Source organism: Triticum aestivum, chromosome 7A, assembly GCF_018294505.1.
Source record: "Triticum aestivum cultivar Chinese Spring chromosome 7A, IWGSC CS RefSeq v2.1, whole genome shotgun sequence".
In the NCBI taxonomy this organism is placed as follows: Eukaryota; Viridiplantae; Streptophyta; class Magnoliopsida; order Poales; family Poaceae; genus Triticum; species Triticum aestivum.
In genome coordinates, this window is record NC_057812.1 from 532,170,475 (window position 1) to 532,314,653 (window position 144,179).

Here is a 144,179-nt window from a genome sequence, read left to right on the forward strand (position 1 = left end):
AGGGAAGGCGTGGCTATAGTGCCGCAGTCTGGCGGGCGTTCACTGTAGCCATTCCCCATCTCCTCGGGTTAATGGTGCACAAACTCTGAGGTAGGGGGAGGGCCGCCTGTTGGGAGTCGGCCTCCCCTCCCGCCGGCTGGTCGAAGCCTTGCCGCCTTTCGTCTTCTTGCGGACAGGTAGGGCCCGCTGCCAGCAGGCCATACCGACAGCCCGTAGTAGGGGCATGGCCTTCTCTGCCATGAGTGATGTCACAGGCCGCGTGGCAATAGTGCAGCGCCGGACGGGGATGTTCGTCTGGTACGCTGCCCTATGGCCATGCTCCGCCCAGGATTCGGGGGTGGCAGATGGTACTGTAGCCACACCCGTCTCGTCGCCTTAATGTGGTGCAAACTTTGAGGGCATGAGGGGCCGCCTGCTAGGAATGGGCCTTTCTGGAGGCCGGCTACTAGGAGTCGGCCCATCTCATGGCTTTCTTCTGAAGAGCGCCGCCCTCCGGCAGCCGACCGATGCTACCAGCCGACCCCGAGAAGGCGGTACTTCGTCCTTGAGGTTTGAGGGACGCAGCCGGCCCCGATGTCTTGAATCGTCATGGGGAGCAGATGAGGCTACCAATGGTCGTTTACTCCGACAGTCGGTCCGGGCCGCTTCATCCAAACAATACCACCGAATCAAAGTAAGACGTTGGTGGTAAGCAGTATGACTATTGTCGCACACAACTCTTTGTGTTCTACTCGTGCATATAACGTCTACGCATAGACCTGGCTCGAGTGCCACTATTGGGGAACACAGTATTTCAAAAAAATTCCTACAATCACGCAAGATCTATCTAGGAGATGCATAGCAACGAGAGGGGGAAAGTGTGTCCACGTACCCTCGTAGACCGAAAGTGGAAGCGTTTAGTAATACGGTTGATTTAGTCAAGCGTCTTCACGATCCTACTGATCCAAGTACCGAACGTACGGCACCTCCACGTTCAGCACAATGACGTCCCTCGAGCTCTTGATCCAATTGAGGATGATGGTGATTTCTATCAGCATGACGCGGTGGCGATAGTGATGATGAAGTTACCGGTGCAGGGCTTCGCCTAAGCACTACGACGATATGACCGAGGTGTTAAACTGTGGAGGGGGGCACCGCACACGGCTAAGAGATTGTCTGTTGTCCTTTGGGATGCCCCCTGCCCACGTATATAAACGAGGGGGGAGTATGAGGCTGGCCAAGGGGGGCGCATTCCATAGGGGAGTCCAACTAGGATTCCCAATCCTAGTTGGAGTCCCCTTCCTTTTCCAAGAGGGGGAGAGAGGGAAGGAGGAACAGAGGGAGAATGAAAGAGGGGGGACTTGCCCCCTCCCTAGTCCAATTCAGACTTGCCATGGGGGGGTACGGCCACCCCTTGTGGCCCTTCTCTCCTTTCCACTAAAGCCCATTAAGGCCCAATACTTCCCCGGGGGTTCCGGTAACCTCCCGGTACTCCAAAAAAAATACCCAAATCACTTTGGAACTATTCCGGTGTCCGAATATAGCCTTCCAATATATCGATCTTTACCTCTTGACCATTTCGAGACTCCTCGTCATGTCCATGATCTCATCCAGGACTCCAAAAAAACTTCGGTCATCAAATCACATAACTCATAATACAAATCGTCATTGAACGTTAAGCGTGCGGACCCTACGGGTTCAAGAACTATGTGGACATGACCGAGACACATCTCCGGCCAATAACCAATAGCAGAACCTGGATGCTCATATTGGGTCCTACATATTCTACGAAGATCTTTATTGGTCAACCGCGTAACAACATACGACATTCCCTTTGTCATCCGTATGTTACTTGCCCGAGATTCGATCATCGGTATCATCATACCTAGTTCAATCTCGTTACTGACAAGTCTCTTTACTCATTTAATAATGCATCATCCTGTAACTAACTCATTAGTCACATTGCTTGCAAGGCTCATAGTGATGTGCATTACCGAGAGGGCCCAGAGATACCTCTCCGATACACGGAGTGACAAATCCTAATCTCGATCTATGCCAACTCAATAAACACCATCGGAGACACCTGTAGAGCATATTTATAATAACCCAGTTACGTTGTAATGTTTCATAGCACACAAGGTGTTCCTCCGGTATTCGGGAGTTGCATAATATCATAGTCAGAGGAAAATGTATAAGTCATGAAGAAAGCAATAGCAATAAAACTAAACAATCATTATGCTAAGCTAATGGATGGGTCTTGTCCATCACATCATTCTCTAATGATGTGATCCCGTTCATCAAATGACAACACATGTCCATGGTCAGGAAACTTAACCATCTTTGATTAACGAGCTAGTCAAGTAGAGGCATACTAGGGACACTCTGTTTGTCTATGTATTCACACTTGTACTAAGTTTCCGGTTAATACAATTCTAGCATGAATAATTAAAATTTGTCATGATATAAGGAAATATAAATAACAACTTTATTATTGCCTCTAGGGCATATTTCCTTCAAAGACGCTCCCCAAAAACCTTATTGTCATTCTCTCGGCCAGGATCTCGAACAACAGGGTTCTGGAGGCACCTGCTCTCCCGACCAACCGTGCATGCGGTCGTCGGGATGGGATCGCCCGAAGCAGCACACTAAGAGGAGCACGCGTGGACAACTCCTCTTCCCAAGCTCCCAATGGCATGTGGTAGAGTAGCCCTTATAAAATGGTCTTACTCTTCTTACTATAATAGTATGGTACTAAACTTCTCACCACTTTCCATGCACCTAAATGGGCCTTAGAGATTAACCAGGGGTTATTGTCTTATATGGGCCAAAGCCCATCCATAATCCAACAATCCCCCACCAGATCTCGAGGCACATAAGTTTGTCAATTGTTCCAAACATGTTTGATATATCAGAATTTTCAGTGGAGACTGTTAATTTGAATTTCCACCTAGAGAAACAGGATTAGACTTCTTCACAACTAAACAATGGACTATGCCTTGAATTGCCAGTTTAGCGTGTAGAAGTTTCTCCTATCACTGCAAAATTTCGTCTATTCAGTGACAAAAACCCTAGCGAGAAAACATGAAACGTCGTCTAAAATCATTTTCTGTGACGTCTCATCATTACAAGGTGTTTTCCTCGCGGGGCAGCACCCTAGCCGACTTCAGCGACGTTCTGGCCTACAAGTTTGCGATGCTTTTGGGCGTCCATAGGCATGTCCATTTTCCTGGATGATTTGTAGCATCACACAAAATGTTTCGTGTCACAAACAATGTTAGGCGGGTTTAGAAAAATGTATAACAAAATGGCTTGTTGGTGTTCTGATCGGAGTACCTTATAAATTCTACCATGGCAAAGTTTATAACATATTACAATCAAATTTTTAGTGTTTAGGGTTGAGATGCTCGCATCAAAATCCATTGTGTATTTCTTCATAGAACATACATGTTCATCATCATCACATCAGTACCAACAGTAGCATAAAACATGACATACAGAGATGGACGATCACTGAGGCAACATGACAGAGAGTCAGAACTATTCCTCGTCTGGTTCAGCAACAATGAAGCCAATGAAGAGAAAGGCCCCTGCACGTCCATGATATAGCATGAAGACTTTCATGTCTCCAATATCCATGTCGTACATGGCGACTACTTTGCTCCACCTATTAAGGATGATGCTTCCATCTCCTTGTCCTGAAGCAGTGTATGAAGTGGAACTGATGTTCACTCTAAGATGGAGAGCAATGGTCAGCTCTCCATTTGCACCCATCTCCTTAGGCACAACATGTTGCGAAAGTATTTTGTGGCAAAATACAATTTTAACACTTTAAGCAATCTGCATAAGTACCTGGACTATCTGAAGATAATGAGTGTAGATACAATTCTAATCATGATTTTGTCGTCAATGTTGGTCTTGTTCAAAGTGCACAGCAGGGGAACGTATGAATGATCTCTTGGTACAACATTGTAACCATCCACGAACATCTAAATTTGATCAACAAAGCCGACTACAAACCACATCTCTTCCCAGGTTACTCTGCTCCCTTCAATAAATACCATTTATGAGTGGTAAATACCATTTCGGACAGGGCTTATTATAATTTAGGAACATTGGATATGACGAAAAAAGGGTTTCCCCTAGCTTTATATTATAAGGCACCCACTGAATCACAAGTTCAACGATACAAAAGAAAGGAAGAAACAACCATAAACGACAAAGATACAAGATACCAAAGGAGCCACTAACAAGACTCGAATGTACCAAAAACAAGCTTGAACATCGAAGCCCTCAGCGAAGAAGAGCCAACACACGCCACGACTAAACCGACTTACCTTCATTTGGTCTGATTGAACCCGACGTCTTAGGTTTTTTTGGTACAGGAAGTCCTGAACTACGACGAGCATCGACGATGGGTGGCTACCCTAGTCGGCGTGTTATTTCTGGTATCTGCGTTGGTAATTCCCCGAAGAGGAGAGGATGATGCAGCACAACAACGGTAAGTATTTCCCTCGATTATGAAACCAAGGTTATCAATCCAGTAGGAGAACCAAGTCATACGTCCATTTTGCATCATGTTTACCTACTGTTATTTATAATGTTTTTATGGATAATAATGCTTTTGGAGTAATTCTAATGCCTTTTCTCTCCTATTATGCAAGGTTTAAACAAAGAGGGAGAATACCGGTAGCTGGAATTCTGGACCTGAAAAAGCTACGCCAGGCCACCTATTCTGCGCAACTCCAAATGAGCTGAAACTTCACGGGGATTTTTTATAGAATATATAAGAATTATTGGAGCAAATAACTACCAGCAGGGGCCCAGCAGGTGAGCACAACCCACCTGGCCGCGCCAAGGAGCCCAAGCGCGCTCTGGGGGTTGTGCCCTCCTCGGCCCACCTCCGGTGCCCCTCTTCTGGTATGTAAGTCATTTTGACCTAGAAAATAAATAAGGAGATGACTTTCAGAATGAAATGTTGCCGTCTCGAGGTGAAACTTGGACAGGAGCACTTTTGCCCTCCGGCGGAGCGATTCCGCCGGGGGAACTACCCTCCCGGAGGGGGAAATCATCGTCATCATCATCACCAACAACTCTCCCATCTTGGGGATGGCAATATCCATCAACATCTTCAACAGCGCCATCTCCTCTCAAACCCTAGTTCATCTCTTGTGTTCAATATTTGTACCAGAACCTTAGAATGGTGCTAGTGGGTGACTAGTAGTGTTGATTACATCTTGTAGTTGATTACTATATGGTTTATTTGGTGGAAGATTATATGTTCGGATCCATTACGCGATTTAATACCCCTCTAATGGTGAGCATGATTATCATTTGTGAGTAGTTACTTTTGTTCTAGAGGTCACGGGAGAAATCTTGTTGCAAGTAATCATGTGAACTTGATATGTGTTCGATATTTTGATGGTATGTATGTTGTGATTCCCTTCGTGGTGTCATCTGAACGTCGACTACATGGCACTACACCATATTTGGGCCTATGGGATTGCATTGTGGAGTAGTTATTAGATGATGGGTTGCGAGTGTGACATAAGTTTAAACCCTAGTTTATGTGCTACTTCGTAAGGGACTGATTTGGATCCAAAAGTTTATTGCTATGGTTAAATTTTATCTTAATACTTTTCTCGTAGTTGCGGATGCTTGCGAGGGGGTTAATCATAAGTAGGAGGTCTGTTCAAGTAAGAACAACACCTAAGCACTGGTCCACCCACATATCAAATTATCAAAGTAGCGAACACAAATCAAACCAACATGATGAAAGTGACTAGATGAAATTCCCGTGTACCCTCAAGAACACTATGCTTATCATAAGAGACCATTTTGGCATGTCCTTTGCCTCAAAAGGATTGGGCTACCTTGCTGCACTTTTCTTACCATTACCGCTACTTGCTTGTTACAAATTATCTTGCTATCAAACTACTCGCTACTTATAATTTCAGTGCTTGCACCGAGCAACACTACGTAAACAACACATGCACACAAACCACAAAAACATGCAACCCAACGTGTAAGCGGGAGGTTGTCAATCCCTCCTCGGTATTGAGATGGATTAAATTGTACGAGATTGGGTAAACATATCTAGCAAAAACACAAAATAAAATAAATAAAGAAAAAGTGCAGCAAGGTATTTTTGGATTTTTGGATTAATAGATCTCAAAATAATATGATAAGAAATAGACCCGGGGCGTAGATTTCACCAGAGGCTTCTCTCAAGAAAATAGCATACAGTGGGTAAACAAATAACTATTGGGCAATTGATAGAAGAGAAAATAATTATGATGATATTCAAGGAAATGATCATGTATGTAGGCATCACATCCAAGATTAGTAGGTCGACTCCTGCCTGCGTCTACTACTATTACTCCACACATCAACCGTTATCCAGCATGCATCTAGTGTATTAAGCTCATGGAGAAATGGAGTAATGCCATAAGAATGATGACATGATGTAGACAAGATCTATTCATGTAGGAATAGACCCCATCTTTTTATCCTTAATGGCAACGATACATGTCTGTCATGTCTCCTTCTATCACTGAGATTGAGCACCGCAAGATCGAACCCATCACAAAGCACATCTTCCCATGGCAAGAAAAATCAATCTAGTTGGCCAAACCAAACCAAAGTTTCGAACAAGAAATACGAGCCTATAACAATCATGCATAAGAGGGTTCAACCAAGACTCAAATAATATTCATAGATAGATCTGGTCATAAACTCGCAATTCATCGGATCCCAACAAACACACCGCAAAAATTCATTACATCAAATAGATCCCCAAGAACATCGAGGAGAACATTGTATTGAAGACCAGAAAGAGAGAAGAAGCCATCTTGCTATTGCCTGCGGACCCGTAGGTCTATGGTGAACTACTCATGCATCACCGGAGGGGCAAGGTTAATGATGAAGAACCCCTCTGGCTGAGTGCCAGAGAAGGCCTCTAGATTGGATCTCATGGTTCTACAACTTGCGGTGGCTGGAATTCTGTTTCGACGACTCCCCTAGAGTTTCTAGAATATTAGAGTATTTATAGAGCTAAGGGGCAGTGGAGGGGGTGCTTGTGGGCCCCACTACCCACCAGGGCATGCCCTGGTGCCTAGTGGGCCCCATAGGGCCCCTCTAGTCCACATCTTGAGCTTCCTGGGTGTCTTCTACATAGAAAAATATCTCCAAAAACTTTTGCTGCATTTGGACTCCGTTTGATATGGATATTCTATGTCGATAAAGTAAAAAAACAAGCAAAAAACTAGAACTGGCACCGGGCACTATGTCGATAGGTTAGTCACAAAAATGATATAAAGTTGCTAGTAAATGAATATAAAAACATCCAAGAATGATACTTTAATAGCATGGAAAATCAAAAATTATAGATACGTTGGAGACGTATCAGCATCCTCAAGCTTAATTCCTTCTCGTCTTTGATACGTCCATTTTGCATCATGCTTTTATATCGATATTTATTGTATTATGGGCTGTTATTTCACTTTATGTCACAATATTTATGTCTATTCTCTCTTATTTTACAAGGTTTACATAAGGAGGGAGAATGCCGGCAGCTGGAATTCTGGGCAGGAAAAGGAGCAAATATTAGAGACCTATTCTGCGCAACTCCAAAAGTCCCGAAACTCCACAGAACGTCTTAAAATAAATAAAGAAAAATCCTTGCCAAAGATGAAGGCCAGGGGGGGCACACCCTGCTCACGAGGGTGGGGGCGCCCCCCTAGGACGCGCCCCCTACCTCGTGGGCCCCCTGGTGGCTCTCCAATGTCCATCTTCTCCTATATGAGGTCTTTCGATGAGAAAAAAATAAAAAGGAACTTTTCGGGACGAGACTCCGCCGCCACAAGGTGGAACCTTGGCGGATTCAATCCAGAGCTCCGACAGAGCTGTTTTGCCGGGGAAACTTCCCTACTGGAGGGCGAAATCATCACCATCGTCATCACCAACGCTCCTCTCATAGGGAGAGGGCAATCTCCATCAACATCTTCATCAACACCATCTCATCTCAAAACCCTAGTTCATCTCTTGTATCCAATTCTTGTCTCCAAGTCCGGGATTGGTGCTAGTAGGTTGCTAGTAGTGTTAATTACTCCTTGTACTTGATGCTAGTTGGTTTAATTGGTGGAAGATTATATGTTCAGATCCTATATGCATATTATTAACCCTCTGGTTATGAACATGAATATGCTTTATGAGTAATTACGTTCGTTCCTGAGGACAAGGGAGAAGTCTTGCTATTAGTAGTCATGAGAATTTGGTATTTATTTGATATTTTGATAAGATGTATGTTGTCTAGCCTCTAGTGGTGTTATGTGAACGTCAACTATATAACACTTCACCATTATTTGGGCCTAGAGGAAGGCATTGGGAAGTAATAACTAGATGATGGGTTGCTAGAGTGACAGAAGCTTAAACCCTAGTTTATGCGTTGCTTCGTAAGGGGCTGATTTGGATCCATATGTTTCATGCTATGGTTAGGTTTACCTTATTACTTTTGTTGTAGTTGCGAATACTTGCAATAGAGGTTAATCATAAGTGGGATGCTTGTTCAAGTAAGAACAGCACCCAAGTGCCGGTCCACCCACATATCAAATTATCAAAGTATCGAACGCGAATCATATGAACGTGATGAAAAATAGCTTGACGATATTCCCAGGTGTCCTCGGGAGCGCTTTTCCTATTATAAGAGTTTGTTCCGGCTTGTCCTTTGCTACAAAAGGATTGGGCCATCTTGCTGCACTTTATTTACTTTCGTTACTTGTTGCTCGTTACAATTTATCCTATCACAAAACTATATGTTACCACTTATTTCAATACTTGCAGAGAATACCTTGCTGAAAACCGCTTCTCATTTCCTTCTGCTCCTCGTTGGGTTCGACACTCTTACTTATCGAAAGGACTACGATAGATCGCCTATACTTGTGGGTCATCAAGACTCTTTTCTGGCGCCGTTTCTGGGGAGTGTAGCGCCTTTGGTAGGTGGAATTTGGTAAGGAAAAATTTATATAGTGTGCTGAAATTTACAGTCACTTGTTACTATGGAAAGTAATTCTCTGAGGGGCTTGTTCGGGGTATCTTCACCCCGTCCAGTAGAGCAAAGAGTTGCTCCTCAACCTACTGAACCTATTGAAAATGAAACTCCTTTTGAATTTCCTTCGGGTATGATGGAAAAACTGCTAGCTAACCCTTTTACAGGAGATGGAACAAAGCATCCTGATGAGCACTTAATATATGTGGATGAAGTTTGTGGATTATTTAAGCTTGCAGGTATACCCGATGATGTTGCTAAGAAGAAGGTCTTCCCTTTATCTTTGAAGGGAGACGCATTGATATGGTATTGGCTATGTGATGATATGGGATCATGGGACTATAAAAGATTGAAGTTGGAATTTCATCAAAAGTATTACCCTATGCATCTTGTTCATCGTGATCGCAATTATATATATAATTTATGGTCTCGCGAAGGAGAAAGCATCGCTCAAGCTTAGGGAGGCTTAAACCAATGTTATATTCATGCCCCAATCATGAGCTCTCAAGAGAAATGATTATTCAAAATTTATATGCTCGGCTTTCTGATAACAATCGCACCATGCTCGATACTTCTTGTGTTGGCTCTTTTATGATGAAAACTATTGAATTCAGATGGAATTTATTGGATAGAATTAAACAAAACTCTGAAGATTGGGACCTCGATGAAGGTAAGGAGTCAGGTATGACACCTAAGTTTGATTGTGTTAAATCTTTTATGGATACCGATATTTTTCGTAAGTTTAGCACTAAATATGGACTTGACTCTGAGATAGTAGCTTCTTTCTGTAAATATTTTGCTACTTATGTTGATCTCCCTAAGGAGAAGTGGTTTAAATATCATCCTCCCATAGAAGTAAAAGTAGTTGCACCTATTAAAGTTGAAGAGAAGACTGTCACTTATAATGATCCTATTGTTCCTACTTCTTATGTTGAGAAACCACCTTTCCCTGTTAGAATAAAGGATCATGCTAAAGCTTCAACTGTTGTTCGTAAAAGCAATAGTAGAAATTATACACCTCCTGAGCAAGTTAAAGTAGAACCTAATATTGCTATTGTTAAAGATCTCTTGTCTGACAATATTGATGGGCATGTTATTCAGTTCGAAGGTGAAACTGCTAGAATTGCTAAACCTTGTGATAAAGATAAACATAGACCTGTGGTAGGCGTGCCTGTTATTTCTGTTAAAATAGGAGATCGTTGTTATCATGGCTTATGTGATATGGGTGCTAGTGCTAGTGTAATACCTATTGACTTATACGAAGAAATTAAGAATGAAATTGCACCTACTGAGTTAGAAGATATTGATGTCACAATTAAACTTGCCAATAGAGATACTATTTCACCAATTGGAATTGTTAGAGATGTTGAAGTGTTGTGTGGGAAAACTAAATATCCTGCTGATTTTCTTGTTCTTGGTTCCCCACAAGATAGCTTTTGTCCCACTATATTTGGTAGACCCTTCTTAAATACTATCATTGCTACCATAGATTGCACAAAGAATGTTGTTACTGTTGGCTTGGATGATATGGTTCATGAGTTTAATTTCTCTAAATTTAGTAAACAACATCGTGAGGAAGAATTACCTAGTAAGAATGAAATTATTGGTCTTGCTTCTATTGCCGTACCTCCTAGTGATCCTTTAGAACAGTATTTGCTAGACCATGAAAATGATATGTTCATGGATGAAATAAGGGAAATAGATGAAGTATTCTTTAAACAGGAACCTATTATGCAACACAATTTGCCTGTTGAAATTTTAGGGGATCCTCCTCCACCCAAGGGTGATCCCGTGTTTGAACTTAAACCGTTGCCTGATAATCTTAAATATGCTTATCTTGATGAAAAGAAGATATATCCTGTTATTATTAGTGCTAACCTTTCAGAGTATGAAGAAGAAAGATTATTGAAAACTCTAAAGAAGCATCGTGCTTCTATTGGATATACTCTTGATGATCTTAAGGGCATCAATCCCACTCTATGTCAACATAAAATAAATTTGGAAGCAGATGCCAAACCATTTCGTGATCCTCAATGACGTCTGAATCCTAAAATGAAAGAAGTGGTAAGAAAATAAATACTAAAGCTTCTGGAGGCAGGTATAATCTATCCTGTTGCTAATAGTGAGTGAATAAGTCATGTCCATTGTGTCCCTAAGAAGGGAGGTATTGCTGTTGTTCCTAATGATAAAGATGAATTGATTCCACAAAGAATTATCACAGGTTTTAGGATGGTAATTGATTTCCGTAAATTAAATAAAGCTACTAAGAAAGATCATTACCCCTTACCTTTTATTGATCAAATGCTAGAAAGATTATGCAAACATACACACTATTGCTTTCTAGATGGTTATTCTGGATTCTCTCAAATACCTGTGTCGGCTAGAGATCAATCAAAGACTACTTTTACATGCCCTTTTGGTACTTTTGCTTATAGACGTATGCCTTTTGGTATATGTAATGCACCTGCTACCTTTCAAAGATGCATGATGGCTATATTCTCTGACTTTTGTGAAAAGATTTGTGAGGTTTTCATGGACGATTTTTCTGTCTATGGTTCCTCTTTTGATGATTGCTTGAGCAATCTTGATCGTGTTTTGCAGAGATGTGAAGAAACTAATCTTGTCTTGAATTGGGAAAAGTGTCACTTTATGGTTAATGAAGGTATTGTCTTGGGGCACAAAGTCTCCAAAAGAGGTATTGAAGTCGATAAAGCCAAGGTTGATGCTATTGAAAATATGCCATGTCCCAAGGACATCAAAGGTATAATAAGTTTCCTTGGTAACACCAGATTTTACAGGAGGTTCACTAAGGACTTCTCAAAAATTTCTCGGCCTCTAACTAATTTATTACAAAAAGATATACCATTTGTCTTTGATGATGATTGTGTAGAAGCATTTGAAATACTTAAGAAAGCATTAGTCTCTGCACCTGTTGTTCAGCCACCTGATTGGAATTTACCCTTTGAAATTATGTGTGATGCTAGTGATTATGTTGTAGGTGCTGTTCTAGGGCAAAGAGTTGATAAGAAATTAAATGTTATTCATTATGCTAGTAAGACTCTAGACAATGCTCAAAGAAATTATGCTACTACTGAAAAAGAGCTTTTAGCCGTTGTATTTGCTTGTGATAAGTTGAGATCTTATATTGTTGATTCTAAAGTAACTATTCACACTGATCATGCTGCTATTAAATACCTTATGGAAAAGAAAGATGCTAAACCTCGACTTATTAGATTGGTTCTCCTGCTACAAGAATTTGATTTGAATATTGTTGATAGAAAGGGAGCAGAGAACCCCGTTGCAGACAACTTGTCTAGGTTAGAGAATATTCTTGATGACCCACTACCTATTAATGATAGCTTTCCTGATGAACAATTAAATGTTATAAGTACTTCTCATAGTACTCCTTGGTATGCTGATTATGCTAATTATATTTTTGCTAAATTTATACCACCTAGCTTCACATACCAGCAAAAGAAAAAGTTTTCTATGATTTAAGACATTACTTTTGGGATGACCCACATCTTTATAAACAAGGAGTAGATGGTGTTATTAGACGTTGTGTACCTGAGCATGAACAGGAACAGATCCTACGCAAGTGTCACTCCGAGTCTTATGGAGGACATCACGCTGGAGACAGAACTGCACATAAGGTATTGCAATCTGGTTTGTATTGGCCTACTCTCTTCAAGGATGCCCGTAAGTTTGTCTTGTCTTGTGATCAATGTCAAAGAATTGGTAACATTAGTAGACGTCAAGAAATGCCTATGAATTATTCTCTTGTTACTGAACCGTTTGATGTTTGGGGCTTTGATTATATGGGACCTTTTCCTGCCTCTAATGGATACACACATATTCTAGTTGCTGTTGATTATGTTACTAAGTGGGTAGAAGCTATTCCAACTAGTAGTGCTGATCATAACACTTCTATTAAAATGCTTAAGGAAGTTATTTTCCCGAGGTTTGGAGTCCCTAGATATCATAACACCAGCCAACTTACTTATGAATTTTCAAATTGCTAGTATCTGTCATTCTTAATCATAACTGTATAACCCGTCGGCAACTTGTCAGCTTAATCAAAAATTGTTTCTCTGTTTCTTCTATTGCAACCCATTCTTTTATGCATGACAAGCTTTCTCGCCAATGTTTCACTATCAGGCCTTTCAATAAGAAAAAATGACTAAGACCATCACCTCATGTGACTGGGTTGCTTCCACTGTTACACAGCAAACTCTCACTAAATATGTTCAAGTGGGAATCTTGTCAACCAAGGATGTTATCCACTGGCGGGTCCCAAGAACAGAAGTCAGATCTCAGCCAAAGGAAGGCGAAGTCGTAGTTTTTGCTGATTATATGATCCATGGTTTCTCACCACTCGGCTCAAAATTCTTCCATGATGTAATGCACTTTTTTCAACTTCACCCCCAAGACATCGGACCAAACTCCATTTCCAACATCTGCCATTTTCAAGTTTCCTGTGAAGTGTACCTTCAAGAAGAGCCCAGCATCCACCTTTTCAGAGAGTACTACTATTTGAACCGCCAAACCGAGTTCACAGACGGGCCCAGCCTAGAACTTGGTGGAATTTCAATTCAAAAGCGAAGAGACGCTTGATACGTCTCCAACGTATCTACTTTTCCGAACACGTTTGCCCTTGTTTTGGACTCTAACTTGCATGGTTTGAATGGAACTAACCCGGACTGATGTTGTTTTTAGTAGAATTTCCATGGTGTTATTTGTGTGCAGAAATAAAAGTTCTTGGAATGACCTGAAAATCAACGGAGAATATTTTTGGAATGTATAAAAAATACTGGCGAAAGAATCAAGGACAGCGGGCCCACACCATGTCCATGAGGCTGGGGGCGCGCCTACCCTCCTAGGCTCGCCCCTGCCTCGTGGGCCCCCTGGTGCTCCACCGACCTCAACTCCAACTCCATATATTCATGTTCGGGGAGGAAAAACAATTAGAGAGAAGGATTCATCGCATTTTACGATACGAAGCCACCGCCAAGCCCTAATCTCTCTCGGGAGGGCTGATCTAGAGTCCGCTTGGGGCTCTAGAGAGGGGAATCTGTCGACATCATCATCATCAACCTTCCACCATCACCAATTTCATGATGCTCACCGCCGTGCGTGAGTAATTCCATCGTAGGCTTGCTGGACGGTGATGGGTTGGATGAGATTTATCATGTAGTCGAGTTAATTTTGTTAGGATTTGATCCCTAGTATCCACTATGTTCTGAGATTGATGTTGCTATGACTTTGCTATGCTTAATGCTTGTCACTAGGGCCCGAGTGCCATGATTTCAGATCTGAACCTATTATGTTTTCATGAATATATGTGATTTCTTGATCCTATCTTGCAAGTGTATAGTCACCTATTATGTGTTATGATTCGTTAACCCCGAAGTGACAATAATCGGGATACTTACCGGTGATGACCATAGTTTGAGGAGCTAATGTATCCACTAAGTGTTAATGCTTTGGTCTGGTACTCTATTAAAAGGAGGCATTAATATCCCTTAGCCAATAGGGCCCTGCTGCCATGGGAGGGTAGGACAAAAGATGTCATGCAAGTCCTTTTCCATAAGCATGTATGACTATATTCGGAATACATGCCTACATTACATTGATGAACTGCAGCTAGTTCTGTGTCACCCTATATTATAATTGTTGCATGAGGAATCGCATCCGATATAATTATCCATCATTGATCCAATGCCTACGAGCTTTTCACATATTGATCTTCGCTTATTTACTTTTCCGTTGCTACTGTTACAATCACTATAAAACCAAAACAACCACCGTTGCCACCACTATCATATTACTTTGCTACTAAATACTTTGCTGCAGATATTAAGTTTCCAGGTGTGGTTGAATTGACAACTCGGCTGCTAATACTTGAGAATATTCTTTGGCTCCCCTTGTGTCAAATCAATAAATTTGGGTTGAATACTCTGCCCTCGAAAACTGTTGCGATCCCCTATACTTGTGGGTTATCAAGACTATTCTCTGGTGCCGTTGCCGAGGAGCATACCTCTATTCTTTGAGTCACTTGGGATTTATATCTGCTGATCACTATGAAGAACTTGAAAGATAAAAGAACCAAGATTTTCCCTCAACTACGAGGGGAGGTAAGGAACTGCCATCTAGCTCTGCACTTGATTCACCTTCTGTTTTGAGTAAACTTGCGGCACCTACTCCTGTTATTCATTCTGATATGTCGCATGTTATTGATGATGCCACTTCTGCTTTGCATGATACTTATGATGAAACTACTTCTATGCTTGGTAATACTGTGCCACTAGGTGAATTTCTTGATGGACAACTTGCTAGGGTTAGAGCGAATGAAATTATTGAAACTGGTAATATTGATGAAAGTGATGATGAAGATTCTCCCCCTAGATATGAATTGTCTATTGTGCCTGAGGGTTATGTCATTGATGAAGAAACTTCTAGAGACTTCTTAGCTTGCAATGATAGATCTGATCTTAAGAAATTATTAGCTAAGATTAAATAAAAGTCTTTGAATGCTAGAATGAAATAAGACCCTGCTTTTTCTACTTCACCTATCTTTTATTACTGATAAGGATTATGATATCTCTGTCGATCCAGAGTTAATTACTTTGGTTGAATCTGATCCATTTTATGGCTATGAATCTGAAACTATTGTGGCACATCTTACTAAATTAAATGATATAGCCACCTTGTTTACTCATGATGAGAAAACTCGCTATTACTTTATCCTTAAGTTGTTTCCGTTCTCATTAAAGGGTGGTGCTAAAAATGGTTTAATTCTCTTGATCCTGGTTGTGTGCGTTGTCCCCAGGATATGATTTATTACTTCTCTGCTAAATATTTCTCCGCTCATAAGAAACAAGCTGCTTTAAGGGAAATATATAATTTTATGTAAATTGAAGAAGAGAGTCTCCCACAAGCTTGGGGGAGGCTTCTCCGATTACTTAATGCTTTGCCTAATCATCCTCTCAAGAAAAATGAAATACTTGATATCTTTTATGATGGACTAACCGATCCTTCCAGAGACCACCTAGATAGTTGTGTTGGTTGTGTTTTCAGGGAAAGAACTGTTGATCAAGCTGAACTGGTATTGAATAATATGTTGAGTAATGAAAATGATTGGACACTTCCTGAACCAACTCCTAAGCCAACTCCAAAGAAAAGAGGTATTCTATTTCTTAGTCCTGAAGATATGCAAGAGCCATAGAAATCTATGAAAGAAAAAGGTATTGAAGCTGAAGATGTTAAGAATTTACCACCTATTGAAGAAATACATGGTCTTGATAACCCTACACAGGTAGTGAAGGTAAATTCCCTATATAGGTTTGATGAAGGTGATATTCCTCGTTATAAGTCTGCTAGCCAATGCTTAGATGAGTTTGATAATTTTATTATTAAACAAGAAAACTTCAATGCTTATGTTGGTAGATAATTGAAATGCAATGTTGATATACTTGAACACTTGACTGATTATATGTCTAGAGTTAAAGGTGAACTTAAACTTATTAGTAAACATGCTTCTATGGTTACCACTCAAGTAGAACAAGTACTTAAGGCTCAGAATGATTTGCTCAATGAATTAAATAATAAGAAAAATGATAATTCTGTTAGAGTTATGACTAGAGGGGGTAAAATGACTCAGGAACCTTTGTATCCTGAGGGCCATCCTAAGAGAATTGAGCAAGATTCTCAGAGAACTAATGTCGATGCATCTAGTTCTTCTAAGAAGAAGAAGAAGAAGAAAAATGGTAGGACTTTGCATGCTTCTAGTGAACCTGTTGTTGACACACCTGAGAATCCCAATGATATTTCTATTTCTGATGCCGAAAGACAATCTGGTAATGAACTTGAACCTAGTGTTAATGATGATGTTCATGTTGATGCTCAACCTAGCAATGATAATGATGTAGAGATTGAACCTGTTGTTGATCTTGATAACCCACAACCAAAGAATCAACGTTATGATAAGAGAGACTTTGTTGCTAGGAAGCACGGTAAGGAAAGAGAACCATGGGTTCAGAAACCCATGCCTTTTCCTCCTAAACCATCCAAGAAAAAGGATGATGAGGATTTTGAGCGCTTTGCTGAAATGATTAGACCTATCTTTTTGCGTATGCGTTTGACTGATATGCTTAAAATGAATCCTTATGCTAAGTACATGAAGGATATTGTTACTAATAAAAGAAAGATACATGAAGCTGAAATTTCCACCATGCTTGCTAATTACACTTTTAAGGGTGGATTACCAAAGAAATTTGGAGATCCAGGTGTACCAACTATACCATGCTCCATTAAAGGAACTATGTTAAAACTTCTTTATGTGATCTTGGAGCCGGTGTTAGTGTTATGCATCTCTCTTTATATCGTAGACTTGATTTGAATAAGTTGACACCTACTGAAATATCTTTGCAAATGGCTGATAAATCAACTACTATACCTGTCGGTATTTGTGAGGATGTGCCTGTTGTGGTTGCGAACGTTACTATTCTAACGGACTTTGTTATTCTTGATATTCTCGAGGACGATAGTATGTCGATTATCCTTGGTAGACCCTTTTTGAATACTGCAGGGGCTGTTATTGATTGCAAGAAAGGCAATTGCACTTTACATGTTAATGGTAATGAGCATACGATACACTTTCCGAGGAAACAACCTCAAGTCCACAATATCAATTCTATTGGAAAAATTCCAACAACTACTATTGGAGGTTTTGAATTTCCTATTCCTACTGCCAAGAAGAAATATGATATTCTTATTATTGGGGATGTGCATATCCTAGTTGAGGTAACCTAGTGTTATTCGAAATTTTTCCGGTTTCATGAAATTATGAATGAGTTTGTTAACAAGACTTGATCAACCTTGTTAATGGATTCCTTTTGATGAGCATGATATGGATGAACTTAGAAAGCACAACTTTCTGTACCCTCTTTTTGGTTTATGTTATTTAGTTTAAGTAAAGGAAAAATTGTATTTTCTGTCTGTTTTCTGAATTATCCTTGCAACAAAAAAATACCCCAAAAATAAAAGTTCTCCAAATGTACCAAAATGAAATATGCTTTTTTCTAGAATATTTAAGAATTATTGGCACTAAGAACACACCAGGGGGACCCACCATGTGCCCACAAGGGTGGAGGGCGCGCCCTACCCCCCTGGGCACGCCCCCTGCCTCGTGGACCCCATGTGGGTCCCCTCCACTTATTCTTGCACCCACACACTTCGTCTTCCTCTAGAAAAAATCATCCACCAGCTCAAACCCGTGTTCTAGCTCATTTTGCTGCCATTTTCGATCTCCTTGCTCAAAGCTCCATTCACAAAACTACTTCGAGGGATTGTTCGTCGGTATGTGACTCCTCCAATGGTCCAATTAGTTTTTGTTCTAGTGCTTTGTTTATTGCAAATTTTTACTGCTTAGGTGACCCTGTTGTTGAGCTTGCATGTCAAATATATGTGGTAAAAAGTAGTTTTAATGCATGATATGGCATCTAGGCACTTGTAGGAGTAGTTGCTATCAATCTTGTTGAGTTTGGTTCACTTTTATTTTAAGTTACTAAAAATTTCAGAAATTTTCAGAAAAAGATGAAGATAATTTTGAGGGGCTCATCGAGCCGAAGCTCGAAGGATAAGCAAAGTGAAGAGAATAAGAAGCCCAAGTATAATCTCCCTCGTACTGTGGAGGTTCGGCCGTGTGAATGGCCTTGTGATGACTTCTTGAGAGAAGCCGAGATTTATGAAGATTTTTATTATTTGGCTGAGAATGCAGGCCTCACCGACTTCCTCCACGACCAGCGTGAACAGTATCTCCTACTCACCATTTTTTTTGTGCAAAATTTTCATTCGAAGCTAGGAGATCGCCACCTTCGGTGGAATTTTATTTATATGATGAGCATAAGGATATGTCACTTTATGGTTTTTGCCGGGTTTGTAGGATACCTTTTGAGGGCAGCATAGAGGAACCACATCGTAATGATGTGGAAGGATTCATTGATATGATTGTTGTAGGGGAAACGAGGAAGGTTTCTGATGGAAGAATTACTAGCATACATTTTCCTGTTCTACGTTACTTCGCAATATTTGCTAGTAGATGCTTAATTGGTCGCGGGAACTGTGGAAATCTTAGTGCCCCGGATATTGTTATTTTGCGCCATGCTTTGTATCGTCATACTACTTTTAGTTTAGGCGCTATTGTTGCTAAACGGTTAAATCTGAACCGTACAAAGGGTCCTATCTTGGGAGGCATCTTCTCCTCGTGCCTTGCTGCACACTTTAACATACCTATTAGGCATTATGAGAAAGAGGAAAGGTTGCTGCCTCCTATTTTTCTAGATTATAAGAGTATGGTAGCACATGATTTTATTATTAATGATAAGAAGAAGATGCTTAAGTATAAAGTGATATTTGATAAAAACTAATGTGAGATTATTACCTTGCCTGTGCCCTCTTTCTTTAACATATTTTCAGGCACGTACCTCATTTTGCCGGAGGCCGTTTATGCATACTGGAGCCTGACACCAGCTCCGGAGCCTGAGCCGGAGCCACCACTTGATCCTTATCATCAGTCTGTTTATCAGTGGGATCTGGAGGAGATCGCTAACCAGTGGCACCCTGAGGATCCTCCTCAGTACACCAGAGAGGGAAGCTTTGATCCATCGCCATAGACCAACTTAGGCCAAAACCCTAAGCTTGGGGGAGTACGTATTTCTCACCGACATTACATTCATGTTCACACACTCGTGCCCATACTTTTTCATTGTATCATCCATGCTAGTTTATTTTCTTTTTAAGCTTTCTTCTTGTGTGTTTGAAAAACTTTAAGAAAAACCAAAAAAATTAGTTTTAGCTTTTAGATAGTTTACTTTCCATGCTTGTAGGAGTAGTGATTAAAAAGAAAACCCAAAATGATTTCTCGTTCTTCTTTTGCTTATTGGGAGCTTTCTCGTGTAAATAGTTTTGTTTCTTTTCTTTTTGTTTGGGGATCGAGAGGAGAAGACCATGATGAAAATGTTGAAGTGGCTCTCATATGCATTATTGTTGATCTAACAAAGAGCCCATATTATCTTGTCTTCTCCCTTGAATTGAATGCTTGCAGATTCTAGCTTAGTCCAATGCACGTGCACTGTTATTACTATCCACACTGTTCGGTCATGCAAGTGAAAGGCAATAATGATGATATATGATGAACTGGCTGAGATGAGAAAAGCCGGTATGAACTTGACCTCTCTTGTTTTTGTAAATATAATTAGTTCATCATTCCCGATTCAGCCTATTATGAATGAAACATGTTTGCAATGATAATTAGAGATTATAGTTGCTCATGCCATGCTTAATTTGCTAGGAGTTTATAATGGTTTACCTTGCGTGCCAACATGCTATTAAAATGGTTGTGATGTGGTATGATTGGGTGGTATCCTCCATTGAACGATTCAAGTGGCTTGACTTGGCACATGTTCACGCATGTAGTTCAAACAAAATCAACATAGCCTCCATGATATTTATGTTCATGGTGATTTATATCCTACTCATGCTTGCATTCAGTGTTGATTAATTTTAATGCATGTTCATGACTGTTGTCGCTCTCTAGTTGGTTGCTTCCCAGTCTCTTTCTAGCAATCACTTGTACTAAGCGGGAATGTTGCTTGTGCATCCACTCCCATAAACCCCAAAAGTTGTTCCATATGAGTCCACTATACCTTCCTATATCCGGTATCTACCTGCCATTCCAAGTAAATTTGTATGTGCCAAACTCTAAACCTTCAAATAAAATTCTGTTCTGTATGCTCGAATAGCTCATGTATCAACTAGGGATGTATGTATCTTCCATGCTAGGCGGGTTATTCTCAAGAGAAGTATACTCCGCTCCTCACTCACGAGAAAATGGCTAGTCACCGGGACGCCCAGTCACATGCTCAAATCAAATCAAAATAATTGCAAACAAAACTCCCCCAAGATTGTTGTTAGTTGGAGGCACCCGTTGTTTCGGGCAAGCCATGGATTGATGCTTGTTGGTGGTGGGGGAGTATAAACTTTACCATTCTTCTTGGGAACTACCTATAATATGTGTAGCATGGAAGATATCGAGATCTCTCGGTTGTTATGTTGACAATGAAATTATACCGCTCAAAATATTATTCATCTCTATTTCAAAACCAAGCTCTGGCACCTCTACAAATCTCTGCTTCCCTCTGTGAAGGGCTTATCTATTTACTTTTATGTTGAGTCATCATCCTCTTATTAAAAAGCACCATTTGGAGAGCACCGCTGTCATTTGCATGTATTATTATTAGTTTACATTGAGTATGACTTGACTGGATCTCTTTTACCATGAATTACAATTTCCAGTCAGCCCTTGATCTTCAGGGGTGCTCTGCATTTATGTTTTGCGGTCTCATAAAGCGCTAGCGAGATACCATCTTGTTATATCATATTATGATTGTTTTGAGAAAGTGTTGTCATCCGCGATTTATTATTATTGCTCGCTATTTGATTATGCCATTGATATGAGTAAACATAAGACCTAAATGTTATTCTGAATATGGTTAGTTCATAATGTTTACTGAAAACTTGAATGTTGGCTTTACATATTTACAACAACAAGAGCAAACAAAGTTTGTAAAAGTTTTTCTTTATCACTTTCGGTTTGTCAACTGAATTGCTTGAGGACAAGCAAAGGTTTAAGCTTGGGGGAGTTGATACGTATCCAACGTATCTACTTTTCCAAACACTTTTGCCCTTGTTTTGGACTCTAACTTGCATGGTTTGAATGGAACTAACCCGGACTGACGTTGTTTTCAGCAGAATTTCCATGGTGTTATTTTTTTGCAGAAATAAAAGTTCTTGGAATGACTTGAAAATCAACGGAGAATATTTTTGGAATATATAAAAAATACTGGTGAAAGAATCAAGGCCAGGGGGGCCACAACCTGTCCACAAGTGTGGGGGTCACGCCTACCCCCTTGGGCGCGCGCCCGGCCTCATGGGCCCCTTGGTGCTCCACCGGCCTTAACTCCAACTCCATATATTCACGTTTGGGGAGAAAAAATTGGAGAGAAGGATTCATCACGTTTTACGATACGGAGCCGGCGCGAAGCCCTAATCTCTCTCGGGAGGGCTGATCCGGAGTCCGTTAGGGGCTCCGGAGAGAGGAATCTGCCGCCATCGTCATCATCAACCTTCCTCCATCACCAATTTCATGATGCTCACCGTCCTGCGTGAGTAATTCCATCGTAGGCTTGCTGGACGGTGATGGGTTGGATGAGATTTATCATGCAATCGAGTTAGTTTTGTTAGGATTTGATCCCTAGTATCCACTATGTTCTGAGATTGATGTTGCCATGATTTTGCTATGCTTAATGCTTGTCATTCGAGCCCGAGTGCCATGGTTTCAGATCTAAACCTATTATGTTTTCACGAATATATGTGAGTTCTTGATCCTATCTTGTAAGTCTATAGTCACCTATTATGTGTTATGATCCGTTAACCCCGAAGTGACAATAATCAGGATACTCATTGTTGAGGAAATCGTTAACTGGTAGCTACTCGGTGGGTTGGTGAGTAGGGAATTAATAGGCTAGTCGGCAAGTTAATTTAATCAATTAATCGGACGATTTATCGGGTTATCAGCTACTCGGGGACCCTATGAGTAGGGATTAATCGGCAAGTTAACTTGTTAATCGGATGAATTCGTGAATAGGGAGGATACTTACCAGTGATGACTGTAGTTTGAGGAGTTCATGTATTCACTAAGTGTTAATGCTTTGGTCCGGTACTCTATTAAAAGGATGCCTTAATATCCCTTATTTTCCAATAGGACCCCACTACCACAGGAGGGTAGGACAAAAGATGTCATGCAAGTTCTTTTCCATAAGCACGTATGACTATATTCGGAATACATGCCTACATTACATTGATGAACTGGAGCTAGTTGTGTGTCACCCTATGTTATAACTGTTGCATGAGGAATTGCATCCGACATAATTATCCATCACTGATCCAGTGCCTACGAGCTTTTCATATATTGATCTTCACTTATTTACTTTTCCGTTGCTATTATTACAATCACTATAAAACGAAAATAACCAGCATTACCACTACTATCATATTACCTTGCTAGTAAATACTCTGCTACATATATTAAGTTTCCAGGTGTGGTTGACTTGACAACTCAGCTGCTAATACTTGAGAATATTCTTTGGCTCCCCTTGTGTCGAATCAATAAATTTGGTTTGAATACTCTACCCTCGAAAACTGTTGCGATCCTCTATACTTGTGGGTTATCAATGCTATCTTCCCCGCAGCCGCACTTCCCATTCACCCCAAAGACTGGAACCAGACCTGGTTTTATTGCTGAGACACATCTCCATCTGGCGAAAATCCTCTATCGGGTTTTCATGACTGCTGACTCGGCCCAAAACATCCACTTCTAGACCAGATCAGTACTGCTGAACGGGCTAAGTATATGCCTACATCCACTTCAAAGGTGAGAGCCTTGCTGGCAAACAGATTAACTGGAGTTGATTTGGTCTGATGCTGGGTCACCTGGAGGATCATAGCTTTGAGCCGCCGACCCGGCTTATGTGCGAACATACTGGTGATGTCAAAGATCCACAACGTCATTGTCAAATGCGTCTAGAAGACAAGGATATTAACAAGATAACCAACACACTGCTCGGGGAAAGCTTGGAAAACTACAGTAAGACAAGGTTGAATCCCTTTTGTACCCTTAACCCGGCACCATCTGTAAGCATTTGAAGCTATATTTACTTTATTCATTATTCTAATACATTGCATTCTCCTTATCATCACTTGCTTTCTGCATACTGACTCTCCTTTCTAGAACAACAAACTCCAGGATAAACCAGCCAAAAAGGCTAGGGCAAAAACCAAAGCGTCAAAGAAAACCAAGAAGAAAACAAACGTAACCGAGCTAGTTGGCCTGGATGATGAGTCGGAAGTAGAACTCGATTCCCTTGGCTCCTTTTTTATGCATCTTATTAATGTCGATTCCTCTCAGGATGACGTGGAGACCAGCCATGCAGACGTTGAAGAGGTAACTATCATTTCCTCCAACTCAGAGCTCTTGCCACGACAGAAAGTTTGGCAAATGACCCAGAAAGTAAGGTTTTCCCACCCTTTAGCTTACTTGGATCCCAACTTTATTTTGAAGAAGCAACATCACGAAGCCCGATGCACAACCGGAAGAATGGAGGTGGGGAACTTTCTGCCGAATTACCTAACACGCCAATACCTCGTAAATGCCGAAAAGAGGCGCCTCAGAATTCAATCCTCTCCTTTCCAAAGGCGGGTCTTATCCATCAACCACTTAATCCTGTCGACTCAAATTATCAGGGAACTCCTCGTTCATCCTCTGGCGACTCTACTGGGACTCAGATGCCTGCGTTCAAGATTTCCCCTAGGTAAGAACTTTTGGCTTCTTTATTTTAGCATTTTGACACTGATATATTCAAATCCTTATAAGTCTTATTTTAAGTGGTATAGTGATAACCCACAAATATAGGGGATCACAATGGTTTTTGAGGGTAGAGTATTCAACCCAAATTTATAGAGTCAACACAAGGGGAGCCAAAGAATATTTGAAGGTATTAGCAGCTGAGTTGTCAATTGAACCACACCTGGAGATTAATTATCTGCAGCAAAGTGATCAATAGCAAAGTAGTTTGATAGTTTTGATAGTAGTGACAGCAGCAATAGTAACAGTAACAGTGATAGCAATAATTTTGTAGCAAGTGTAACAGTGATGATAGAGTAGTAACTTAGCAGAAACAATATGGAAAAGTTCGTAGGCGTTGGATCGGTGACTTGTTGGATGATATTCATCATGAGACAGTTATAACCTAGGGCGATACGACATTAGCTCCAGTTCATCGATATAATGTAGGCATGTATTCCGTAAATAGTCATATGTGCTTTATTAAAAGAACTTGCATGGCATCTGTTGTCCTACCCTCCCGTGGCAGCATCGTCCATATTGGAAACTAAGGGATATTAAGGCCTCCTTTTAATAAAGAACTGGAACAAAACATTAACACATAGTGAATACTTGAACTCCTCAAACTACGGTCATCACCGAGAGTGGGCCCGGTTGTTGTCACTCCAGGGTTGTCGGATCATAACCGTAGTAGGTGACTATAACTTGCAAGATCAGCTCTAGAACATGGATTTAATGATGAATTCATAAATAGTTCAGATCTGAAATCATGGCACCAGGACCCAAAGTGACAAGCATTAAGCATGGAAAAGTCATAGCAACATCAACCTAAGAACATAGTGGATAATAGGGATCAGGCCCTAAAAAAACTAACTCGATTACATGATGAATCTCATCCAGCTCCTCACCGACCAGCGAGCCTACAAAGGAATTACTCACTCCCGGTGTTAGCATCATGGAATTGGTGATGGAGAAGGGTTGATGCTGACAAAGAACAAAGATCCCCCTCTCTAGAGCCCCAAACGGACTCCAGATCTGCCCTCCCGAGGAAGAACAGGGCTTGGCGGTGGTTCCATCTTGTGGATCGCGATAATTCTTTCTCCCTAATTTTTTTGGGAATAATGTGATTTTATACTATCAGGGGGTCATCAGTGGGGCCACCAGGTGGGTACAACCCACCTGGGTGCACCAGGAGAGGAGGGCACCCTGGTGGGTTGTGCCCACCCAAGGGCCCCTCTCTGGTGGGTCTTGGTTCCAGAAATTCTTATCATTGATATAAAAAATCCTCGCAAAGTTTCGTTCCATTCCGAGAACTTTTATTTCTGCACAAAAACAACACCATGGTAGTTCTGCTGAAAACAGCGTCCGTCCAGGGTTAGTTTCATTCAAATCATGCAAATTAGAGTCCAAAATAAGAGGAAAAGCGTGAGAAAAAGTAGATACGTTGGAGATGTATCAACTCCCCAAGCTTAAACCTTTGCTTGTCCTCAAGCAGTTCAATTGATAAACTGAAAATCAGAAAGAAAAACTTTTACGAACTCTTTTGCTCTTGTTTGCATAAATAAGCTTAAATAGCACCCAGGTTTTCAGCCAACATTATAACTAACCATGTCGACAATAACTCTTAAAGATTATAATGATTCATATCAATGACATAGTCAGCTAGCGAGCAATAATAAGATATCTCAAACAGCAACACATTGTCAAAACAACCATGATATAATATGACAATAATGGTATCTCACTAGCCCTTTCTGAGGCCGCAAAACATAAATATAGAGCACCTCCGGAGTTTCAGCAGCGACTAAACATTGCAATTCATGGTAGAAAAGATCCAGTCATGATGCACCCAACATTAGCTATACACAATGCATAAATCATGATCGTTATGCACTACTCAATTTCTGGCGCTTGTTTATAGAAGGTGATGACACAACATTAACGTAAATAGATAGTCCCTTCGCAGAGGGAAGCAGTGATTTGCATTGGTGCCAGAGATCAATTTTTAAAACAGATATAGATGATATTTTGAGACATGTGCCCTTCTTATTCACTTCACGACCATCAGTTATCAACATCTTCTATGCTAAGCACGCTAGTGGCGGTTCCCAAGCGATAAAAGTAAAGGTTTTGACTCCATTGGGAGTTTTTGTTTGATTATTCAAGAGATTAGCTCTTTTTATGTTTGCGGTTTGGGACTGGGCATCCCTATTACTGCGCATTTCCTCGTGCGATGGCGAGTGAATAAACATTCGACCTGAGGATTACATGCTTAGCACGGAAGATATCGGCCACCTCATGTCGTTCCATGAACGATCCAAGAACACAAAAAGGATAATTTTTAGAAGTTTTTAGAGGTGGCACATGAAAATTTACTTAGGACAGCAGGGTAATATTGTATATAGGTAGGTATGGTGGACTCATGTGGAATAACTTTGGGTTCACGGTTTTTCATGTACAAGCAAAATTGCCACTTAGTATAGGTGAAGGCTAGCAATTTAAGATTGGGAAGCGGCCAGCTAGAGAGCAACAATGATCATAACCAGGCATTATGCATAAGTAACATTGGACACTAGCATGAGTAGGATATGAACACCATGAACATAAATATTATAGAGGCTATGTTGGTTTTGATTCAACTACATGCATGAACATGTACCAAGTCAAGCCACTCGAACTTCGAGAGGAGGATACCATATCATCATACTACATCACAATCATTTTAACACTATGTTGATATCCAAGATAAATCATTATCCACTCCCAGCTACATATGCATGGCATGAGAAACTATAATTTCTAATGGTCATTGCAAACATGTTTAATCAAAATGGACTAAAGCCTGGATACTAGGTTAAACATATTTACACAGACAGAACAAGTCGAGTTCAAACCAGTTTCTCCTTGCCACGGCCAGCTCATCGAATATCGTCATTATTGCCTTTCACTTGCACAACCGAATGATATGAAAATAATAATAGTGCAAGAATGCCATGGAGTAAGCTGGAATCTACAAAACATTTTATTCAACGGGAGAAGACAAGGTGAAATAGGCTCTTATTAGTTCAACAGTTATTCATATGAGAGCCACTAAACATTTTCATTGTGGTCTTCTCCTCGGTACAACTTGAATAAAAAGAAAAGAAATTCAGAGAAACACACTAAAATATTTTTGGAGTTTTTGGTTTTCTTCAACAAGCAAATAAAAAGCAAAAACGAGAAAAACTATTTACATGGGAAAGCTCCCAACAAGCAAAAGAAGAACAAGGAAATCTTTTTGGATTTTCTTTTAGTACTACTACTAAGCATGCATAGAAAGTAAATTACTACAACTAATTCTTTTGGTTTTTCTAAAGTTTTTCAAACACACAAGAAGAAAGCAAGAAAAATAAATCTAAGCATGGATAATACAATGAAAAAGTGTGAACACCGACAGATAGAATGATATGTGAGCATGAATATAATGTCGGTGAGAAACACGTACTCCCCCAAGCTTAGGCTTTTGCCCTAAGTTGGTAATCGATCAGTAGCCTGCAGGGTAGTAGTCGGCGTGGTAGCTCACGGAGGCTCTCGATGCGGAGGCCTCAACACGTCGTGCCGCCAACATTGCTGCGTTGTGAGCTCGGGCCTCGCTCTCAAGAACAAAATATATTTCCTTGTTGTGATAATCAAAGAGAGCAGGCACAGGCAAATATGTGTCCACAACATGTGGTTGGTTAAACAACAAATTATAAGTGAAGTTATTAGCCCTTCCCGAGAGAATACTATACTCTTTTAAAGCATCAAAATCTAAATACCCAGTGGGAAGGATAGGATCAAAAGGCAAAGGTGAAACACTTAGCCCTCATGCTAAACGCATGCCATATATTCCAGCATAGAACCAGCCACTTTTGGCGTTATGCTGAAGTCTACGTGCAACAATCGCTCCAAGGTTATAATCCCTTTCACCAGTGAGAGCGGTGTGAATGAGGCTCAAGCCTGGAGCATAAAGTATGCTACAGTCTTGCTTGCCTACTATGCATTTCCCGTTAAATAATGCAAGGTACTGAATTGCGGGAAAGCAGATGCTCTTTATTCTTCCTTGTCTCACTCCCCTATTTTCACCATAACAAAGGCTAGTCAAGAAAGACTCATACTCAGACTTTACTAGCTCATCAAGCGAACCCCAAAATGGAAGTTTGCAATGGTAGGCAAAGTTCTCTAGTGAAATAGTATATGGGTTATCGTAAAGCATAAACGACACCATAGACTCACGTGGAAAATATTTAAATTCTTTGACAAATGATTTAGTGAGAAGATGGCGCTGTCCACACTTATCTGAGAGGTAGGGACCGATACCGGCATTGTGAACATATTGCTCAAATTCCTATTCGATGCCCACCTGCATCATATACTCATCGCAAGGCCATAAGCAAGTTTTGGTGGCAGCATCTCGCGTGGAACTTTCACTTGGTTCAACGTAAGACTGGCGAGCAGGGCTGTCACTAGAGGATGCCCCCGAGGATCGTCTCCTCGAGGAACTCCTTCCAAACAGGTTCATCATGTCTGCGTACAATTTTTCCTATGAAAAAAATCTGAATTTTTAGTTCGCAAATTTTTTCCAACAAAACTTCACAAAATTGATAGCAACTACTCATAGGGATACATAGAGGCCATAGAAAGCATTCAAACTACTTAGAACACTAAGAATTGAACATGCAAGCACATCTACAACAGCACCAAGAGTAACTATTTATTCAAAGTATAAACCACTAAAACAAAAACTAATTGGACAAATGGTGAAGTCATCTACCAAGCAACAATCCCCCGAAACAGTTTCGGAAAGGGAGCTTCGAGCAAAGAGATCGAAATCTGTGGGTTTGAGCTCAAGAACACGGGAGAGAGAGCAAGAGTGATTTTTTCTAGAGGTAGGTGACAATGTAGGCTAAAGATATAAGTGAGGGGGCCCACGTGGGGACCACAACTCCCCAGGGCGCGCCAGGGGGTGCTGGCGCACCCAGGTGGGTTGTGCCCACCTGGTGCACCCCTCTTTGGTTATTTTTGCACCAAAAATTCTTAAATATTCAGGAAAAAATCATATAAAATTTTCAGGGCATTCTGAGAACTTTTTTTGGTCATTTTTTATTGCACGGGAAATTTAGAAAACGGACAAAACATGGCATTTATTTTATTTAACTAATTAAAACTGAGAATAAAAAGAAGGGACAGAAAGTAGTGCTTACTAAATTCATCAACTTCATACCGCTCAAAAATGATTCATTAATAAGGTTGATTAAGTCTTATTAACAACCACTTTCGATTAGTATGAAACCGAAGAACTTTCGTAAATCACTAAGTTACCTCAATGGGGATATGCATTTCCCCAACAATAAGCATTTCATATTTCTTTTTGATAGTAGGTAGAGGTATTTGAAAACTTCAAATAGTGATTGTCGGAGGTTTTTCAATAACATTAATACCATTCACTTAGAATTATTTCTTCGTAAAGTGCACCGTATGCTCATTACCATTAATATGAAAAGTGATCTTGCTTTTATTGCAATCAATAATAGCTCCTGCGGTGTTCAAGAAGAGTCTACCAAGGATAATCGACATGTTGTCGTCCTCGGGCATCTCAAGTTTAACAAAGTCAGTCAAAATAGTAACATTAGCAACAACAACGGGCACATCCTCACAGATACCGATAAGTATGGCAGTTGATTTATCAGCCATTTGCAAAGATATTTTAGTAGGTGTAGGTTTATTCAAGTGAAGTCTTTTATATAAAGAGAAAGGCATAACACTAACACCAGCTCCTAAATCACACAAAGCAGTTTTCACATAATTCTCTTTGATGGAGCAAGGTATAGTTGGTATTCCCGGATCTCCAAGTTTTTAGGTACTCCATCTTTAAAAGTATAATTAGCCAGCATAGTGGAGATTTCAGCTTCTGGTATTTTTCTCTTATTTGTGATGATGTCCTTCATATACTTTGCATAAGGAGGCATTTTCAAGATATCAGTCAAGCGAGTACGCAAAAAGACTGGCCTCAGTGTTTCAGCAAAGAGTTCAAATTCTTCATCATCATTCTTTTTAGTTGACTTGGGTGGAAAAGGCATAGGTTTTGAACCCACGGTTCTCTTTCTTTACCGTGTTTTCTAGTAATGAAGTCTCTTTTGTCAAATCTTTTATTTTTAGGTTGTGGGTTATTGATATGTCTCCGTCGTATCTACTTTTCCAAACACTTTTGCCCTTGTTTTGGACTCTAACTTTCATGATTTGAATGGAACTAACCCGCACTGACGCTGTTTCAGCAGAATTGCCATGGTGTTATTTTTGTGCAGAAATAAAAGTTCTCGGAATAACCTGAAAATCAACGGAGAATTATTTTGGAATATATAAAAAATACTGGAAGAAGAATCCACGTCAGGGGGCCTCCACCTGTCCATGAGGGTGGGGACGTGCCTGCCCCCCTGCCTCGTGGGCCCCCTGACGCTCCACCAACCTCAACCTTGACTCCATATATTCACTTTCAAGAGAGAAAAAAATCAGAGAGAAGGATTCATCGCGTTTTACGATGCGGAGCCGCTGCCAACCCCTAAACTCTCTCGGGAGGGCTGATCTGGAGTCCGTCCGAGGCTCCAGAGAGGGGAATCCATCGCCATCGTCATCATCAACCTTCCTCCATCACCAATTTCATGATGCTCACCACCGTGCGTGAGTAATTCCATCATAGGCTTGTTGGACGGTGATGGGTTGGATGAGATTTATCATGCAATCGAGTTAGTTTTGTTAGGGTTTGATCCCTAGTATCCACTATGTTCTGAGATTGATGTTGCTATGACTTTGCTATGCTTAATGCTTGTCACTAGGACCCGAGTGCCATGATTTCAGGTCTGAACCAATTATGTTTTCATCAATATATGATAGTTCTTGATCCTATCTTGCAAGTCTATAGTCACCTACTATGTGTTATGATCCGGCAACCCCGAAGTGACAATAGTCAGGACCACTCCTGGTGATGACCGTAGTTTGAGGAGTTCATGTATTCACTATGTGTTAATGCTTTGGTCCAGTACTCTATTAAAAGGAGGCCTTAATATCCCTTAGTTTCCAATCGGACCCCGCTGCCACAGGAGGGTAGAACAAAAGATGACATGCAAGTTATTTTCCATAATCACGTACGACTATATTTGGAATACATGCCGACATTACATTGATGAACTGGAGCTAGTTCTGTATCACCCTAGGTTATGACTGTTGCATGATCGGTCGCATCTGGCATAATTCTCTATCACCGATCCATTGCCTACGAGCTTTCCATATATTGTTCTTCGCTTTTTTACTTTTCCGTTGCTATTGTTATCATCACTATAAAACACCAAAAAAATTACTTTTGCTACCATTACCTTTTACCCCCGTTACCACTACTATCATATTATTTTGCTACTAAATACTTTGCTGAAGATATTAAGTTATCCAGGTGTGGTTGAATTTACAACTCAACTGCTAATACTTGAGAATATTCTTTGGTTCCCCTTGTGTCGAATCAATAAATTTGGGTTGAATACTCTACCCTCGAAAATTGTTGCGATCCCCTATACTTGTGGGTTATGAAGACTATTTTCTGGCGCCGTTGCCGAGGAGTATATCTCTATTCTCTGAGTCACTTGGGATTTATATCTGCTTATTATTATGAAGTACTTGAAAGATCCAAGAACCAAGATTTATCCCTCAACTACTAGGGGAGGTAAGGAATTGCCATCTAGCTCTGCACTTGATTCACCTTCTGTTTTGAGTAAGCTTGCGACACCTAGACCTGCTTCTGCTATTAATTCTGATATGTCGCATGTTATTGATGATGCCACTTCTGCTATGCATGATACTTCTGATGAAACTACTTCTATGCTTGATACTACTGTGCCACTTGGTGAATTTTTTGATGAACAACTTGCTAGGGCTAGAGAGAATGAAATTATTGAAATTGATAATATTGATGAAAGTGATGATGAGGATTCTCCCCCTAGATATGAATTGCCTATTGTTCCTCAGGGACATGTTATGGATGAAGAAATTGGTAGAGACTTTCTTGCCTGCAATGATAGAAGAGATCTTAAGAAACTAGTAGGTAAGCTTAAATAAAAATCTCTGAATGCTAGAATGAAATATGATCCTACTTATGCTACTTCACCTATCTTTGTTACTGATAAGGATTATGATTTCTCTGTTGATCCTGGGTTAATTACTTTGGTTGAATCTGATCCTTTTTATGGCTATGAATCTGAAACTGTTGTGGCACATCTTACTAAATTAAATGATATAGCCACCCTCTTTACTCATGATGAGAAAACTCGCTATTATTATATGCTTAAATTATTTCCGTTCTCATTAAAGGGTGATGCTAAGATATGGTTTAATTCTCTTGATCCTGGTTGTGTGCGTAGTACCCAGGATATGATTTATTACATCTCTGCTAAATATTTCCCCGCTCATAAGAAACAAGCTGCTTTAAGGGAAATATATAATTTTGTGCAAATTGAAGAAGAGAGTCTCCCACAAGCTTGGGGGAGGCTTCTCCAATTACTTAATGCTTTGCCTGATCATCCTCTCAGGAAAAATGTGATACTTGATATCTTTTATAATGGAGTAACCGATGCTTCCAGAGACCACCTGGATAGTTGTGTTGGTTGTGTTTTCAGGGAAAGAACTGTTGATGAAGCTGAAATTCTATTGAATAATATGTTGAATAATGAAAATAATTGGACACTTCCGGATCCTATCCCTGATCCAATTCCTGAACCAACTCCTGATCCAACTCCGAAGAAAAGGGGTATTCTATTTCTCAGTCCTGAAGATATGCAAGAGGCAAAGAAATCTATGAAAGAAAAAGGTATTAAAGCTGGAGATGTTAAGAATTTACCTCCTATTGAAGAAATACATGGTCTTAATTTACCGCCTGTTGAAGAAATACATGGTCTTGATAACCCGACACAGGTAGTAAAGGTAAATTCTCTCTATAGATATGATAAGCTAAAATCCCTCCTACTAAGTTTGCTAGCCAATGCTTAGATTAGTTTGATAACTTTGTGGTTAAGAAGGAAGATTTTAATGCTTATGTTGGTAGACAATTGAAACATAATGCTTATATGGTTGAACGCTTGAGTGATTATATGGCTAATGTTAAAGGTGAACTTAAACTTATTAGTAAACATGCTTCTATGGTTTGCACTCAAGTAGAACAAGTACTTAAGGCTGAGAATGATTTGCTCAATGAATTAAATAATAAGAAAAATGATAGTGTTGTTAGAGTTATGACTAGAGGTGGTAAAATGACTCAGGAACCTTTGTATCCTAAGGGCCATCCTAAGGGAATTGAGCAAGATTCTCAGAGAAATAATATTGATGCACCTAGTTCTTCTAAGAGGAAGAAAAAAAAATGATAGGACTTTGCATGCTTCTAGTGAACCTGTTGATGACACACGTGAGAATCCCAATGATATTTCTATTTCTGATGCTGAAACACAATCTAGTAATGAGCATGAACCTAGTGATAATGTTAATAATGATGGTCATGTTGATGCTCAACCTAGCAATGACAATGGTGTAGAGATTGAACCTAATGTTGATCTTGATAACCCACAATCAAAGAATCAACGTTATGATAAGAGAGACTTTGTTGCTAGGAAGCACGGTAAAGAAAGAGAACCATGGGTTCAGAAACCCATGCCCTTTCCTCCTAAACCATCCAAGAAAAAGGATGATGAGGATTTTGAGCGCTTTGCTCAAATGATTAGACCTATCTTTTTGCGTATGCGTTTGACTGATATGCTTAAAATGAATCCTTATGCTAAGTATATGAAGGATATTGTTACTAACAAAAGAAAGATACCGAAAGCTAAAATTTCCATCATGCTTGCTAATTATACTTTTAAAGGTGGAATACCTAAGAAACTAGGAGATCCCGGAGTCCCAACTATACCATGCTCCATTAAAAGAAACTATGTTAAAACTGCTTTATGTGATCTTCGAGCCGGTGTTAGTGTTATGCCTCTCTCTTTATATCATAGACTTGATTTGAATAAGTTGACACCTACTGAAATATCTTTGCAAATGGCTGATAAATTAACTGTTATACTTGTCGGTATTTGTGAGGATGTGCCTTTTGTGGTTGCAAACGTTACTATTTTAACGGACTTTGTTATTCTTGATATTCCTGAGGACGATAGTATGTCTATTATTCTTGGAAGACCCTTTTTGAATACTGCAGGGGCTGTTATTGATTCCACCAAAGGCAATGTCACTTTTCATGTTAATGGTAATGAGCATACGGTACACTTACCGAGGAAACAACCTCAAGTCCACAGTATCAATTCTATTGGAAAATTTTCAACTATTACTATTGGAGGTTTTGAATTTCCTCTTCCTACTGTCAAGAAGAAATATGATATTATTATTTATGGGGACGTGCATATCCCCGTTGAGGTAACCTAGTGTTATTCAAAAATTCTCCGGTTCCATGTTATTCGGAATGAGTTTGTTAACAAGACCTGATCAACCTTGTTAGTGGATTCCTTTTGATGAGCATGAGATGGATGAATTTAGAAAACAAAACTCTCTGTACCCTCTTTTTAATTACTGTTATTTATATTAAATAAAGCAAAATAGTATTTTCTGTCTATTTTCTGAATTATCTGTGCAATAAAAATACCCCGTAAATAAAAGTTCTCCAAATGCCATGAAATTTAAATATGATATTTTTCTGGAATATTTGAGAATATCTGGCACTCAAAACACGGCAGGGGGAGCAAGAACCTGGCCACGAGGGTCCAGGGTGCGCCCCCCTGCCTCATGCGCCCACGGTGGCTCCCCTCCACTTATTCCAGCTACCACACACTCCTTCCTCCCACAAACATCACTAGGCAGCTCAAACCCGAGTCCAAGCTCATCTTACTGCCATTTTCAATCTCCTTGCTCGAAGCTCCATTCACAAAACTACTTTTGGGGATTGTTCTTTGGTATGTGACTCCTCCAATGGTCCAATTAGTTTTTGTTCTAGTGCTTTATTCATAGCAAATTTTTGCTGCTTAGGTGACCCTGTTCTTGAGCTTGCATGTCAAATTTATATGGTAAAAGGTAGTTTTAATGCATGATATATCCTCTAGGCACTTGTGGGAGTAGTTTCTATCAATTTTGTTGAGTTTGGTTCACTTTTATTTTGAAGTTACTAAAAATTCAGATATTTTCAGGAAAAGATGAAGAGATTTTTTAGGGGCTCATCGAGCCGAAGCTCGAAGGATAAACAAAGTGAGGAGGATAAGAGGCCCAAATATAATCTCCCTCGCACCGCGGAAGTTCGGCCGTGTGAATGGCCTTGTGATAATTTCTTGAGAGCAGCCGGGATTTATGATGATTTATATGAATTGGCTGAGAATGCAAGCCTCACCACCTTCCTCCATGACCAACGCGGACAGTATCTCTTACTCACCAATATCTTTGTGCAAAACATTCATTTCCATGCTAGGATCTCACCACCTACGGTGGAATTTTATTTATATGATGAGCATAAGGAGATGTCACTTTATGATTTTTGTCAAGTTTGTTTGATCCCTTTTGAGGGCAGTGTAGAGGAACCGCATCGTGACGATGTGGAAGGGTTTATTGATACAATTGTTGTAGGGGAAACGAGGAAATTTCTGATGCAAGAATCACTAACATACATTTTCCTATTTTACGTTACTTCGCAATATTTGCTAGCGGATGCTTAATTGGTCACGAAAACTATGGCAACCTTAGTGCCCCTGATATTGTTATTTTGTGCCATGCCTTGTTCCGTGATGACACATTTAGTATGGGCACTATTGTTGCAAAGCGGTTAAATCTTAACCGTACTAAGGGCCCCATCTTGGGAGGTATATTTGCCTCGCGCTTAGCTGCACATTTTAACATGCCTATTAGGCATTATGAGAAGGAAGAGAAGTTGATGCCTCCTGTTTTTCTAGACTATAAGAGTATGGTAGCACATGATTTTATCATTAAGAATAAGGAAAAGATGCTTAAGTACAAGCTGATATTTGATAAAAATCACCTTGAGACTATTACTTTGCCCGCTCCTTCCTTGTTTGACTTATCTGCAGGCAAGTACCTTGTTCCGCCGGAGGCCATTTACGCCTACCGAAACCCCACATCAGCTACAGAGCCAGAGCCGGAACCACAATTTGATCCTCACCGGCAGTCTGTTTATCAGTGGAATCCGGAGGAAATTGACAACCAGTGGCACCAGGGGGATCCTTCTCAGTACGACCCCAACTACAACTATGGATATCCGCTAGGCCAGCCGCGGCCATAGAGAAACTTAGGCCAAAAGCCTATGCTTGGGGGAGTACGTATTTCTCACCGACATTACATTTATGTTCACACACTCATGCTAGTTGTCGGTGCTCATACTTTTTCATTGTATTATCCATGCTAGTTTATTTCCCTTCTTATGCTTTCTTCTTGTCTATTTGCTAAACCTTAAGAAAACCAAAAAAAGTAGTTGTAGCTTTTAGTTAGTTTACTTTTCATGTTGTAGTAGTAGTAATTAAAAAGAAAACCCCAAAAGATTGCACATTCTTCTTTTGCTTGTTGGGAGCTTTCCCGTGTAAATAGTTTTATTTCTTTTCTTGTTCTTTGGGGTCGAGAGGAGAAGACCATAATGAAAATGTTCAGTGGCTCTTATATGCATTATTGTTGATCTAACAAAGAGCCCATATTACCTTGTCTTCTCTCTTGAATTGAATGCTTGCAGATTCCAGTTTAGTCCAATGCACGTGCACTATTATTATTATCCACACTATTCGGTCGTGCAAGTGAAAGGCAATAATGACGATGTATGATTAACTTATTGAGATGAGAAAAGCTGGTATGAACTTGACCTCTCTTGTTTTTGTAAATATGATTAGTTCATCGTTCCTAATTCAGCCTATTATGAATAAACATGTTTGCAATGACAATTAGAGATTATAGTTGCTTATGCCATGCTTAATTAGCTAGGAGCTTATAATGGTTTACCTTGCGTGGCAACATGCTATTAAAATGGTTGTGATGTGGTATGATAGGGTGGTATCCTCTTTTGAACGATTCGAGTGGCTTGACTTGGCACATGTTCACGCATGTAGTTGAAACAAAATCAACATAGCCTCTACGATATTTATGTTCATGGTGCATTATATCCTACTCATGCTTGCATTCGGTGTTGATTAATTTTAATGCATGTTCATGACTGTTATCGCTCTCTAGCTTGTCGCTTCCTAGTCTTTTTCTAGCCTTCACTTGTACTAAGCGGGAATATTGCTTGTGCATCCAATTCCATAAACCCCAAAGTTGTTCCATATGAGTCCACCATACCTACCTATATACAGTATCTACCTGACGTTCCGAGTAAATTTGTATGTGCCAAACTCTAAACCTTCAAATAAACATTCTGTTTTCTATGCTCGAATAGCTCATGTATCAACCAGGGCTGTCTGTATCTTCCATGCTAGGCGGGTTATTCTCAAGAGGAGTGGACTCCGCTCCTCACTCACGAGAAAAGGGATGGTCACCGGGATGCCCAGTCCCATGCTTTATGCAAATCAAATCAAAATAACTGCAAATCAGAAATCCCTTGGGACTCTTGTTAGTTGGAGGCACTCGTTGTTTCGAGCAAGCCATGGATTGATGCTTGTTGGTGGAGGGGGAGTATATACTTTACCATTCTGTTTGGGAACCGCCTATAATGTGTGTAGCATGGAAGATATTGAGATCTCTCGGTTGTTATGTTGACAATGAAAGTATACCGCTCAAAATATTATTCATGTCTATTTCAAAACCGAGCTCTAGCACCTCTACAAATCCCTGCTTCCCTCTGCGAAGGGCCTATCCATTTACTTTTGTGTTGAGTCATCATCCTCTTATTAAAAAGCACCAGTTGGAGAGCATCGCTGTCATTTGCATCCATTACTGTTAGTCTACATTGAGTATGACTTGACTGAATCTCTTTTACCATGAATTACAATGTCTAGTCAGTCCTTGATCTTTAAAGGTGCTTTGCATTTATGTTTTGCGGTCTCAGAAAGGACTAGCGAGATACCATCTTGTTATATCATATCATGATTGTTTTGAGAAAGTGTTGTCATCCGAGATTTATTATTATTGCTCGCTAGTTGATTATGCCATTGATATGAGTAAACATGAGACCTAAATGTTATTGTGAATATAGTTAGTTCATAATCTTTGCTGAAAACTTGAATGCTGGCTTTACATATTTACAACAACAAGAGCAAACAGGGTTTGTAAAAGTGTTTCTTTATCACTTTTAGTTTATCAATTGAATTGCTTGAGGACAAGTAAAGGTTTAAGCTTGTTGAAGTTGATACGTCTCCGTCGTATCTACTTTTCCAAACACCTTTGCCCTTGTTTTGGACTCTAACTTGCATGATTTGAATGGAACTAACCCGGACTGACGCTGTTTTCAGCAGAATTGCCATGGTGTTATTTTTTTGCAGAAATAAAAGTTCTCGGAATGACCTGAATATCAACGGAGAATTATTTTGGAATATATAAAAAATACTGGAAGAGGCCTCCACCTGTCCACGAGGGTGGGGGCGAGCCCCCTGCCTCGTGGGCCCCCTAACGCTCCATCGACCTCAACCTTGACTCCATATATTCACTTTTGGGGAGAAAAAAATCAGAGAGAAGGATTCATCGCGTTTTACGATACTGAGCCGCCTCCAAGTCCTAAACTCTCTCGGGAGGGCTGATCTAGAGTCCATTAGAGGCTCTGGAAAAGGGGAATACGTCGCCATCGTCATCATCAACCTTCCTCCATCACCAATTTCATGATGCTCACCACCGTGCATGAGTAATTCCATCGTAGGCTTGCTGGACGGTGATGGGTTGGATGAGATTTATCATGTAGTCGAGTTAGCTTTGTTAGGGTTTGATCCCTAGTATCCACTATGTTCTGAGATTGATGTTGCTATGACTTTGCTATGCTTAATGCTTGTCACTAGGGCCCGAGTGCCATGATTTCAGATCTGAATCTATTATGTTTTCATCTATATATGAGAGTTCTTGATCCTATCTTGCAAGTCTATAGTCACCTACTATGTGTTATCATCCGGCAACCCTGAAGTGACAATAGTCGGGACCACTCCCGGTGATGACCGTAGTTTGAGGAGTTCATGTATTCACTATGTGTTAATTCGTTGGTCCGGTACTCTATTAAAAGGAGGCCTTAATATCCCTTAGTTTACAATAGGACCCCACTGCCACGGGAGGGTAGGACAAAAGATGTCATGCAAGTTCTTTTCCATAAGCATGTATGACTATATTCGGAATACATGCCTACATTACATTGATGAACTTCAGCTAGTTCTGTGTCACCCTAGGTTATGACTGTTACATGATCGATCGCATCCGACATAATTCTCTATCACCGATCCATTGCCTACGAGCTTTCCATATATTGTTCTTCGCTTATTTACTTTTCCGTTGCTATTGTTATCATCACTATAAAACACCAAAAATATTACTTTTGCTACCGTTACCTTTTACCACCATTTCCACTACTATCATATTATTTTGCTACTAAATACTTTGCTGCAGATATTAAGTTATCTAGGTGTGGTTGAATTGAAAACTCAACAGCTAATACTTGAGAGTATTCTTTGGCTCCCCTTGTGTCGAATCAATAAATTTGGGTTGAATACTCTACCCTCGAAAACTGTTGCGATCCTCTATACTTGTGGGTTATCAGTTATCAAGATCAACAGGCGGTTCTATCTCAACAACATTATCTGGATCTTTTTCATTGTTTGGTTGAGAGTCTTCATGAACCTCATCATTATATTTTTCATTATCACTAGGTGAGTGTCATTACCAGATTGAGTTTCAGCATCAGAGATAGAAGTTTCATTTTCATTATTAGGAGGTTTCTCTATTTCAGGTTCATTAGAAGTGTGCAAAGTCCTATCATTTTTCTTTTTCCTTTTCTTTCTAGAAGGACTAGGTGCACTAGTGTTGTTTCTTTGTGAATCTTGTTCTATTTGTTTTGGGTGTCCCTCAGGATAAAGTGGTTCCTGAGTCATTTTACCTCCTCTAGTTGCAACTCTAACAGCAAAGTCATGCCTATTATGATTCATTTCATCAGGTAATTCTCTTTGTGATTTAGCAACTTATTCTAACTGAGTTTGAACCATAGAAGCATGTTTTCCAACACCTCTAACATCATTTGATATTCTAAATAACAAGTCACTCAAGCGAGCAATCATATCAGAATTGTATTACAGTTGTTTCATAACATTTTCATTGAAGTGATAGTGTTTTCTAGTGTAGTTTTGAAACTCATAAAGGCATTGACTAGGATGCATATTGTGAGGATTGTCATTATCATTAAACTTCATAAGAGAATTTACCTCTACCACCTTAGGCATTGGTGGTGTATTAAGCCCATGTATTTCTTCAATAGGAGGTAAATTTTTAACATCCTCATCTTTAATACCTTTTTCCTTCATAGACTTCTTTGCCTCTTGCATATCTTTGGGACTGGGATATAATATACCCCTCTTCTTCGGAGTGGGTTCAGACAATGGTTCAGGAATAGTCCAATCATCATAATTTTTCAATATGTTATTCAGTAATTCTTCATCTTGAGCAATAGTTCGTTCCCTGGAAACAAAACTAGCACAACTATCTAGGAAGTCCCTAGAAGCATCGGTTAGTCCATTATAGAAGATATCAAGTATTTCATTTTTCTTAAGAGGATAATCAGGCAAAGCATTAAGTAACTGGCAAAGACTCCCCCAAGCTTGTGGGAGACTCTCTTCTTTAGTTTGCACAAAGTTAAATATTTCCTGTAAGGCAGCTTGTTTCTTATGAGCAGGAAAATGTTTTTCAGAGAAGTAATAAATCATATCCTGGGGACTATGCACACAACCAGGAGTAAGAGTATTGTACCATGCTTTAGCATCACCCTTTAATGAGAAAGTAAATAATTTGAGAATAAAGTAATAACAAGTTTTCTCATCATGAGTAAAAAGGGTGGCTATATCACCTCAACTTAGTAAGATGTGCCACAACAGTTTCAGTTTCATATCCATGGAAAGGATCAGATTCAACCAAAGTAATTAACTTTGTGTCGACAGAGAATTCATAATCCTTATCATCAATACATATAGGTGAAGTAGCAAACTTAGGATCACATTTCATTCTAGCATTCAGAGATTTTTCTTTATACTTGCATAGTAATTTCTCTAGATCATCTCTGTCATTACAAACAAGAATATCTCTAGTTGCTTCTTCACTCATAACATAACCTTCCGGTACCTTAGGCAATTCATATCTAGCAAGGCTAGTTCTAGCGGGTGTTTCAGGAATTTCAGTTTCAAGCTCATCATCAGATTCAACAACATCATGTTGTATAACTCTAGCAATTTGTTCATCAAGAAAATCACCAAGTGGCACATCATCATTATCAAGCAAGGTTCTAGCATCATCATAAGCATCATTCATAGTAGAAGTAGCATCATGACTAACTTGCGACATATTAGAATTGATAGCATGTGGTGGTGTTGCAAGCTTACTCATAACAGAAGGTGAATCTAAAGAAGAACTGGATAGCAGTTCCTTACCTCCCCTCGTCTTAGAGGGATAAATCTTAGTCTTTGGATCCTTCAGATTCTTCATAGTGATAATATGATAATAATCCCAAGTGACTCAACAAATATAGCTATGCTCCCCGGCAACGGCTCCAGAAAAAGGTCTTGATAACCCACAAGTATAGGGGATCGCAACAGTTTTCGAGGGTAGAGTATTCAACCCAAATTTGTAGATTCGACACAAGGGGAGCCAAAGAATATTTGAAGGTATTTGCAGCCGAGTTGTCAATTCAACCACACCTGGCAATTAATTATCTGTAGCAAAGTGATCAGTAGCAAAGTAGTTTGATAGTTTTGATAGTAGTGACAGCAGCAATAGTAACAGTAACAGTGATAGCAGTAATTTTGTAGCAAGTGTAACAGTGATGATAGCAGTAGTAACTTAGCAGAAACGATATGGAAAAGTTCGTAGGCATTGGATCGGTGACTTGTTGGATGATATTCAACATGAGACAGTTATAACCTAGGGCGATACGGCACTAGCTCCATTTCATCAATATAATGTAGGCATGTATTCCATAGATAGTCATACGTGCTTTATTAAAAGAACTTGCATGACATCTTTTGTCCTACCCTCCCGTGGCAGCAGGGTCCATATTGGAAACTAAGGGATATTAAGGCCTCCTTTTAATAGAGAACCGGAACAAAGCATTAACACATAGTGAATACATGAACTCCTCAAACTACGGTCATCATCGAGAGTGGGCCCTGTTGTTGTCACTCTGGGGTTATCGGATCATAACTGTAGTAGGTGACTATAACTTGCAAGATCGGATTAATGATGAATTCATAAACGGTTCAGATCTGAAATCATGCACCCGGGCCCAATGTGACAAGCATTAAGCATGGCAAGGTCATAGCAACATCAATCTAAGAACATAGTGGATACTAGGGATCATGCCCTAACAAAACTAACTCGATTACATGATGAATCTCATCCAACTCCTCACCGACCAGCGAGCCTACGAAGGAATTACTCACTCCCGGTGGGGATCATCATGGAATTGGCGATGGAGAAGGGTTGATGATGATGAAGAACGAAGATCCCCCTCTCCAGAGCCCTAAACGGACTCCAGATCTTCCATCCCGAGGAAGAACAGGGCTTGGCAGCGGCTCCGTCTCATGGATCACGATAATTCTTTCTCCCTAATTTTTTTCAGGAATAATGTGATTTTATAGTATCAGGGGGGTCATCAGCGGGGCCACCAGGTGGGTACAAACCACCCAGGGGCCCCTCTCTGGTGGGTCTTGGCTCCAGAAATTCTTATTATTTATATAAAAATCCTCGCAAAGTATCGTTCCATTCCGAGAACTTTTATTTCTGCACAAAAACAACACCATGGTAGTTCTGCTGAAAACAACGTTAGTCCGGGGTTAGTTTCATTCAAATAATGCAAATTAGAGTCCAAAACAAGAAAAAAAGCGTGAGAAAAAGTAGATGCGTTGGAGACGTATCATATAGCCAAACCAAGCAAGAAACTGAAGTTAGGCAAGCCAGCCGAGGATCCCAAGGTCAATGAACCGGAGAAACAGACACCAGCATCGGAGGCTTCACATCAGAACCCCGAAGACACTGCCAGTGACCCGCCACCAGAAATCCATCACACCCTCGTGGGTCCAATGGGTGATGACCCAGAAAGCTCTAAGCTGCCAATCCCCACCAAGCCTGCTGAAGAAGATGCTGAGGATGTCTTGGTCACTGGGGCTGGTTATGTAGAACCAGGAAACCGCACCGTTCTGGCCAAGCATCCTACCAAGGAGGAGCTAATTGAGAAGGGCAAAGCCAAATTTGACATTGCAAACTATTCACATTTGGATCTCAATGAAATATACTCTGGTTATCTGAGCCATCTGCATACTGGTCGTGATCTGGAAGTGGACATAGTTAAAAGAATGCAACAGAAATATGAGGTATGAACATCTGCTTCCCTTGTATATATGGTCATCCAGCCCCCAAGTCTTATCTGTAGGAAAGGATGTTGAGTATGATTAAGAATTTATCAGTTTGCTATTGCAAATTTCTAGTCATAGTCCTCATGGGCCGGCTTATCTTGAGAAAGATGAGCCCAGTCATCTTTGGAAAGGTAGCTTCAACTCCTAGCCCTCTAGGGCCGGCTTATCTGAGAAAGATGAGCCGGGTCTTCAACAATATAATTTGAAAAAGAGCTTCCTCGTACATTAGCCCCCAAGTGCCAAGCGTATTGCTTGCAATATGCTTGGGACTTGTATGAAAATCATGCCTTGACTGACATACTTATATTCTTTGATTCATTTTGCAGGATGTCTTAAGCCAGAATGAGTCCCAATTGGTGGAATTAAAGAACATGCTTGAACATCAAGAGGATGAAGCATGCAAACCTAACTCCAAATTGAAGCTTAGCTTGGATGATAATGAGAAGCTCAAAGCCGGATTTACCACCGAGAGAGCCGCCTGGGAGAAGGAGAAAGCCGTCTTGCTACAAAAGGCAGAATCTGCTGAAGCTTGCTTGAAGGAGACCACTGCAGAGCTGACCGGCTTAAAACGCCATATTTCACAAATGACATCTGCTATCTTTGGTAAGTAATTCCTAATGTTTTAACCCTTCTCAATCTTTTGAATTTTAACTCGCCCGGCGACTCATCTGAATGTCTACTCAATAGGCCCCAGGAGCTCCAATCTTGGCCAAGACATGTTGCTGAAGCTCAAGGCGGTTTATACTTTGGTAGAACAGTTGTACACCGGCACACAAAGGACTCTAGTGGCTATCTCCAATGGCAAAAGGCCGCCTACCCTCCTTAGGGAGGTGCTAGATAAGCTGTCTGTGATGTCAAAAAAATTGGAAGAGATAAAGCGGTCAGCCGCCCGTGCTAGCGCTATTACAGCTCTGACCCAGGCCAAAGCGTGGCAAGTAGAATTAGACCCGGCAGAGATGGCCACCGGATGTCAGAGCATCAAAGAAGATGGATCTCCGTTTGATAAAACAGACTTTGCCAATTGCATGAAAGAGATGCACTCCTTAGGATGCAAACTGGCTGAAGAGACGGATTTATCCAAGTACCAAGCAGCGTACACCATGGACAATGCAAAAGTTAAGGCGCCGGCTTACGAAGTCATGGATCTCATCCCTCCAACGTGTAAGCATACTTTTGCTCCTGATGTTGATCCGTCCCCACTGATCGATGATGAAGTTGTATTCAAGGCCTTGATTGGCATCGACTGGACGTCACCTGACCTGCAGATGGGCGAAGAGGAAGAACCGGAGCAGGATGACCCGGAGCCATCGACCTGCCACGACGAAGGCAATTGATTCCAGACGACTATCCATCCTGGGTATAAATATCTTGTGTTGAAAAACACTTTGCTCCAATTATTCAGGTCCATGATGGCCTTGTAATAGGCTAGATTTGAAGACAATGATCTTTCACGCCATTGTGCATGTTTATCTTTTGAATGCTTAAAGCGTTGATCTGATGTTTATGATCCGCCGATGTGCTTATAATATTATCAATCATGTGGGTCAGAGTGAATATTGTCATACTCCCTGCACACAAGCAAATAGCATGTGCCCTGGAGATTGATATCATGTTGATGTCATGATAATTATAATCCAGAATGGGTATTGACCCATAGGCATGAAATCTCATGACTTTGATTGCTTAAGGTGAATTATCCCGGTGACTTAAAGTCTGCTATCATGGCAGGTTATAAAACCCAAACATGCTCAAATAGGAGACATAATCACGGCTACCTGGCCCAAATTTGTCAAAACCATATGGTAAAAGAATATTTTTAAACCCAAAATATTCAGAAAAAACAGAAATCCAAAAAACGAGGCTTTCATGGGCGGTCAAGCCCAGATCTCAAATTTAAGTCTTACATCAATGAAACTAGCATGATAGCCACTGGTTTATCCTCGCTTTCCGTAAGCCGGCTCTCACATGACCCAATCGATGTTTTAACCTGGATAAATTCAGGATCTTGTTTAAAAGATTGACTTATTGAGAGTACACGGGGTTCGGAGTAGCATCTTGCAAACAGGAAGGTTTAACCAAGTTTCAAGGAAGGTGGCTTAACAGCCTTGGTTTATCCTCGCTATCTGTAAGCCGGCCCTCACATGACAAACCGTCGTTTTAACCTTAACAATTTAGGGTCTTATTTAAAAGATTAACTGTTAAGAGTACGGCGGGTCATTCAGGATTACCTAGTGGAGAAGCAGCTTGCATACACATAGGATAACCCGGATTTCGGCATTTTATGCCTGGACAAGAGGGTGTTAAAGCTAAACCTATTGGGTTGGAAGCCCCCACGTGACCTTACAAACAATTAACTAAGACTCAGATGCTTTTGAAATGAAATGAGAGAGGCCCTGAATTATCAGGGTATGCCGGCTGATGATGACATGTACCTAGGGTAGGGTCTTGGGCATGAACTAAACACCCTACCCAAGGACACTACCTTAGAGTTCAAGGCCTACGATGTTCAACGGAAGATACCGACTGAAATCACCCTGATGTGCAATCCACTCGACGGAAGATTCCACTCGGATATCCCAATTCCACTCGACCGTGATAACTTCACTTGACCATACACAAGACCCATTCGGAGTACAGAAGGCCTAAAATCAGCCCAGGATGGCAACAGTCAGGCATTCACTCCGTTGCCATAAAGATCATTAATAGCAGGCGTTACCAGTAACGTTCTAGTCATAACTCACATTGAACCTTGTGTAACCGAGGGTTGCGAGGGTCCTGGCGCACTCTATATAAGTCACCCCCTCCTCTGGCACAAGGGTTCACACCCCCTGTAATTTCACACATATCGAGTCGATAAGCCTCTGCGGCACCAAGACGTAGGGCTATTACCTCCTCCGAGAGGGGCCTGAACACGTAAATCTGTGCGCACAAGCTCGCCGTAACTAGGACACTGCCTCCTCCTACATACCCCAACTCTTACTGTCAGACTCATTCCCACGACAGTTGGCACCCCCCATGGGGCAGGTGTCTGAGCAACTTCCGGTGAGGTTGCGAATTTCGTTCTCCGTGAACATGGTTTTCGGTAGTGGTTTGGCTTTGGGCCGCGAGATCCGTCTCTGTGCGCTCGCCTTCATCGCCAACGACTCCGCCTGGCTCCAAGAAGCCCCCCTCTACGTCGAGGCCCTCCCAATCCGCGAGGTGGCACACTTCCATGCGAGTGCCTACGGCGTCCTTGTGCGGCAGCCATCGAAAAAGTATCGGTCGGTTCTCATGGTGTATTCGCTCCCCGCCGTCCGCCATCGCAAGCGATCTGGTCATTCGCGGTTCCAGCGGTGGGTAAAGCACGCGGTAGCTCGCCAGTCGACCACCCCTCAAGTCGCGGCAATCGAGCCCGATGAATCCCTATACGGATTGTTCGATCTGTCGGCTGGTCACTCGGATACACTTTTCGAGTGCGAGAGCAACGATCCTGCGGCAGAAGTCCTCATGGTCAACTCCCAGCGCAGTTCGCCTGGATTCCGTCATGGCGGCGGCGGCGGTGGCGGCGACCCGTCGCATGATCATGATGAATACTATACCCAAGCCCTAACTACGGAGCAGAGGGAAGAGCTGCATTGCCGCAACGTCCAGGCGCTCCAGACCCCCATCATTGGGGAGACCTCTGAGGCTCGGGCTTTGGAGGTTTGGGGCTTGGCCACCTTGGCTGAGCGTACACATCTGGAAAATCTTCAACAAGCACTTGACGAGCGTGCTCACCAACAGATTCCAGGTTCCAGTCGACTGCCACGAAAACTGTTTTCGACTGAGCCTCGAGAAGAATGTCAGGTATACCGAACTCCGATCCAAAATGTTGCAGCAGTTGCATGCATAGCAGATTCAATTCAGCCATCCCGTTCAGAAGCTGGTAGAGGTTTGCAGAAGATCCAGGCATTGCTCCGGGCGGCAGGAGAATAGAATTCAGCCATTTCTCAGTCGCACAACAAAATTCATAGCAGATCTGTGGTTGCAGACATGGTTCAGTCGGCACAAAACCCGAGATCGCCTCTACAGCGTGAAGATTGTGGTTACCGCCAAGACCAATTCCTTGGTCGAGGCCACAGACAGTTTGATCCTCGATATCCCCGTGAAGACCGCCGTTGAGTGCCTACACCCCCTCTGAGGGGAGGTTCGTACGCGCCCCAGCGGTATGATGATAGGCGCCTGTTCGGTGACGAGCGGAGGGCTCCAATCGACCCGAGAGAGCCTGGGTTCGATGTGAGGTCACTCCTCGTACAAGGTTTGGTTGACAGAGGCAGCGCCAACAGAGAGGGACTAGACAAAGATCGTCCGACTGGAAGCAGGGAGTTCATTTCTGGTCCCGAGTGTTTTAGCAAAGCAATCTGAGCCGCTGAGATCCCGCCCAACTTCAGATTAGCTGCTGGTGTGAGCAAGTTCACCGATGAGTCGAAGCCGTACACTTGGTTAGAAGATTACCGAGTGGCAGTGCAGATTGGTGGAGGTAGTGATGATGTAGACATGAAGCATCTCCCCTTGATGCTTGAAGGCTCAGCCAGAGCTTGGCTGAACCAGTTGGCTCCTGGAAGCATTTTCTTTTGGGAGGATTTAGCCCAAGTGTTCATCAAGACATTCAAAGGCACCTTCAAGCGACCCGTTGGGCTGACTGAATTGCAACATTGCGTCCAGAAGCCGGATGAAACTTTGAGAGATTTCATCCAGAGATGGACCACACTTCGCCATGTAGTGGAGAACGTGTCAGAGCATCAACCAGTTTGCGCCTTCAAGGAGGGCATTAGATATAGAGAGCTTATCCTAAAGTTTGGTCGTTCTGGAGACATGTCTCTGAGCAGAATGATGGAAATAGCCACTCGGTATGCAAATGGCGAAGAGGAAGACTGACTCCGCAATGGTAAGGGAAAATCAGTCGACCAAGGCACTGTTGGTGGAAACCCCAGTCGGAAGCAGAAATGTAAAGCTGATCCTGCAGGGCCAGCTGAAGCCACAGTTCTTAATGCGCAAGGAAAATTTAAAGGAAAACCTAAGGGGCCGTGGATGCCCAAAGAGGTGAAAGATCAATCAGGCTATGACATCCTCGATTTGTTGTGTCACATACACACGAAGAAGGATGAAGAGGGTAACTTGATTCTACCCAAGCATACCACTCGATAGTGCAGACTCCTGATTCAGAAGTTCCGAGAGGGCCAGCCCAGTGAAAAGGACTCTGATAAGGAAGAAGAGAAAGAAGAAGATGATGGTTACCCTAAGGTCAATGCTACCTTGATGATTTTTGCTGATGTTGAGAGCAAAAGTCGACTGGAAGTCATTCACAGAGAAGTGAACATGGTTGCTTCGACAACTACGACGTACTTGAAGTGGTCGAAAACACCCATTACATTCGACCAGTCTGATCACCCAGCGCATATTGCTACCCCCGGGCGGCAAGCATTGGTGGTCAACCCAGTCGTTGGGGGCACCCGACTGACTAAAGTCCTTACGGATGGTGGCAGTGGTCTGAACATTCTATATGTAGAGACCCTCCAAGGGATGGGCATTTCGATGTCCAAACTTAGTGAGAGCAACATGCAGTTCCACGGTGTCATCCACGGGAAGAAGGCAAAGTCACTCGAACAGATTGCCCTTGATGTGGTTTTCTGTGATTCCAAGAATTTCCACAAGGACAAGTTGACGTTCGAGGTGGTGGATTTCCAAAGTGCCTATCATGCCATCTTGGGCAGGCCCGCATATGCTCGTTTCATGGCCCGACCATGTTACGTGTATCTTGAGTTGAAGATGCATGGACCCTAAGGTGTGATCACAGTCACGGGAAATAGGCAGAGAGCAGAAGAGTGTCTCAAGAAAGACTCCAAAATTGCTAATGAGCAAATGGCGGTGGTGGAGCTGCAAGAATACGAGAAAAATGTTGATCCAAGTGATTTGCTGCGAGCCAAGAAGGCTGCTTCAGAATCCTCATTTCAGTCGGCCGGTGAAACAAAGCCAGTCCACATTCACCCGGAAGACCCTTCTGCTACTCTGACCCACGTTTCAACGACACTCGACAGCAAATAGGAAGAAGCGCTCATCTAGTTCCTCCATGAGAACAGGGACATCTTTGCATGGAAACCATCAGACATGCCAGGTGTACCCAGGGGGCTAGCTGAGCACCGTTTGTGTGTCGACCCAAAAGCAAAAGCTGTCAAAGAGCGTCTCCGGCGGTCTGCCGTGGAGAAGAGGAAGGCAATTGGCGAGGAAGTGGCTCGGCTCCTGTCAGCTGAGTTCATTCGGCGTCATGGTCCCCAAGAAAGATGATTCACTTCGTATGTGCATTGACTTCAAACATATCAATCGGGCCTACCCGAAATATCACTTTCCTCTCCCTCGCATCAATCAGATTGTTGACTCGACTGCAGGGTGTGAGTGTTTGTCTTTTTTGGATGCATATTCTGGGTACCATCAGATCCGACTGTATGGACCCGATTGAATAAAAATGGCCTTCATCACCCCATTCGGGTGTTTTTGCTATTTCACCATGCCTTTTGGTCTCAAGAATGTTGGCACCATGTTCATGTGCATGATCCAGAAGTGCCTGCTCACTCAAATCTATCGGAACATGGAAGCATACATTGATGATATCATGGTCAAGTCACGCAAGAGTTCTGACCTGCTAACTGACCTCGCTGAAACCTTTGCCAATCTAAGAAGATATGACATCAAGCTTAATCCGTCCAAGTGCACATTCGGAGTCCCAGGAGGAAAGTTACTCGATTTTCTCGTTTCCGAACGAGGGATTGATGGAAATCCGAAAAAGATTGGAGCAATTCTCCAAATGATACGCCCTGTGCATGTGCATGAAGTTTAAAAGCTCACGGGTTGTCTGGCTACATTAAGTCGATTCATTTCTCGTCTTGGTGAAAAGGCATTGCCTCTTTACCGACTGAGGAAAAAGTCTGATACACTCGAGTGGACTCCTGAAGCTGAAGTAGCTTTTATAGAGCTCAAATCCCTACTTTCCACCCAGCCGGTGCTTGTTGCTCCAGTCAGCAAAGAGCCTCTATTGTTATATATTGCAGCCACCTGACAGGTTGTCAGCACAGTGCTCATCTTCGAGCGAGAAGAAGAAGGCAAAGCCTATAAAGTTCAATGCCCAGTATATTACATTTTTGAAGTCTTGACTCCATCCAAGCAAAGGTATCCACATTACCAGAAGCTTGTCTATGGAATTTACTTGACTGCGAAGAGAGTTGCACATTACTTCGGAGACCACTCGATTTCAGTCATCAGCGATGCTCCGTTGTCTGAAATTTTGAACAATCAAGATGCAACCGGTCGAGTGGAGAAGTGGGCAATTGAACTTCTTCCTCTAGATATCAAGTTTGAAGCAAAGAAGGCAATCAAATCTCAAGCAATCGCAGATTTCCTGGACGAGTGGATTGAGTAGCAGCAACCGACTCAGGTTCACTTGGAACACTGGACCATGTTCTTTGATGGATCCAAGATGTTAAACGGGTCTGGTGCTGGAGTGGTCCTAGTGTCCCCAAGAGGAGACAAACTCAGTTATGTTCTCTAGATTCACTTTGATTCCTCCAACAATGAAGCTGAGTAAAAAGCACTTCTCTACAGGTTACGTATGGACATTTCACTAGGCATCCGTCGCCTGATGGTATATGGCGACTCAGATTTGGTGGTTAATCAAGTGATGAAGGAATGGGATGTCCGGAGTCCTTCCATGACCGGATACTGCAATGGAGTAAGGAAGTTGGAAAAGAAGTTTGAAGGGTTAGAGCTCCACCATGTTCCCCAACTCAAGAATCAAATTGGGCCCTTTAGAACTGGCAGAAGTGGTTTCACTCATCTTCTTGTAGTAGTAGACAAGTTCACTAAGTGGATTGGAGCCAAACCTATCAAGAACCTTGACTCAAGCACAACCATTAGTTTCATCAGAGAGTTGGTGTTCCGATATGGACTTCCACACAACATCATCACAGACAATGGCTCAAACTTTGATTCTAATGAGTTCAAGGCTTTTTGTGCTTCCCAAGGCACTCGGGTCGACTACGCATCCGTTGCGCACCTGCAGTCGAATAGGCAAGCTGAAAGAGCAAACGGTTTGATCCTCCAAGGGCTAAAACCCAGATTGATGCACGACCTTAAGCATGCAGTTGGAGCTTTGGTGACTAAGTTACCATCTATTTTGTGGGGATTGAGGACAACTCCCAACCGATCGACCGATCAAACCCATTTCTTCATGGTATACGGGACTGAAGTGGTACTTCTGAGTGACTTGCTGCACAATGCACCCCGAGTGGAACTTTTCTCAGAAGCTGAGGCAGAGCAAGCACGTCAAGATGTCGTAGATCTTCTGGAGGAAGAGCGTGAGATGGCCTTGATCCGCTTGACCGTTTACCAGCAAGACCTTTGTCAATTCCACGCCTAAAACGTCAGAGGTCGAGCGATTCAAGAAGGAGACCTTGTGCTCCGAGTGGATCAGCAACGGCCTCGCAAGCTCGCTCTACCCCTTCATCGTCACCAAGGTGCTACACAACAGGGCGTATCACCTTTACAATGTAGCCAAGAAGAAAGATGAGCCGCACTCTTGAAACGCAGATTTTCTCCCCCACTTTTATACTTAAACACTCGGATCGTCGAGATGTAATAAGAGTACTTTCGGATTGTTTATCAAAGACATGATTCATGTAGTCTCATAATGATTGTTCCCGCATAAACATACGTTCAAATCCCCCAGTGGGTGGCTTAGCCGCGAACCTGTTTTTGCCTAAGTTTCAAAACATACTCCGAGTGGAGAGAAATCCTCCCACTCAGGGGCTTAGCTGCGAACCAGATTCGAATAAGTTACAAAAACATTCTGAGTGAAGAGCAATCCTCTTGCTCGAAGACTTAGCCGCGATCCCATACTCGCCTAAGTTTCAAAAAATACTCTGAGTGGACAGAAATCCTCCCACTCGGGGGCTTAGTTGCAAAACAAATTCGCCTAAGTTACAATACTACTTCGAGTGGAGAGCAATCCTCCTGATCGGGGGCTTAGCTGCGAACCAAATTCGCCTAAGTTACAAAAACATTTCGAGTGAAGAGTTATCCTCTCACTTGAAGACTTAGCCGGGATCCCGTACTCGCCTATGTTTCAAAAGATACTTCGAGTGGAGAGAAATCCTCCCACTCGGGGGCTTAGCTGCGAACCAGATTCACCTAAGTTACAAAAACATTCCGAGTGAAGAGCGATCATGTCACTCGCAGACTTAGCCGTGACCCCGTACTCGCCTAAGTTTCAAAAGATACTCCGAGTGGAGAGAAATCCTCCCATTTGGGGGCTTAGCTGCGAACCAGATTCGCCTAAGTTACAAAAACATTTCAAGTGAAGAGCGATCATCTCACCCGCAGACTTAGCCGCAATCTCGTACTCGCCTAAGTTTCAAAAGATACTCCGAGTGGAGAGCAATCCTCCCACTTGGGGGCTTGGCTACGAACCAGATTCGCCTAAGTTACAAAAACATTCTGACTGAAGAGAGATCCTCTCACTCGAAGACTTAGCCGCGATCCCGTACTCGCCTACGTTTCAAAAAGAACTCCGAGTGGAGATAAATCCTCCCACTCGGGGGCTTAGCTGCGAACCAGATTCGCCTAAGTTACAAAACTACTCCGAGTGGAGAGCAATCCTCCCACTCGGAGGCTTAACTACGATCCCATACTCACCTAAGTTTCAAAAATACCCTGAGTGGAGAGCAATCCTCCCACTCGGGGGCTTAGCTGCGACCCTATACTCGCCTAAGTTTCAAAGACTATTCCAAGTGGAGAGAGATCCTCCCACTCGGAAGTTTAGCCGCGAACCAGCTTCGCGTAAAGCTAAAAATATCCAAGCACATTGGACACAAGAAAATTGCATTCGGGTGAAACCCGTCAAGTTCGGATAAATCCAAGCAAGGATCAGAACCGCAAGCGAAAGTACTCGGGCGTCAGGCCCGAAAGAGTTTAATGATTACAAAATCACTTAGCATTCCGAGGAAAATAAGTTCAAATCATCAAGTTTTTCATTTAGCAGGAGGTGGGCTAGCTAGCTCGACGAAGGTGTCCAAGTCAATGTCATTCGCGATGTGAGTGCCCGCGTCAATGAAGGTCTCCATGAAAGACTGAAACTTGAGCTTCATGCTGTTTTCCACCTTAAGAGCCTTCAGCTTCTCTCCCTTGGCGTCCTTGCAGTGGACACGGACAAGAGATAGAGCCACGTCGGCACCACAACGAGCAGCAGACTTTTTCCATGCTTGCACTCGGTCAAGGATATCATTGAGTCAAGTCATTAGTGACTCGAGGTCATTCTAAAGCACATCTTCTAGCACGGCTCCTTGTCTATCCGCGACAGTGCAACCTTCAGTCGAGCGACATAGTCCAAGACACTGGCGAGGCGAGATTCCAGTCGCAGCACGTTCATTGCAACTTCATCTTTGACAGGAGAGTTGATGGGGTAAAATCCCATTTGGATCCGCCAGGTCTCCTCCTCGAAATTTTGACAGAACTCTGCGCGGAGAGAAAAGTGATGAGTTGGCAGTAACATTGTGAGGAAGTTTTTTGATCCAGTCGGATGATGGATAGTACCTTCAAGCATGAGGAACATATTCTTGGCAAGACACCCCCAGATAAACCTCCAACTCGTCCCTCTTCCGAGTGAGTGCATCTAATTTGTCAGCCGAGGCCACCTTCTCCTCCTTCAGCTATGAAGCCTCTTTCTTTGCCTCGTCAACAACAGTCTTCAAATTGGCATTGTCCTCCTCCAATTTGCCGACTGAAGCTAGCTTCCTATCAGCTAGTTCGGTCTTCTCACGTGCCAACTTCTGCGCCCCCGCAAGATCAGTGTTCTTCTGCCCCAATGCCTGCTTCATTTTGTCTAAAGAAATAACATTCCTCGGTCAGGCCTGGAGTTGACGGTTTTCACTATGCACATATGCTCGACTGAAGTCACTCACTCGGTTCAAAAGACGAAGAAGAAGAAAAACCATAACACATAGTCAGCAAGTTATTACCTCCCATGGCTGCCACCTCACTCTATGCAGTCTTCGGAATTTTTCTGGCAAGCTCCAGGTCAAGCTTGAGTTGGATCTTTTCCTTCTCCAAAGTAGCATATTGAGCACCAAGCTCGCAAGATTTATGCAATCATAAAAAAAGAAAAGTTCGGTCGATGACTAGAAAGCTCCTTTACCTCCGAGTGAAGAAGAAGAAATTGAAAAGAGTTCTAAGACCACCACCGAATCAAACATTCGACAGCGGTCTCGGGGACTACAGCCAGTGGGTGCACTTAGCGTGCCCCACAGGTTCAATTTTCCACTCGATGCGGTCTGCCCAGTCCGAGTGGAAGAAGCAAAAAATAAACAAGCAAAAGGGAATCATTTGTTCTCAGACCACCGCCGTCTGCTCGCAGTCGACGGCGGTCTCGGGGACTACACCCAGTGGGTGCACTCAGCGTGCCCCCACTGGACCAAGAGCCCACACGACATGACCTGTCTAATTCGAGTGGAAGAGCTACACTGCTAAGTAGAAACACCCAGTGGGTGTACAGATGTAAGGCATAGACCCATGATAGATGCACATTAAAGGTTCCAAAACTCTCATCCACGGACATCTTAGGAATAATAAAGCAACGGTTTTCCGGTAGCATATCCTAACAAAGCAAGGTTCAAAGGACATCTTAAGAATAATAAAGCAGCAATTTTCAGATAGCATATCCTAACAGAACAAGGGTCAAGCTAGAAAGCCAATCGGAAATCAACTTACAATCCACTTACTCAAACATTGGATTGGAGAGCGGAGCTGGCGTCGTAAGCGGCCTTGCTGGTGTCAAACGCTACCTTCAGTCGGCCCATCATCAGACCCGCCTAGATCATGGCTTCCTTGGCAGCTCCCACTTGGTCCTCTGGGATGTGATGCATGATGATGACCCACAAGTATAGGGGATCAATTGTATCTCTTTTCGATAAGTAAGAGTGTCGAACCCAACGAGGAGCATAAGGAAATGACAAGTGGTTTCCAACAAGGTAATGTCTGCAAGTGCTGAAATTGTAAGTAGCAGAGTAGTTTGATAGCAAGATAATTTGTAACGAGCAAGTAACGATAGTAGAAACAAAAGTGCAGCAAGGTAGCCCAATCCTTCTGAGGCAAAGGACATGCCAAAACGATCTCTTATGATATGCAAAGCGTTCTTGAGGGTACATGGGACCTTCATCTAGTCACTTTCATCATGTTGGCTTAATTCGTGTTCTGTACTTTGACAATTTGATATGTGGGTGGACCGATGCTTAGGTGCTATTCTTACTTGAACAAACCTCCTACTTATGATTAACCCTCCCGCAAGCATCCGCCACCACGAGAAAACTATTAAGAATAGATTCTAACCATAGCATTAAACTTTAGGATCCAATCGGCCCCTTATGGAATAGCGCATAAACTGGGGTTTAAGCTTCTGTCACTCTCGCAACCCATCATCTAATTGCTACACCACAATGCATTCCCTTAGGCCCAAATATGGTGAAGTTTCATGTAGTCGACGTTCACATGACACCACTAAGGGAATCACAACATACATACTATCAAAATATAGAACACATATCAAGTTTACATGATTACTTGCAACATGATTTCTCCCATGACCTCAAGAACAAAAGTAACTACTCACAAATGATAATCATGCTCAAGATCAGAGGGGTATTAAATAGCATATTGGATCGGAACATATAATCTTCCACTAAATAAACCATATAGTAATCAACTACAAGATGTAATCAACACTACTAGTCACCCAGAAGCACCAATCTATAGTTCCGGTAACAAGATTGAACACAAGAGATGAACTAGGGTTTGAGAGGAGATTGTGTTGTTGAAGATGTTGATGGAGATTGCCCTCCCCAAGATGGGAGAGTTGTTGGTGATGATGATGACGATGATTTCTCCCTCCGGGAGGGAAGTTCCCCCAGCGGAATCGCTCCGCCAGAGGGCAAAAGTGCTCCTGCCCAAGTTCTGCCTCGAGACGGCGTTGCTCCATCCCGAAAGTCCTCCCCTTATTTTTTTTCTAGGTCAAAATGACCTATATACCAGAAGATGGGCACCGGAGGTGGGCCTGGGTGAGCACAACCCACCAGGGCACGCCTGGGCTCCGTAGCACGCCCAGGTGGGTTGTGCCCACCTGGTGGGCCCCCTCTGGTAGTTATTTGCTCCAATATCTACAGGAATTCTCCCCGTTTGTGTGTACCTTGCATATTATGAGAGAAAATGCATTAGAATTACTCCAAAAAGCATTATTATGGATAGAAACATCATAAATAACAGTAAGAAAACATGATGCAAAATACACATACCAACTCCCCCAAGCTTAGACCTCGCTTGTCCTCAAGCGAAAACCGAAATCGAAAAACATGTCCACACCCTTAGAGAGAGAGAGGTGTCGATAAAAAAATATGGACATAGAAGCATCGTGTTCAGTATTATAACAGCAACAAACTTAAAGGTAAGACCCATATCATTGAACTTTTATCATAGACTTCTCATGAAAAGTGACAATTCATCACACGGTTGAAGTATAAAGAAAAACTCTATTAGAAACCAACAAACTATGTTCTCAGTCAACTTTGCAACTACAATTCATCATCTTTTCAGTAAGGGTCGCGTATCGGAGCCTTTAGGAAAGTCCACATACTCGACCATCATATAGTCTTCTATGATTGCTAACACTCACCGCGTACACATGAGCAAAACGTTTCAATCGGACACATAGAAAGATAGGGGCTTATAGTTTCGCCTCCCAACGTATTCACCTCAAGGGTGATGTCAACAATAATAATTCATGCTATCTATATTCAACTAGACATATGTGCCTAGATCTTTCCTCACCACATGATGCTTACCAAAGGAGAAAAATAAAAAGGAATAGAAGGAAAACTTTGACTCTTTGCATAAAAGTAAATACATAAAAGTAAAAGATAGGCCCTTCGCAGAGGGAAGAAGAGGTTGCCATGCGCTTATTTGTTTATATGCTCAACCCCTTAGTGCAAAAGAACGTCACGTTGCATTGCCCCTTGTGCTAGTGACCTTTATTATGCAGTGTGTCGCTTTTATTGTTCACCATCACAAGTTCGTGCAACGCTCAATTTTCTCTTACACTGAATGATCTCACACTTTTAGAAGCAATTTTTATTTCCTTTTTGCACCGATGACAACTTACTTCAGGGATCTTGCTCAATCCCTAGGTAGGTATGGTGGACACTTGAAAATAAGATTTGTGTTTAAGGGTTTTTGGATGCACAAGTAGTATCTCTACTTAGTGGGGAATTTTTGTCTAGCAAAGATAGGGGCAAGCACCAATGTTATAGGATCCATGACAATATGACTTCTATGTGAATATAAACAAACATACACCATTAAGTTGTCTTCCTTGTCCAACGTCAACAACTTTGGCATATAATATTTTGATGAGAGCTCAGAATCACAAAAGATTTCTAGGATAGTATATTTATATGTGAATCTTCTCTTCCCTTATTAATTCTTTCATGAGTTGCATCATTGACTAATGCTATGTTTGTCAACCTCTAATAAAATTTTCTACTTATACTTTTCCTTATGTGGTGTCATCACCTACCATAAGCTTAGTATATGATCTTTTTGATTTATTTCCTTTCTTTCATTTATTTCCTTTCATTTGCAACTTGAAAGTAAAGAAAGCAAAAACTCAAACTAAACTTTATTATATATCTCGCACACGATTACAAGGATAGATCACTAAGCAAACTCTCGAAAAGAAAGTATCGAACTAAACTTTTATTCATCTAAAGCAAAAGATCGAACTAAAATAAATAAAGGTAAAAGATAGTGGGATGATACGATACCGGGGCACATCCCCCAAGCTTGCAGAAGCCAAGGGGAGTGCCCATACTCGATACTCAATTCTCCTTTGGTGATGAAGAAGAAGGTGGTGGTGAAGAGATCTTTTCCTTAAGGATCAAGAGATTCTCCAATCGACGGATGATGCTCCGGAGGTGGATGATATGCTCTTGATGCAGAATATTTTCATGAGTGAGATACTTATTTTGTATGCGAACTATTTCAATGAAGCAAAAGGCTTCAATGTCAGCAGGAGTGAGGTGAACGAGGTAGGGTTTAAGGATATCTTCCACTTCTTCCTCGGCTGGCAGTGCTTTCGAAGAGCGGAGGCTGATCTATAGTAACCTCCTTGCTCTCATCTCCTCTGACTGCTTCCACAGGCTCTTCTCTCTTTAGCTCTATCTTCATCAACCAAGCATCCTCCTCCACGTTGTTGGAGAAACAAGAAGACATGATGCCTGACTCAACAGATCTGATAGAAAATAGCAAGAAAAGTGAACAGGGGATTTCTCCATAATACGGTGGACAACAGGTTCGGGAAGTATATATAGATTTTTTTTATCTTGGGGGACAAGCAAACAGAAGAAAAAACAAAGTCCGGAAGGTGTCCCAGGTGGGCACAACCCACCTGGGCGCGCCAGGCAAGCCTAGCACACCCTAGTGTCTTGTGCCCACCAGGGTACGCTTCCTGGTAGTTTCATATTTTCCTGTTTTTCTAAATATTCCAAAACTGACAAAAAATATTTTTGTGGATTTTTTCGGAGTCCGTTTACTTACCATATCACGTACGTCCTTATTTTCACGATTTTGTAGTGTTCTGGAAGGCCTCTTTTATGTGTTCTTCTGGTGTCATAGTTTGGATAATATTACTTTCAACATTAATGGGTGTACCTGAGATATAATGTTTTATTCATTGCCCATTGACAACCTTTGGTTTAGTACCTTCGGTATTATTTATTTTGATAGCTCCAGACCGATAAACCTCCTCGATAACATAGGGACCTTCCCATTTTGAGAGGAGTTTTCCTGCAAAGAATCTGAAACGAGAGTTGTACAAAAGAACATATTCTCCGAACTTAAACTCGCATTTTTGGATTCTTTTGTCATGCCATCTCTTAACTTTTTCTTTGAATAATTTTGCATTTTCATAAGCTTGGGTTCTCCATTCATCTAGTGAGCTAATATCAAATAACCTCTTTTCACTAGCAAGTTTGAAATCATCGTTGAGCTCTTTGATGGCCCAATATGCTTTATGTTCTAACTCAAAAGGCAAATGACAAGCTTTTCCATAAACCATTTTATAAGGAGACATACTCATAGGATTTTTATATGCTGTTCTATAAACCCAAAGTGCATCATCTAATTTCTTAGACCAATTCTTCCTGGACCTATTGACAGTCTTTTGCAAAATTAATTTTATTTCTCTATTGCTAAGTTCAACTTGACCACTAGACTAAGGATGATAAGGTGATGCAATTCTATGGTTAACATCATACTTGGCAAGCATTTTACGGAAAGTGTCATGAATAAAGTGTGAACCACCATCAATCATTAAATATCTAGGGACTCCAAACCTTGGGAAAATAACTTCCTTAAGCATTTTAATAGAGGTGTTGTGATCAGCACTACTGGTTGGAATAGCTTCTACCCATTTAGTAACATAATTAACAGCAACCAAAATATGTGTATACCCATTAGAGGAAGGAAAAGGTCCCATGTAATAAAATCCCCAAACATCAAATAGTTCAACAACAAGTGAATAATTCATAGGCATTTCTTGACGCTTATCGATATTACCTATTCTTTGACATTCATCACAAGATAAGACGAACTTACAGGCATCCTTGAAGAGAGTAGGCCAATAAAATCCAGACTGTAATACCTTATGAGCAGTTCTATCTCCAGCATGATGCCCTCCATAAGCTTCGGAGTGACATTTCCGTAGGATTTGTCGCTGTTCATGCTCAGGTACACAACGTCTAATAATACCATCTACTCCTTGTTTATAAAGATGTGGGTCATCCCAAAAATAATGTCTTAAATCATAGAATAAGTTTTTCTTTTGTTGGTATGTAAAGCTAGGTGGTAAATATTTAGCAACAATGTAATTAGCATAGTCAGCATACCAAGGAGTACTGTGAGCAACATTTATTGCAACTAACTGCTCATCAGGAAAACTATCATCAATAGGTAGTGGGTCGTCAAGCACATTTTCAAGCATAGATAAATTATCAGCTACTGGGTTCTCAGCTCCTTTTCTATCAATGATATGTAAATCAAATTCTTGTAACAAGAGAACCCATCGAATAAGTCTAGGTTTAGCATATTTCTTTTCCATAAGATATTTAATAGAAGCACGGTCTGTGTGAACAGTTACTTTGTAATCAACAATATAAGTTCTAAATTTATCACAAGCAAACACAACTGCTAAAAATTCCTTTTCAGTAGTAGCATAATTTCTTTGAGCATTGTCTAGAGTTTTACTAGCATAATGAATAACATTCAGTTTCTTATCAACTCCTTGTCCTAGAACAGCACCAACAGCATAATCAATAGCATCACACATAATTTCAAAAGGCAAGTTCCAATTAGGTGGTTGAACAATAGGTGCAAAAATTAAGGCTTTCTTGAGTGTTTCAAAGGCTTCTAAACAATCATCATCAAAAACAAAGGGAATATCCCTTTGCAAGAGACTAGTGAGAGGCATAGAAATTTTAGAAAAGTCTTTGATAAATCTCCTATGGAAACCAGCATGACCTAAGAAACGACGAATATATTTTATATCTTTGGGACATGGAATTTTCTCAATTGCATTAACCTTAGCTTTGTCCACTTCAATACCTCTTTCGGAAATTTTATGACCCAAGACAATGCCTTCACTAACCATAAAGTGGCAGTTCTCCCAATTCAAGACAAGATTTGTTTGTTCACATCTCTGCAAAACTCGATCAAGATTGCTTAAACAATCATCGAAAGACTTCCCATAAACAGAGAAGTCATCCATGAAAACCTGAACAATCTTTTCACAAAAGTCATAGAATATAGCAGTCATACATCTTTGAAAAGTAGCAGGTGCATTACATAAACCAAAAGGCATATGTCTATAAGCATAGGTTCCAAAGGGACAAGTAAAAGTGGTCTTTTCTTGATCAGGTTGAGAAACATGTATTTGTGAAAAAACAGAATATCCATCAAGGAAGCAAAAGTGTGTGTGCTTAGACAATGTTTCAAGCATTTGATCAATAAAACGCAGAGGGTAGTGATCTTTTCTAGTTGCTTTGTTTAATTTTCTAAAATCAATTACCATTCTATAGCCTGTAACAATTCTTTGTGGAATAAGTTCATTCTTATCATTAGGAACAATAGTTATACCTCCTTTCTTAGAGACACAATGAATAGGACTTACGCATCTACTATCAGCTATAGGATAAATTATACCTGCTTCCAGAAGTATTAAGATTTCCGTTCTTACAACTTCCTTCATCTTTGGATTTAACCGACGTTGCTGATCAACAACGGGTTTAGCATCAGGTTCCATATTAATTTTGTGTTGGCATAGAGTGGGACTAATGCCCTGTAATCATCAAGAGTACATCCAATAGCAGCTCAGTGCTTCCTTAGAACTTTCAATAATCTTTCTTCTTCATGTTCTGAAAGGTTAACACTAATAATAACAAGATATATCTTCTTTTCATCAAGATAAGCATATCTCAAAGTGTTTGGCAATTGTTTTAATTCAAACACAGTATCACCTTTAGGTGGAGGAGGACCTCCTAGAGTTTCAATAGGCAAATTGTGTTTAAGCAGAGGACGTTGTTCAAAGAAAATCTTATATATTTCATTTCTTTCATGCAAATGTAAATCATTTTCATGGTCTAGCAAATATTGTTCTAATGGATCGGTAGGAGGTACAACAATAGAAGCAAGACCAATTACTTCATATTTACTAGGCAATTCTTTTTCATGAAGCTTTCTACTAAACTTGGAAAAATTAAACTCATGAGACTCATCACCAAAACTAACACCGACAGTTTGCTTCTCACAGTCAATTTTAGCATTAACGGTGTTCAAGAAGGGTCTCCCAAAGATAATGGGACAAAATTCATCTTGTGGGGAACCAAGAACAAGAAAATCAGTACAGTATTTTTTTCACACACATGACTTCAACATCTCTAACAATCCCAATTGGTGAGATAGTGTATCTATTAGCAAGTTTAATAGTAACATATATGTCTTCTATCTCTGCAAGTGTTATGTCAGTCATAATTTCTTGATATAAGGTGAAAGGAATAGCACTCACACTAGCACCTATGTCACATAAACCATGATAATAGTGATATCCTATTTTAACTGAGACAATGGGCATGCCAACACAACAGGTCTATGTTTATCTTTTTTATCAGGTTTTGCAATTCTAGCAGCTTCTTCGCAGAAGTAAATAACATATGCCCATCCATATCTTATTCCAAGAGATCTTTAACCATAGCAATACTAGGTTCTACTTTAATTGGTTCGTCAGGTTTAGGTGTTCTAATATAGCTTTTTTTACCACAGTTGAAACTTTAGCGTGTTCCTTTATCCTAACAGGGAAAGGTGGTTTCTCAATATAAACAGAAGGAACAACTGGATCAACATTGTAAAGTATAGTTTCTTCTTTAACTGCTAATGGTTCTTTCCTTTCTTCTTTAATAGGTGGGTGATATTTAAACCACTTCTCTTTAGGGAGATCAACATGGCTAGCAAATGATTCACAAAAGGAGGCTACTATCTCGGAGTCAAGTCCATATTTAGTGCTAAACTTTTGAAAAGCGTCGGTATCCATAAAAGATTTAACACAATCATACTTAAGTTTAATACCCGAATCTTTACCTTCGTAGAGTTCGCAATCTTTAGAGTTGCGTTTAATTCTTTCAAAACGATCCCACTGGAATTCAATAGTCTTCTTCATAAAAGAACCAGCACAAGAAGTATCAAGCATGGTTTGATCATTACGAGAAAGTTGAGCATAAAAGTTCTGGATAATAATTTATCTTGACAGCTCATGATTGGCGCATGAATGTAACATTGACTTAAGCCTCCCCCAATCTAGAGCGATACTTTCTCCATCACGAGGCCAAAAATTATATATATAATTCTGATCATGATGAACTAGATGCATAGGATAAATTTTTTGATGGAACTCCAATTTCGAACGATTCCAATTCCAAGATCCAATATCATCACATAGCCTATACCATGCCAATGCTTTTCCCTTCAAAGATAAAGTGAAAACCTTTTCCATAACTTCATCTCCGGGTAAACCTGCAAACTTGAACAATCCACAAATTTGTTCTACATATATCAAGTGCATACCATGATGTTCGGTTCCATCTCCTGCATAAGGATTAGCTAGCAGTTGTTCTATCATACACGAATGAATTTCATATTCAATATTTTTAGTAGGTGCATTAGGTTGAGGGGTATCTAATTGTGGTTCCGGTCGAGGTGAAGATACCCCGAACAAACCCCTCAAAGGATTGTTTTCCATAGTAACAAGTGACAATAAATTTCAGCACACTATATAAATGTTTCCTTACCAAAGGCGGTTCACTCCCTGGCAACGGTGCCAAAAATAGCCTTGATGACCCACAAGTATAGGGGATCAGTTGGAGCTCTTTTTGATAAGTAAGAGTGTCGAACCCAACGAGGAGCAGAAGGAAATGACAAGTGGTTTTCAGCAAGGTAGTGTGTGCAAGTGCTGAAATTGTAAGTAGCAGAGTAGTTTGATAGCAAGATAATTCGTAAGGAGCAAGTAACGATAGTAGTAACAAAAGTGCAGCAAGGTATCCCAACCCTTTTGAGGCAAAGGAGAGGCAAAAACAGTCTCTTATGATAAGCAAAACGTTCTTGAGGGTACACGGGATTTTCATCTAGTCACTTTCATCATGTTGGCTTAATTTGTGTTCGGTACTTTTATAATTTGATATGTGGGTGGGCAGGTGCTTAGGTGTTGTTCTTACTTGAACAAACCTCCTACTTATGATTAACCCTCCAGCAAGCATCCGCAACTACGAGAAAAGTATTAAGAATAAATTCTAACCATAGCATTAAACTTTTGGATCCAATCGGTCCCTTACGGAATAGCGCATAAACTGGGGTTTAAGCTTCGGTCACTCTCGCAACCCATCATCTACTACTACTCCACAGTGCATTCCCTTAGGCCCAAATATGGTGAAGTGCCATGTAGTCGACGTTCACATGACACCACTAAGGGAAATCACAACATACATACTATCAAAATATCGAACACATATCAAGTTTACATGATTACTTGCAACATGATTTCTCCCATGACCTCAAGAACAAAAGTAACTACTCACAAATGATAATCATGCTCAAGATCATAGGGGTATTAAATAGCATATTGGATCTGAACATATAATCTTCCACCAAATAAACCATATAGTAATCAACTATAAGATGTAATCAACACTACTAGTCACCCACAAGCACCAATCTATAGTTCCGGTAACAAGATTGAACACAAGAGATGAACTAGGGTTTGAGAGGAGATGGTGTTGTTAAAGATGTTGATGGAGATTACCCTCCCCAAGATGGGAGAGTTGTTGGTGATGATGATGACGATGATTTCCCCCTCCGCGAGGGAAGTTCCCCCGGCGGAATTGCTTCGCAGGAGGGAAAAGTGCTCATGCCCAAGTTCCACCTCGAGACAGCGGCGCTCCAGCCCGAAAATCCTCCCCTTATTTTTTTAGGTCAGAATGACTTATACAAGAAGATGGGCACCGGAGGAGGGCTTGGGTGAGCACAATCCACCAGGGCGTGCCTGGGCTCCCTGGTGTGCCCAGGTGGGTTGTGCCCACCTGGTGGGCCCCCTATGGTAGTTATTTGCTCCAATATTCCTCATATATTTGATAAAAAAATCTCCGTGAAGTTTCAGCTTGTTTGGAGTTGTGCGGAATATGTGGCCTGACATAGCTTTTCCTGGTCCAGATTTCCAACTGCCGGAATTCTCCCTATTTGTGTGTACCTTGCATATTATGAGAGAAAAGGCATTAGAATTACTCCAAAAAGCATTATTATGGATAAAAACATCATAAATAACAGTAAGAAAACATGATGCAAAATGGACATATCACATGACAAATGGAGCCGACGAGGGAGTCAACGACGCAGCTGGTGGGGTCGGAGCTTGGGGTTGCGCAGCTGGACCAGAGTTCAGGACAGTCGACGCTGAGGGTTGGTCAGTCCACAAAGGAACAACGAAAGAGATAGAAGCCCGCGACGGGTCACCAAGTTCTAGAGCCACAGGCTCAGACAGCTGGCGAGATGCTCGACTGGAAGGTGTTCTCTTGCTCAGAGCTCTGCCCCTTCTCCCTGCACTCCTTTGAGGCTCATCCTCGTCATCATCATCTAGAAGATGGATAACATTCATAGGCACTACAAACACTCAACAGTGAGATTTCAGTCGACCGAGAAGTCAAGTGATAGAGTATGAACATGGTTGTGGTATCATACCCACTCGAGAGGTGGCCGTGTCCACGGTCTCCGCATCTACCCGCTCCTCGTCAATGTCCATGGAAGTTGCAGAGGTAGCGACCCTGGAAGCCCAAAATTTCATTCGTTCAAGCAAATGAAGAAGTCCACAGTGGCAATAAAGGAAAAGAAAAGGAAACACTTATGTCGAGGCAACAAGCACTGTCACCTTGATCCTGGGCAGGGCCTTCTGAGGCTTGGGTGGAGCAACTTTGGCCTGCTTCACGGATTTTTCCGTTGGCTCAGGGGTCGGCGTCCGAGTGTGCTTTGGAATCTTTGCACTCGACGCAACTACCTTTCCATGACCTCCCGCAGGGTCTTGTGACTGCTTGGAGCGTCGCTCAGAGCGGGACGGTGAACCGACTTCTTCGCTGCTGTCGGAGTCCTTGCTGTCATCTTCGCTGTCATCAGCATACTCGAAATCAGCGCTTCCACCTTCACTCTCTACTCCTTGGTACTGGTCTCCATTCGGCATTGAGTACATTTTGGTGAAAACCTACAAGACACAAGTTGCGAATATCAGTCGGATTTCAAGAATTGTTGCATATTGAACAAAGTATAAGCACTCGACAAACATGCCTCACCTCTCCTGGTAAGTTCTGGGCGTCGAATGGCAGGATCCTCTTGGCTCCGCGAGGGTTGTCCTTGTTGCCCGTGATGCTCTGGAGCCACTGAGCCACCATTTTCTCGCTGACCTCCTCCGGGTGGGTCCGAGCGGTGTCTTCTAGGCCTGAATACATCCACATGGGGTGATCACGGTGTCGGTGTCAAAACCGGCGGATCTCAGGTAGGGGGTCCCGAACTGTGCATCTAGGCCGGATGGTAACAGGAGGCAGGGAACACGATGTTTTACCCAGGTTCGGGCCCTCTTGATGGAGGTAAAACCCTACGTCCTACTTGATTAATATTGATGATATGGGTAGTACAAGAGTAGATCTACCACGAGATCAGAGAGGCTAAACCCTAGAAGCTAGCCTATGGTATGATTGTATGTTGTAGTTGTTGTGTCCTACGGACTAAAACTCTCTGGTTTATATAGACACCGCAGAGGGTTAGGGTTACACAAGGTCGGTTACAAAGGAGGAGATATCCATATCCGTATTGCCTAGCTTGCCTTCCACGCCAAGTAGAGTCCCATCCGGACACGAGACAAAGTCTTCAATCTTGTATCTTCATAGTCTAACAGTCCGGCCAAAGGATATAGTCCGGCTGTCCGGAGACCCCCTAATCCAGGACTCCCTCAGTAGCCCGTGAACCAGGCTTCAATGACGATGAGTCTGGCGCGCAGTATTGTCTTCGGCATTGCAAGGCGGGTTCCTCCTCCAAATACACCACGGAAGAATTTGAATACAAGGATAGTGTCCGACCCTGCGAAATAAGTTCCACATACCACCGTAGAGAGAATAATATTTTCGCAAATCTAATTTGCTGACTTGTTTTGGCAGCATGACGTTATGTCATAGCCCGGTGATTATTCGAACCGTTTCCTTAAACTAGCCCTGCACATAATGCGAGGCAGTTTTTTGACACGTCTTGTCAAAGCAGAAATCGTGTCCCCTTATTACGGGATTCTCATCAATACGGGCGTGGGTAACCCAACCACACCATCGATTACGGTGCTTGGGGGATAAGCGAGTCTTACCAGGCTAGTGGGGACACTTAGTTTCGTCCGCCCATATAAGGGGATAAGGATTCACCTTTTCATCCACGCCTTCTTCCTCCTTTGCTCATCCGTTTTCGCACACTCGAGCTCTAGAGCCCAAGTCCGCACTTCCCACCTCCACCTTCTCCAACCATGTCCGGAGCGGGAGGCAGGTGGATGGTCTCCTCCGTCACGGAGGGAGACATCAAGAAGTTGTGCGGAGCCGGATACTTAGCCGCAAATATCGCGCATCGGCTGCCCACTGCGGGGCAGATCGTCCCTACCTCGGAACCTCACGAGAGGGTAGTTTTCCTCCACCACTTCCTCCGCGGACTGGGGTTTCCCCTCCATCCATTCATCCGTGGTCTCATATTCTACTACGGGCTGGACTTTCATGATCTGGCCCCGAACTTCGTCCTCAACATTTTGGCGTTCATCATCGTGTGTGAGGCTTTCCTCCGCATCCGGCCCCACTTCGGCATGTGGTTAAATACCTTCAATATCAAGCCGAAGGTGGTACGAGGCCAACAAGCAGAATGCGGCGGAGCCATGGTGGGCAAGATGCCCAACGTTATATGGCTTGAAGGCTCCTTTGTGGAGACAATAAAGGGATGGCAATCGGCGTGGTTCTACATCACCGAGCCGCGCAACGCCAAATGGGCGACAACCCCCGAGTTTTGATCCGGATTCCCTACAGGGCTCACTTCCTGGAAAGAGAAGGGCTTGTCATGGGGTTCATTGGTGGAGCTGGATGGACTCCAGAAATGTATCCGGAGTATGGCAAGCAAGAAGCTCAAGCTTGTCAACATAATCCAGGTTATGCTCATCCGCCGGATCCTCCCATGTCAACAACGGGATTTTAACTTGTGGGAGTTCGACCCGGCCCGGCACCAGACTCTAAGCGAGCTCTTTGATACGATGCACAAGGACGTCTGGAAGGTGTTGTTCAAGGGCGCCGAGGTCCCTCCTTCTCTCGCCGAGGACCGCGGACTAAGCACAAAGCGCCTAGCGCGTTCGGTGAGTTTAATACGTCTCGTAGGACATTTATTTCCCCTAGCTTAATCATGTGCGGGGTCTAATCTCCATGCCTTAGACAGGACTGGGTGGAGACGTTGGGGCATATTAACTGTCCGGCCCCTTTGCCCGAAGACACTGCGGGCGCTCTCCTGACGGAGATGCTGACTCTGGCTCCTTACAAGGTGCCAGAGAAGGACAAGAAGGCCAAGGGAACCCAAAAGAGTTCCCGGCGCCAGGTGTTATCGGACTCATCGTTCGATAACTCTGCGGCACACTCCTCCCCCAAAGACGAGGAGGAAGAAGAAGATGCTCCCCCTCCAGGCGGGGGAGACAAGAAAAGGAAGGTCGTCCCGACTGGGGGGTCGAAGGGTCCAAGAAGGGAAGGACTCTCCTTCCGAACAGCTCCACCGCCGCCGATGAAGACGAAGACGAGTGGTTACCCAAGGCCAAGCCCCTGTGGAGATCGTAAGTATTCGGATACCAGAGTAACTCATAGCATTCCTTTGTCGCACTACTTTCCCTAACGCCGAACATAATTATGCAGGCTGCCACGAGCCAGTATCGATGTATCATCGGACGGCTCCCTGGGCTCGTCGGACATGGATAGCGATCCAGTCCCGACCGCCACCTCCCCTCATCCTGCTGACGACGCCGAGGTGATGTCTCAAGAGGCACCGGGTCGAGGGGAGACAGTCCTGGAGGCGCCTCAAGGCGACCTTCCGGACACCGGGAGCCAAGGGGACAGTGCCCCTGAGAGCTCCGAGTTCGGCCCTCAGCCGAACACCGCGGCGGAACCTCTAGTGGTTCTAGGCTCGGGTAGGCGGCCTCCTTCTAAGAGGGGTGAGACGCCTGTGCCGGTGACCTCTGTCCATCCAGAGGTGCCGGACAATCTGCTGGAAGCGCTTCGCAGTGCTTCCATCGACGAGGAGCACCGCACTATCATGAGTGCAGTGATCCAGAAGGTTCAGTCCGCCAAGAGCGGATTGACTGAAGCCTGTGCCAGCCTTCTAACAAGCTTTGAGGTAAGTGTTTTTAGAATATAGGAAAAATATTACCGCATAGACAGTAGCCCCTGATGCTTTGTTCGGTGTTCACAAAGAAAAGCCGAATAGAGGATCAAATAATATCGCAGGAGTCTAATATAAGTATGTCAATACGCATATGCAGGCTTCGCTGCTGGCATCCGCCGCACTGACTGCGGAGGTTGCCGTACTGAAGCAGGACCTCGAGGGGTCCAAGAAAGAGCTCGGCCTTGCCAAGAGGCAGCTCGAGGAGAATAATGGTAAGTAATACCCTGTCTATAGATATGTATATATAAAAAAAGATGTGATTGCAAAATGACAGGATCATCGTATATTTGCCAGGGGCCACGACCGAGGTGGCGACCCTAAAGCAAGCGCTAACCAAGGCTGAAGATAAAGCGGCCAAGGAGCGCATCAAGCGGGAAAAACAAGAGGCTCAGGTGGGCAAGGTGCAGCAAGAGCTCCAGGCTCTCATGACGAAGCATGAGGCGTTGGAGCTTGACTCGAAGACGCGAGATTCTGAGCTTGCTGCGGCCCTCGAGGGTGCAAAAAGAGCCAAGGCCGAAGCCCAAAAGGCCCTCCAGGAGATTGATGCAATGAAGAAGATAACAGCGGGTAAGGCATTCTATATGCAGAGCAAGCATGTAAAAGTAAATTACCGATTACTTACCCGGATTCGAAGCTCTCCAGGAGGATTCGCAGATTTGCCCCGCAGCGTGTCGGATGCCACACAATTTTACCAGGCCGAGGAGGGAAGCTCAACGGAGAAGCTGTTCTGGTCTCAGTATACTGGGACCGAACACCCGATGCCTCTGAGCGACCAGCTAAAGCAGCTGGTCGAGATGCACAAGGCAGCCGAACAGGCCATGAAGGGCCTTATAGTCCGGCTATGGCCCGGCGACGCCCTTCCGAACAGCTACTTCGGCCTGGTGAGGCGGCTTGTAGATGCCTACCCACGGTTGGAGGTCGTCAAGTGGTCCGTCTGCATCGAAGGTGCACGCCGGACTTTCGCCTGTGTGAAGGTGCAGTGGGCCAAGCTAGACGCCGTGAAGCTGATCAAGGAAGGGCCGTCGCAGGGCAAGGAGCATCGCACCCCCGAAATTTATTATGAGGGTGTCCTGAAGGGTGCCCGTCTTGTGGCGGACGAATGTTCAAAGGATGTAATATTTGATTAAACTTGCTCGTGTGATCCTGTATGACGAAAACTTGTTTCATATGCGCTATGCAACACTTGTGTGAATTTAAAATATTACCTTATGTTTGGCTGTTTATCCAATCTGAGAGTTGGCTAGTCCTCGGCTTCTACCCCCATGCCACGAGTGCTGGGGTGTTCGGGATAAACCTGAGCACTCTTGTTCCCATGTTTGGGTCCTTCGAGGGAGGTGCTCAGCACAATGAACAAGGCAACCAGACTAATAATGCTTTATCACTCTCACTTAGCCATAGAATTCTATAATTTTAAATTTCGGCGAAGCCCCTGGTATTCGAAAGGCCGAATTCGGGGCGCGATACATGCCTTTAAGCCGGACAGGGCCGGCCCCTCGCCCTAAGCGGCATAAGTCTTTAGGGAGTCGAAAACCTCGCCGAACAGCGACCAGTCTCTCGCCTTATCATGACAGTCAGTTTTAGCTTTCTCTACTGAGGTGCTCAGCCCGGCAGAACCGGGGCACAATCACAGTAGTTCTCCTAGCGCCACCTTAGCCGATAGAGCAGAACGTAAGGTACCAAAACATAGGAGCCGAGCAAACCCAACATTTTACCAAAGACATGATTCGGAGCTGATGTATATAATGCTATAAGTTCGTGGTGCCGCACTTGTGAAAGTGTTCGGACTTTTCACACCATATTGTGGGGTACGTAAGCCCCTGGTGTATTGGCCGTACCAAAGTGTACGGTTGCAAGGCGTCGTTAATGAACACACATATATATATAACAAGAATGCAATAATAGTCGCGATGGTATGCATTGTTTATTCAAAAAGGTGTGTTAAAGCAGAATGATACAGATAGTGCGATAAGCAAAGAGTGGGACTATGTCCCTTCCAAGGGCAAGCTGTGGAATAGTATTAAATCAAATATTTCTCTCGTTATTGTAATCCACCTGGGAATTCCATGGTGTGACGTAGCTTTCTGCCTCCTTGGTTGCTGCATCATGTGTTCGGCAATAGTGCTGCTAGACAGGGTTTCCAGAGATTAAGGTCCTGAAAAAAGAGAAAAATAACCAAACGGGAAGCCACTAGTGTGGTTTAAGCCACGTCTTGGGGCGTGCCGCAGTGTGCCCCACTCTCCACCTGTGCCCATGGTATTTTTAGTGCGTAATTATGTACGTGTGGCACGAGCTTCGCCGTTTGGATGGGACTGGGGTGGGGGTCGCCGTTCAGATCGCGCCAGGCAGTCTATCTGCCGATTGCTCCAAGCGCGCTTGAAGGTGTCCGGGTTCTGAACTGCCGAACTGGTGGGTTGCCTTGAGAGGCTGTTTTGCACTTCTACTGCGAGGGCCGCAGTGTGCTCCTCTGTTCGGAGAGAGCGCTCTGTGTTTCCATTGACTGTAATAACCCTGTGAGGTCCTGGCATCTTGAGCTTGAGGTATGCATAATGCGGTACCGCATTGAATTTCGCAAGTGCGGTTCGCCCAAGCAGTGCATGATAACCACTGCGGAACGGGACTATATCGAAGATTAACTCTTCGCTTCGGAAGTTATCCAGGGATCCGAAGACCACTTCCAGTGTAATTGAGCCTGTGCAATGGGCCTCTATGCCTGGAATGACGCCCTTGAAGGTCGTTTTTGTGGGTTTGATCCTTGAGGGGTCTATACCCATTTTGCACAGTGTGTCCTGATAAAGTAGGTTCAGGCTGCTATCGCCATCCATAAGGACTCGAGTGAGGTGAAATCCGTCAATGATTGGGTCCAGAACCAGTGCGGCGAATCCGCCATGACAGATACTAGTGGGATGGTCCCTTCAATCGAAAGTGATCGGATAGGAGGACCACGGGTTGAACTTTGGGGCGATTGGCTCCAACGGATATACGTCCCTGAGCGCACGCTTCCCCTCCCTCTTGGGTATGTGGGTTGTGTATATCATGTTCACCATCCGCACTTGTGGGGGAAACCTCTTCTGTCCTCCGGTGTGTGGCTGCCGGGGCTCCTCCTCGTCATCGCTATGTGGCCCCTTGTCCTTGTTTTCGGCAATTAACTTGTCGTCCTGCTTGAACACCCAACAATCCTTGTTGGTGTGATTGGCTGCCTTTTCTGGGGTGCCGTGTATTTGGCACGAGCGATCGAGTATACGGTCCAAGCTGGACGGTCCCGGTGTACTTTGTTTGAATGGCTTTTTCTGCTGACCGGGTTTAAAGCCTTTGAATCCGGCATTGACTGTCGTATCCTCGTTATTATCGCTGCTAATGTGGCGCTTATGTTTGTTGCGACGTGACCTGCTATTGTTGTCCTTGGTATCCGAAGTACCATGGTTCTTTGATATGTTATTACTATGAGCCAGCCAGCTGTCTTCTCCCGCACAAAAGCGGGTCATGAGTGTCGTGAGGGCTGCCATAGATTTCGGCTTTTCCTGCCCAAGGTGCCGGGCTATCCATTCGTCACGGATGTTGTGTTTGAAAGCCGCTAGGGCCTCTGCATCCGGACAGTCGACAATTTGATTTTTCTTTGTTAGGAACCGAGTCCAGAATTGCCTGGCTGATTCTTCTGGCTATTGAATTATGTGGCTCAAGTCATCGGCATCTGGTGGCCACACATAAGTGCCCTGAAAGTTGTCGAGGAATGCGGCTTCCAGATCTTCCCAATAGCTGATGGACTCGGCTGGCAAGCTGTTAAGCCAATGCCGCGCTGGTCCCTTGAGCTTTAGTGAGAGGTATTTGATGGCGTGTAAGTCTTCACCGCGGGCCATGTGGATGTGGAGGAGGAAATCCTCGATCCATACTGCGGGGTCTGTTGTGCCGTCGTATGATTCAATATTTACAGGTTTGAAACCTTCTGGGATTTGATGATCCATTACTTCGTCTGTGAAGCATAAGGGGTGTGCGGCGCCTCTGTATTGGGCTATATCGCGACACAGCTCGAATGGGTCTTGCCCGCTGTGTTCGGCCCGGCTGGATTTGCTTTTGCTGTATCCGGCGTGACATTTATCGTCTCGCAGAGTAGCGCGCCCTCGTGATCCATAGATCGATCTTGCATACTTTGCTTTGTCCTCCAATATGTCTCGCAGGTCTGGCGTATCTCCCCATGCCTTTTTATTTGAATGGCGTCGGGATGGAGGCTGAGTTTTTGGCTGGAATGTCTCTCTATCGCGGCCACGAGGTGGCCGATCAGCCGTATCATACGCTTCTTCCTCCAGTCTAGGTAGCAACCTGCACTTTGGGTAACTCTTGGAGGGGCGCTCGAGTTTATATTCCTCGACCGCGAGGACTTCAGTCCATCTGTCAGCTAGCAGATCCTGATCAGCTTGAAGCTGCTGCTGCTTTTTCTTAAGGCTATTTGCCGTGGCTATAAGCCGGCGTTTGAAGCGCTCTTGTTCGACGGGATCCTCTGGCACAGTGAATTCATCGTCGTCGAGGCTTGCCTCGTCTTCGGAGGGGGCATGTAATTATCATCCTCCTCCTCTCCATCTGCCGCTCTCTCAGGAGGGCTGGCTCCTCCATTCTCCTGCTCTAAATCTTGCTGGAGGGGATTGTTGTTGTCTTCGGCACTATCCGGAGTATTATTATCTCCTGTGCCGGTATCACCACTTTTGCTTTGGCGGGACTTAGAGCGGCGCCGCTGACGTCGGCGCTTGGGTTGCTTCTTGGAGGGGTCATCCTCCGCTATCTCGTCGCCATTGCCTTCTTTGGGTGTATCCACCATGTATATATCGTATGAAGAGGTGGCTGTCCAATGCCCTGTGTGCGGTGGTTCCTCTTCGCCTCCCGTATCGTCGTCCATACCGTCGATGTCTTCGGAGTCGAAGTCGAGCATGTCGGTTAAGTCATCGACAGTGGATACTAACTGGGTGGTGGGTGGGCCTCGAATTTCTTCGTCGTCCGCATGCCAGTCCTGCCGGACATAGTTCGGCCAGGATCCTCCTAACAAGGAGAGAGACCTTAATGAGTTCAGTATGTCGCCAAAAGGCGAGTGCTGAAAAATATCCGCGGAGGTAAACTCCATGATCGGTGCCCAATCGGATTCGATAGGAATGGGTGCAGGCGGTTCGGAGTCCGTGGCCGGAGAAGGATCCGGCAGTTTAACGACACGGCTCTCGTGCAAGGTAAGGTCGATGTTTGGCTCGATCGCCGCTGAGGGTAAGGCCTCCGTGGCGGGGTCCATCCACCCGTCCGCGGAAGGCACACCTGGCTCCAAATTGAGGGTCGGGGCGGCTGCCTGTGCGATCTCTTGAACACTATCCGATGGTGGCGCTAAGCGTTAATCATCGTGACCGCGTGACGCACAAGGCAGAGGCTCGAATCCGTCGAAGATCAAGTCTCCGCGGGTATCGACCGTGTAGTTTAAGCTTCCAAACCTGACCTGGTGGCCAGGGGCGTAACTTTCAATCTGCTCTAGATGGCCAAGCGAATTGGCCCGCAGTGCAAAGCCGCCGAATATGAAGATCTGTCCGGGGAGAAAAGTCTCACCCTGGACTACATTGCCATCGATGATATTAGGATCCATCAAGCCTAACAGCGACGACACAGAGGAACTCTCAATGAAAGCACCAATGTCGGTGTCAAAACCGGCAGATCTCGGGTAGGGGGTCCCGAACTGTGCGTCTAGGCCGGATGGTAATAGGAGGCAAGGAACACGATGTTTTACCCAGGTTCGGGCCCTCTTGATGGAGGTAAAACCCTACGTCCTGCTTGATTAATATTGATGATATGGGTAGTACAAGAGTAGATCTACCACGAGGTCAGAGAGGCTAAACCCTAGAAGCTAGCCTATGGTATGATTGTATGTTGTAGTTATTGTGTCCTACGGACTAAAACTCTCCGGTTTATATAGACACCAGAGAGGGTTAGGGTTACACAAGGTCGGTTACAAAGGAGGAGATATCCATATCCGTATTGCCTAGCTTGCCTTCCACGCCAAGTAGAGTCCCATCCGGACACGAGACGAAGTCTTCAATCTTGTATCTTCATAGTCTAACAGTCCGGCAAAAGGATATAGTATGGCTGTCCAGAGACCCCCTAATCCAGGACTCCCTCACACGGGCTTGCAAGGGCTGGATGCGCCGACTGAGGAACACCTCAAGCAAATCCATGCTTGTTACACTGCCCTGGACCAGAGCAACGACCATGTCGACCAAAATCTCTACTTCGCCCTTCTCCTCCACAGGAACTATCAACGAAGGAGGATTTTGGAGCCTCTCCAGAGTAAAAGGAGGAAGGCCAGTCGACTGCCACCCTCTCACCGACCTGGGAAAGGTCATGGGAGGAAATGTACTCCTACCCCTCATCTAGATTCCGAGCCCCCCGCACATTTGGATCACGTGTGTTTTCTCATCATCCGGGTGAGCATTCTTTACCGACTAAGATTGGCAGGCGAAAATATGTTTGAACAGACCCCAGTGCGGGTGGCATCCAAGGAAATTTTCGCACATGGAAACAAAGGTGGCAAGATACGAGATAGTGTTGGGGGGAATAGTGGATCTGAGCACCAAAGAAATTCAAGAAGCCTCGAAAGAACGGATGAGGAGGCAGAGAGAAACCTCAGTCGACATACGTCATGAGGAGAACACGCTTGCCTTCGCATGGGGAGGGCTCGGTCTCCCCCTCCAGCAACCTCCAAGACCCCTCGGCGATCAAGCCGTCAGCGACCAGATTCTCCATGTCCTCCACCATGACGGAAGAGTGGATCCAGTCCCCCTGGATCCATCCAGGCGGCAGACCGGACCGCGGCGTCGATCCCTTGGCCGTCTTCTTACCCTTCGTCGTCGCCTTCTTCACGCGCTCCAGGGCTGCGGTCTAGTCCTTCACCATGGCTACTAAGCTCATGGGGAATGGGTGGAGGAGGAAGGAGCGGGAAGGGGCTAAGCGGAGAAGAAGAGAGAAAAGGGGCGAATGGAGAGCACAGTGCCTCGCATCGGCAGCGGCGCCTTTTTTGGTCCCGCTTCCGAGTGGCTGACTGGTGGACCCGTGCAATCCTGGCGCATACCATAACAGCCGCTGGCCCGATATGTGGCGAAAAAGGGGCATGAAGATCGAGGAGTCCCTATCTGTCCACCCCGCTTACCGTGTCGTGTCCCGTCCCGCGCGCTTCTCCAAATTTTGAATCCCACAAAATCCGGGAACCACAGAGCAGTCAATCGCATCAGAGACATGCATTCAAATCTACTCAAAGATATGCAACATAGTTCACTCGGAAATTACATGGGTAAGAATCGATCAAGGTGAATGATGAAGAGTTGAAGTACCAACATGTTCTCAGACCCCTAAGGAAATGTCTCCAGAGCATTGAATCAAGTCAGAACCAACTTCAACCCTTCTTCACTCGGTCCTCAATCCATTCGGGGGCTAATGATGATTACATGTACCTAGGGTAGGGTCTTAGGCCTGACCAAGACACCCTACCGAGGGACACTACCTTAGAGTTCAAGGCCTATGATATTCAACGGAAGATACCGACTGAAATCACCCTGATGTGCAATCCACTCGACGGAAGATTCCACTCGGATATTCCAATTCCACTCGACCATACAAAAGACCCACTCAGAGTACAGAAGGCCTAAAATTACCCTAGGATGGCAACGGTCAGGCATTCACTCCATCGTCATAAAGATCATTAATATCAGGCTTTACCAGTAATGTTCTAGTCATAACTCCATTGAACCCTGTGTAACTAAGGGCTGCGAGGGGCCTGGCGCACTCTATATAAGCCACCCCCTCCTCTGGCACAAGGGTTCGCACCCCCTGTAACTTCCACACATATCACTACAAGAAATATGCTATCTTGTGACCTCCACTATTGGTCACTAAAAGGTCATAGTTTTTCATTTGCGACCTTTTTGTGACCAAAAACAGAAGGTCAAAAGCTGGCGGTCGTAAACTAAAATTAACGACCTTCTTTGTGAGAAGGTCGTAGACGTTTTTGACCAAAACAGAAGGTCGTTGAACCCATGACCTTTTGTTTTGGTCATTGGCTGTCTGCCCAGACCAGGTCAGATCCGACGTGGCAATCTGACGTGGCAAAATTGCGACCAATTTAAAAGGTCAGTAACAAGATTCAGCCCGGTCCAATTAGGTGTTTTACATGGGCCGAGCCCATTAATTCGGCCTTTTATATTATTATTTCCTGTCAATTCTTGTGGGCTACTTGGGCCAAGCCTAGTATTTCAGCTTCTTTGTTTTGGGGCCTTGGCCTTCTTACAATCAATTGATTTTCTATTTTCAATAATTATATTCTGGAGCTGGTCCCACTAGTCAAAAGGGTCCCATAAGTCATAATGTCATACATGAGTCCCACATGTCAGAAATTTCAAAATTGCTCAGATTATATTCATAAGTGGGTCCCACTGGTGAAGTTTCCATATCTTCTCAACATACATAACTACTATTTCAAACAGGACAGAACAAACATAGTTCATCAAATAACACTACATAGCCTTTCACAATCCGTTACAATATTACAATGTACAGTCTACTATAGAGCCAAAAGAACTCTTTGCAAAGTACGGCTTCACTGCTTCGCACTTGGCTTCACGGCTTCACACTCAGAAAAAATATGACTGGAGCTCCTGTAAAAGAGTGAACATAAAGGAAAAAAATTAGGCTTGGAGCTCCTGAAAAAGAGTGAACGCATAAAGGAAAACAAGAAAACTATACAGGAAAACAAGTAGAGTGTATTGAGCATATATATGTTGTCCCTGGAAGGCGATGAAACCAGATTATCATAAGTCATGGTTTAAACATCAAACCAGATTTACAAGTGAGCATGGCTAGAGTTCACAGAAATGATCCAAATCCAAAACTTAGGGGTGGCTGGGAGAACAGAGAGGGGACGCACCGCTCTAGCAGAGGGCGACGCCGAGGACTGAGTCGCCGTCAATGCTTCTGGTGCGCTCCAGTCGCCTACATGTCAGGAGTTTTGTGACTCATGAAGATACATCTATGCACCAAAGCAGTAGTTCATTTACCAAAAGAAAATAATAGTTCAAGCATCATGGTACCAACACCAATTTATCGACAGCTCAACACCAAAAAAAGTAAGTTAAATTGAAAATGCCATACTCTGACCATTTCATCCTCAATACACGTAATGTGTTGTGCACTCTGCACATAACAAGCAGGCTACTAGGAATTACTACAAGGAGAACACACCTCATATACAGAATTCACACTTGACAATTACAATAGGCACTGCACATATATGGAGAGGTGTTTAAAAATAAAACTCAGGATTTAGGCATGCACTGGGCATGTATGGATACTAATTGCTCAACTACACGAGGGTAGCCAGTTCGCTGTCACATACAGAAAAGCATGATTCAGATCAACAGCATAACTGAGATTGCTAAACCTCAACAGTGGCGTACTTATATACAAACAGAGATGATAGTGACACCGTACTACTACTACTTAAAAGATTGGCAGTGAGGCTTACCCATTGGCGAAATAGTCAGATGAGGACACCTCATTGTACTTCATGAGCATGCCTGGGGGCCAAACAGGAATATCAAAGCAATTGCATCCAGATTCTATCTTCTGCAAATCACAATAAACTCCAGTCACATTGTGTAGTATCAAATATAAGCAACAATGCAGCAGCTGAAACCACTACCTTACTAATTTGTAGAAAACCTCACGATGTAATCAAATATTTATTTAAGGACTGGGTTATTGATTACAAGCTAAGTAAAATGCAAACATACTCATATTGTAGTGATGGAACCCAACTCATTTGAATTAGAGTAGTTCATCATTAGCGCATTCGCGTTGCAGAAGTAAAAGCATCTGGCACACACATGATGAAATGAAATGAAAAAAAGAATGCTTTAGTTTGTTTGAAAAAATGTGTGTGCCTGTGTTGACAGGGCCGACGGTGGCCTGCTTGTTATGGTCAGATGAACTAAATAGTAGTGGTAGTTAACATTTCACCATCTAAAGCAGCCACTCAACTCCTTGAATACTACAAAGAAATCAGAAATGTGAGGCTAGTGTATTCTATAGTTAATCATGAGTGTGACACAGTTCTTTTGGGTTGAGATGACCTAGCAAATAGAGATCCTGAGCATGTTCAAGATGCAGGTTGTGAGTACTCGAAGAACATGCATTCAAATAGAGATCATGAGCATGTTCACTGTGATATTGAACTCCTGTTACAATATTATGAGCATGCATTCAAATAGAGATCATGCAATCAAATGGAGTAGTTACAGTTTGAACTAAGAAGATCATGAGCATGTGCATGAGTAAAATGAGCATCAACATGTGTTAACAGGATCATAAGCATGTGTATGAGTAAAATGACAGAGGATAAGAAGATATGTTTAGTTACAGTCTTACAATTAATGCTTTGTAACTACAGATAACTGAAAAATGAGTATAGTAGATGTACAGAATTTGTATGCTCCATTTGTAACTACAGTACTCCTTTCATTTGTTTGAAATTTTTAGTAGATGTCACAGTAGCATGATAAAAATTTCAGTTGAAACTAAAGATGCAATACACTAAATTACTCAAGCTTGACAACAAACCACCAAGAGCATCTCAGAGCACCACATGGACCTCACTCGGTATGACTTTGTTGCACTAAAACATTATAGATCAAGAAGAGATTCTGGAAATTTTAATTGAATTCAATTAAATTTGTGCTACTGCTGCTGTTATAAAACTACTGAAACTACTGAACCAAGCTGCCTGCCATGTAAACAAGCATCCATTCATCTATTCCAACAGAACAGAACCCATGTGATGATAACAACAGGAATTTGTAACTAGCATCCCTTAAGCACCATCAAGAGTATTTAGGGGCTCATCAACAGGAACCCATGATGCAACAGGAATCCATAGTACTATTCAGCTAGAGTACGCATTTAGGGTGTTTAAACCCAGCAGCAGCAGGAACTTAAAAGGTACTACTGGTAACAAGAAGATACTATGGTATCAATCAAGATCTAATATAAGGAGACGGCAGGGTAAATTCAGCTGGTGCGTGTCACTTGGGTATCCCTTTCTCTTGCTGGCCAGTGTGGTGCTTCATGGGTCCCTAGGTTTCAGCTTATTCTTGGTCCTCGTCTGAAAATATAAAGTGTCAAAACAGAGTTAAGTTGGCAGCCACAAGTGATTCAAATCTCTAGGAGTGGGTTATCAATCCATTGCACACACTGCTGCGGAATTGGGAGATCGACGATCGATTCAAGACACCAGAATATGGAGAGCAGTACACAGCACAAATATAACTGAAGGAGACATAATAACATATATATACAGAGTTGTAGTAGTTATCTCTGTCAGCATCAGATTGATGCAAAACACTAGTGAGTTGACTTGGCACATTGACTTTGAAACCAAACATCATGAATTTGTGTATGCTAATGATAAAGTTTTAGAGAAGGTGTTTGATGCTACAATAACTAAAGCCAAATAGCATGGACAGGACAATATTAAGGCAACCAAGGCCAAGAGACATTAACAATGATAACATCATTATGTCTAGATTGATACAGAACTGTAGTATAGTTAGGTTAGCTCCATTATGTGTCTAAAAATAAAATTAAGCTGCAAGTCAAGCATCTCAACAACCAACAGCGACGCATCTTTATCTTTAGAATTACACACAAGTGGAGCTCAAGTTTTCTAGGAAGAAAAATAACATTCATAATTTGTAGTACTGATTTTATACTGATCTTAGTAAAAAAGCCTAAGAAATGCACATTCATCAACATAATTTGTAGTACTACAATACGGAACCAAGTAAAAGCCTAAGAATAACACATTCATCAACATAATTTGTACAGCTCCGATGAGAAAAACACATGAATAGACTAATTAACTGGGCTAATCTATGCTTAGCAAGCAATGAAATGTATCTACTGGAACTGCAATCCACTCAACCGCGAGCGTGTACTGGTAGTCACCAATTCCTAACAACGCACATCAAGCACATCTGCGCCAACAAAAAGCATACGGGGAACTAAAACTAACAGCACGGAGAAGCAGAAACTGGCCAGATTCATGCATCCCGATCGCAAAATGCCTGCGTAGATGGCGGAGATCGAAATCCGCATCTGCATCGAACCTAACGGCCAGATCTAGGCCGACTCCTTGGAGAACTGAACTCGAGACGCATGTGGGAGCACAGATCGAGGCCCTCACCTGCATGTTGCACTTGACGAGGTCGAGCGGGGTGACGGCCATGTGGGTGAGCCCGCAGCTACCAATCCCCCCGGTGGTGCAGGCAGCGCAGAAGGCCGGCGAGTACATGATGATCTTCTCGTTGGGCGCGCGGACCGAGAAGGGCCTGCCGCCTCCGACCCCGCCAGCGCCGATGAGGCCGGCGGCCGGGGCCGCGGCGGGCGAGGCGGGCTCCTAGTAGGGCAAGAGGGAGGAGGGGAAGCGCGGGGAGGCGGCGGCGAAGGAGCGCGAGGAGTAGAGGAAGCTAGGGAGGAGCAAGTCGCGGGAGAGGTCGGAGAGCGTCATCGCCGCCGAAGGGAGGTGGCGGCGGGAGGGAGGAGGGTAGCGCTAGGGTTCGCGCAAGAGGGGTCGGGTGGGGTTCAGGCACGAGGGAAAGGGGAGGTCGGGCGATGGAGATGGCGGCGGTGGGCTGTATGAATGGATCGATGGACGGATCTTTGCCATGTCATCAATCCATGCCACACTGATTCCACCAATCACAATTGAGCTTATGTAATTTTGTCTTTTCCTTTTACTTCTCTTGTATTTTTCACCCTCCTATTTAGGGTGAACATTCAACATATTGTCCTTTCATAGCTTGAAAATGTATCAATATTCTGCACATGTGTGTATCTTGGGACAACAAACAATGTTGATTTGAGGGGTTTTCATTTTCTTTGCACAAAATATCATTTTTCAATTTTTTGAGTGCCAATAATCGGGTTTTTGTGAAGGACCTACCATATATTTGTTGCAAAATTGGACCAAATCATTTTTCTAAAATACTAGGACATTTTTGATTCACAATTGACCAAATGGTTGGGTGTCAAAAGTTTTGATCCACCTCTGCTGAAAAAGACAAATTCCCGCCGATTCAGCAGGAAGCGGGTCAAATTTGAACTGCAGCTGCCTCATAGTTTGCTCATGATTTTTTCCAAAAATAATTTCTAGGTAAAAAAGTATCTATTTAATCACAGAAACGCCAAAAAAATTCCAAGATTCAACCACTAGCTAGGAACGGTCATTCCCGCCGTTTTAACCGCATTTTGAAACGGGCATAAAAAATTCAAAAAAATCAAAAAGTTGGGAAACATTCGCATTGTGTCATTATATGTGACCAAGTTTCCATGAAAAATAATAAACTTGTAATACGGAAATTATTTTAAAAAAGTGTTCTCAGAAATGAGCTATCACGCGTGAAGATTCATGGCTTGAAGCCAAATGATCAATCTTATGGCCACATTCATGGCATAGTTTGTTCAAATGTTCTCATATTGTGCAGAAGGGTGCATCTTGGAAACCCAAACAATGTTGACTAAGGGAGTTTTCATTTTCTTTGCACGGAAAATTCATTTTCCATTTTCCGAGTGCCCGAATTGAGTTCTTTTTGTGAAGGACCTACCATATATTTGTTGCAAAATTGGACCAAATCATTTTTATAAAATACTAGGCCATATTTGATTCACAATTGACGAAATGGTTGGGTGTCAAAAGTTTTGATCCACCTCTGGTGAAAAAGACAAATTCCCGTCGATTCAGCAGGAAGCGGGTCAAATTTGAACTGGAGTTGCCTCATAGTTTGCTCTTTATTTTTTCCAAAAATCATTTCTAGGTACATAAGTATCAATTTAATCAGAGAAACATCAAAATTTTTGCAAGATTCAACCACTAGCTAGGAACGGTAATTCCCGCCGTTTTGACCGCATTTTGAAACGGGCATAAAAATTCAAAAAATTGGGAAACCTTCGCATTGTGTCATTATTTGTGGCCAAGTTCCCAGGAAAAATAACAAACTTGTAATACAACAATTATTTTAAAAAAGTGTTCTCAGAAACGAGCTATCACGTATGGAGATCAATGGCTTTCAAGCCAAATGATCAATCTTATGGCCACATTCATGGCATAGTTTGTTCAAGTAATCTCATATTACGCACAAGGGTGCATATTGGAATGGCAAACAATGTTGCCTAAGGAAGTTTTCATTTTCTTTGGACGAAAAAACTATTTTCCATTTTTCGAGTGCCCAAAAGGAGGTTTTTTTGTGAAGGACCTCCCAAATAATTGTTGCAAAATTGGACCAAATCAATTTTCTAAAATACTAGGACATATTTAATGCATAATTGACAAAATGGTTGGGTGTAAAAAGTTTTGATCCACCTCTCGTGAAAAAGACAAATTTCCGCCGATTCAGCTAGAAGCGGGTCAAATTTGAACTGCAGCTGCCTCATAGTTTGCTATTTATTTTTTCCAAAAATCATTTCTAGTTACATAAGTACCTATTTAATCATAAATACATGGTTTGGTGGCGATACGTCGAGGTTTGGGCGATGGCCGAGGGCCCCAACTCTAGAGCGCGTGAACTCGCATGCCTGGTGCGTGGTCACCGCATGACCTTGGCGTTGACATGCGTTCTGGGAGGCCTAGGCATGTCTAGTGGGTTGGGCGCTCCCCAGATAGGTGCTAGGAAGAAAAATACAACATAAGATTCTCACGAGGAGACCGATCAATGCTCAAACATGAATTAGCAGCCAAGTGTTTGATTGGCGGTACGGGAAATGTACATGGCTAATGGGCATGAGTTTTGGCTGAGGATGATCAGTTACTAAGAATAATTTGTTCGCAAATTTTCAGCTCAAAAGGAGGAGCCTAGGTGGTACTTGCTTTGCAAAGTACCACACTAGACATAAATACGAATGTTGAAGCTGGGCTCAAAATAATGAATGGATTGAGCTGGCATTTTGTGTAGGATGGTTATTTGGGTATAGGAAAGCACTGTAGAAATGGATACTATTTGGACATGCCAAAGTGGTACTTCCTTCACAAAGTGCTGCTTTGAACAAAATAGGAAAATGAATATTTTTGAATTATTTTTGAACTAGACAAGGAAGGTTTTTGACATATTTGATGAAGATATGATCCAAACAATTTATGAGAATTTTTTGGGAATTTTTGGAATAGCAGAAATATACGTTGCTTCACAACCTAGGGCAAAAATTGACACATGGACATGACACATAGGCAAAACTGATGAGATGGCGCCTAGTCATCGCAACCCACCACAATTAACAACTAGAAATAAGGCAGTGGACTAGCGCTGTTTGCTTTATGACCATTTCGTGTAAGGAAATTACGACATTTTTGACCAAAATGGTCGCAAGGCTTTAGGGTTTGGAGCCCCCCGAACAGCTTTTGACCAATTGGTCTCAAATGGTCATAGATCTATGACCAATTCTTCCAGGGTCACTGACAGAAGGTCACTAGTTGACATATTTCTTGTAGTGTATCCAGATGACAAGCCTGCGCGGCACCGAGACGTAGGGCTATTACCTCCTCCGAGAGGGCCTGAACTCGTAAATCTGTGTGTACAACCTCGCTGTAGCTAGGACACTGTCTCCTCCTACATACCCCCTACTCTTACTGTCAGACTCATTCCCACGACACCAGCTTTATTAAATTGATCATAATATATACATTTATAGATGTATGCACATTTACAAGAGCCAATGAATCATGTATAATAAGGCAGAAGACGAGCAATGTTCCAAGACCGGCGGGTCTCCTCCTCCGATGTATGTGAATCCTTGTGTTCTCGAATATCAATGAGGTTGTATGACCCGTTGGTCAGGTTTCTGCTAACCAAAAAGGGTCCTTCCCAAGGTGGGGATAGCTTATGCATATCTGTTTGATCTTGGATCAACCGGAGCACCAAATTGCCTTCTTGAAAGGTCCAGGTCTTAACCCGACGGCTATGATAGCGACATAGATCTTGCTGGTATATCGCCGACCGAGCCACCGCAAGGTCACACTCCTCATCCAGCACATGAAGTGCATCCTGGCTCCTTCATTAACATCTTCAACATAAGCCGCCACGCGGGGCGAGTCATGACGGGTATCGATTGGAAGAACTGCCCCTGCCCTGTAAACCATGAAGAAGGGTGTGTAGCCTATTGACCTATTGGGAGTAGTATTGATGCTCTAAATTATAGAGGGTAACTCCTCAACCCAACAACTTGGCGTTCATTGCAATGGAACCATAAGCCAGGGTTTTATACCTCTCAAGATTTCCTAACTGTCCCTCTCAGCTTGACCATTAGACTGTGGGTGAGCCACTAATGAGACGACAAGACAAATATGCTCTCGTTGACATAATTCTTTCATAGCCCCCTTGGATAAATTAGTGTGATTGTCAGTTATGATACTATGAGGGTAACCAAAATGGAAGATTACTTTCCTTATGAATTGAACTGTCGTTGCCGCATCACACTTACTAACCGGCTCTGCCTCAACCCACTTGGTAAATTTGTCAACCGCCACCAAGAGGCGGGTCTTCTTATCCTTAGATCTCTTGAAAGGTCCAACCATATCAAGCCCCTAGACTGCAGAAGGCAAAGTAATTGGGATCATCCTCAATTCTTGAGCCGGCATGTGAGCCCGTCAAGAAAATTTCTGACAGCCATCACACTTGCTGACGAGATCTTCTGCATCAATATGAGCCGTCGACAAATAAAATCCATGGCGGAAAGCTTTAGCCACCAGAGACTTAGGGTCGGCGTGATGACCACAATCACCTTCATGGATTTCCCTTAGAATCTCATGGCCCTCTTCAGGAGAAACACAACATTGGAATACGCATGTGACACTACATCGGTGTAACTCGCCATTGATAATGGTCATAGACTTAGACCGCCGGGTTATCTGCCTGGCCAAAGTTTCATCCTCAGGCAATTCGCCCCAGGTCATGTAAGCCAAGTATGGTATTGTCCAATCAGGAGTAGCACGGAGAGCTGCCACCAAGTGTGCCTCTGGGTCGGGAATAGCAAGATCTTCCTCTGTCGGCAACTTAACTGAAGGAGTATTCAATATATCAAGAAAAATATTAGGGGGCATCGGCTTACACTGAGACCCCATGCGGCTTAAAGCATCAGCCACCTCATTCTTTCTGTGGTCAACATGCTCCACCTGATAACCTTTGAAGTGACCAGCAATATTGTCAACTGCCTGGCGATAAGCCTCCATGAGCAGGTCTTTAGAATCCTAAGTGCCAAAAACATGTTGAGCCACCAAGTCTGAGTCGCCAAAGCACCTAACCCGGCTTAAATTCATCTCTTTGGCCATCCGAAGGCCATGGAGCAGGGCCTCATACTCAGCTGCATTATTAGTGCATGGAAACATTATCCTTAAAACATAGCAAAATTTATCACCTCGTGGGGAAGTCAGAATAACTCCAGCCCTCGAGCCCTCTAGCTGCCTAGACCCATCAAAGTGAATTGTCTAGTAAGTGTTATCCGACTTCTCCTCAGGCATCTGCAATTTTGTCCAGTCATTGAAGAAATCCACAAGAGCTTGAGACCCTTGGCATATATTTCAAACCATGGCAGCCAATCTCAATGGCCCACTTGGCAACTCGGCCTGTAGCCTCTCTATTTTGAATAATGTCTCCTAAGGGAGCAAAGCTGACCACAGTAATGGGATGACCAAGAAAATAATGCTTTAGCTTGCGACTGGCCATAAACACCCCATACACCAGCTTTTGCCAATGTGGGTATCGCTGCTTAGACTCAATTAATACCTCACTGACATAATAAGCTAGCCTTTGTACTGGATATTCTTTACCTATCTCTTTCTTTCCACTACAACCGACACGCTGATAGCTCTGTTGTTAGTCACCACATATAAGAGCAAAGGCTCTTTCTCACTAGGAGCTGCAAGAACCAGCGGCTCAGCCAACTACTTTTTAAGCGCCTCAAACGCCTCATTAGCAGCATCACTCCAAACAAACTGATCTATTTTCTTCATCCTCTGGTATAGAGGAATAGCCTTCTCTCTCAGGTAGCTTATAAACCACCTTAAAGCAGCAACACGACCCGCCAAACGTTGGACATCATTGACACACACCATCTTAGGCAATGAAGTGATAGCTTTGATTTACTCCAGGTTAGCTTCTATGCCATTCTCTGAGACCAGAAAACCCAAGAGCTTGCCTGCAGGCACGCCAAAAACACATTTGGCTAGGTTAAGCATCATTTTGTAGACCCAGAGATTATCAAAGGTCTCTTTCAAATCATCCAATAGGGTCTCCTTCTTTCTAGACTTCATAACAATATCATCCACATAAGCATGAACCTTACGTCCAATCTGATTATGGAAACAGTTCTGGACGCAATGTTGATAAGTCGCTTGGGCACTCTTGAGCCCAAAAGCCACAGACACGTAGCAGAAAGCCCCAAAAGGTGCGATGAAAGCCATCTTCTCTTGGTCCTTAACTTCCATCTTAATCTAATGATAATCAGAATAAGCATCCAGGAAACTTAAACACTCACAACCCGCCGTGGCATCTACGATCTGATTGATACGGGGAAGGGCAAAAGGATTAGCTGGAAAGGATTTTTGAGGTTTGTGTAATCCACACACATGCGCCAAGTGCCATTTTAATTAAGTACTAGCACTGGGTTAGCCAACTACTCAGGGTGAAAAACTTCAACGATGAACCCCGGCCGCTAAGAGCCGATCCACTTCTTCTCTGATGGCCTTTCGTCTCTCTTCATTAAAACAACGAAGGAATTGCTTAACCGGCTTAAATTTAGAGTCAATATTGAGAGTGTGCTCAATGAGTTCTCTCGGTACACCCGGCATGTCTGAAGGCTTCCATACAAAGATGTCCCGGATCTCATGGATGAACTCAATGAGCGCGCTTTCCTATTTTGGATCCATGTTCGCACTGATAGTGAACTGCTGAGATGAGTTGCCAGGGACAAAGTCAACTTGTTTAGTATCATCTGCCAACTTAAATCTTAGCAAAGGGTCCTGCTCTGTGGTTGGTTTCTTTAAGGGAGTCATGTCTGCCGGGTCAACATCATCTTTATAAAACTTGAGCTCTTCTGTGGTAGAGGCAGACTCAGCATAGGCAGCATCACCTTCTTCACACTCCAAGGCTATTTTCCTATCACCTTGAACTATAATGGTACCCTTACGACATGGCATATTAAGTTGCGGATACACATAGCAAGGTCATGCCATAAACTTGGCGTACGCCGGCCGTCCAAACAAAGCGTGATAGGGGCTTTTGATTTTAACCACTTCAAACCACAATGTCTTCGCCCTATAATCATAGTCATTGCCAAAAGCTACCTCCAAGGCAATCTTACCAAGTGGGTATGCTAGCTTACCAGGCACTACACCATGAAAAAATGTAGAGGATGGCTTAAGATCTTTGTCAGTCAAATTCATACAGCTAAACGAATCATAATTAAGGATATTGATACTGCCGCCTCCATCCATAAGAACCTTAGTGAACTTGCAACCTCCGACCTGAGGGGCTACCACTAATGCCAGATGACACAGATTGTCAACCCGAGGTGGGTGATCCTCATGGCTCCATACAATTGGTTGTTCTGAATATCACATGTATCGAGGCACCGCCGGCTCAACTGTACTGACCGCGCTCTGATGAACCTTTTGTTCCCGCTTGCAAAGGCTTGTGGTGAATACATGATATTGTCCACTATTAAGCTGCTTTGGATTACTCTGATACCCTGACTATTGTTGCTGGTTACCCTGACTGGGCTGCTGATTATAGCTGCCCTCGCTACCTTGTCCTTGATATCCAGAACTCGAGCCGCCGCCCCTAAAGTCGGGCCCGTGTGAACTGGATCCTGACCCTCCGTGCGGGCCGTTATTGTTATTGTGGTCCTGATGAAAGTCGGAGCTCTTATATTCCTTCATGATAAAACAATCCTTCCACAAATGACCCGAAGGCCTATTCGGAAAACTGTGCTTTGGGCAAGGTTGGTTCAACATTGCCTCAAGGTTGAAATTTGGCCCTCCAAACCGAGGTGGTGGCCTTCCCTTACGACGTTGATCGTTATTCTGTGTGTTGGTATTAGCCACAAAATCTGACCCACTGTCAGTTTGCTTGCGCTTACCGTTATTGCCTTGATTATACCCTGTCATGTTTTTCTATTGTCCCTTTCCATTACCATTCTTCTTCCCCTTGCTGGACTTCTCCTCATCGGACCCAGGGTCTTTAGTGTTGTCCAAGTCAGTGTATTTGATGAGAGCCGCCATGAGCTCTCCCATGTCATTGCAGTGACATTTAAGCCGCCCTAACTTCTGCTTGAGAGGGGTGAAACGGCAAATTTTCTCCAGAATTAGAACAGCAGAACCGGCATTGATGCTATCTGATGAATGGATAATGGCTGAAACCTGGCGAACCCAGTGGTGGGCCGATTCATCCTCTCGCTGCACACAAGCATCCAGATTAATGATCGACAGGGGATGTTTACATGTGTCTTTAAAATTCTGAATAAAAAGCGCCTTCAACTCAGCCCATGAGTTGATTGAATTGGGGGGTAATCCCTTCAACCAGGTTCGAGCCGGCCCATCCAACATCATGGTGAAGTACTTGGCACATACATCATCGTTTAGGTCTAGCATCTCCATAGCCAACTCGTAGATTTATATCCAAGCCTTAGGTGGAAGATCAGCTGTGTAATTAGGCACCTTGTGAGGACCCTTAAAGTCTTTGGGCAGACGCTCATTCCGTAGAGCCTGCACCAGACACGGCACACCAACCGTCCTAGAAGTCATCCCAGCTTCCACAAACACCGAAGGGTTCAACTGAAGCCATTGATGATCCGCTAACTGAGCTGCCAGCTCTATCTCTTGACATGCCCTAGCCTAATCCATTAGGGCATGAACATTGTTATCATCACGTGGCAGGTCATGCCCACGGGGCGGGTTACGACGCCGCTCACTGCTGGAAACTGCCGGCGATTCAATGCATCGGCTATAACTTCGGTTGTGGCATGGGGTTGAATGAATTTGCTCACAGCTATATGAATAAGCTTCCTATTGAGCTACCGCCATCTGAAGAAGATCCACAGCCTTCCGGGCCTCGATCGCAGCAGGAGATTCGCCTTCTACTGGAAGAGCCACCAGCCGCGAAGCCGCGACAATCATGTTATCCAACGGGTTGGAATAATGACCCGGAGGTGTTAACACCTACTAAGGCAAGGTCAAGTCCAAACGAGGCGGGTCTGTTACACGAGGTTGAGCCGTCGCCCCGGTCGCGGGCGCCTCAGCAGCCCGGGTCACCCTGGGCAGGTTACTTGGTCCTGCTCCGGGTGTATTAAAAAGATTCCTCCCCTCAAACTACAGAGGTAAACGGCTCATGTGCCCCCTTCGCATGACAGCATTTGATGTGTTCTGGTCCAGACATAAACGAAAGGCCTCGGCCCTTATCCGTTGTGTCTCAACCTCTAGGGAGGGTTGCTCTGTGGCCATCCTGATGTTTTTTGCCTCCAGATCCTCTTGGGTCTTAGCCACCTCATCTCGCAACTTTTCAACGTCCGCATTATGCTGCACTTGAGTCGCCGGAGTCACCTCTACATCTAAGAGAGTCACCACAGTATCCAGGAATTCAGATAAGACTTGAGCCAGTGGGCGTGTCGAGCCATTGGCCCTAGCCGTTGCAGAAATAGTTGAACCGGACGTCATGGACGCAGCGGTTGATGATTGCAACACCGGGTCCGTACCGGCCATGAAGATGGCGGCTCTGCTTGGCGGCTCATAGGGCTCCGAAATACTGCTTCCATCGGAATAAACCCTAAGCCCGTCGTCTTGCAATTGGTAGATCAATTCAGTTTCGCCAGTTGAGGACTCATCGCTTGAGTAGATGACTGTCTCTCCACCTGACATTGAACCTTCCCCGAGATATGCCCCATGAACAAAGCCAACAAAATCTCTCTTCCAGACGGGTTGAGCCCTGGCGGGTCTTGCGCGTCGAGCCGTCTCAATGGTGTTGGTGCAGGCGTCCAGCTCAGGCTCTGACTCGCCAATCTTGCCGATGAAGACGTGAATTCCGCCGAAGAGGACCCGATACATGTACTCGATTGAATCGGCCTCAGGGCCCTAGCCAACGTCGTCGATGTAGATCTTGGCACGGTGGCTCTTTGTCATCCGGCTCATGGCGCATCCCTTGATCCCTCAGAAGTTGCCCTTCGAGAACTCGAAACCACCATGCTCGGGCCCCATGATGGGCGCCAACTGTCGTGGATTTAACACGGCAGATGCCCCTTGTGAAAGGACTTTGGAGTGGAGCCATCGCAATGTAGGTTAGCTTGAAGGGGTTGAATGGGACAAAGGACACAAGGATTTTACCCAGGTTCAGCCCCTCACGATGGAGGTAAAAGCCTATGTCCTACTTCTAGTTGTATTGCTTGAATCTCAATTACAAGGGAGCGAATACACTTGACCTAGCTATCGATTGGTTGTTTCTTGAGTTAACCCGCCGCCGGGTCTCACCTTTATATACACAGGTTGAGACCCGGAGGCTGATACGTCTCCAATGTATCTATATTTTTTGATTGCTCCATGCTATATTATCTACAGTTTTGGACATTATTCGGCTTTATTATCCACTTCTATATTATTTTTGGGACTAACCTATTAACCGGAGGCCCAGCCCAGAATTGTTGTTTTTTTTTGCCTATTTTAGGGTTTCGAAGAAAAGGAATATCAAACGGAGTCCAAACGGAATGGAACCTTCGAGAACGTGATTTTCTCAACGAATAAGACCCAGGAGACTTAGACCCTACATCAAGAAACAAAATAGGAGGCCACGAGGTAGGGGGCGCGCCTACCCCCCCAGGCGCGCCCTCCACCCTCGTGCGCCCCCTCTTGCTCCACCGACGTACTTCTTCCTCCTATATATACCTACGTACCCCCAAACGATCAGATACGGAGCCAAAACCCTAATTCCACCGCCGTAACTTCCTGTATCCATGAGATCCCATCTTGGGGCCTGTTCCGGAGCTCTGCCGAAGGGGGCATCCATCACGGAGGGCTTCTACATCAACACCATAGCCTCTCCGATGAAGTGTGAGTAGTTTACCTCAGACCTTCGGGTCCATAGTTATTAGCTAGATGGCTTCTTCTCTCTCTTTGGATCTCAGTACAAAGTTCTCCCCCTCTCTTGTGGAGATCTATTCGATGTAATCTTCTTTTTGCGGTGTGTTTGTTGAGACCGATGAATTGTGGGTTTATGATCAAGATTATCTATGAACAATATTTGAATCTTCTCTGAATTCTTTTATGTATGATTGGTTATCTTTGCAAGTCTCTTCGAATTATTAGTTTGGTTTGGCCTACTAGATTAATATTTCTTGCAATGGGAGAAGTACTTAGCTTTGGGTTCAATCTTGCAGTGTCCTTTCCCAGTGACAGCAAGGGTAGCAAGGCACGTATTGTATTGTTGCCATCGAGGATAACAAGATGGGGTTTTTATCATATTGCATGAATTCATCCCTCTACATCATGTCATCTTGCTTAAGGCGTTACTCTGTTTCCATGAACTTAATACTCTAGATGCATGATGGATAGCGGTCGATGAGTGGAGTAATAGTAGTAGATGCAGGCAGGAGTCGGTCTACTTGTCTCGGACATGATGCCTATATACATGATCATACCTAGATATTCTCATAACTATGCTCAATTATGTCAATTGCTCAACAGTAATTCGTTCACCCACCGTAAAATACTTATGCTCTTGAGAGAAGCCACTAGTGAAACATATGGCCCCCGGGTCTATCTTCATCATATTAATCTTCCAATACTTAGTTATTTCCTTTGATTTTATTTTACTTTGCATCTTTATCACAAAAATACCAAAAATATTATCTTATCAGATCTCACTCTCGTAAGTGACCGTGAAGGGATTGACAACCCCTTATCGCGTTGGTTGCGAGGAGTTATTTGTCTTGTGCAGGTACTAGCTAGAGACTTCGCGCGCAGCCTCCTACTGGATTGATACCTTGGTTCTCAAAAACTGAGGGAAATACTTACGCTACTTTGCTGCATCATCCTTTCCTCTTCAAGGAAATCCAACGCAGTGCTCAAGAGGTAGCAAGAAGAATTTTTGGCGCCGTTGCGGGGGAGGTTCGCGCAAGTCAAGATTTGACTCCCGACAACGAGCTATTTCTGGCGTCGTTGCCGGGGAGTCTACGCAAAAGTCAAAATACCAAGTACCCATCACATACCCTTATCTCCCGCATTACATTATTTGCCATTTGCCTCTCGTCTTCCTCTCCCCCACTTCACCCTTGCCGTTTTATTCGCCCTCTCTCTCTATCCTCCCTCTCTTTCTCTATTTGCCTCTTTTTGCCCGCTTGCTTTTTGTTTGCTTGTGTGTTGGATTGCTTGCTTGTCACGATGGCTCAAGATAACACTAAATTGTGTGACTTTACCAATACCAACAACAATGATTTTATTAGCACTTCGATTGCTCCTCTTACCGATGTTGAATCTTGTGAAATTAATGCTGCCTTGCTGAAACTTGTCATGAAAGATCCATTTTCCGGCCTTCCTAGTGAAGATGCCACTACCCATCTAAATAGCTTCATTGATTTGTGTGATATGCAAAAGAAGAAAGATGTGGACAATGATATTGTTAAATTGAAGCTATTTCCTTTTTCGCTTAGAGATCGTGCTAAAGCTTGGTTTTCGTCTTTGCCTAAAAATAGTATTGATTAGTGGAATAAGTGCAAAGATGCTTTTATCTCTAAGTATTTTCCTCCCGCTAAGATCATCTCTCTTAGAAACGATATTATGAATTTTAAGCAACTTGATCATGAACATGTTGCACAAGCTTGGGAGAGGTTGAAATTAATGATACATAATTGCCCTACTCATGGCTTGAATTTGTGGATGATTATACAAAAAAATTATGCTGGATTGAAATTTTCTTCTAGAAATCTTTTAGATTCAACCGCGGGAGGCACTTTTATGGAAATCACTTTCGGAGAATCTACTAAACTCCTAGATAATATTATGGTTAATTATTCTCAATGGCATACTGAAAGATCTACTAATAAAAAGGTGCATGCGATAGAAGAAATTAATGTTTTGAGTGGAAAGATGGATGAACTTATGAAATTATTTGTTAATAAGAGTGTTTCTTCTGATCCTAATGATATGCCCTTGTCTACTTTGATTGAGAATAATAATGAATCTATGGATGCGAATTTTGTTGGTAGGAACAATTTTGGTAACAACGCGTATAGAGGAAATTTTAATCCTAGGCCTTATCCTAGTAATTCCTCTAATAATTATGGTAATTCCTACAATAATTCTTATGGAAATTATAATAAGATGCCCTCTAATTTTGAATCTAATATTAAAGAATTTATTACTTCGCAAAAGAATTTCAATGCTTTGATTGAAGAAAAAATTCTTAAGATTGATGATTTGGCTAGGAACTTTGATAGAATTTCTCTTGATGTTGATTCTTTGAAACTTAGATCTATTCCTCCTAAGCATGATATCAATGAGTCTCTCAAATCCATGAGAATTTCCATTGATGAGTGCAAAGAAAGAACCGCTAGGATGCGTGCTAAGAAAGATGCCTTTATAAGAACGTGTTCTTCTAGTTCCTATGAAAATAAAGACGAAGATCTAAAAGTTATCGATGTGTCCCCTATTAAATCTTTGTTTTGCAATATGAATCTTGATAATGATGGGACTGAATATGATCCACCTTTACCTAGAAGGCGTTCCAAAAATTCGGAGTTTTTAGATCTTGATGCTAAATTTGATGAAAGTGGGATTGAAGAAATTAAAACACTAGATGTTGCTAAACCCACTATTTTGGATTTCAAGGAATTTAATTATGAAAATTGCTCTTTGATTGATTGTATTTCCTTGTTGCAATCCGTGCTAAATTCTCCTCGTGCTTATAGTCAAAATAAAGCGTTTACTAAACATATCGTTGATGCCTTAATGCAATCTTATGAAGAAAAACTTGAGTTGGAAATTTCTATCCCTAGAAAACTTTATGATGAGTGGGAACCTACTATTGAAATTAAAATTAAAAATCATGAATGCTATGCTTCGTGTGATTTGGGTGCTAGTGTTTCCACGATTCCAAAGACTTTGTGTGATTTGTTAGGTTTCCGTGATTTTGATGATTGCTCTCTAAACTTGCACCATGCGGATTCCACTATTAAGAAACCTATGGGAAGAATTAATGATGTTCTTATTGTTGCAAATAGGAATTATTTGCCCGTGGATTTTATTGTTCTTGACATAGATTGCAATCCTTCATGTCCTATTATTCTTGGTAGACCTTTCCTTAGAACGATTGGTGCAATTATTGATATGAAGGAAGGAAATATTAGATTACAATTTCCGTTAAGGAAAGGCATGGAACACTTTCCTAGAAATAAAATTAAATTACCTTATGAATCTATTATGAGAGCCACTTATGGATTGCCTACCAAAGATGGCAAGACCTAGATCTATCCTTGCTTTTTATGCCTAGCTAGGGGCGTTAAACGATAGCGCTTGTTGGGAGGCAACCCAATTTTTTTTTATTCCTTGATTTTTGCTCCTGTTTAGTAATAAATAATTTATCGAGCCTCTGTTTTGGTTATGTTTTTTGTGTTTACTTAGTGTTTGTTCCAAGTGGAACCGTTGGGAAGACTTGGGGAAAGTCTTGATATCTTTCTGTAAAAAACAGAAAATTTAGCGCTCACGAGAACTGCTGCCATTTTTATTTGGAAAGCGCTATTTAGTTAATTCTTTTTTAGGATGATTAATAGATAAATTCCTCACGTCCATAAATTTATTTTAGAATTTTTGGGGTTCCAGATCTTGCGCTAGCTACAGATTACTACAGACTGTTCTGTTTTTGATAGATTCTGTTTTTCATGTGTTGTTTGCTTATTTTGGTGAATCTATGACTAGTAGAATAGTTTATAAACCATAGAGAAGTTGTAATACAGTAGGTTTAACACCAATATAAATAAAGAATGAGTTCATTACAGTATGTTGAAGTGGTCTTTTGTTTTCTTTCACTAACGGAGCTCACGAGATTTTCTATTTTACGTTTTGAGTTGTGAAGTTTTCAAGTTTTGGGTAAAGATTTGATGGATTATGGAACAAGGAGTTACAAGAGCCTAAGCTTGGGGATGCCCATGGAACCCCCAAGATAATCTAAGTACACCTAAAAGCCAAATCTTGGGGATGCCCCGGAAGGCATCCCCTATTTCGTCTACTTCTATCGGTAACTTTACTTGGAGCTATATTTTTATTCACCACATGATATGTGTTTTGCTTGGAGCATCTTGTATGATTTGAGTCTTTTCTTTTTAGTTTACCACAATCATCCTTGCTGTACACACCTTTTGAGAGATCCATACATGATTTGGAATTTGTTAGAATACTCTATGTGCTTCGCTTATATCATTTGAGTTATATAGTTTTGCTCTAGTACTTCACTTATATTTTTTTAGAGCGCGGTGGTGGAATTGTTTTATAGAAACTATTGATCTCTCATGCTCCACTTAGATTATTTTGAGAGTCTTAAATAGCATGGTAATTTGCTTAAATAATCTTAATATGCTTGGTATTCAAGAATAGTAAAAACTTTCTTATGAGTGTGTTGAATGCTATGAGAAGTTTGATACTTGATAATTGTTTTGAGATATGAAGATGGTGATATTAGAGTCGTGCTAGTTGAGTAGTTGTGAATTTGAGAAATATTTGTGTTAAAGTTTGTGATTCCCGTAGCATGCACGTATGGTGAACTGTTATGTGATGAAGTCGGAGCAGGATTTACTTTTTGATTGTCTTCCTTATGAGTGGCGGTCGGGGACCAGCGATGGTCTTTTCCTACCAATCTATCCCCCCTAGGAGCATGCGCGTAATACTTTGCTTTGATAACTTGTAGATTTTTGCAATAAGTAAATGAGTTCTTTATGACTAATGTTGAGTCCATGGATCATATGCACTCTCACCCTTCCACCATTGCTAGCCTCTCTAATAAAGCACACCTTTTGCCGGTATCATACACCCACCATATACCTTCCTCAAAACAGCCACCATACCTACCTATTATGGCATTTCCATAGCCATTTTGAGATATATTGCCATGCAACTTCCACCGTTCCGTTTATTATGACACACTCCATCATTGTCATATTGCTTAGCATGATCATGTAGTTGACATCGTATTTGTGGCAAAGCCACCAGTCATAATTCTTTCATACATGTCACTCTTGATTCATTGCATATCCCGGTACACCGCCGGAGGCATTCATATAGAGTCATATTTTGTTCTAAGTATCGAGTTGTAATTTTTGAGTTGTAAGAAAATAAAAGTGTGATGATCATCATTATTAGAGCATTGTCCCAGTGAGGAAAGGATGATGGAGACTATGATTCCCCCACAAGTCGGGATGAGACTCTGGACGAAAAAAAGAGAGAAAGAAAAGAGGCCATAAAAGGGGAGAAAAGGCCCAAATCAAAAAATGAGAGAAAAAGAGAGAAGGGACAATGTTACTATCATTTACCACACTTGTGCTTCAAAGTAGCACCATGATATTCATGATAAAGAGTCTCTCATTTCGTCACTTTCATGTACTAGTAGGAATTTTTCATTATAGAACTTGGCTTGTATATTCCAATGATGGGCTTCCTCAAAATGCCCTAGGTCTTCATGAGCAAGCAAGTTGGATGCACACCCACTTAGTTTCTTTTGTTGAGCTTTCATATACTTATAGCTCTAGTGCATCCGTTGCATGGCAATCCCTACTCACTCACATCGATATCTATTGATGGGCATCTCCATAGCCTGTTGATATGCCTAGTTGATGTGAGACTATCTTCTCCTTTTTTGTCTTCTCCACAACCACCATTCTATTCCACCATATAGTGCTATATCCATGGCTCACGCTCATATATTGCGTGAAGATTGAAAAGGTTTGAGAACATCAAAAGTATGAAACAATTGCTTGGCTTGTCATCGGGGTTGTGCATGATTTAAATATTTTGTGCGGTGAAGATAGAGCATAGCCAGACTATATGATTTTGTAGGGATAACTTTCTTTGGCCATGTTATTTTCAGAAGACATGATTTCTTAGTTAGTATGCTTGAAGTATTATTATTTTTATGTCAATATTAAACTTTTATCTTGAATCTTTCGGATCTGAATATTCATACCACAATTAAGAAGAATTACATTAAAATTATGCCAAGTAGCACTCCGCATCAATTTTTTTGTTTTTATCATTTACCTACTCGAGGACAAGCAGGAAATAAGCTTGGGGATGCTTGATAAGTCTCCAACGTATCTATAATTTTTGATTGCTCCATGCTATATTATCTACTATTTTGGACATTATTGGGATTTATTATCCACTTTTATATTATTTTTGGGACTAACCTATTAACCGGAGGCCCAGCCTAGAATTGTTGTTTTTTTTGCCTATTTTAGGGTTTCGAAGAAAAGGAATATCAAACGGAGTCCAAACGGAATGAAACCTTCGGGAACGTGATTTTCTCAACGAACAAGACCCAGGAGACTTGGAACCTACGTCAAGAAACAAAAGAGGAGGCCATGAGGTAGGGGCGCGCCTACCCCCCCCCCCCCCAGGCATGCCCTCCACCCTCATGGGCCCCCTATTGCTCCACCGACGTACTTCTTCCTCCTATATATACCTACGTACCCCCAAACGATCAGATACGGAGCCAAAACCCTAATTAAACCGCCGTAACTTCCTGTATCCATGAGATCCCATCTTAGGGCCTGTTCCGGAGCTCCGCCGGAGGGGGCATCCATTATGGAGGGCTTCTACATCAACACCATAGCCTCTCCGATGAAGTGTGAGTAGTTTACCTCAGACCTTCGGGTCCATAGTTATTAGCTAGATGGCTTCTTCTCTCTTTTTGGATCTCAATACAAAGTTCTCCCCCTCTCTTGTGGAGACCTATTCGATGTAATCTTCTTTTTGCGGTGTGTTTGTTGAGACCGATGAATTGTGGGTTTATGATCAAGATTATCTAAGAACAATGTTTGAATCTTCTCTGAATTCTTTTATGTATGATTGGTTATCTTTGTAAGTCTCTTCGAATTGTCAGTTTGGTTTGGCCGACTAGATTGATCTTTCTTGCAATGGGAGAAGTGCTTAGCTTTGGGTTCAATCTTGCAGTGTCCTTTCCCAGTGACAGCAGGGGCAGCAAGGAACGTATTGTATTGTTGCCATCGAAGATAACAAGATGGGGTTTTGATCATATTGCATGAATTCATCCCTCTACATCATGTCATCTTGCTTAAGGCGTTACTCTGTTTCCATGAACTTAATACTCTAGATGCATGCTGGATAGCGGTCGATGAGTGGAGTAATAGTAGTAGATGCAGGCAGGAGTCGGTCTACTTGTCTCGGACGTGATGCCTATATACATGATCATACCTAGATATTTTCATAACTATGCTCAATTCTGTCAATTGCTCAACAGTAATTCATTCACCCACCGTAAAATACTTATGCTCTTGAGAGAAGCCACTAGTGAAACCTATGGCCCCCGTGTCCATGTTCATCATATTAATATTCCAATACTTAGTTATTTCTTTGCTTTTATTTTACTTTGCATCTTTATCACAAAAATACCAAAAATATTATCTTATCATATCTATCAGATCTCACTCTCTTAAGTGACCGTGAATGGATTGACAACCCCTTATCGCATTGGTTGCGAGGAGTTATTTGTCTTATGCAGTTACTAGGGACTTCGCGCGCAGCCTCCTACTGGATTGATACCTTGGTTCTCAAAAACTGAGGGAAATAATTACGGTACTTTGCTGCATCATCCTTTCCTCTTCAAGGAAATCCAATGCAGTGCTCAAGAGGTAGCAGAGGTATATAGAGTCCTGGTCGGCTCACACAACGTGACCGGTTTGATTTCTCACTAGTCATGCCTTATAGGGCAAGTCATCATATGGCGGTTCATAGGCTTAGGTCTTGGGCTTTCACCGTGCCTTCCTCCATAAGCCGTCGTCTTCACACTTCTCCTTGGGCCTCCTTGGACCTTCTTCATATTAAACCACCAACGGTGTAACCCGGCCCCTCCTGGGCGGGTCACACCTCGGAGCTATATCCTCAACAAGTTCCCAATACTTCCCATGCTAGATACATCATAGGCGGTTCCCAAACACAAAGTAAAGTGTATTCCTTTTTCCACCATTCTTTCACAATCCATGACTAGTCGTATCCACAGGTACCTTCTATCAGTGTCAAAACCGGCAGATCTCGGGTAGGGGTCCCGAACTGTGTGTCTAGGATCGATGGACAGGAGACAGGGGACACAATGTTTACCCAGGTTCGGGCCCTCTCTATGGAGGTAATACCCGACGTCCTGCTTGATTGATATTGATGAATATGGGTGTTACAAGAGTTGATCTATCACGAGATCATGATGGCTAAACCCTAAAAGCCTAGCCTATATGACTATGGTAATGAATGGTGTCCTTTCCGGACTATCCCCTCCGGTTTATATAGACACCGGGGGGATCTAGGGCTTACAAAGAGTCGGTTACATAAGAAGGAATCTTCATAGTCGGTCGCCAAGCTTGCCTTCCACGCCAAGGAGAGTCCAATCCGTACTCAGGTATAGTCTTCGGCCTTCATGTCTTCACAGCCCATTAGTTCAGCCCAATAGATAATAGGTCGAACGTCCGAGAACCCCTTAGTTTAGGACTCCCTCAGTAGCCCCTGAACCTGGCTTCAATGATGAGGAGTTCGACGCACAGATTGTCTTCAGCATTGCAAGGCGGGTTCCCTTTTATCCGAACTTCAAAAATACTCTTCGGATGCTATGATAGTATCCGGACCTGTCACACACCATACCAAAACGTAGAGAATATATATATATATATATATATATATATATATATATATATATATGCACGAGTCTAATCCGCTGACGGCTTTTACAATATGACATCACGCCTGTCCGGTCATAATTTTGGACCGTTTTCCGTGTACCGATCCATGTCTCGAGACGCGGTTGCCATTGGAACATCTTGTCAAAGGAGATATCATGCCCCCTTATTACGGGATTCTCATCAATACGGGTGTGGGTGACCCAACCGTGCCGTTTTGCACGGCCCTTGGGAATAGGCGAGTTCAAGGCGAGTGGGGAGACGCTTGACATTCGCGGCCTTTATAAGGGGATAAGGATTCCCTACCTTCACCCACACCTCAACCCTTACACAGCCTTTCCGTCCCTAAGCTCCAGCACCCAAGCTTCTAGCTTTTCCCTCAACCGAGAAAACATTCCAAAAAATATCTGGATCCGGAGCTGGGGGTAAGTGGATGGCCTCCTCCGTTAAGAGGAAGGATATCAAGGTGCTTCGGGAGGCCGGATATCTGGCCAAGGAGATTGCTCACTGACTCCCGCATAAGGGACATATCATCCCTACTCCAGAGCCCCACGATAGGGTTGTTTTCCTCACACATTTTTGTCCGCGGGCTAGGTTTTCCTCTCCACCCCTTCATTTGTGGACTAATGTTTTACTACGGGCTAGACTTCCATGACTTAGCCCCCAACTTCATCCTCAACATCACGACATTCATTGTCGTGTGCGAGGCCATCCTCCGCATCCCGCCTCATTTCGGCCTATGGTTGAAGACCTTCAACGTGAAGCCGAAGGTGGTGAGTGGCCAACAAGTAGAATGTGGAGGTGCCATGGTAGGCAAGATGCCCAATGTTACCTGGCCCGAAGGCTCGTTCACGGAGACGGTGAAAGGGTGGCAATCGGGGTGGTTCTATATCACCGAGCCGCGCGACACCAACTGGGTGGCGGCCCCCGAATTCAGATCTGGATTCCCGATGCGGCTCACCTCTTCAGAGCCGGCGAGACACCACTGCCCACGACCGAAGATCGCGGGCTTAGCTTAAAACGCCAGGCTAACCCGGTAAGCTCTTCTAATGTTTTCAAGGTATACCCTTTACTAGCATATGTTGAGAAAAAGCGTAAGCCTTCCTACCCGTGTTTTCAGGCCAGGATCAAGATAGAGGAGGGGATTAACAGTCCGGCTCTGCTACCCAAAGACCAAGAATTCCCATTGTTGACAAAAATGCTTTTTTCAGCACCTTATGAGGTGCCGGCGAAGACGGTCAAGAAAGCGGCCAAAGGGGCCAAGAAAGGCCTTCACCGGAAAGGCGCTCCGAACATGATGTCCGAAGACGAGACTTCATCTTCGTCCGCCGACAATGATGACAAAGAGGAAGAGGAAAGCGATTCCCCACCTGAAGTTGGGAGGAAGAAGAGAGCGGCCTCCACAAATACGAAGGCGGGAGCGCCTAAAAGGGTTAGAGGTTCCCACGCGGATAACTCCGTGTGGGATGTGGACAGCAATCCGGTGCGACCTCGCCGGACCAAGCCTCAGGTCGCCTCGTAAGTATCAGGATCCGAAAACATCTAGCTTTCTCGGTTTGTAATATTGATAAACCTTGTTATTGCAGTCCGGCGCGCGATGGCTCCCCGCGATCTTCGTACGAGGGATCGCTGGACTCAAAGGAGATGGCTAGCATGTCTCTGCCACCTGCTCATTCTGTCTCTCCCAAGGGTGACAACGAGGTGGTGTCCCAAAAGATCATTCCCGACCGAGGGGCTTCCGGAGACTGTCGGGGCGGTGCCCCAGGATGATTCCTCAATTGCCAGGCGAATGGGGGGAAAATCCCCTGCAAGTACCGGCGACAGGGGTCGGGTTCCCTTCGGACCTGAGCCGGGTTCCATTCTGGAGACCTATGCGGCTCCCGAGTCTAGCGAACGGCATGCTCTGAGAGGAGGGAGTGTGTTTGTTCCGCCGGTGACCTCTATCCAACTAGAGGCACCAGAAAACCTACTGGAGGCGCTTCGAGGCGCCTCTATTGTGGATGCACACCACGCCCTTATGGGCATGGTAATAGAGAAGGTCTAGTTCGTGAAAAGCAGACTGACCGAAGCCTGCACTAGCCTTCTATCAGGCTTTGAGGTAAGTAATGCATTTGTAGGAAGAATATCACAGTATAGACAGTAGCCCATGATGCTCTATTTGGTGTTCGGAAAGAAGAAGACAAACAGAGGATCGAAGAGAAAAAATATAGGAGTCTAACATAAGTTGTCTTTGTGAATAAGCAGGTGTCGCTGCAGGCTGCCACCGCTCATGTTGCAGAGGTCTCCGGACTGAAGCAGAAACTGGAGCGGGCCGAGGAAGAGCTCGGCCTCGTAAAGAAGCAGCTAGAGGATAGCCAAGGTATGTGCTGATCTGCTGGTACCTTTTAAGAAGAAATGAAAATTCCATCCAGACTGAGTTGTCGTGAACTTCATTAGGGGCCACTACCGAGGTGGCAGCCCTCAAGAAGGCGATGGCCGAGGCCGAGGACAAAGCGGCCAAGGAGCGTGCCGTGAGTGAGAATCACGAGGCCCAGGTCGGCGAAGCGCAGCAACAGCTTCAGGACGTGATCAAGAGATTTGAGTCCTTGGAGCGTGATTGTAAGGCGCAAGAGTCCGAACTGGCGACGGCCCGCCGGAGCACACAGGACGCACGAGCCGAAGCCCAGAAAGCCTTCCAGGAAATTCAGGCGGTCAAGGAGATTACGGCGGGTAATTATTTCACCATGCAAAGTAAGTATGTAAAAGAAATGTTCCATGTACTTATCGGAATTCGGGTTTTCCAGGAGCGTTTGTGGATCTGCCACACAGTATATCGGATGCTGCTGAGTATTACAGAGCTGAAGAAGGGATGTATAAGGAGAAGCTATTCTGTTCCCAGTATCTTGGACCCGAACATCTATTGCCCTTCGTCGACCAGCTGAAGCAGTTGGTCGAGCTGCACAAGTCGGCAGAGCTAGCCATGAAGGACCTGATAGTCCGGTTGTGGCCTGCCGAGTCTGTACCTAGCAGCTATTTCGTACTTGTTAAGCGGCTTGTAAATGCCTGTCTGCGGCTCAAAACCGTGAAGCGGTCGGTCTGCATTGAAGGTGCGCGTATGGCTTTTGCCCATGTCTAGACGCATTGGGCAAAGCTGGATACCAAGAAGCTGATGACCGAGGGGCCGCCGGAGGGCAAAGAGCATCGTCGACCCGAGCTCTATTTTGATGGTGTCCTGGAGGTATCCCGCCTTGTGGTGGAACAATGTTCGAAGGATATCATTTTCCCATGAGAACATTTGTATTATCTTGTCCTGTAATGTGGAGTAGTGATGTTATGTATTATAATGCTTATGATTTACATTTTACCTCTTGTGCGGCCGTTTATGAAATCTGAGAGTTGACCAGTCGTCGGCTTCTGCCCCCATGTAGATAGTACGGGGGTGTTCGGGATAAATGTAAACACTCTTTACTCCAAAGTCTGGTCCTTAAAGGAGGTGTTTAGCGCAACGAACAAGGCAATCGGACTATGCGTCCTTAACCGCCCTCACTTAGCCATAGGAGTTTGACAATTTAAAAAGGTTGGCGAAGCCCCTAGTATTCGGAAGGCCAAACTAGGGGCGTTATACGTGCCTAATTGGAGGGACCGACTCTTCGCGTGAAGCGGTAAAAATCTCTAACGATTTGGAACCTCTCGAACAGCTGACCCGCTCTCGCCGCATCATGACAGTCAGTTTTCGGCTTTCTCTACTGAGGTGCTTGTCCGGAAGAACCGGGACACAATCACAGTAGTTCACCCTTTACTACCCTAGCCGATATAGCGGAACGTAGGGTAGTAAGCGCAGGAGCCGGGCAACCCAACTATTGACCAAAGAGATGATTTGGAGCCGACGCATATAGTGCTATAAGTTCGGGGTGCCGAACTATACTGAAAGAAGTGTTCGGACTTTTATTGCCGTAGAACGGGGTGTAATGAAGCCCCTGGCACACTAATACGTACCATAGTGTACGCGTGTAATATATAACATACACAAAGGTGAGGAAACAGGGAAAATTAGGTAATAAGTTGACGTCACCATGTATCAATTATTGTGATGTAATTAGTACGTCGAGGCGTACTTTGTGTGAGTAATGTGATAAGCAAGTAAAGCTATTTGACATGTCGCAACCAAGGCCGAGCTACGTGTGAGTATGTAAAACAAGTATGGCAATCGTTTAATAGAGACCACCTGGGGATTCCCTTGTATGCCAGAGCTTCTTGCCTCCTTGGTGTGTTCTGTAAATGGGTCGCCCATATAGACCTCGAAAATAGAAAAGAGCCATGATAATAGAAAAAAAAAGGTGTGCGAATCCAGGGTCGGTCAAGCCGCACTGTGGATCGCGAGCGAGTTATGCCTCCGTCAGTGCCCATGAGGTTTGACTGCGTAATTATGTATGCGCAGCACGGGTGCCTCCTTCCTCATCGGGGCTGGGGCGGAGACCGGATTTACCAATTCAGCTCTTAACGAACTAAACTGCCCTTTTGCAGTGTAGTCCGGACTTTCTTGACGATGTCCAGGGGTTCGGCGGCCGGATTATGGTGCCGCTTTAGAAGGCCGCTCTGTACTTCTGCTGCTAGGGCTGCGGTATGTTCCTCTGTACGGAGGGAACGTTTCGTGTTTCCATTTACTGTAATGACACCGCGTGAACCGGGCATCTTGAGCTTGAGATAAGCATAATGTGGCATCGTGTTGAATTTGGCGAACGCAGTTTGTCCGAGCAGTGCGTGGTAGCCGCTACGGAAGGGGACAATGTCGAAGATTAGCTCTTCGCTTCGAAAGTTATCCGGGGAACCGAAGACCACCTCCAGCGTGATCGAGCCCGTACAGCGGGCTTCCATGCCTGGTATAACACCTTTAAAGGTAGTTATCATGGGCTTGATTCGTGAGGGATTAATGCCCATTTTGCATACTGTATCCTGATAGAGCGGGTTAAGGCTGCTACCACCATCCATTATGACTCGTGTCATGTGAAATCCGTCGATGATTGTGTCCAGTATCAATGTGGCCAAACTGCCTTGACAGATACTAGTTGGATGATCACTACGATCAAAGGTAATCGGGAATGACCACCATGGGTTGAATTTTGGGGCGACTGGCTCTACCGCGTAGACATCCCTAAGTGCGCGCTTGCGCTCCCTTTTGGGGATGTGTGTAGCGTATATCATGTTCACCGTTTTGACTTGAGGCGGGAATTTCTTCTACCCCTCGTTGTTCGGCTACCGAGGTTCCTTGTCTTCGTCCTCGCTCTGCGATTCCCCTTCCTTGTTTCCGCTATTTACCTTGCTGGCTTGCTTAAGGACCCGGCAAACTATGGTAGTATGGTTGGCCGGTTTGTTTGGGGTGCCATGTATTTGGCAAGGACGATCGAGTATGCGGTCCAAGCTTGATGGTCCTCTATCGTTCCTTTTATAGGGCTTCTTTTGCTGGCCGGATTTGGAGCCGCTGAATCCGGCGTGAACTATGGTGTCGCCGGTGTTATCGCCATTGTTTCGGCGTTTGTGTCTGTTGCGCCAGAGCTTGCTGGTGCTATTTTTGGCCTCGGAGGGGCCTGCTTCATTGGCTGTGTTTGTGCTGCGAGCCAACCAACTATCTTCTCCCGCACAAAAGCGGGTCATAAGTGTCGTGAGGGCTGCCATGGATCTTAGCTTTTCTTGGTCGAGGTGGCGGGCTAGCCATTCGTCATGGATGCTATGTTTAAAGGCTGCTAGGGCTTCGGCATCTGGACAGTCAACGATCTGGTTCTTTTTGGTTAGGAACCTAGTCCAGAATTTTCTGGCTGATTCTCCAGGTTGTTGAACTATGTGGCTTAAGTCATCGGCATCGGGTGGTCGGACATATGTACCTTGGAAGTTGTCAAGAAAGGCCTCTTCTAGGTCCTCCCAGCTGCCGATGGAATTCTCGGGCAGGCTATTCAGCCAGTGTCTAACTGGCCCTTTGAGTTTCAGTGGGAGGTATTTGATGGCATGGAGGTCGTCTCCCCGGGCCATGTGGATGTGGAGAATAAAGTCCTCAATCCATACTGCGGGGTCGGTTGTTCCGTCGTATGATTCAATATTGACGGGCTTGAATTCCTCGGGGAATTCGTGATCTAGCACCTCATCTGTGAAGCAGAGAGGGTGTGCGGCGCCTCTATAGCGGGACGCATCACGATGCATCTCCGATGGAGTGTGTCTGCGGTTGTCGGCCCGGGAGTGACTAGGTTTGTCATGCACGAATAGGTAGTCGTCATATTGAATTGGGAGGCGTCCTCGCGAGCCGTAGATTGATCTGGTGTGTTCTGCTCTACCGTCCAGCTCCTGCCGAAGGTCGTATGTATGGTTCCGAGTTGTTCTGTCCCTATTTTTGCGAGGTGGTGGGGCAGGTTGTTGTTCGGCCTGAGTTGTCGCTTTATCCCGACCGCGGGGTGGTTGATCCGCCGCACTATCCTGACCGCGTGGTGGTCGGTCCGCATTGCATGAGGGAGGTATGGGATTTGGTGCTTCCTCATCGAACTGAGGTAGCAGTCTATGCTTTGGGTAACTCTTGACTTGGCGTTTGAGGTCGTATTCTTCGGCTGCCAGGACGTCGGTCCACCTGTCAATGAGCAAGTTTTGATCATCCTGGAGCTATTGTTGTTTCTTTTTCAGGCTTCTAGCGATAGCTATTAGCTAGCGCTTGAAGCGTTCCTGCTCTAGGGGTGCCTCAGGCACGATGAAATCCTCGCTGTCGAGGCTCTCCTCATCTTCGGAGACTGGACGATAGCTATCATCATCCGAGTCATTGGGCATGGCCTGTTTACCAGGGTCATCTTGCCCGTTGTCTTGTTCCTTTGGTTCGGATGCGGCTCCAACAGGGTCTTCATTGTTTTCGGCGTCGCCTAGAATACCATTTCCTTCGGTGCCAGTGTTGTCATTTTTTGAGTGGCGAGCCTTGGAGCGGTGTTTGGGGCGCCAACGCTTGGACTATGTCCCAGAAGGCCTGTTCGCAACTGGATCCCCTTTGTCATCGTCGCTAGCTTCTTTAGTTGTGTCGACCATGTACACATCGTACGAAGAGGTGGCAGTCCAACATCTAGTAAATGGCGGGTTTTGTCCTTGCTCCTGGTCGTCACCGTCGTCCATACCGTCGATGTCTTCAGAGCCGTAATCGAGCACATCGGTTAAATCATCGACAGTGGCTATGAAGTGGGTGGCGGGTGGGAAATAGAATTTCCCATCATCAGCCTCTGGCTCGAACCGAACATAGTTCGACTGTGAGTCCTTCTCTAAGGATAGGTTCTTTAAAGAGTTTAGCACATCACCCAAGGGCGAGTGCTGGAAGATGTCTGCAGTGCTAAATTCGAAAATTGATAACCGATCCAGCTCGATGTCCGCAGGCGTACCCATTTGGAACTCGTGGCCGGAGACGAGTTCGGAGTTCCATTAACGTAGATATCGCGGGATGCCGAGTCCGTGTGCGGCTCCAACGCCGGGGACTCTGTGGCTTCGGATGGAACGGTTTGCTCCGGTTCTAAGGCCGTTGCAGCAGTCGGGGCCATCCACTGGATGTGATCCGGTGACAGATTTAGGTCATGTTCATCGGAGCGAGGGGGAGCGATCGCTACGGTCTCAAATCCGTTGAAGATCAAGTCTCCACAGATATCCGTGACGTAGTTCAGGCTTCCAAACCTGACCTGGTGGCCAGGGGCATAGCTATCGATCTGCTCCAAATGGCCAAGCGAGTTGGCCCGCAGTACGAAGCCGCCGAACACGAAAATCTGTCCGGGCAGGAAGGTTTCACCTTGGGCAGCGTCGCTATAGATGGTTGAAGGAGCCATCGAACCTTCCGTGGACGGCACAGTGGAACTCTTAATGAAAGCACCAATGTCGGTGTCAAAACCGGCAGATCTCGGGTAGGGGGTCCCGAACTGTGCGTCTAGGATCGATGGTAACAGGAGACAGGGGACACAATGTTTACCCAGGTTCGGGCCCTCTCTATGGAGGTAATACCCTACGTCCTACTTGATTGATATTGATGAATATGGATGTTACAAGAGTTGATCTACCATGAGATCATGATGGCTAAACCTAAAAGCCTAGCCTATATGACTATGGTAATGAATGGTGTCCTTTCCGGACTATCCCCTCGGTTTATATAGACACCGGGGGGATCTAGGGTTTACATAGAGTCGGTTACATATGAAGGAATCTTCATAGTCGGTCGCCAAGCTTGCCTTCCACGCCAAGGAGAGTCCAATTCAGACTCAGGTATAGTCTTCGGCCTTCATGTCTTCACAGCCCATCAGTCTGGCCCAATAGATAACAGGTCGGACGTCCGAGGACCCCTTAGTCCAGGACTCCCTCACCTTCCATACCAACACTTTCCAAGGAATTTATTATTGACATCATAAAGTAAATTTCTTTTTCAGTTCGGGACTGGGCATCCCTTTTACTGGCCACACTCTCATGCAATGATAAGTGAATAAACACTCATCTTGAGAATAACACATCTAGCATGGAAAAATATTGGCCACCCCCTGCCGCTTCATGAGCAGTATGGGAACACAAAAAGGAAATTCATTTTGAAAATTAGAGCTGGCACATACAAGTTTACTTGGAACGGCATGGAAATACCGCACATAGGTAGGTATGGTGGACTCATTTGGCACAACTTGGTTTAAGGATTTTGGATGCACAAGCAGTATTTCCGCTTAGTACAAGGGAAGGCTAGCAAATAGATTGAGAAGGAACCATCCAAGAAACAAAAATGATCATAAATGAGCATTAAGCATAAGTAACATTGAATAATGCACCACAAGTAGGATGTAACTTCACTACATAACTATTGACTTTTGTGCTTGCATAGGGAATCACAAACCTTAACACCAATATTCTTACTAAAGCATAATTACTCACCAACATGACTCACATATTACTATCTACATATCACAAAACTATTACAAGGAATCAAGTTTTAATATCTAATGATCTTCATGATAGTTTTTATTATCCCTCTTGAATATCTATCACTTTGGGACTAGTTTCATATATTACCATTGCTTTAACAAGCTCTCAAACAAATTTAAGTGAGGAACAAGAGCATAAAGATTTCTTCAAAATTTTCAATCTCTCAAAATAATATAAGTGAAGCATGAGAGGATATTTCTTCAAAATTCTACTAACTCTCAAATTGATCTAAGTGAAGCATGAGAGTATATTTCCTCAAAAACTTAACAACCACCATGCTAAAAAAGATATAAGTTAAGCACTAGAGCAATTCCATAGCTCAAAAAATTTAAGTGAAGCATATAGAGCAATTCAAACAAATCATGGCATCATTATGGCTCTCTCAAATAGGTGTGTCCAGCAAGGATGATTGTGAAAAACTAAAAAGCAAAACAAGCAAAGACTCATATAATACAAGACGCTCCAAGCAAAACTCATGATATGTGACGAATAAAAATATAGCTCCAAGTAAAATTACAGATGGTTGTTAGAAGAAAGAGGGCATGCCTTCTAGGGCATCCCCAAGCTTAGTTGTTTGGTTCTCCTTGAATGTTACCTTGGGGTGCCATGGCCATCCCCAAGCCTAGGCTCTTTTCACTCCTAATTCCTTCATACATCGTGATCTCACCCAAAACTTGAAAACTTCAATCACACAAAACTTAACAAAAACCTTCGTGAGATCCATTAGTATAATAAAGCAAATCACCACTTTAAGTACTGTTGCAAACCCATTCATATTTTATTATTGCATTATACCTACTATATTCTAACTTTACCATGGCTTATACCCTCTGATACAATCCATAGATTCATCAAAATAAGCACACCATGCAATGAAAGCAGAATTTGTCAAAAACATAACAATCTGTAGTAATCAGGACTTTGACTATACTTCTGTAACTCCAAAACTTATGGAATATTAGTACAACGTAGGCAATTTGTATATCAATCTTTTGTGGAAAATTCAGAATTTTATCATGCTTCTGTGATTTTTAACAATTCTGTTACTCGGCGTAAAAGTTTCTATTTTCGAACAAGATCAAATCAACTATCACCCAACATGATCCTAAAGGCTTTACTTGGCACAAACACTAATTAAAACATAAATACACAATCATGACAGTAGCATAATTGTGTCAACACACAAAAACAAGAAGAAACTAGAAAAACATATTTTATTCATTGGGTTGCCTCCCAACAAGCGTTGCCATTTTATGCCCCTAGCTAGGCATAATGCATAGATTCAAGTATTGTCAGCTTTAGTTTTGGCTCTATTTGTAAGAGTTTTCTCAAACCCAGGAGGCTCTTTACGCTTCCTAATATTCTCGGTAAAAGAGACCATATTAAGATCTAAAATATCCAACCGCTTATTACATAGAGTAATCAAAGTATTCATGTGATTGAGGTTTCCACTAATATGTTTGAGGGGTTCATTAGACTTTTTCAACTCAACCTTTTTTTGTAGATCGCCCAATTTGTCTAATATTTGAATCCCTTCTTGCGTAAAAGTAAATCCCTTTTTTGGTGGTGGAACTCCCAATATTCCCTCTATTATTTCATAGGCAGCATTAGCATCAATCTCGAAAAAATCCTTTAGCGGAAAAATCCAAGAGTTGTCTATGATGCATGGTTAAACCTATATAAAAATTGTGAAGCAAAACCTTTGCATCACCTTTTATACTACAGATATGATAGGATTCCATTAACCTTTATCAAGCATCTTTCAAATTTTCTCCTTGCTTTTGTTTGAAGTAAAGATCTTCAAGTCCGGTAATAAAGGAGGGGTAGTCATGTTGACGAGATGACCACAACAAAAGGGCAAACAAAAAGAAGGCAATTATTTTTGTGTTTTTCTGAAAACGTTTTAGAAGTGGGGGAGATGAAAACAAGAGGCAAATGGCAAATAAAGTAATTTCAAGGAGATGAGAGTTTGTGCATAGGAACCTGATAGATGTTGATGATGTCTCCCTGGCAACAGCGCCAGAAATTCTTCCTGATTGCTTGTATCTGCGTTGGTAATTCCCCGAAGAGGAGAGGATGATGTAGCACAACAACAGTAGATATTTCCCTTAGTTATGAAACCAAGGTTAGCAATCCAGTAGCAGAACCAAGCAACACTATGTAAACAACTCCTGCACATATATCACAAAAACTTGCAACCCAACACGTAAGAGGGGAGTTGTCAATTCCTCCTCGGTATTGAGATAGACTAAATTGTACGAGATTGGCAAATGGATCTAGCAAAAACACAAAATAAAATAAAGAAAGGAAAAGTGCAGCAAGGTATTTTTGGATTTTTGGATTAATAGATCTGAAAATAATATGATAAGAAATAGACCCATGGGCCGTAGATTTCACTAGAGGCTTCTCTCAAGAAAATAGCATATGGTGGCTAAACAAATTAATGTTGGGCAATTGATAGAAGAGCAAATAATTATGATGATATCCAAAGAAATGATCATGTATATAGGCATCACGTCCAAGATTAGTAGACCGACTCCTACCTGCATCTACTACTATTAATCCACACATCGACCGCTATCCAGCATGCATCTAGTGTATTAAGTTCATGGAAAAATGGAGTAATGCGATAAGAACGATGACATGATGTAGACAAGATCTATTCATGTAGGAATAGACCCCATCTTTTTATCTTTAATGGCAATGATACATGTGTGCCATGTCTCCTTCTGTCACTGAGATTGAGCACCGCAAGATCGAACCCATCACAAAGCGCCTCTTCCCATGGCAAGAAAAATCATTCTAGTTGGCCAAACCAAACCAAAATTTCGAAGAAGAAATACGAGGCTATAACAATCATGCATAGGAGAGTTCAACAAAGACTCAAATAATATTCATAGATAGATCTGATCGAAATTCGCAATTCATCGAATCCCAAAAAACACACCGCAAAAGTCATTACATCAAATAGATCTCCAAGAACATCGAGGAGAACATTGTATTGAAGATCAAAAAGAGAGAATAAACCATCTAGCTATTGCCTACGGACTCATAGGTTAGTGGTGAACTACTCACGCATCATCAGAGGGGCAAGGGTGATGATGAAGAACCCCTCCGTGATTATTAACCCCTCCAGCAGAGTGCCGAAGAAGGCCTCTAGATTAGATCTCGTGGTTCTAGAACTTGTGGCGGCTGGAATTGTGTTTCGACGACTCGCCTAGGGTTTCTGGAATATTAGAGTATTTATAGAGCTGAGAGGCGGTGGAGGGGGTGCCTATGGGCCCCACTACCCACTAGGGCGCGCCTGAGGGCCCTGACGCGCCCTGGTGCCTAGTAGGCCCCACAAGGCCGCACTGGTGCACATCTTGGGCCTCCTGGGTGTCTTCTGAGAAGGAAGGAAAATCTCCAAAAAGTTTCATTGCCTTTAGACTCCGTTTGATATGGATATTCTCCAAAGTATAAAACAAGCAAAAACAGCAACTCGCACTGGGCACTATGTCAATAGGTTAGTCCCAAAAAATGATATAAAGTTGCTAGTAAATGAATATAAAACATCCAAGAATGATACTTTAATAGCATGGAATAATCAAAAAACTATGGATACGTTGGAGACGTATCAACGTGTTGGATCAAGGGGGAAAGATGGCAGCAATCCTCGTCGGCATAGATGAAGCTCCGGCCAAGTATGGTCGCGATACGCGCCGATGACGGGTGGCGAGAGGGGGCGAGAGACTGGATTTGGGACTATACGCGGGCGAGTGGGGGTTTTCAGTGAAGGAGATGAACATAGAAGACGAAGCTGATGGGACTATACACTGGCGTCCCTCTGGTTTTGGGCCCACTTGTTAGTTGTAGCATAGAAATATTAGGATAAAATAGCCACATAATTTTTTTAATCAAGTGATAAGGAAAATACACGTAAAATAACAGATCATGTATGAAAAATCTTTTGTTCTTTTTAAATTTTGCAACTGAAATAAAATCATAATGGAGCAGAGTTTGTGGGACATTTTCATCAATGTCACGCATAGGAAGTCAATAAAATAAATGAAATACAGTCCATGCTCCATTAAAAGAAGTTATGCCAAAACTTCTTTATGTGATTTGGGAGCCGGTGTTATTGTTATGCCTTTATCTTAAGACTTGATTTGAATAAACTTACACCTATTGAAACATCTTTGCAAATGGATGATAAATCAACTACTATACCTATTGGTATTTGTGAGGATGTGCCTGTTGTAGTTCCAAATGTTACAATCTTAAAAGACATTGCTATTCTTGATATGTCCAAGGATGACAACATGTCGATTATCATTGGTAGACCCTTTTTGAATACTACAGGGGCTGTTATTGATTTCAACAAAAGTAAGGTCACTTTCAATGTTAATGGTAGTGAGCATACGGTTTATTTTCCGAAGAAACAAAGTTCGGTGAATGGTATCAATTGTATTGAAAAGGTTTTGACAACCACTATTGGGGGTTTCAAATTCCCTCTCCCTCCTATCAAAAGAAATATGAAACTCTTATATGTTGTTGGGGGGATGCATATCCCCATTGAGGTAACCTAGTGTTATACAAAAATTCTTTAGTTGTATGTTACTCAGAAATAGTTTGTTAATAAGACTTGATCAACCTTAGTAATGGATTATTTTTTAGGTGCACGTGGTCGGTGAATTTAGCAAGCACAACCTTCTATAATCATAGTTTGCTCTCTGTCATTTATAGTTTAATAAATTAAAATGACATGATTATCCTATTTTTTGAATTATCCGTGCAATAGAAATGGCCCAAAATAAAAGTGCTTAGAATGTGGTAGAATTTTAACATGATTTTTTATGTAATATTTAAGAATTTTTGGCACTTAATACATCCCAGGGAGGTGCCCATGTTGCTCACAAGGCAACAGGGCGCAGCCACCCCCTAGCGTCGCCAAGATGCTTTGTGGGGCAAGGCAACAGGGCGCAACCACCCACTGGCCGCGCCAAGATGCCTTGTGGGGTCCACAAGACCCCACTCACTTATCCATTCAACCCACCTCATCCCCTACCTCCAGAAAAAAATCTTTATAGCTCTCTCCCTCGTGTTCTTGCTCCCAAACCTGAGATTTTCGATCTCTTTGCTCGGAGCTCTGTTGCCGAAACTATTTTGGGGGATTGATCCTTGGTGTGTGACTCCTTCATTGCTAAAATTAGTTTTTGTTTTAGTGGATTATATTTTCCGTATTTTGCTACTCTTGGTGCTACTGAAAATGAGCTTGCATGTTGAATTCTTTGAGTTCTAAGTAGTTTGAATGCTTGATATAGCTGTCGGTGTCAAAACCGGCGGATCTCGGGTAGGGGGTCCCGAACTGTGTGTCTAAGGTCGATGGTAATAGGAGACAGGGGACATGATGTTTACCCAGGTTCGGGCCCTCTCTATGGAGGTAATACCCTACTTCCTGCTTGATTGATCTTGATGAATATGAGTACTACAAGAGTTGATCTACCACGAGATCGTAATGGCTAAACCCTAGAGGTCTAGCTTGTGCGGTTATGATAATGATTGTCCTCCCTCCGGACTAAGCCCTCCGGTTTATATAGATACCGGGGGGATCTAGGGTTACATAAGGTCAGTTACAAAGAAAGGAATCTACTTATTTGATTGCCAAGCTTGCCTTCCATGCCAAGGACAGTCCCGTTTGGACACAGGTGCAGTCTTCGGTCTTCGTATCTTCACAGACCATCAGTCCGGCCCATGGCTAACAGGTCGGACGCCCGAGGACCCCATAGTCCAGGACTCCCTCAGTAGCCCCCGAACCAGTCTTCAATGACGAGGTGTTCGGCGCATAGATTGTCTTCGGCATTGCAAGGCGGGTTCCTCCAATGATGACTTCCAAGTAGTGTGTTCGGCCTTCCATTTAATGTTGTACCCCTCGGCTTCTGCGCATCGATAACTTCAGTTTCCAAGTGTCGAATGAATGCGAGAGGTCAGAGTATTTTTGCATATACCACCCTGACCGTACAAGAAAGGTGCCTATTTAAAGAGAATAGATCTCAGATCCCCTCCAAATCTCACAGAAGAAACCCTCAGAGCTTGTGGAGCAAAACCACCCCAACATGGCTAGCGCTCCCAGCTCTTCCTCTCGTCCCCACAACTCCGAAAAGGGGGATTAGGAGAGATGTTCGGTTTCTCACACTCAGCTGGTGAAGCTACAAACATAGGGCTTTCTTCCCCCCCGCAGATTTGGTCCCCGTACGAGAAGGGATGACGTCCTTCAAGGGCGGGGCTCAAGCGGAGAACTTCTCCAATCCGTTCAGGGGAGAATGAGTATGCTTCGTCCCCTTCTTATTAAGAGGTGTCAAATTTCCGATACATCCCTTCCTCCAAGGTCTGCTGGAGTATTATGGCCTCCAACTGCACAGTCTCACTCCCGCCTCTATCCTTCATATTGTGGGTTATGTCGCTCTATGCAAGCTATTCCTGGGCTGTGAGGCCCATTTCGATTTATGGAGAAGACTGTTCTGCCTCGTCCCTCATAATCAAGGTGGGTCAATTTTTGAAGTGGGAGGAGCCAAAGTGTGGCGCATCGCCGGGACCGGATACCTGTCCGTCACGCTGAAGGAAGCTTCCGAAGAGTGGCCTTCTGAATGGTTCTACATCGACGATGTCGCTCTACCCGACCCCGTCTGTATGGGCCTCCCCGAGTTTTCAAGTGCTCCGTTGAAGAAACGCCATAGCTGGCGTCCTTGGAGCCTCAAGGAAGAGGATAGTGTAGAGATCAGCTTGCTGCTGGGCAATATTAAGATGCTTGCCCAGTCCGGATTGTCAATAGTCGAGGTAATGGCGATCTCCATAGCGCGGGGGGTCCATCCACTCCAATACAAAGGTTTGCCCATGTGGCATTATAACGGGGAAGACGACGCCTCACACTATGGTCAGAAGGTCCCAAAGACCCCCGCTGCCCTGGCCAAAATATTGGCCGAACTGTATAAAGGGGAGAAGGAGGAGTTCACCCGTCTCCAGTATCGAGACGGGTCTTCCATGTATAATCCTCCCGGCTGGGTAAGCTTTAACTCCACTATTTTACTCCTGTCCCTAAATCATTCTTGACAGGCAGTATCTTATCCGCTTATAACAGGAATGGCGAAAGGCTGTCGAGGGGATCCACGACCCTGCCCCTCAGCCGGAGAATCACAACCGGGATCTTGACCCCGGATATGAGGAAGATCCGGACATATTTGTGGAGCTCAAGGATGGAATATTCTATCAGATGAGCTATGACAGTACGGATGTACCCATCCTCGCCGATTTCCCCGGTCTCCTTCCCGCTTCGAATGTAAGTAATCCGGAGATACCTTGTCCAAGAGAGTTTTATCATTCTTCCTCACCCACCGCACTGTCCTATGCTCAACAGGGGAGGCGTTCGACGCGCCATGCTGCCCCAGGGGCATCTCCGAAGAGAGTGGCCCCCACACCGGGCAAGCCTTCGGAGAGGAAGGAAAATGAAGATACGGTCGAGCCCTCATCAAAGAGGTATGGATTTGCACATATGCACCTTGGTAGTCACATCCAACTATGACCTTTCTGTTTATCCTGTATCAGGAAAAAGGTGTGCCGGACTATATCCGGGGGTTCGGTCGGTCATACTTCCCACAGCCAGGATCCAGATCCTGCCGTCAAGACGGGGGCTGATGCGGGGGTAACGCCGGACTGTCCTCCAGCCGAGGATTCGCATGATGTATCTGTCACTAACTCGGAAGTGGAGAGCGCCATGAATCATCGGTGCCGCAGGGCTGTTTTACAAGACCCCGGCTTTTCAAAAGAGGCATTTAATGCCTTCAGCTCGGCTGATGCATATATCCGAGCTTCTCAAGATGGGCTTAATAGAGCCACAAAGCAGCATTTAAAAGATGTGCAAGTAAGTTTACTTTGTCCGAGTATGATAACCATATGCCAGTAGCCCCCGAGCCACAAAGTATCGTTGTATAACCAGGTTCTTACGGAGAAGAATGACCTGCTAGCCAGGAGCTAAAAAGGTGTCAGACGCAGCTAACTGCTGCCCGTGCCGAACTGGAGAAATCCAAGAAGGCGTCTCCTAGTAATGTTTCCCTCCATCAAGAAACAATGATTATATGGAAGTTGTGCTGATACCATTGCTTGTCTCATAACAGGGTCGTCGGACCAACTGGAAGAGAAACTGAAGGACGCTCAAACGGGTAAGAAAGAGGCGAAAAGACTACATGCCGCTGGCGAGCGTATTTTGACCTGAGTCAGAGAGGAGAAAAACAAACTCCAGGATTCCAACATCCAGCTGGACGAGGAACTGAAAGATGTGCGGGCCCAACTGGCCGACTCCGTGAAGGAGAATAAAAGGCTGTGAGGCGGCATATTTAGTATGTCACCGAACTTACCTTATAATAGTTCTGAGATGAAAGGTACTGACAAACTTATGTTTGCAGGTATGCTGGCAGGCCGTCCCGAAGAGGATATGTCCGGATTGTCGGATGATCTGCTGTAGGGGTTGTCGCAAATGCACGAGCAAGCTCGGCAGGCAATTTGGAGTGTTGCTAAGGCCTTGTGGCCATCCGCCTCCCCTCCAGGAAGTATGGAGGAGCTTGTAGAGCTATTTAAGGGAGCGCGGCGACGTATCCGATTATGGAAAATATCGGCCTGTCGGGAGGGTGCGCGAGAGGCATGGGCCATGGTGAAAACATGGTATACCAAGCTTGATCCGAATCACATGGCCCGGGTCAGACCTTTAGGGTCAGATGGGAAAGAAGTGCCCGTTAATTTGGTATATGACCAAGTAGCAGTAGCTGCCAAATATTCCCAACAGGATTGGAAGTTAGATAGCCTATTGGATGGTATAGAGGAGGAAATTTATGAGTCTAAGTGACTATGTACTTTCCTTGACATATGTAAATTCTAGCTGAATTGTAAAACGGTTGTCATGGCATGCCTTTTCGCTTCAACCTCGGGACCCGAAGGTGCGGAGTGTTTCCGAATACCCGTGCGGCCGAATAGACCGGGGAATGCATGGAAACCAGGCTTAGGGATCATAGTTGCCTGAACAGATAAGTTGTATTCGGCTAGTTATGTTATATTACATTAAAGTTGTAAGAAACATCTTCCAAAGAGAATAGTTCCGTTAAGGGTTCCTTTCCATGGGTGTGCATGCGTTACAGTGCATGTCCGAACTATGATTGAAAAAATCACGGTATATATATATATATATATATATATATATATATATATATATATATATATATATATATATATATATCTTCTGGGGGTTCGCAATGGAGCGAATGCAAGAAACATCTTTAATCCACCGACCGAATATTCCCTTAAAACGCTAGCTTTCGGCTTCACCCAGTCTAAGGTACACATCCGGATGCCCCGGCAATAACAATCGCAGAGGTGCTCCCTTTATGCCCTAGCTGAACTAACGGGAACGTAGGGCATAAGCACAGGAGCCAAGCAACCCAGCTTGGCCAAAACTTAAGTCATATTGATGCATATAATGGCGAAGAAAAGGTACATATGGGAAAAACGCATATGTGATGAGCTTGATGCTCGGATAATAATAGCAGGCTTCTGTACAGGAAGCCCCCAGGTATAATGGACGTACATATTTTAAAGCATATGTGTGCATTAGGGGTGCGCGGTCTAACCGCACGAAAGCTTTAGGGCTAAAGAGAAAAACGAAAAGAGAGATAAAGACGAAAAAGTGTATTATGGAAACAGCGGGGAGAAGGAGATGAACAAAGAGTTCGGCGCTTAGGCATAGAACCTTCGGAGTCTGGCCGCGTTCCAGGGGTTCGGCTCGAGGCGATTATCTGACGCATCACACAGGTGGTACGCTCCTCCGGTGAGAACTTCGTCAATGATGAAGGGACCCTCCCATTTGGGCTTGAGTTTGTCCTTTTTCTTTTCCGGCAAGCGTAGAACAAGTTCGCCAACGTTATAAGTCTTGGCCCGTTCTTCTTTGCTTTGATATCTGCGGGCCTGTTGTTGATAAAATGCAGAACGGGCTTTTGCAACGTCACGCTCCTCCTCTAGGGCGTCTAGGCTGTCCTGCCGATCGAGCTCGGCCTCTCTCTCTTCATACATGCGCACCCGAGGTGAGTCATGTATAATGTAGCAGGGTAGCACAGCCTCTACGCCGTACACCATGAAAAAAGGTGTGTATCCGGTAGTGCGATTGGGCGTGGTCTGCAGCCCCCAGAGTACGGAGTCGAGCTCCTCAACCCAGTGTGTGTCTGATTCCTTCAAAGACCGTACTAGTCTAAGCTTGATGCCGCTCATAATAAGACCATTAGCTCGTTTGACTTGACCATTTGTCTGTGAATGATAGACAGAGGCGTAATCGAGCTTGATGCCTAGATTAGTGCACCAGGTTTTCACTTCATCGGCTGTGAAGTTGGAGCCGTTATCAGTGATGATGCTATGTGGAACACCATAACGGTGTACGACGCTGGATATGGATTCTATCACCGGCCCGGACTCGGCCGTTTTAACTGGTTTGGCCTCTATCCACTTAGTGAATTAATCCACCATGACCAGCAGATATTTTTTCTTATGGCTTACTCCTTTAAGGGGTCCAACCATATCAGTCCCCAGACCACGAAAGGCCAAGTGATGGGGATTGTTTGTAGGGCAGTGGGGGCATGTGGCTTTGGTTGGCGAAGAGTTGGCATCCAACGCAACGTTGGACAAGGTCATGTGCATCTACTTGGGCCGTCAGCCAATAAAACCCTATGCAGAAGGCCTTGCTAACAAGGGCCCGAGCTGCGGCGTGGTGCCCGCCGAGACCGGCATGAATCTCAGCCAGGAGCTGCCGCCCCTCCTCCTCGAAGATACATCTTTGAAGGACTCCGGTAGCGCTTTTCTTATAGAGCTCTCCGTCGTGAACCTTGTAGGCCTTCGAACGCCGGACAATGCGGCGGGCCTCATTCTGATACTTAGGAAGTTCTTTCCTATTAAGGTAGGCCAAGAAGGGTTCGGTCCATGGGGCAATGACTGCCATAATGAGATGGGCCGACAGTGTTATCTCGGTGGCTGAGCCTCTGATGATATCGGTGGGTTCGGAATCTGGGGTTGTGTTTGGATCCGGACTAGTATTGCCGCTTTCCCCCTGCCACACCACGAATGGCTTAAAAAGCCTTTCCAGAAAGATATTAGGTGGGATAGGGTCGCGCTTGGTGCCGATACGAGCAAGAACATCCGCCACTTGATTACTTTCTCGGGCCATGTGATGGAACCCGAGCCCCTCGAACCGAGCCGACATTTTTAGGACGGCATTATGATAAGCTGCCATCTTCGGATCTTTGGCATCGTCTCCATTTATTTGAGATATTGCGAGGTTTGGGTCCCCACGCACTTCCAGGCGTTGCATGCCCATGAAGACAGCCATCCGGAGACCATGAAATAAGGCCTCGTACTCGGCTGCGTTGTTGGAGTCTGTGTATAGTATTTGTAGCACGTACTGAACGACGTCTCTAGTGGGGGACGTTAAAACAACGCCCGCTCCTAGCCCTGCCAGCATTTTGGAGCCATCGAAATACATGACCCAATTGGAATATGTGTCATACTCTTTAGGGAGTTCGGCCTCTGTCCATTCGGTGACGAAGTCGGCCAGTACTTGGGATTTAATAGCTCGACGTGGTTTGTATGTAATATCGAATGGAAGGAGCTCAATGGCCCATTTGGCAATCCGGCCCGTGGCATCGCAGTTGTTTATTATGTCGTTGAGTAGTACCTCAGAGGCCACCGTGATCGAACACTCCTGGAAATAGTGTCGTAGCTTTTGGGATGCCATGAAGACTGCGTATGCTATATTTTGATAATGGTGGTACCGGGATTTGCATGGTGTAAGGACAGTGGATACGTAGTATATTGGCTTCTGAAGTGGGAATTTGTGTCCGTCCTTTTTTCGTTCAATGACGAGTATGGTGCTCACCACTTGATGTGTTGCCGATATGTATAGCAACATGGGTTCATCGACGTTTGGTGTGGCCAAGATTGTGTTGCTCGCTAGAAGTGTTTTTATTTCTTCCAGTCCGGCTGTTGCCGCGTCCGTCCACTCGAAGTGATCGGTTCGCCATAGAAGGCGATAGAGTGGCAGTGCCTTTTCTCCCAATCTGGAGATAAAGCGGCTTAGAGCTGCCACGCAACTCATGAGTTTTTGGACTTGTTTAAGGTCTATTGGCGTAGCCAATTGTGACAGAGCTCGGATTTTGGCTGGATTTGCTTCAATTCCTCTATTGGAGACGATGAAGCCCAACAGCTTTCCTGCGGGGACGCCAAAAACACACTTTTCTGGATTGATCTTAATGTCATATGTGCGGAGGTTGTCAAACGTGAGACGTAGGTCGTCTATTAATGTTTCGACGTGCCTTGTCTTGATTACGACGTCGCCCACATAGGCTTCAACTGTCTTTCTGATCTGTTTCTCTAGGCATGTTTGGATCATGCGTTGGTAGGTGGCGCCGGCGTTCTTGAGCCCAAAGGGCATGGTGTTGAAGCAGAATGGCCCATATGGGGTGATGAATGTTGTTGCAGCTAGGTTGGACTCCTTCATTTTGATTTGATGGTATCCGAAATATGCATTGAGGAAACACAGTGAGTCGTGTCCTGCGGTAGCATCAATGATTTGATCAATGCAGGGGAGGGGGAAGGGATCCTTAGGGCAAGCCTTATTGAGGTCTTTAAAATTGACGCACAGGCACCAGGATTTATCCTTGTTTGGTACCATCACCAGGTTTGCCAGCCAGTCCGGGTATTTTATTTCTCTAATGAATCCAACCTCGATTAGCTTCATTAGCTCCTCTCCCATGGCTTGACGTTTGGGTTTGAAAAAACCGCCGTAGTGTTTGTTTGACCGGTTTGTATCCCTTTAATATGTTGAGGTTGTGTTCGGCCAGCTTGCGCGGGATTCCTGGCATGTCAGAAGGGTGCCAGCCAAATATATCCCAGTTTTCGCGAAGAAAATCCCGTAGCACGGCGTCGACCGTTGGGTCTAGTTGTGCCCCAATAGATGTTGTCTTTTTGGGGTCCGTTGGATGGACCTGGAATTTGACTATTTCTTCCGCTGGCTTGAAGGAGGTGGATTTGAGGCGTTTGTCTAAGATCACATCGTCCCTGTCCACCGTGGAGCGCGGTGCGGTTAATTCTTCGGCCGCGAGGGCTTCAGATAGTGCCTCAAGGGCCAGGGATGCGGTTTTATTTTCGGTGCGGAGTGCTATGTCCGGTTCACTCGCGAGAGTGATTATGGCTTTGGGCCTGGGCATCTTAAGCTTCATGTACCTGTAATGAGGTACAACTTGGAAGCGTGTGAATGCCTCCCGCCCCAGGAGGGCGTGATATCCGCTGTTGAAAGGGGCCACTTGGAAGGTTATTTCTTCGGACCGATAATTCTCCGATGTGCCGAATACCACGTCGAGTGTTATTTTTCCCGCACACCGCGCCTCCCGACTAGGAATGATTCCTCGGAAGGTCGTGCTGCTTTGCTCAATGCAGCTCCTGTCTATTTCCATTTTGTGGAGTGTATCTTCGTAGATGAGGTTTAGTCCGCTGCCGCCGTCCATGAGGACCTTGGTGAGCCGGAAGCCATCCACGATTGGACTGAGGACCAAGGCGGTTGGTGCTCGGGCTGTCCTGTATTTTGGTTCGTCACCGACATTAAAAGTTATAGCCATGTCATTCCAAGGGTTTATTACTGCTATTTGACAGACTTTGGCGAGTTCGCATAGTTCTCTTTTGTGCCAATTGTTTGAGGAAAATGTCTCGAAGACCGTCAGTACTTTGGGGTCGTCGTCTTCTGGGGGGTGTTGTTCTGGGGTATTCTTGGTGAGGATATCCTCGCCGCTCTTGGCCACTTGCCGGAGTATCCAACATGCTCTAAGGCTATGTGTTGGTATGTTATCCGGTGTTGCATGTATTTTGCATGGCCCGTCGAGCCATCCTTCGAGAACGGTTCCGCGCCTCGTACTGGACTTATATTTCTTTACTATTGGACCGGGCATGTTGCAAGGGTGCGCCCTTTTCGCCTGAATGAGGGATTGAGTGGGGACCGATGGTTCCCAACGGGCTGCCTAAGTTTTCCAGGTGCTTTCCATTGCGTTGTACTTCTGTACGATAGTTGCCAAGTCAGCGAACTGTAGTATGCGATGGCGGTTGATGGCGTTGAGGATTCCTTCGTCCGTGCAATTGTTGCGGAACACTGAGATCGCTTCCTCGTCGCGGCAATCTTTAATCTTGTCTTTGACAAGAAGGAATCTGGCCCAGAAGTGGTGGACCGTTTTCTGAAACTGCTGTTGTATGCTCATGAGAGCGCTTATATTTGGGTGGGTGGGTGGTTTTAAATCTGAACCCTGACCCAATTTTGGATCCGGAGTCTGAAGGAATTCCGAACTTAACAGATCGGGCTCCGGGATATCCACTGATTTCTTAGGCCCATCGTCCGATTCTATATTCGGAGGGCAGGATGCATATCCTCGCGGATGGGTGTCCGGCTCTTCGAAGCCGGAGATCCGGACATAGTCCGTCTTTAGTATGAAGGAAGAGTTGTCATCTTGCTTCTCGACTATCACTATCTGGTGGGTGATCGGTGGAGATTTGATTTCTCTCTGATCGGGTTTAAGCCCAATTCAATCGTAGTATGTGGCGACGCGCAGGGCGACGATGTGATCTAGGAGCTCGTTTAAAGATGAAAGCTTCGCTGGATCCATCTACTTGGAGTGTTCGAAGTCGATACGAAGGGGATTTTCGATGACTCGGGAGGTCATTGTCGGCTTAACAACTGAACGGGCGGTCATGGTAAAGCCGCCTAGCCAGAGGGTTTGGCCTGGGGCCAGTGCTCCTCTGGCGGTGATATTGTCCTTGAGAACAAGGCGAGCCATCGATCCTGTCATCAACGTCATAGTGGAACTCTCAATGAAAGCACCAATGTCAGAGTCAAAACCGGTGGATCTCGGGTAGGGGGTCCCGAACTGTGCGTCTACGATCGATGGTAACAGGAGACAGGGGACACGATGTTGACCCAGGTTCAGGCCCTCTCTATGGAGGTAATACCCTACTTCCTGCTTGATTGATCTTGATGAATATGAGTACTACAAGAGTTGATCTACCACGATATCGTAATGGCTAAACCCTAGAGGTCTAGCTTGTGTGGTTATGATAATGATTATCCTCCCTCCGTACTAAGCCCTCCGGTTTATATAGATACCAGGGGGATCTAAGGTTACATAAGGTCGGTTACAAAGAAAGGAATCTACTTATTTGATCGCCAAGCTTGCCTTCCATGCCAAGGAGAGTCCCGCCCGGACACGGGTGCAGTCTTCGGTCTTCATATCTTCACAGCCCATCAGTCCAGCCCATGGCTAACAGGCCGGACGCCTGAGGACCCCTTAGTCCAGGACTCCCTCAATAGCCTCTAGACGTTCATATGAGTAGTTGTTATCAATCTTGTGAAGTTTTGTTAACATATTTTTGTGGTCCAAAAAAATCAGAATTTTGTTCTTAGGAAAATGAACTTCCTCCAGAGAGGTTATTGAAGCCGGAATCCCAAGGGGGTCATTGGGGATGCCCCGGACCATTACCTTAACACTCGCGTAGGATGGAGGTCCATCCGTGTGAATGGCCACATAATGCTTTCATGGACAAAGACGAGTTTCACCAAGAGGTTGCGCAATTCATTGCAAATGTCGGGTTGACCGACTTCCTCGCAGATGAGTGTGACCAATACCACATCCTTACAAACTCCTTTGTGAAAAAATTCATTTCTTGCATAGGCTTGATATTCACATGGTACGCTTTGATTTATATGTTGAACATCATGAGATACCACTTGCAGAATTTTGTGAGATATGTCTGATCCCCTCTAATGGGGAACTAAGGGAGCCTCGACCAGAGGAGTTCGATGGCTTTCTTCGTACTTTAACTGTGGGAGAATATAGGGGCGTGTCGAAAGCCCGAACCACTAGTTTGCATTTTCCTAATGTGCATTACTTTGCTTTATTCATAGGAAAATGTTTAACTGCTAGGGAGGAAGGTGGCACGCTCAATGCCCCTGACCTCGCCATTTTACATCGTGCACTTTTAAGTGACAACACTTATAGCCTTGGAGTTATCATCGCACGCCGCCTGCACACTAATAGGACTAGGGGTAAAATTCATGGTGGTATTTACGCTACTCGCCTAGCGAGACGTTTCCATGTTGATATACGCCATAATGATTATTTGTTGCCTAGGATTTACCTAGATCATCAGTCAATGATAGATCACCACTTTATTGAAAACCCTAAGCTTCCTCACCACATTCATTATAACTTGGTATTTAGTGAGGATACTCGTGATATTATTTCGTTGCCTGCACCCTATTTGTTTGATTCTCATGCCAGGAATGGATACATCATCATGCCATCGGGTATTACTACTTACAAGAACAAGTTGGCTGCAGTGTTGAACAAGGCCCAACCTTGGGACACTCGAGTGCCTCTGCCTCGCCATTTTCATACCGGACCCGATGGCTACTACGGGTGGTGATTACCAAGCTAGGCCAATAGCCTAAGCTTGGGGGAGTACATATTTCTCACATACATTACATTCATGTTCACACATTCATTCCAGTTGTCGGTGTTCATCCTCTTTCATTGTACAATCCATGTTAGTATTATTTTCGCTTTCTTCTTGTGTGTTTGAAAAACTTTTAAAAATCCAAAAATATTTCTTCCTTCTTTTCATTTTTTCCTTGTTTAATTAGTTTGTAGTATTAAAAGAAAACCCAAAAAGATTTCTCGTTTCTTCTTTTGCTTGTTAAGAGCTTTCTCGTGTAAATGGTTTTTCTCGTTCTCGTTTTCCTTTGTTAATTTGCTTTCTTCGGAAAAACTAAAAACTCCAAACAAAAATCAGTGTGTTTCTCTTAATTTCTTTGTTTTTCTTTGAGTTGTCATAGGGGGAATACCATGATGAAATTGTTGAGTGGCTCTCATATGCATTGTTGTGGATCTAATGAAGAGCAAATATTACCTTGTATTCTCTTTTAATGAAATGTTTGCATATTCTAGCTTAGTCCATGGAACTCTTGCACTATTATTATTTTCATATCATTCGGGCATGCAAAGTGGAAGGAAACAATAATGACAATAATTTGAGGAAGTGACTGTGGCAAGGAAAAGTTGGTATGAACTCTTCTTGTTTTTGTTTGTGTAAATATGTTTAACTCGGCATCCATGATTTAGCATATTATGAGTAAACACGTTAGTGATGACAATTAGAGATTATAGTTGCTCATGCCATGCTTAAGTAGCTAGGAGCAGATAATGATTTATTTTGAATGTCAACATGCATAAAAATGGTTATGATGTAGTATGTTAGTATGGTATCCTGCTCTGAATGTTTCAAGTGGCTTGACTTGGCACATGTTCACATATGTAGTTGATTCAAAACCAACATGGCCTCCACGATATTTATGTTCATGGTGTTTATATCCTACTGATACGTCTCCAATGTATCTATAATTTTTGATTGCTCCATGCTATTATATTATCTATTTTGGATGTTAATGGGCTTTATTTTACACTTTTATATCATTTTTGGGACTAACCTACTAATCGGAGGCCTAGCCCAAATTACTGTTTTTTCCTATTTTAGGGTTTCGAAGAAAAGGAATATCAAACGGAGTCCAAACAGAATGAAACCTTTGGGAACGTGATTTTTTCAATGAACGTGATCCAGGAGACTTGGAGTGTGCGTCAAGAAACAACGGAGGAAGGCATAAGGCAGGGGGCGCGCCTACCGCCCTGGGCGCGCCCTCCACCCTCGTGGGCCCTCTGTTGCTCCACCGACGTACTTCTTCCTCCTATATATATCCACGTACCCGCCAAACATCCAGGAGCACCACGAAAACCTAATTCCACCGCCGCAACCTTCTGTACCCGAGAGATCCCATCTTGGGGCCTTTTCCAGAGCTCCACCGGAGGGGGCATCGATCATGGAGGGCCTCTACATCAACTCCATGGCCTCTCTAGTGATGTGTGAGTAGTTTATTTTAGACCTAAGGGTCCATAGTTATTAGCTAGATGGCTTCTTCTCTCTCTTTGTATCTCAATACAAAGTTCTCCTCGATTTTCTTGGAGATCTATTCGATGTAATCTTCTTTTGCGGTGTGTTTGTCGAGATCCAATGAATTGTGGGTTTATGATCCAGATTATCTATGAACAATATTTGATTCTCCTCTGAATTCTTTTATGTATGATTAGTTTATCTTTTCATGTCTCTTCGAATTATCAGTTTGGTTTGGCCTACTAGATTGATCTTTCTTGCAATGGGAGAACTGCTTAGCTTTGGGTTCAATCTTGCGGTGCTCTATCCCAGTGACAGAAAGGGGACCGACACGTATTATATTGTTGCCATCGAGGATAAAAAGATGGGGTTTACATCATATTTCATGAGTTTATCCCTCTACATCATGACATCTTACTTAAAGCATTACTCTGTTCTCTTGAACTTAATACTCTAGATGCATGCTGGATAGCGGTCGATGTGTGGAGTAATAGTAGTAGATGCAGAATCGTTTCGGTCTACTTGTCTCGGACGTGATGCCTATATACATGATCATACCTAGATATTCTCATAACTATGCTCAATTCTATCAATTGCTCGATAGTAATTCGTTTACCCACCGTAATACTCATGCTCTTGAGAGAAGCCACTAGTGAAACCTATGGCCCCTGGGTCTATCTTCCATCATATTAATCTTCCAGTACTTAGTTATTTCCATTGCCATTTATTTTACTTTGCATATTTTATTTCTCTTTATCATAAAAATACCAAAAATACTATCTTATCATATCTATCAGATCTCACTCTCGTAAGTGACCGTGAAGGGATTGACAACCCCTTTATCGTGTTGGTTGCGAGGTTCTTATTTGTTTGTGTGGGTGCGTCGGACTTCAGCGTGATCTCCTACTGGATTGATACCTTGGTTCTCAAAAACTGAGGGAAATACTTACGCTACTTTACTGCATCACCCTTTCCTCTTCAAGGGAAAACCAACGCAGTGCTCAAGAGGTAGCAAGAAGGATTTCTGGCGTCGTTGCCGGGGAGATTCGTGCCAAGTCAAGTCAAGATTTGACTCCCGACAACGAGCCATTTCTGGCGCCGTTGCCGGGGAGTCTACGCACAAGTCAAGACATACCAAGTACCCATCACAAACTCTCATCCCTCGCATTACATTATTTGCCATTTGCCTCTCGTTTTCCTCTCCCCCACTTCACCCTTGCCGTTTTATTCGCCCTTCTTCTGTTCGTCTTTCCATTTGCTTTGATGTCTTACTTGGCTCGTTTGGTTGGAATAATTGTTTATTTATTGCTAAACAGAGAACCTAAGATCTATGGATCCTCATCTACTTGCTAATCTTTTTAAGAGATCCAATTATGATGAACCAATTGCTAGTGAGTTTTGTGCACTAGATTATCTTTATGAAATTTTGCTTGAAATTCGTGAATCTGAAAATTGCGATGAAGTACTTTATGAAATGATTCACGATAGATCTTTGAATAAAAATCATGATTGCAATGATGATATTATAAATTCTATTAATGTCAATTGTGCTAATAATATGCAAAACCCTAAGCTTGGGGATGCTAGTTTAGCTAAGTCCACTACTTGTTGTAATGATCATGATTGGGGTGATTCTTCTTACAGTCTTGAAAATTTATTTAAGCCCCATAATGAATATGAGATTGATAATAATGTTTGCAATAATACTAAAAGTGGGTTTGGAGAGATCATGACTTTACTTAATGTTAATCCCACTATTTTGGAAGAGTGTCAACTTTGCATGCATGTGGATCATGTTGAGAATATTTTATATGATAGCTATGTTGTCAAATTTGATTATGATCTCACATGTAATTATTATGAGAGAGGGAAATATGGTTGTAGAGATTTTCATGTTGCTAAATTACCTCTCGTTATGTTGAGATTGATATTGTTTCTTTCCTCTTCCTTGCATATGCTAGTTTTTGCCTGCTATGATAATTTTTTTGCCTATAAGATGACTATGCATAGGAAGTATGTTAGACTTAGATGTGTTTGTCACATGTTTCATGATGCTCTCTTTGTGCTTCAATTCTTGTCTTTCATGTGAGCATCATTGAAATTATCAATGCCTAGCTAAAAGGCTTTCAAGAAAAGCGCTTGTTGGGAGATAACCCAATATTTTTCCTTGCTGTCATTCAATAAATAATTTATGTAGCCTCTTTTTTGTTTGTGTTTTTGTGTTTAATTAGTGTTTGTGCCAAGTAGAACCGTTGGGAAGACTTGGAGAAAGTCTTTTTGATCTTGCTGTAAAAAACAGAAACGTTAGCGCGCATGAGAATTGCTGCCATTTTTATTTGGAAAGTGCTATTTAGTTAATTCATTTTGAAGATGATTAATAGATAAATTCCTCACGTCCAGCAATTTATTTTAGAATTTTTGGGGTTCCATAAGTTTACGTTAGCTACAGATTACTACAGACTGTTCTGTTTTTGACAGATTCTGTTTTTCGTGTGTTGTTTGCCTATTTTGATGAATCTATGGCTAGTAAAAGAGTTTATAAATCATAGAGAAGTTGGAATACAGTAGGTTTAACACCAATATAAATCAATAATGAGTTCATTACAGTACCTTGAAGTGGTGTTTTGTTTTCTTTCGCTAATGGAGCTCACGAGATTTTCTATTTGAAGTTTGTGTTGTGAAGTTTTCAAGTTTTGGGTAAAGATTTGATGGATTATGGAACGAGAAGTGGCAAGAGCCTAATATTGGGGATGCCCATGTCATCCCAAGGTAAAATTCCAGGACACCAAAAAGCCTAAGCTTGGGGATGCCCCGGAAGGCATCCCCTCTTTCGTCTTCGTCTATCGGTAACTTTACTTGGAGCTATATTTTTATTCACCACATGATATGTGTTTTGCTTGGAGCGTCTTGTATGATTTGAGTCTTTGCTTTTTAGTTTAACACAATAATCCTTGCTGTACACACCTTTTGAGAGAGACTCACATGATTGGGAATTTATTAGAATACTCTATGTGCTTCACTTAATTTTTGCTCTAGTGCTTCACTTATATCTTTTGAGCTATATAGTTTTTGCTCTAATGCTTCACTTATATCTTTTAGAGCACGGTGGTGGTTTTATTTTATAGAAATAATTGTGCTCTCATGCTTCACTTATATTATTTTGAGAGTCCTTTAGAACAACATGGCAATAATAAAAACTTTCATATAAGTGCATTGAATACTAAGAGAAGTTTGATACTTGATAATTGTTTTGAGATATGGAGATGGTGATATTAGAGTCATGCTAGTTGAGTAGTTGTGAATTTGATAAATACTTGTGTTAAAGTTTGTGATTCCCGTAGCATGCACGTATGGTGAACCGTTATGTGATGAAGTCGGAGCATGATGTATTTATTGATTGTCTTCCTTATGAGTGGCGATCGGGGACGAGCGATGGTCTTTTCCTACCAATCTATCCCCCTAGGAGCATGTGGGTAATTCTTTACTTTGATAACCTGTAGATTTTTGCAATAAGTATGTGAGTTCTTTATGACTAATGTTGAGTCCATGGATTATACGCACTCTCACCCTTCCACCATTGCTAGCCTCTGTAGTATCGCGCAACTTTCGCTGGTACCATAAACCCACCATATACCTTCCTCAAAACAGCCACCATACCTACCTATTATGGCATTTCCATAGCCATTCCAAGATATATTGCCATGCAACTTTCCATCGTTCCGTTATTATGACACGCTTCATCATTGTCATATTGCTTGCATGATCATGTAGTTGACATCGTATTTGTGGCAAAGCCACCGTTCATAATTTTCATACATGTCACTCATGCATCATTGCACATCCCGGTACACCGCCGGAGGCATTCACATAGAGTCATATCTTGTTCTAAGTATTGAGTTGTAATTTTTGAGTTGTAAGTAAATAAAGTATGATGATCATCATTATTAGAGCATTGTCCCAGTGAGGAAAGGATGATGGAGACTATGATTCCCCACAAGTCGGGATGAGACTCCGGATGAAAAATAAAAAAAGAAAAAAGAAAAGAGGCCAAAAAGAAAAGAAAAAAGGCCCAAAGAAAAAATGAGAGAAAAAGAGAGAAGGGATAATGTTAGTATCCTTTTTCCACACTTGTGCTTCAAAGTAGCACCATGATCTTCATGATAGAGAGTCTCCTATGATATCACTTTCATATACTAGTGGGAATTTTTCATTATAGAACTTGGCTTGTATATTCCAATGATGGGCTTCCTCAAATTGCCCTAGGTCTTCATGAGCAAGCAAGTTGGATGCACACCCACTTAGTTTATTTTGTTGAGCTTTCATATACTTATAGCTCTAGTGCATCCATTGCATGGCAATCCCTACTCACTCACATCGATATCTATTGATGGGCATCTCCATAGCCTGTTGATACGCCTAGTTGATGTGAGACTATCTTCTCCTTTTTTGTCTTCTCCACAACCACCATTCTATTCCACCATATAGTGCTATATCCATGGCTCACGCTCATATATTGCGTGAAGATTGAAAAGGTTTGGGAACATCAAAAGTATGAAACAATTGCTTGGCTTGTCATCGGGGTTGTGCATGATTTAAATATTTTGTGCGGTGAAGATAGAGCATAGCCAGACTATATGATTTTGTAGGGATGACTTTCTTTGGCCATGTTATTTTCAGAAGACATGATTGCTTAGTTAGTATGCTTGAAGTATTATTATTTTATGTCAATATTAAACTTTTATCTTGAATCTTATGGATCTGAATATTCATGCCATAATAAAGAAAAATTACATTTAGAAATATGTTAGAAAGCATTCCACATCAAAAATTCTTCTTTTATCATTTACCTACTCGAGGACGAGCAAGAATTAAGCTTGGGGATGCTTGATACGTCTCCAACGTATCTATAATTTTTTATTGCTCCATGCTATTATATTATCTATTTTGGATGTTAATGGGCTTTATTTTATACTTTTATATCATTTTTGGGACTAACCTACTAATCGGAGGCCCAGCCCAAATTGTTATTTTTTTGCCTATTTTAGGGTTTCGAAGAAAAGGAATATCAAACGGAGTCCAAATGGAATGAAACTTTTGCGAACGTGATTTTCTCAACGAACGTGATCCAGGAGACTTGGAGTGTGCGTTAAGAAACAACGGAGGAAGGCACGAGGCAGGGGGCGCGCCTACCCCCTAGGAGCGCCCTCCACCCTCGTGGGCCCTCTGTTGCTCCACTGACGTACTTCTTCCTCCTATATATATCCACGTACTCGCCAAACATCCAGGAGCACCACGAAAACCTAATTCCACCGCCGCAACCTTCTGTACCCGAGAGATCCCATCTTGGGGCCTTTTCGGAGCTCCATCGGAGGGGGCATCGATCACGGAGGGCCTCTACATCAACTCCATGGCCTCTCCGGTGATGTGTGAGTAGTTTATTTCAGACCTAAGGGTCCATAGTTATTAGCTAGATGGCTTCTTCTCTCTCTTTGGATCTCAATACAAAGTTCTCCTTGATTTTCTTGGAGATCTATTCGATGTAATCTTCTTTTGCGGTGTGTTTGTCGAGATCCGATGAATTGTGGGTTTATGATCCAGATTATCTATGAACAATATTTGATTCTACTCTAAATTCTTTTATGTATGATTGGTTTATCTTTGCAAGTCTCTTCAAATTATCAGTTTGCTTTGGCCTACTAGATTGATCTTTCTTGCAATGGGAGAAGTGCTTAGCTTTGGGTTCAATCTTGCGGTGTCCTTTCCCAGTGACAGCAGGGGCATCAAGGCATGTATTGTATTGTTGTCATCGAGGATAAAAAGATGGGGTTTATATCATATTGCATGAGTTTATCCCTCTACATGATGTCATCTTACTTAAAGCATTACTCTGTTCTTATGAACTTAATACTCTAGATGCATGCTGGATAGCGGTCGATGTGTGGAGTAATAGTAGTAGATGCAGAATCGTTTCGGTCTACTTGTCACGGAAGTGATGCATATATACATGATCATACCTAGATATTCTCATAACTATGCTCAATTCTATCAATTGCTCGACAGTAATTTGTTTACAGATCGTAATACTTATGCTCTTGAGAGAAGCCACTAGTGAAACGTATGGCCCCGGGTCTATCTTCCATCATATTAATCTTCCAATACTTAGTTATTTCCATTGCCATTTATTTTACTTTGCATCTTTTATTTCTCTTTATCATAAAAATATCAAAAATATTATCTTATCATATCTATCAGATCTCACTCTCGTAAGTGACCGTGAAGGGCCCTTTATCGCGTTGGTTGCGAGGTTCTTATTTGTTTGTGTAGGTGCGTGGGACTTGAGCATGATCTCCTACTGGATTGATACCTTGATTCTCAAAAACTGAGGGAAATACTTACGCTACTTTACTACATCACCCTTTCCTCTTCAAGGGAAAACCAATGCAATGCTCAAGAGGTAGCACCTACTCATGCTAGTATTCCACATTAATTATTCACAATGCATGGTTATGACCGTTGTCGCTCTCTAGTTGGTCTCTTATCAATCTATTTGCTAGCCTTCGCCTGTACAAAACGGGAATGTTGCTTGTGCATCCATATTCTTAAAACCAAAGTTGTTCCAGATGAGTCCACCATATCTGCCTATATGTGGTATCAATCTGTCATTCCAAGTAAACTTGCATGTGCCACCTCTAACCATTCAAATAAGCATCTATTTTGTGTGCCCGTACCGCTCATGGAGTGATAGGGGGTAGTCGGTATCTTCCATGCTAAGCAGGTTATTCTCATGATGGGTGTTTATTCATCTATATCATTGCACAAGAGAGGCTGGTAATTGGGATGCCCAGTCCCGTAACCGAAATGAAGAAAATGGAGGGCACCCATGAATTCGGCTAGCCATGGCTTGTGTTTCAATGGTTCAGGGGAGTAAACTTTACCTTTCCGCTTGGGAACCGCTGATAATGTGTTTAGCATGGAAGATATTGAAAATCCTCGTTCGTGACGTTGACAGGAAAAGCATGCCTCTCAAAATATATTCATCTCTGTTTTAAGCTTCGAGTTCTGGCACCTCTACAAACCTCTGCTTCCCTCTGTGAAGGGGCTATCTATTTACTTTTATTGTTGAGTCATCACCTTCTCAGTTAAAGCACTAGTCCTAAGAGCGCTATTGTCATTCTTATGCATTGAGTATAGTTAATGTTGTGTGCATCATGAGTGGATCTCTTCTACCATGAACTACAATGTTTAGTCGCTGCTTGAACTTCAGAGGTTCTCTGCATTTATGTTTTGTGGTCTCAGAAAAGGCTAGTAAGATACCATTTTATCATATTATATCATGATTGTTTTGACAAATTGTTGGCATTTGAGATATGTTATTATTGCTCGCTAGTTGATTATGCCATTGATATGAGTAAATGTGATTTCTGAGTGTTATCATTTGCATGGTTAGCTCATGATCTTTTCTGAAAACTTGGGTGCTATTTAAGCTTATATACGGATACAAGAACAAAAGAGTTCATATAAGTTTTTCTTTATCACTTTCAGTTTGTCAACTAAATTGCTTCAGGACAAGCAATGAGTTAAGCTTGGGGAATTGATACGTCTTCGTCATATCTACTTTTCCAAACACTTTTGCTCTTGTTTTGGACTCTAATTTGCATGATTTGAATGAAACTAACCCGGGTTGGCGCTGTTTTCAGCATAACTAGCATGGTGTTGTTTTTGGTGCAGAAATAAAAGTTCTCAGAATTGGACAAAACTTTTTGTGGAATTTTTATTTAATATAAAAAAATACTGGAGCGAAGACCCACTAGAGGGGGGGCCCTGTTGCCCACAAGGCAACAGGGCGTGGTCATCCCCTGGCCGCACCGGGATACCTTGTGGGGCCCATGAGGCTTCGCTGACCCTAATTCCAACGCCATAAATTTAGTTTCCTGAGAAAGAATAGGATAAGAAGTTTCATCGCACTTTACGATATAGAGCCGCCGCCACCTCCTATTCTTCATCGGAAGGGCTGATCTGGAGTCCGTTCAGGGCTCTGGAGAGGGGGATTCATCGTCATCATCATCACCAACCCTTCTTCATCACCAATTTAATGATGATCACCATCGGGTGTGAGTAATTCCTTCGTAGGCTTGCTAGACGGTGATGCAGTTGGATGAGATTTGTCATGTAATTGAGTCAAATTGTTAGGGCTTGGTCCCTAGTGTCCACTATGTTCTGAGATTGATGTTGCTATGACTTTGCTATGCTTAATGCTTGTCACTAGGGCCCGAGTGCCATGATTTCATATCTAAACCCTCTACGTTTTCATGGATATATTTGAGTTCTTGATCCTATCTACTAGTTATATGCACTTGTTATTGTTCTGATCCATAGACCCCAAAGTTTCAATAGTTGGGATACTCTCCGGGGATGAATGTAATTAGAGGAGTTCATCTATTCACCAAGTGTTAATGTTTTGTTCCGGTTCTCTATTAAAAGGAGGCCTTAATATCCCTTTGTTTCCGTATGGACCCACTGCCACAGGAGGGTAGGACAAAAGATGTCATGCAAGTTCTTATTGTAAGCACGTATGACTATATATGGAATACATGCCTACATTATATTGATGAATTGGAGCCTATTGTGTATCGCTCTAGGTTGTGACTGTTACATGGTGAATATCACCCAACACAAATATCCATCACTGATCCAATGCCTATGCTTTTCGCTTATTGATCTTTGCTAAGTTAATTACGTTATTGCTACTATTACAATCACTAAAAAATGGTTTCTGTTACTGTTACCAGCACTGTTGCTACTGTTACTATACTACTATCAAACTATCATACTACTGTGCTACTAAACACTTTGCTGCAGATATTTGGTTCTACAGGTGTGGTTGAATTGAAAACTCAACTGCTAATACTTACAAATATTCTTTGGCTCCCCTTGTGTTGAATCAATAAATTTCGGTGAAATACTACCCTCGAAAACTGTTGCGATCCCCTATACTTTTGGGTTATCAACTATGCTTCCCGTTGTCATGTGAAGTGCCCCACACAAAATGTTCCTATATATCTGAGAAGGATGTTACTTTCTCAGTGATGTGGGGAAGTAGATGTATTGCGGCGACAGACGCAATTTCCTTCCTCGTGGAACTTTGATAGGGAATAATGGAGACTGCCCATTACTCGAGTACACGGGGAGACCCTTATCATTGTCATCACCGGCATGGGGAGGAATAGTAGTGGCGTGTGTGATACAGAGCTACGCATGTATGCATGTGTCTTATAAAAACATATAAAGTTGATTATTTATGTAGACCTAGAATTATGTGTTGGCATAATTAAGTAAGCTACATACTAGTGGGGAATCTGGCATCCTGGGATGCCTTAGCCCTATTGATGATTTAATCATTTTCACTACACTCTTGTTCTTTATTATTACTTTGCACCCTTATATTCACGTCACAAAACCCTTGGAATATTTCCACTTTCGCATCACTTTTGCTTTTGACCTCAACTAACTTATAGGCATATTCTGATAAACCTCTACGAGAGGCGAAGACCATTTCCTATGCTCGTTGTGGGATCGATACTCTTACTTCGACAATGCTACAACTAAAACTCGTGCACATGTACCACATCATTTGTCTATGATGGGTGGTTGGAGTGATGTATATTATTTATCGTAATTATCCTTGGTGTGTTTGTAAATGCTTGCATAGAGGGTATAATCATATGTTTGTATGTTGTCCAAGTAAGGAAAGTGCATAAGCATAGGCTCCACTTCACAATAATTATCAAGGCAATGGAAGATAAAGGCAATGGAACTAGGTGAAAACAACTTGGTGAAATACCTGATGTCCTGGAGAACAATTTGATCCATATAGGAAACGGTACCGACTTGTCCTTAGCAAAATGAAGGATTGATACACTTGTTGCACTCTTTCACTTTTGTTACAATTTACATTATTCCACTTGCTCTCTTGTTCAACAAACAACAAAACAATATTTGCAGCTTTTACAATGATTCCTTACTAATTTCCATCAACACAATTCATTATGCTATTCGTTAGGTTCAACACTCTCACTTATCAAAAATATCTATAATTGATCCCCTTTACTTGTGGGTTTTCAGTATCCTAGGAAGGTTTCCTTGTTTTGGATTAACCACCTAAGGGAAGAATGGATTATAGAGAAGGAAGTTATCACCTCAGAGGTCCTTACTTTGATGGCTCAAATTTTACTAGTTGAAAGCAGTGTATGCATATTCTTGGTCATAGTTTGGTTGCTATTATTACTGGTATGCAAAGTGAATTCTTTCATGACACTCAACAGCAACCACAAAGAGAAGCACCCCGCCGAACAATTTAAGTTGATTCAATGCAGTGCTCAAGCATGTGAGATATTGTTCTTCTTGTGCCAAGGAGATTTTGACAAGAAGAAATCACCCTGTGATCGTGCTGCTAGCCTGACCCATGAACCATTCTTGGTTGTCCTTATTACCCTAAGGATGCCCTAACCCATTTTCATCATTATTCCATTTTTCTCTATATATTGTGTCGGATGCAGCCGGACCTAGCTACCTAGTGCAGCGGCGACGACGGTTAAAGGTGATGATGGTGGTCGTACCTAGGAAACACCGTGTATGCACCCGTTCCACATCTCCCTCCCTCCCTTTGTGTATGTCTCTCTCTGTGTGTGTGGGTAAGCTTGATTCTAGCTATGGCGGACCCACCATCGGGGCGAGCAAGGCGATGGCGGATGGACTCTCGAGATCGGTCCATCTACCTAGCGACCAATGAGCGCAATAACATCGAGTGTTGTCGTCGTTCATCGCCCAAGCAAACATGGTTCTCTTGTGGCCGAGCAGTGTACTCCCCCTACCTAGTGACCAGCGAGCGCAATACCGTCGAGCTTCGTCGTCGTTCGTCGCCCTATCAAACCTCATTTTCAGGTTTGAAACCAAGAAAAAAAAAGCTAAGAGCATATGCTTAAATTAAGAATAGCTTTGCCAAGGAAGCAAATAGTGGGATAATTCCAAACGTTAAGAGTATCATTGTAGTCTATTCTCTTTTTTTCCTTTTTAAGGCTATTTTTTTCTTCCTATATAGTACTACCTCTTTAAAGAAATATAAGAGTATTTAGATCACTACTTTAGTAAGCTATAAACGCTCTTATATTTGTTTTTACGCGGGGGAGTATGATGGTGACCATCGCGGCCTATCGGCCTGTCCCCCTTGGAGCGCGGTAAAAACAAATCTTTTTCGTCTTTGGTTACTTACGGGTGAAGGCATGGCGCTTAGCGATGACGAGAAGCGAAGGCAGTAAAGCAAGAGGCATGCATGTGTGCAAGCCGTGTCTGAAAACACAAAGATCGGGTCGCATGTGCGGCGGGGCCGGCCAGGCGGCTGGCTGACGAAAAGCCTATTCCCAAAGCCCCCGGCAACGGCGCCAGTTGTTGGTCGTCCCACACGGCGTCGTCCCAGCCTCTCTGCTGCATGCATGCATGCATGCACGCAACTTCGCAGCCCGCTTGGAACGTAGCCTCGCCCGCCTCCGCCCCACACCCTATCCTCTCGCTCGCTGTCTCGATAGATGTCTCTGCGTGGCTGCAATTTGCAGGCCGGGAGGTCCTACGGGGGAGGGACAAGCGTGCAGGGCTGATTTGGACGCAGCCGGACAGGATCAGGTGTCCCGTGTGCGACGCAGGGAAGTGGACAAGGAGCTGGTTCCAGCTCCGCACCAGCCACCTGACCTGAGCAGCACTACTTGGACGGATCGTGCATGCCGATGGCGGATGGACTCTCGAGATCGATCCCTTCGTGTTTCCCCGCGCGCCGTTGGGGAGTTTGGCGCCACGCGAGTCATGCCCGTCGTCCGGGCCTCTGCGCGTGCGGCTGATGCCGTGAGGCGTATGGACTTCGGGCAGAGGCGCTACGTAGACGGCCGCATGCCTCGTTTGGCTCCGCTCGGCGTCCATACCTCTACCTCAGGCGCTCTTTCATCTTGCTTCCAGGTTTGGAAGTCTAGGATATCACGCTGGTATTTTAGTTACTCTTGCGTTGCAACCGAGGCAACTTTATTTTTCTTTGTATTTGTATTGTACAACGTAGGAAATTTTTCATTTGGTTGAGATCCAGATATGCTGCAGGGGCAAAGGTGAAGAAAGATACGATGTGTTTGAGATTGTGTACGTATAACTATTGACTTTGTTGATTGCTTGCAGGGGATTTCTTGCTAGTAGCAATTTATTTGATTTCTGATGATTGCTTTATTAGGGATTTCTTTTCCCAAAAACGAAGAGGTTGGGGTCGGTCTAAAAAAAAGTATTTTTGAAGAAAAGAAAATTGGTGAGACGGGGCATGTATCGATGGAAGGGGTGGAAGCGAAACCAATACAACACCCTTTGTTGTTTATTGTTTTTGAGATAGCTCACCACTCATGTCAAGTGGTCAATACAGCATTCTTTAGTAGTAGAGATTTTGATGACCTCGATTCGAGACCGGTTTATCTTCCTGGACTTGCTAGTGACGATCTACCAACTGTTGGAACTAATCTTGTTATTAGTGCCAAGAGTAGATGATTAGATCATGTTTATTTTGGATTGCATGATGTTGTTTTAGTAGCCGACTAAGTTCTAGCCAATTGCATGCACGTGATAATGGCAGAGGGGCATACCGGCAAGAGAGACAGCACTAAGCGATACAGAGAGTGTAGTCAGCGGCCAGATTGCAAGTCATTAGTGGATTAGTGCATGCACGAGTTGTTAGGATTAGTCAAGTTGAATAGTGGCAAGATACATGCATGGATCAAGTTTGACCTGGTCGTGTGGCCGTTGAGAAGAAGCCGTACAAGAGCTGAACGTGGGTGCATGCAGGTAGTGGAGAGTGAGAAACGGATCAAGCGGTTGTGGCTTGGCCATGCGAGCATTGCATATTTCCCTTTAAATAGGCTTGTAACCAGTTTTGCTATTTGAGATGAGGAATACAGAAAAGGCACAAGTGTGTGTGCCAGAAAAGCTCTGCGTGTTTGTGTTCTTCCTCTCCATTGTGTATTACGTGAGAAGTATAGGTGTGTCCACTACATACTCGCGTGTGTGTATCCATCGATCTCCTGGGCCATGCCAACACTTGGTATTCGGAGCCATGATGAGAGAATGTTTGTGCACTTCACCACACTCGTCGGGTCGCCGGAAGGGCTCAACCTCGCCCATATGGCGTGGTCGGGGTTCGACATGGCGCGGCTGCCACGAGGTGGTGGTGCACGAGAGCATGGTGTGTCGAGGTCCGAGTCTCCTTCATCTTCGAGCTGCGTCACGAGCGATGGTGAAAGGTATGCTGCCCGGTAAGTTGCGCCACCGGCGGCAAGGAGGTGATGGCCATGGAGCGGAGGCCATTGCCACGAGGAGTTCCATGTTCGAGTCGTCAACAAGGTGCGTTATCGGCGACAACACGGAGGTGAGCCACCGGCGAATTGCGGCACCGATGGAGAACATGTGGCAGCGAGTGTGCAATGGCGGCACGCTCGTGGTGAATGCGTAGGAGGTGCATCTCTCGTGGAGGCCAGCGGCGACGGCGGGAATCGGCGGGACAAGATGGCATTGGCGGCCATCTCCGTGTTGCACCGACGACATCGACGACCATGGGCTTCTAGAGAGAAATAAATAATGACAAGATTAGGGAGGTGATTGTTGGAACTAATCTTGTTATTAGTGCCAAGAGTAGATGATTAGATCATGTTTATTTTGGATTGCATGATGTTGTTTTAGTAGCCGACTAAGTTCTAGCTAGTTGCATGCATGTGATAATGGCAGAGGGGCATACCGGCAAGAGAGACAGCACTAAGCGATACAGAGAGTGTAGTCAGCGGCCAGATTGCAAGTCATTAGTGGATTAGTGCATGCACGAGTTGTTAGGATTAGTCAAGTTGAATAGTGGCAAGATACATGCATGGATCAAGTTTGGCCTGGTCGTGTGGCCGTTGAGAAGAAGCCGTACAAGAGATGAACGTGGGTGCATGCAGGTAGTGGAGAGTGAGAAACGGATCAAGCCGTTGTGGCTTGGCCATGCGAGCATTGCATATTTCCTTTTAAATAGGCTTGTAACCAGTTTTGCTATTTGAGATGAGGAATACAGAAAAGGCACAAGTGTGTGCCAGAAAAGCTCTACGTGTTTGTGTTCTTCATCTCCATTGTGTATTATGTGGGAAGTGTAGGTGTGTCCACTGCGTACTCGCGTGTATGTATCCATCGATCTCCTGGGCCATGCCAACACCAACAAATCTGATGAAATCATGCTCATCTGTGGCTACTAAACCAGGCCATGTTGAACTTATTTCTTAAGATGTTTCGAGAAAATAATAACGAAAAGTAAAATTGTTAGCCAATAAGGCCAACTCCACCGCGCAACCTCATTTTGTCCGGCCCCGTCTGTTTGGAGTAAAACGACAAATGAGGCGGCCCAGCGCGCGACGGTCCGGACTCATCTAGTTCGTTTTGTGTCCGGGCCGACCCATTTCGAACACAAATTTGCGTCGGGTTTGGATCGTGGCGGACAGCGAACGGACGCTTCGAACGTCCGTGTTAGGGCCGCGTGGCAGACGGCCACCTACCTCCCACCCGCCAACATAAATGCGCACGAGCGGGTGGCCCCACCTGTCATCCGCACTGCGAAGGTTCGCCGTCCTTCTTAAATGGGAAGCCGTGGACCGGTCGTCGTCCACAGTTCCCACTCCGGCCCCTCTCTGCCCCCTCGAAACCCTACACCCTCGAAACCCTAGCCGCTCCCCGTCGTCGACCTCGTCGGCCGGCCGCAGCCATGGGCCTTTGGAAGCACGACCGCAAGGGGAAGCACGACCGCGAGGCCGGCTACTCCTCGGGACACCGCCGCGGCTCCGTCAAGAAGGAGGAGCCGGCATCACCGCCGCACTCCTCCATTCGAGCCCCCGCGCCTGCCCCCCTCACTATCGCGCCTAGGGCCGCCGGCGAGCGCGACCGGCGGTACCCG